At 37.5% G+C, this 144,179-nt stretch overlaps 2 protein-coding genes and 1 non-coding gene across 3 annotated transcripts; 2 read left to right on the forward strand and 1 right to left on the reverse strand.

The window, feature by feature from the left end:
- Window positions 1-7,116: 7,116 nt before the first annotated feature.
- LOC131047708 (uncharacterized) lies at window positions 7,117-8,051 on the forward strand. The gene has a single exon (XM_057981507.2). It carries the CDS (start codon window positions 7,271-7,273, stop codon window positions 7,736-7,738), a length of 468 nt encoding a protein of 155 aa, XP_057837490.1. The 5' UTR covers window positions 7,117-7,270; the 3' UTR covers window positions 7,739-8,051.
- A 6,966-nt stretch (window positions 8,052-15,017) lies between these two features.
- On the forward strand, window positions 15,018-15,089 carry TRNAT-AGU (transfer RNA threonine (anticodon AGU)). The gene has a single exon. It is a non-coding gene; the product is annotated as a tRNA-Thr (tRNA).
- A 17,228-nt stretch (window positions 15,090-32,317) lies between these two features.
- Window positions 32,318-100,627, reverse strand: LOC131047681 (diacylglycerol O-acyltransferase 2D). Its single transcript, XM_057981476.2, has 10 exons — window positions 100,426-100,627; window positions 100,111-100,291; window positions 99,747-99,821; window positions 97,809-97,894; window positions 53,884-53,990; window positions 53,550-53,705; window positions 53,176-53,262; window positions 52,874-52,971; window positions 33,113-33,200; window positions 32,318-33,002 (listed from the first exon to the last, which is right to left on the reverse strand). The coding sequence occupies exons 2-10, from the start codon at window positions 100,284-100,286 to the stop codon at window positions 32,901-32,903; spliced, it is 975 nt and encodes a 324-aa protein (XP_057837459.1). The 5' UTR covers window positions 100,287-100,291; window positions 100,426-100,627; the 3' UTR covers window positions 32,318-32,900.
- Window positions 100,628-144,179: the final 43,552 nt, after the last annotated feature.

Genomic DNA, 144,179 nt, shown 5'->3' on the forward strand with positions numbered 1-144,179 from the left:
TGAGTCGTATTCTTAGACAATTCGGTATCATTCAGCCTATGCCTACTGGTGTCACGATATATGCTTGACGGTACAGAGATAGGCGAGATTGGGGACCTTCTTTGTCATTTGAGATTGCTTGCGCAGAGTTTCTTGCTACTCCTAGTATGGCTTATGATATGAGATTGCACATTCTAGATCCTGGGGTTACTATAAATTACGCCCAGTACATACTAGCACATCCATTTCCTCATATTACTGTTCCAGCAGATCCTCCTCCCATCTCAAGAGATGAGGAGGATGATTCAGATGATCCAGTTATCAGGAGACGGAGACGGAGACAAGATCTTATAGCTGCTCAAGAGGCCAGAGGAGGTGGAGATGAGGGTGGAGATGGAGGTGGTGGCGGTAGGAGACCCGGACTAAGAGGAGGTTGATTGAGAGTCCATGGAGGACCGTTTGGACCAATTGGCAGGATTGGGAGACTGCTTCCTATGGGTGGGAGAGATGTTGGATGGTTAGGAGGGATACTGACAAGGCAGGGATGAGATCACCGATAGGGTTGCCATTGACAAGAGGAGGCATGATGACTAGAATGGATGGGGGTTGCGGGAGAGGCATTGATTTTGGTCAGATTCAACCAGACCCTATGGTTATTGCAGCTCATGGTGGAGAGGATGAGGATCTAGAGGATCATGTGCCACTCATTAGACGACAGGTTCTGAGAGCTACTCGAACTAAGATTCCAGCAGGTGGACAGGGAGGTGGAGATGAGGGTATTGGGGTTCATGTACCACAATGGGATTTACCAGACCATTGATAGTCTCAGAGCACAAATAGATCAACTTAGAGCACAGATACAAAAACTCATGACAGAGAGAGACACAACTGTTAGGAGACAACAGGATACTTAGGGCCTTCTTGATCATATTCAGCAGGTTGGATCGAGCACTCTCTCAGCTGATACTGTTAGAACACTAGTTCGGGATGGGAAGGAGACTTCCTGTTGGCGATGACTATATGAGGATTTAGTCGCAGAGAGCCAGAGAGCAAGTAGTTATCATACCACCGTGTTGATAGATACTAGCATTGGTGGAATCATGGGGCCTCCTTAGAGGAGTGGTGATCATGGGAGATAGGCATCTGGAGGATCTTCTCGCCCACAGCCACAGAGACAAACAGAGTTCTGTGGTAGTGGTACAAGACAGCCTTGACTTGACTTTGTATCGATGAGGCATTTGTACTTTTGATCTGATATCATTGTATACTTGGACTTTTATTGTTTATGATTATCTATATGCAGACATGGACTCTATATGATGATGATCTTTTATTATGCAAGTTATTCTATATGATGATGTTATATATGCATGTTATATGGATGCAGTGATTAGATGGATGATGTTATGATCTTTTCTTCTTTATTATGATGATGCTTTATACGATGATGCAATGATAAATGTTTTGTTTTTTTTGTTTTTTAATTTGATGACCTTGGAAGCAACTGAAAATGATTACTAACTTAAATGATGCAAATGCAATGATCTATATGGAAATGCAAATTAATGATTATGCAATATGTTTTTCAAATGTTTTTGATTTTTTATATGTAATGCTTATAATGATTATGAATCTAAGTGCAAAGATGCAACTAAATGATCTTAATGAACTTTCATGATAATGCAAATAATAATGATGATACACTACATGATTAATGAAATGCACTTAATTGAATGCAAACTAACTCAATGATTTAAATGCAACTAAATGAAATAGATGATGATTAAAATGATTCTAAAAAATGAATGCACCTATAATGATCAAATGCAAATTGTTTTTGTTTGTCCAAGTATACTCAATCTTTATTCATGACCATTGATCTGTGAATGAAATGAGATGTTTATAATGCAACTGACATTGAATTATTATAATGCAAATAAATAATGAGCTAATGAAATGATCAAACTAAAAATGATACTGTCAGTCTTCATATGTTGTCTTGAAACAGTGCTTGATTTCATCATTGAGCTTTAAAATGTTGTAAGAAAATACAAGCAACTTGTCATAATGATCCAAGTTGACCTGAGTATTTCTTACATGGATTTTGATATAGCAAGTTAATACAAGCAACTTGATATAATGAGTCAAGTTGACCTGAGTATTTCTTGCAAAACAAACAAGGATTATCTCCTTTCATGCATGACTTGGAATGTCCTCCTTGATCTTTTGTCGATCATATCCTGAGACAAGTACATACCTTAATAAGAGATAAACCACAAACAACAATCAAAGAAAAATAATCATGCCCCATCATAGCTTCTCTAGTCATGGACGTCCTTGAGTCGTATAGAGTACATGATTAGCAATAAAATCAAGATATAAACACTGAATATTGTATGTCATTCTCATGTTCTTATGGTCATTAACTGATATAATCATCTTGATGAATGATCTTTGATAATCCTTTATTACTTGCTGGTTGATTCTTCGGTTTTGGAGTTTCATGATTCGGTTATTATAAGACGCCTTGATCTTCATTGCTTTGTTGCTCCTTATCTATTTCAAAACCCTAGGTATTTTTGGTTTTTCTAAGTTTTCCAAATGTTTTGGATTTTCAAAGATTTAAAAGATCACCTTAGCAAAAGGAATTAGGATTTTGCCCGCAATGGAAACAAAACTTTATTATGGATATATGAATTGATAAAGATCCAAACCATGGCGGGATACAAATGCAAATTAATTGATTCTAATAAAACCTAAGATAATGACTATGACAAGTGTGTCAAAGATTGATAATTGTTGGTAAGTTGCATATTTTCTTGCTTAATGGTTCAGAGAAATGGATGCGAAAGATGGAATGGATAAGCTAAGATAGATGGAAGTGATAGATGCGGTAGGAGCGGATAGGATGGAGTGAATAGATGCACAAAGTGATCTCATAGATGAAGGAGTTATCACTTTTTAGATAGCGTCTGTTTACCAGGTTTTCACCATCTAAATTTATTGTATTTTTTTTATTTGTTTTGATTTTTTTGATTGATTTTTTTATTTTTCACTGTTTTCTTGCTTTTATCTATTTTATGCTTTTTAGGGATTTTCTGCTTTTCTAATTTTTATTGATTTCTTCAGGACTTTATATGCTTTTTATTGTTTTTTTCCAGGACTTTATATCTCAAGCATAGAATTTCTTGAGATAAATAGAATTGATAGGTTCATCAAACCAATCACCTTCAAGGGTAGATAACTTGCAATAGAAAGGGGGAGCCTTCCCTTATAATTAAGAGAGATTATATCTTGCTTTCTAAGATATATCATCCTATGTGGTGTCGTGAAACATACATTTTGTGAACCTTCATCAGTTTAAAATATTTTCACCCAACAAAGTGCTATTTAGACCTTGAAGAACTAGGTTCACAATCAAAGGACCAAACACATTGAGATCCACATGCACTACATCAGGGAGCTAATTCAAGAGCAAGTCATTGATTTGTAGTATTGTCCTACAACAAAACAAGTTGCAGACATCTTCACCAAACCCTTCACTGAGAGTAAGTTTCATCAATTGGGAGCTCTCTTGGGGGTGCAGGATATTTCTTTTGCAGGGACGGGGGGAGGGACAGTTAGTTGACTTCTCCATCCTCTCTTATAGGGGGGAATTTTCCCTCTCTCGAGGTTTTGTCCTTCTTCATTGAGAGTCCTTTTATATTTTCATCTCTCTTTTGGGGGGAAGCTTTTTCCCACTATTTTTTCTCCCTTTCTCCATTTGTGAGAGATTGCATTGCATTTGTTCATCGGTACCTAACATGGCTTAGTAGTCGAGATCCATCTTGCATTGTTAGCTTGATTCTACATTCCCCTAAGTTGCACTTAAGGGGGACGTTGGCGTAAATTATGTCTCATAATTACACTTTACTTAAGTTGACTTAGGATAGTGTGTTCATTGTAGTTTGCATATGAGACACTTAGGGAATTGCACATCTAGGGAAAATGGTTGTAGGAGAAATTTCACATTTTGTGGTGTTATATTGTTATCACATTCCACTTTTAGTGGGTGATTGATGAGGAGGCAACATACTGAAAGGATAACCTTGAACCAACCAACCTCTAAGACTCACAAACTCAACTAATCCCTACTACCAAAGGGTCCTTACATAACACCAAGTCACTCAATGATTGAATGACACTAAACAACACCTTGGAAGACTCAAAGGCCCTAATATGTCCCCCTACAAAAAATTAACACTCCTCAAGTCTTGTGTGACTACGCACACCCTTGCATTCATATGTGGGCTACTACTAGGCTTTAGGGGTTTGAAAGACCCACTTGACCAATTCAATAGAACACCCTTGGAGGAGTGTTCTCACAACACCTTAACACGAATGAAATAGGATATCATGGTTTAGACCTTACGGAACATCAGTTTTGACTTACTTGCCCTCAAACAATCCTAATTGCAATCAGGCCTCCATTTGAAGGAATCAGGTGATAACTTTTGACACCCTAAGGATCTAGGCAAGAAAATTATATTTTCATACACCCATTTGGGATTTCTTAACAATATCTCACTTTCAGGTTTCAGACCAACTTGCAGATATCCCAACCTATAGTGCACTAACAAACCTATTAAGCCTATTTGATTGAACACCTTTCACAAACTTGCTTGGCTCTCCTAAAAGATGATTGTCCCTGACCATGAAATGTTATGTCCACCTCCAGGATACTCCTCTATCACATTCAAACCCCTTTCCAGTGCTCTACCACTCAATTCTCACGCACTTCACGCATCAAACTAGTCTGTCACATAGAGATGTCGGACCTAGGGTTAGTTCTCCATCCTCTTCGCCCTGTTGTGTCCTCTTAATGGCTTTTGGAATTGACATATGATTCAATGGCCTATCATCTCCTATAATGGTAGAGTGTTCAACTTAGGATTGATAGGCCAAACCTATTATTGCAGTCAAACCGTAAGGGTTTGAGGGTTTTAGGCTACCCAGTAGAGATTTTCTTGTAGGATGGGGCAATGATCACTTCAAGACTTCACACCAAATGCAAAACAAAGGTAAAATAATCTAGTTTCAGGTTCTATTTCATGAGCATTCTTGCTAATCCACCTGCAGTATGCAATCAACAAAAATTAGATGATTTTCTAAATTTCCAACAGTTCTTGATGCTTCAAATTCCTCTCCAAATCAACCCACTTACGTCCTTCAGTGTTTGGGGCCTTTAAAGGTGTCTCCCAAACGACCACAACCTCCTCCAACTGTTTTTCAAATTGAACTAACCGTTGGAGAATCACAACTTACAAAAAGTGCAAAATTGTCATGACAACAAATTGACAATATGACAACTTTTGCATTATTCAACCAACTTAGACTCGTGACTATCATAGTCCCCCAAAATGATTACATTTGATCCTAAAACATAAAAAATCACTCAAATAAAATTTTGGTCACTTGATCCCTCAATTTAGACCATTGTGACCCTTATTGACTCAATCTGTTCTGCAAGACCAAGACCCTAGGTGACAATTTGACCCAAACATGGACAAACTTGTCACACTCCTAGGACATTGAATTACAAAAAGGACCCATAGGGTCTTATTACATTCATTTTATGCTAATAGAAGATCATCTTGTTCTTTGTTCATTCCTCCATAGGTGGTGCTCCTGCATCAGTGATCCACTTTTAGTGGAATATTTTATTATTTCTCCTACCTACCCCTACCTACCCTTGTATCTCATTGGGCCACATGTCATGATTGTGTGCTCCCATTTCCCTATGGCCTTGCCTTTATAAGCAGACTCATCTTCATTTTATAGTTGATCGATTTTTGCATTTTGATGAGAATACAGTTTGTTCTTGTCTCTCTTGTGTTTGTGCTATTCATTAGCCTCTAAATTTTGGTTATTATTGGCAAATTCTTACAATTTTGAAGATCATATTTTATACAAATAGGAGAGAAGACCCACTAGTTTAGCATCATAATTATTCTCAGATTTTTATAGCAACTTATTTGACAGGATCCTTATATATAATTAAGGTTTGAAATCTACATCAACAAATATTATATTATATTGTTTTTATTGAGAAGTCTCAAAAAAAAATATAGATCGATAATTATGCATGACGTGATAATAATTGTGCACTATATTATGTTTTATTGATAATGTAATATTATATGAAGTCACTACTACTACTAATATTATGTTATTAAAATATTAAATATTAATTCCACAAATATAATGACAATATTAAAATATATTCAACTACTTCAATCTTCTCCCTACACATATACGAGAATAACACCAATTACTATCCACGTTCCAATTACCATTGGTTGGATTTCGCTAATCAAAAGCCCACTAAAAAACCATCTAATGGGTCAATAGTCACCCATTGTTTATAAAAAAAAAGTTAGTAATTAGATCAATTGTGCAATTTTATTGATTCCAAAAGCGCACGATTAATGGGGCATTTGTGCACAAGTGTTGGATAAATTGTGCAAAATTTTTCACTGTCAAAACGAATGGGTAACGAGGCAATAGGGTATATGTTTCGAACAACACTTTGAAATGACCACTTTTTCTTTTCTTTTCTTTTTTACGACGGTCCAAACCTGTGAGCACGGCAGCCAAACAAGGGCACGAAGCCTACGAGTCACCAGCCCAACAAGGGCCTTAATGGAGTAGTTTTTGCCACCCAATATGAGGGCACAAGTCTATAGGCTAAAATATCTTCAACTAAAAACCAAGAACTAAGGAGTATCCATTCCACCAAATTCGCTAGAGGCACAAACCTGACCTCATCTCTTATAATGTCAAAGTCTTTGCACTCAACAAGACTTGATCCCTAGTGGATTCATATAGAGCCATTGACAAATGGCTGCTTTTTTACCCTTGCACACATAACAGATCCCACAACAATAGCTATAAATTAGATCATATATAAAGACAACCAAAATATCATCTAAATCTGATATACTTTGCCTCTTTCCCTATCGCCTCAAAGAAAAAATAAACAGTTCAAAAAACCAACACTATCTTGCAACGACGTCAACAATCTTATCCTTCCACAAACCAACGAGGTAAAAGACAATTCGTGGGGTTCACCAAAAATAGACCAGCTGGCAAAGGGCGCGAGGTGGGTCCGCATCAAACCTCCAAGCAAGAAAATTATTCCAAATATTCCTTGATCCGGCCGCTCCTATGAAAGGGGAAGATTGAAACCCTAACCCTTGCAAAGCACTAGTAAGGAAGTATTAGCAAAGAAGGCGAGTAAGCGAGCAAAGGAATGCATTTTTTCTTCATATACCCAGGGTTCCCTGTAGGACCGGCGGCTGGGTATGGCGGCTTCTTTGGAGCAGATCTTTATTCGCAGTGGCGAGTCTTGCCCACCACAGTCCTACCTGACGGCGATCCGTCTCTGAACAGCAAAATACTGAACGCATACTCGCGTGGATCTTCCCGCCGCATGCCATGCCCCTCTTCACGGCGGCTTCCGGTCGCTCTCAAAACCCTAAAGATCGGGGAAAATGAGCAGCTCAAGCATGGCAATAAAGCAGAGAGCCCTCGCAGCCCCTGCTTCGATTATTTGCCGTTTTATGACCGGGTGATCGGCGCTGATGATGACAATGAACGTAAGATCGGCGCTGATGATGACAATTTTCATCTTTTGACGGCAAATAGCTCTGCAGGAAGTAATGGCTTATGGGATCCTCGATCGTTCGTCGTCGGGAAAGAAGAAAATCCTGTCTTCTGATCGGCGTTCAGCTCGCATCAAACGTGGTATTGGAAGTCGTCTCTTTTTGCATACGCATTGTATATATGCTTTAATATACTCACTGTATATATAGGTCTGCTTGAACGCTGCTTGTCTGTATTTTGTACTGTTTTAGTGTTTGACACAGGGTACTTTAGTATGCCTGCTACGGCTGTATAAGGGTATTTTGTACGGTTTAAAAGTTTTCCAAGTAAGAGTGAAGTGTATATATTATATACCTATGATCTTTGTATTTGTTTTAATTGAAGAGACATTTGAACTTCAGCCCTTCAGAAGTGAGGGATTGGGTTAATTGCATCCTTGTTAAAAAAAATTTTACATTTTTAACATAGGAAGAATATCCTTTATGATATAGATAAAAATCAATTTTATTAAAATATAAATGGTTAGATAAGGTACAATAGTAAATTTTTGATCAATATAGATAAAAAACAATTTGATTGTATATTTTTTAAATCATTAATATATTGAAGATTAGTTTTCAATGTAGTTCAATTGAATTTTTTTTATGGTTATCTTGAATTTTGTAAAAACTGTTATTTAGTATTAAGATAAAAAATGATAAATGATAAGAGAATTGTTATATTTTAACTGGTATAGAACAACAAATAGCTGATACACTGTGATTTGTCCATGTAAACAACTTGTATATCGATTACATCAAATGAACTTCAAAATAAAAAGGTCAAAGCGAAGGGTTAATTAGTTAGGTCAACATAAATATTGAAAATTAACCATAGAAAAAGAAATAGAACTTAGCATTTATGGTTTTACTAGTTGAGTCAATTGAAAATCTTATTATTTGTCACTGTTTATCATGAATTATGATCAAATTGTTGATTAAAGAATTGACATATTTGTTTAGAACTTAACTGTTAAATCTCATGTATTAAAATAATACATTTACTGACATGAGAAACTAATTCTCATCAAAGAGAGTGTTCAACTTCCTAATGGCTTTTAATTTCCATGGCATAAATCATTGCACATATATACTTGAAACATGATTCACATGAACAAGTTCAATAGATAATGTTGTTTTTGAATTAAATTGTGTTCAAGTTCAATAGATAATGTTGTTTTTGAATTAAGTTATGTTCAAATTTTTTGAATTGTGAATTTGAAACACACTTAAATTAATTTCATTAGATAAATTGTTGTTTCTATGTTAAATTATGTTCAAGTTTTTTAATCAACATTTCTAAACATTCTGAGATCCATCATCAATAAAATCAAAATGATGATGATTTACATCAATAATAATTAAAACAAAAAAGATATATCATGTATAAAATCCACTTAATGATACTGAATTCAAATCTGAATTCAAATCTCCTACAGATATACTTCAATTTCTTATGGATCCCCTAGCCCTGAATCAACAATCCTTTCACAATCCCTTTCAAAAATAAGCCATGGATTCCCCAAACAGAGTCCGAATCAAAACTTCCCATCTCAAGAATCCATTTTTGTCGTGGAAACGCTTCCACAGGAGAAGCAACCCTGGGAGAAAGAACACGTTCATTTCTTTTTTGCTCCTGAAAGGCAGCCCTTCGAAATGTACAATTCAATCCAAAAAACATACGCAGAATGAATTCAAATGGGTGAGAAAGCGATTTAGAAATCTCTGCCAACACGCAAAACCTCTCAGAATCGTTTTGTTAATCTTCCCAATTCAAGTCGATTCTAATGAATTCCACAATTTGTTCAGCAACGAGCTTCAATATTTTGAAATTACACATAATCAAAGAACGATTATAAAATACAATCCAAATAGGAACTTTGGAGAATATTTCATCTGGTTGGATTAATGTTGCCAATGACTCATGAAAACCCCTATTCTGTCAAAACAAACCAGACTGTCGTCCCAAAAAACAATTGCAGTCCTGCAACAAAGGAAGAAACCCCTTGCAAGGAGGGAAACACGCAGATCTTTTATTCTGCTCCAACTTTTTTTTTATCCGCCTATGAATCTTTGAAAGCAAAAGGTTTCTGAAAACTCATGAAACGATAAAAGACAGATCTTCTGCCAAAATGATTACAAAATGGAATCAATGACGTGATCGGAAAGGCAAAATTCAGGAATATCTGAAGCAAAAGACACTGGAATGCCAACCAAAAAGATGGAATCGGAAACCTATTGAATCTCCTCTCCTAAAGCCTGGGCTTGACCCTGCCGTTCAATTCTAACAAAGTACAGAGTCCTATTGGGCATCACAGATTGAATCCGTGCCCTAGGCAAATCCTGTCACCATAGTTACTTTAATAAGAACAGGGCAATATGCATAATCGTCTTTCATGATCCGCGCCATACAAAAGAAATCACAGGAGTGAGGGATTTGATGCATTTTAACATACTTGGAAAACAACACTCTCCTCAAGCTTATCATTCTGCACAGACACTTTGTCCTCAACGCCCTCCTCATGTTGAGAAAACTTCTCCTTACAAAACCCTAGATTTCTCCATTGAAACCCTTCAACTACCTTCCCTGACCTATTTCCATCAAGTCCAGAGGCCGAAAGCAACAATCGATCAAGCAAAAGAGGGGAAATGTTAGGTTTTTTCTGAATAATCTGTTCACAAAATTCGCCGCAGCATTGGTAGGGATTTGAGTCGTGTTTGTAATCCATTAACATTTTTATCCAGTAAACCATCACTTCCTGCATTAGAGCAAGAGGTGAAGGGGTTCTGTGTTTAAGAAACTCTTTCTGAATTTACAAACCTTCCAAGAATGTCAAATATGTATACGAGATTACAATTTCCTTGTCCACTTTGCGTTAGGGTTCTTCAAGAATTGTAACGATTAAGAGGACTTTTTGAAGCTGCAGACTGCATCTTTGATTACCACCGAGCTACTCTTTGACCCCACCAAACAATTTCGACTGGCGAACCATCCAGTCGTCATGCCGTTTGAAGTCTGCTTCATCTGCTCCCTCTCAAATCCTTCGCCTCTGCGAAATTTATCTAGAAGTGAAATTTATTTCCCCACTCTAGAAAGACAATGGAAAGAAAATAGGGTGTACGTAGTCTAATGCGACCATTTTTGCTAGTTATGAAAAGTGTTTTGACTATCAAATATAACAGCTATTCTCTCGGTTGGATAGACACCCCTGGCTAATCTTTTGTTGGTTTTTCCAACCATTTTTGAAGTTTAATTCTCTATTTGCCCCTTTTTTAACATTTTCCTATTAAAAAATGGTAGACAAGGACCTTTCTTAGTAAGATTTTAGTAGGGGAAGTATATCATCAGTTGTTATAGCTATCTTTATGTATTCACATATCTTAAATGGTACATCGCATTTTAACAAAATTCATTTCTTTGGTTGTTTCTGTATGCGATTTAATTATTTATAGCATTGTTTTGGCTTCTAGTAGTAATTATGCACGTTGTGGGATCTATTATGCGTGCAAGAGTCAAAACATGGTCATTTAAAAATGTCACCTAATACCTACTTAAAGATGCTCAATAACCATGGACTACAATCACCTCAAAAATAGTCAATACTTATGCACAAATGTCCCAGTAGTTGTGCACTATAGGTACCAATAAAGTTGCACAACTCCTCCAATTAAAGTCCAAAAATTCTAATTACTAGGGGTAAAGTGGGCAGCTATTGGTATATGTTAAATTTATTAATGGGCTTTTAGTTATCATTTTTTTGCTTCTTTAAAATTGGTAATTGGGGGGTTTGGAAGTTTAGTGAATGGGGGACATAATACTTAGAGGATTATAGAAGGTCGCTTTTCAATTATTCGAAGGGGAAAAGGGATAGAAAGAAACAAGAAAATAAAACTTGTAGGTAAGGCAATATACCAAGACTTTGCAAAGCTTGAAACCTTAGACACTATCTCTTCATCATTAGAAAGAGAACAAAATGCATAAGCTTACATGGATATAGAACACAATATTCAAATCTTTCTGTGAGAAGCACCTATTAAGATTTGATTGAGACACAAATTTCTTAACTAATTCAAATCTTCATTCATTTATAACTACGAATTCATCAAATTGACGTTGTATGATATCAAATTTGAATATTATAGACCATTAAAAGAGGAGTATAATCACACATGATTCAATGGCCTGTTCTATTAAATTGAGATCGCAAGAGTCAAAACTTTAAACTATTGTTACAGAGACATTTAATTCATTGATCAAAGAAAATTAACACATAGGAGAGGCAACATGGGCACAGTTTGTTATGTTTTCTTTATTGATTTGAAAATGAAACTAAAAGTCTTCAATAGAACAATCTCAATATTTTTAAAGATGATGAACCCTTAATACAGAATGCATGCGGGCTTAAATAGAACTAGAAAAGCTAATTGCAATCATTCATTAAAACAAAACAAAAAACTCTTACATAATTGCCACATGTAGCCATCATTATGGCAGCAATTTCAACCATCTTTGCTAATAAAAAAGACACCTGTGATGTCGACCACTTCTTGATTGCGACAACCTTGGACGCAAAGAACTTCACTTCATGGATAAACCTTTTCTTTTTGACACATGTTGTCATTTGGTTTCTTATCGCAAGGGCCATTAATCACCGGCATAGACTGAAATTATTTCAAAATCCTCGCCTAGTTGCCAAGTGCCAACATCCAGCAAAACTATCGGTCTTTCTTAGCCTTCAACTGTCTTGAACATGTGGCGCATCAACAGGCCTTTTACATAACCTTTTCCTTTTGCCTTCTCAAAATCCCAGAGTGTCGCCACATCGTACCTTTCAATAAAGCCTTCAAAAACATGACCTCCTCGAAATGAGAAATATGCGAGCACAAGAAGTGGCGACTGCGCACACTTTTAAGAAAAAATTGAGCTACGAATTCTCCAAAACTTTGTTGTATTGGCAAGTGGCACCTTTCAGTGTAGGATTTCCCATTTCAGATAACAAACTATCTCCGAAAAGAAGATATGAAATCAAAATGAAGGGGTGCGGGTCAAGAACCTTAGGAAAACAAATGAAACTCAAAATCGACCCAAGGACTACTGCACACTAATCTACAGATTTGGTGACTCTTTGGGGTGCCCTACTTGCAGGGAAAATGACTCAATTTTTGATTCTGCATCAAAATCTGCAAAAAGGAAGAACAAGGGAAAAGCTCATAATCTCAAAACTGTGAACTGCAAAGGTACCCAGTTTGTATAAGATGGTAGATTATGCAGCTACAAGGCTTCATATACTTTGTCTAAATAAATCATCTCTTAGAAAGAGATGTTGGCTAATATAGATAATGCAACTTCCATATGCAAGAGGGTGCAATATCTATTCAACCTTTGTCACACTCGGATCAGGGCCCAACGCCTACAAGGGGGATTGATCCTATTCTTTCTATTTTAGTAACTTCTTTATTTGATCTTCATTTAGTACCATCTCGTCCAAATAAAAATGAGAGGGGGACCTAGTTGGACTAATTGTTCAATCTGGCTTTTCATGTGTGTCATAGTGAGCTCAAGAGCCTTGAGGCATTTTTTAATTTTTAAAGTTGCTACATGACATTTAATAAATTCATTTGTCCTCTTTGCTACCATTCTTCTATCATCAATGTCTATAGCAACCACGATATTGTTATCTTTTACATATAATTTTCCAAAAAACAACTTTGATTCAACCACTTTGGGTGCAATACTCTGCAATGTCTGCTCAATTGCAGATCCAACATATGTTCCCAACTTTTGAGCATCAATAGTATATTGTAGATTTGGCCACAAAGAGTTAACAATAGCCTTAATATTCTCCCAATAGGAAGTATATAATTGCTAGAGCATAGGGAAAAAACTAGATTGTCAGGCAAGGGAAGTCAATTCGGCCTGCAAATTCTAAATTTGTGAATCTTTATCCTTAATTTCCTCCTGCAATTTAATGCTCTCTATCAAAGAGATAGCATTCTCCTAGCATGCTTCAGCCAATTCTTTGTTTCGTACTTGCAGAGTAAACTCCGCTATCTGTTTATTCCATTTCTCGACCTCCACAGAGGCTCGAGTTTCTTGCAACTCCTGCTCTCTAGCTTGTAATTGTTGACTCAACTCTTCTTTTCTATTTCTTTTTGCAACAATTATAATCATTGCATTGTTTAGCTCAATATGAAGTCTATCTTTTTATGCTTGTTCTTCCTGAAGGGTTGCTAATGTTCTTCCTTCATGTCATTTCTTCAATTCACTAATCTCCAAATCCTTCGCCCTGATCTCAACATCTTTCCTTTCAATTGTTGAATGGACATATTTAGCAATTTTCTTTCTAATGTGGCCTAATTCCAACTCAATTTGAGGTAGCCAAAGGTTACCACCTTCTGTGATTCTTCCATGAATTCGACTTTATCCTTAAGGTGGGCTAAGCTCATATTAATGCCAATGGCATGCACTATATAATCTTCTAGTCACATTTGTATTTTGGGTTTGACAACATTGGGCATTTTTTATGTGATTAGGACTAAGCAATGTTCTTCACTGAACATTGTCTCCATCTTTGAGGTCGCAAGCTGGGCAACATCCTTTGCTTTTCTTTTTAATACTCTCTCCATTGAAGACCTTTTAGATGCATGCATTTAGCTATCCAAAATAGTTTGAGAACTGATAAATTATCCCACAAAAGGGACCCATGTTGAGACATGGACCAGCTAGGACTCGAACCTAGGACCTTCCATACATTATTGGAGTGCTCTACCACTAAGCTACTAGCCCCTATTGGACTAGTCCATCGTCGGTTCGGGTGTGGCTTATTTCCAACAACAACACCCCCCCTTAAGCCACACCTCTCATGTGCTTGGGGTTCCTAGCCTGGACCTAGCTCTAATAACATGTAGAGACATGGACCAGCTAGGACTCGTACCTAGGACCTTCCAACGTTGTTGGAGTGCTCTACCACTGAGCTACTGGCCCCTCTTGGACTAGTCCATCGTCAGTCCGGGTGTGGCTTAAGGGGGGGTCTTGGTGTTGGAAATAAGCCACACCCGGACTGACGATGGACTGGTCCAAGAGGGGCCAGTAGCTCAGTGGACTGAGCTACTGGCCCCTCTTGGACCAGTCCATCGTCAGTCCAGGTGTGCCTTTGGCTTATTTCCAACACCAAGACCCCCCCTTAAGCCACACCCGGACTAACGATGGACTGGTCCAAGAGGGGCCAGTAGCTCAGTCCACTGAACTACTGGCCCCTCTTGGACCAGTCCATCGTTAGTCCGGGTGTGGCTTAAGGGGGGGTCTTGGTGTTGGAAATAAGCCACACCCGGACTGACGATGGACTGGTCCAAGAGGGGCCAGTAGCTCAGTGGTAGAGCACTCTAGTAGTGTATGGAAGGTCCTAGGTTCGAGTCCTAGCTGGTCCATGTCTCAACATGATGCCCACAATGGCTACAACCATTTGTGGAAAAGACACATCTCAATCTCAGAGATGTACAAAGGTTCATCACAGAGTCTCTCAATGTGATGCCCACAATGGCTACTCCCATTTGTGGAAAGAAACACATCGTCATGGAGTCACTCAACATGACGTCCACCATGGCTACTCCCATGTGTGAAAAGGAATATGTGCACAAGTGCCCATCACAGAGTCACTCAACTTGATGTCATCATGGAGTCACTTGACATGACGTCCACCATGGCTACTCCCATGTGTAGAAAAACACAAGTACAAAGGATTCATCACAAAGTCTCTCAACGTGATGTTGTCATGGAGTCTCTCAAAATGACATCCACCATAGGTACTCCCAGAGGGTGGAAAGAATCACATCTTCGTCTCAGAGATGGACAAGGGCTTTCACCTCAAGTGTCTCTGTCTCAGAGAAAAATGCATTAACAAGGGCTTTCACCTCAAATTTCCGTCTCAAAGAAAAATACATTAACAAGGGCTTTCACCTCAAATTTCTCTCTCTCAAAGAAAAATGCATTAAACAAATGATAATGTGACTCCCTCTGAAGCTCCAAGTTCTTACATCAATCTCCCAACCTCCTCATTCAACGTTGCCTTTGTTGGTTTGTCAGACTCCCTCTGAATGTTAAATCCTCCTCTTTGAAGAAACTGATTACAATGATAATAAGGTTCTTCCTCTTTGAGAGATGTCTCCAATCACCATATCAGTCTCATGGCTACAAGCATCAAGTTCTTCCTTCCTTGAATGCAGTCTCTTATTGCTTCTTGGTCTGTCCTCTTTATTGATTAATCTTCCTCACAATTCACCAATTGTCTTTTCCTGATCTTAGCACTTAAAGATTCATATTTTCTTTAGTAATCATACTTCTTATTATTAAGAAGTTGCACCCCTTCTCTAATAATATTCATGTCAACTATTTTCTTTCATTAATATAAATAAATCAGTGGCTTTTCATTCAACCAACAAATGCTGGACTGTCATCTCAATCCTTGCTTACAAAGCAGCACAATCTTGATCAAGATTCACGTCACAAACCAAGAAATAGTCTTGCATGTTGTAGAGGAGTATCCATGCTAAAGAGCATGCTACGAATATCCATTATATTAATTTGTTTCCCTATTATTCATTTCTAAAGGTAATTATATCATTCCATAACAGTTTGCACAAACTCAACTGGAATATTTGTTCACGATGCCTTCTGCCCAGTATTATCACATCAATTTGCACATAATGAATGATATTGGGTTTGTTTGACTTCTCTCTTAATAAGGAATCACAACTCCATTAATCATCGGTTGTCTCTAAATCATCAGTCACTACTTATATCATTGTCTATGAATAATGATAGCTTCATTTCAAAAATCTCATTAATCGCATCAGTTGTATTTTTTTTTCTTAACCGCATCTCCTTTAGTCACTCATTGTTTGTTAATACTCAAAGTCATGTCTTCATTATATAATTGTTGATCACACTATCTCTTCTTACAGGACTTGATTCTCAAACACCATGCTTTCTTTAATATATCACTGCTCTTAATATCAAATTTCACCTGTGTCTTTAACAAATGTAATCGCTGCTTTTAAGCAACCACTTGTTATGTCTTCTTAACATCTCATTGCACTTCTCAAGGTAATTGTGATTTATTCCTTTACTCTTTCCGATTGCATCTTCTAATAATTTGTATGTTGCCTTATTATCACTGCACATTATAAACTTCTTAATACAACAACTATCATTTTAATTAATTTGTGCTTCATATAACTTTTTCATACAATCGCTTTATCACAATCATCTTCTTATTTTAAAACATACAGATCACATATCTCTAGTATTATATATTTCTTCAATCGCTGACTTGAGAAACTTGACTATCACTATAGTCGCATTGTCTTCCATTGAGCTACTGGCCCCTCTTGGACCAGTCCATCATTGGTCCGAGTATGGCTTATTTCCAATAGCAACAACCCCAAGAGGTAGACCAAAAGGAAGTTGAGTCATCAGAGCTTGCATTTACGCTCCTATTGGGGACATCTTCCAAGCTCAAGGTTCTTGAGGAAAATGGTGGGATACTTTGTAATGCAACTACTACCCCTGAAGAACTTATTATATTTGATGGAGTCGATGGAGGACTTGATAGGGCAAAAGGCAAAGGTGAAATGTGTTGCACAATCAGAGAAACACTACAATAGACAAAGGTTTAGGAACAAGGGTCTGCGCGAGTGTCTGGCTATTTATCACAATTGAAGTGGTCATTGAACTAGCAACAGGGAAGTGAAAAATTTGCATCGCAAGATTAAGAATAGCGAGAGCCATGACTATTGGAATGATTGTGGTAGATGGAAAATTGATAATGGTGGCAATTCTTGAGAGAGGGATGGGGTGACATTTGTAAACACTGAGTAAGCAATAAGAAGAGGACTAACTAAAGACTGAGATGAGAGAAGAGGGGATGAGAAACTTACATGTTGTGCATAGACTATTGAAGCCTATGCATCAACATTCATCTCTTATTCTTCTAAATTTGTAAAGTACCTAGGGTCTACTCTTCGCCTCCTTTTCTTTCTTTCACGGGTCACCTCTTCTAGAAGATGCTTAAACTCTAGGCTAGCGCTTTAAGCTTGCCTGGGATTCTAGATAATGAGCCTAGGGTTATCCCCTCGAGTTGTCATATGGATGATGGGCACCTATGCTAGCAAAGGTTCAACAACTAGCCTTTCCTAAGGTCTTTCTTCCCTTCTCTCAATGGGAATAACTTCTTCCTCATTTAGAATTTGAATGTTCTACCTCCCATTTCTTGTCAAAGGTATCATCAAATTCATTATCATCTATTTGGGAAGTCAAATCTTTAACCTCTTGTTGAAAAATCCAAAAAATGGATCTCTTTTGATCACTCTACTCCAGTTCTTTCAATTGCCTCATACTTGGAGAAATATTGTAAGAGGACTTTGCACTATCTAGCACTGTATAAAAAATGTTCCACGGGGGTTTCTACTCGCCTGGTAGATAAGAAAGGTCCACTAGAGTTTAGTTGTTCAATGCAACAAGGTTACACCTTTCTTTCCAATATGATCAAGTCTGATGTATCATAGGAATTGGCTTATCTACCAGATAATGATCTAGGTTGTAATTCCAAGAGTCATAAATGACATCAAGCCCCAAGTAAACCAATTTAGCTATCGAGGCAAATTCAGATTTTCTTTTATCCAAGGTAATCTTGACGTGCTCAAGCGAGGGTTTGTACAACATGGCCTTGCATCTTCCTACACCAATATTATTATTGACTATTGAGAGTTGCCTAAACAAATCAAGGACAAGGGTTCTATCATTTACACAGATAGACAACTTGAAAGGTTTCTCCATGAACCCATGTAAATTGATCATAGTGAAATTAACCCCACAAAACTAATCACAAGGAGGAAATCTCTCATGCAATTTGCCTTTGGTCTACAAAGAGTGTAGCCAGAAGCTGTTGAAAATTGTGAAGGATAGGGGATAAAAACTAATCCAAAAAGGCATAATAAGCAAATGTAGAAGACAAAACATGGGTCCACATGGTGTCTGGATTCCTTTTCCCTAATGCATCAGTAAAATTTAAAGGAATAAGGCCCAATCTTTTAAAGAAATGGGCATTGTGGTACAAAAGAATATGTACCAAAAAAGAAGAATACCTGAATGTAGACTCCTTTCCATAATTCTCTAATTGCTCCAGCATATTCCCAACGATGATGTCTACAAAGTCCAACCAAAAAGGACTTTATTGTGTGCGGAGTTTGTAGCCTAGGGCCACCTGGAATTCTTCTACATTATCGTCTCGATCCATTCCGTGAGTAAAAGCCATCATTGGAAATTCATCTTGTAAACCTACCAAGAAATTTTTTAGTGTTATAGGGAAGGCCAAAAATTCTCTTTCATTTCTTTTCCTATCATGTTCTTCATTAAAGAAATTGAGTTTCTCATTTCTACTCTCTGAATAGTACTTCAGCTTCTTAGGGGTCAACTTTTTTGATTCTGACTACGCCAATGAGAATACACAACATCTCTCGGATTGCATCTGCACTGATAACAATATGGATCTCTCTGCTCTGAATAACCCTCATATGAGTATCAAAACATGATGCACAAGCACGTGCCAACTCTAGGCATGGATGTACCAATGGAACCATGAATTGGGGAAGGTCTAAATATCACAGTCGGACCCCTGCAAAGTTGCATCTCTTATATTCCTCTCTTTTGAACGAAGATTTTTTGGGTTTTGGCGCAATCTTGGATCATATATATTATCTATGTAATCCTTCACCAAAGAAGGATTGACATTATTTATGTGACCTACAGGCTCCATTGTCCTGATACCCTCTAATAGTAGCTTTGAAGGCATAGGTGATAGGAGCTGAAGCATAAGATTTATCTCGAAAAACATCTATGTAAGATGTTGAAGCGGCTAAAACACTTGAACTTGGTCCTTTTGAAGCCATACTGGGAGCTTGTTTTGCAACAAATTTATGACAATCTTTCTCTAGCAAATTCTAGCTTTTATTCGAGATATTAAAATCCTCTACAAACCTCTTGACTTTCGCTTCTTTACTGCTTTTTTCCTTCTTACCAAGAGCATGCAAAATGAATCACAACAATGGGCTTATTGCCTTTTGAATACTTGCTTATCTATGTAACTGCCACCTTTTTGGGAGAAGTGCTTTCACTAAACGATAGTGTATTAATAGCTTGCTCAGCTGCCACTTTCGAGAAAGTGTGACTTCAAAGGTGGCATAGAGGACCCAGATGGAATGTAAACATTAAAGTTTGGTCCTAAGGTGGCCTAAAATAGTCATTTCACTTAATCATTCTACTCAAAAGGGTTCAGGTTGGCAAACTCTAAAGTGGACACCTAGAAACTTGTGTTGCATGACACTTATTGAAAATAGAAACACAACACAACTTAAAACAAACTACTCTAATATTCACAAGTTTGAGACAGACAAAGCATTTAATAAAAATATTTCAGATGAATTTTGTAAACGGGAATTCCAAGAGCATTACCTTCCATGTCATCTAACTTGAAATATTTGCTCTCTTTGCAATTAATGATGCCAAAAGGACCTTCCTACAAGGCATCAAACTTTTCATGTTGACCTATCTTGCAGCACACTCATCATACTTCAAGACTAGGTTACCTTCTTTATACTTGTGATCTAATGATTTTTTATCAAACCATCTTTTAACAACCTACTAATAAATTGTCGAGGCATTGAAAGGTTTTCCTCGAGACTCTTGAACACTAACTCCACCAACCTTACACCCATGGCTCCACCTTCTTCTATATCCAAGAACTTGAGTAGTTGTAATGCAGAAATTTTCATGGAAATGGACAACATGACTTCTTTACTATATACCAATTCATAAGAATCTACCTCCAACACTTGCTTAGGTGTGATGCAATCAACCCACAAAGTTGTCCTCAAATTTGTATGCCAATCTTTCTAATATTTTGAGCCAATGTGCTTGATCAATCTAATCAAAGTTTTGTGTGTTGGTTTTATTAGACCATTTCCTTGTGGGTAAATAATTCGAGGATGTCTTGAAAAAAATACCATGTGTTAATGCAAATCCTGACATTTTAGACACGACAAATGCTTGTCCATTATCTGAGATAATAGTTTTAGGGGGCCAAACCTAGCTACTAGTTGCTCAAGGAAATTAACAATTTCATGTTCAATAGAGTTTTTCAGGGGAATGACCTATGTCCAGCTAGTGAAGTAATCAATGGTAGTCAAAATTCATCTATTCTCGACACTAGATGTAGCATTAATCATCCCAATAAAATCCAAACCCCATTGAGTAAAGGGTTCATCTATCACAATGGACTCAGAGGCATGGCTGAGTTGTTTCACTTGCCAACCAAGAATTGACATTTTTGACACTTTATGACTAATTCATGACAATTTGTAAACATAGTGGACCAGAAATAGCCTATGCACATGACCTTTAAAGCAGTGGTTTTTGCAGACTAATGTCCTCAAACATGACCATTATGCATCTCATCTAATCCATTTTTGTTTGGGCTTTATCCACACAACAAAGAAGAATTTCATCGAAGTGCCTTTTGAACAAAACTCCCTCAATTAAGGTATTACCTGAATCCTTGCAATCTGTAAAATCTTCTTTTGAAAGGGGCAAGATTGGGTGGATATTTACCCATTTGCATGAAAGTAATCCAATCAATTATCCAAATTTTTATGGACTCAAAATGATTTACTAGTACTATCTCCTGAGCTTTATCTTCCTTTATTGCAAATTCATATTCCATAGCCAAATATTTGCACAAATCCCCTTTCACAAATGACCTTTTTTGGCTAGAACTTAAGATCATATTTTAAGATCTTTGTTATCCAATTGACCATTTTCTTTGTCATCTCCCCTTCCATTCTTTATTCTCGAACACTAGAATGTAGCACATATATCAACACTTTATTTCCCACAATCAAGTGTTAGAATTTTGAGTCCTTTAATGATGGTGAAGGCTTGTATCTCAACAAAGTTATACTTTGTCTTGTATCCTTTAAGAGTCCTTGAATGAAAGGCAATAGGGTGTTCTTTCTTCTCATCATATTTCCAAATTAGCACAACAACGATGTTATGTCTACTACCATAGACATACATAATGAAATCCTTAGAGAAATCAAGATTTATCAATATTGGAGTGGAAGCTACAACTTATTTAGTTTCTCAAAAGTCATTATGCCTTCTGAGGTCCATTTGAAAGCCCGGTATTTTTGGAGCATAACAGTGATCGACTTGACCAATTGTGCAAAATCAAATATAAATCTACTAACAAAATTAATCTTTCTAAGACAAGATTACACTCCTTTTTTATTCATGGGCGAAGGAAGTTCTTCAATACCCTTTATTCTTTATGGATCAATAGAGATCCCTTCTTTTGACACCGATTATTCTAGGAGTTTGCCTTGAAAGACTTCAAATATGCATTCCTTAGGATTTAGGGATACACCAAATTCTTGACACCTCTGAAAGACCTTCTCTAGATGATCAAAGTGATCTTCCTTTTTCTTAGAAAATAATGTAATATCATCCAAGTAGATAAGGATAATTATGTTAATCAAATCCGTGAAAGCAGTATCCATTGCACGCTAGAAAGTAACCCTAGCATTTGATAAGCCAAAAGACATTTTAGCATATGGAAAAGTTCCCCACTTAGCGATGAACATTGTTTTATGTTGATCTTCTTCTTTCACTAAAACCCGGTTATAACCAGAGAAACCAAGCAATGAAAATATTTCAGACTCTACAACTATCTGCAAAATTTGCTCGATAGAAGACAATGGATAATGATCCTTTAAAGAATCTTTATTCAAATCACAAAAATCCACACACAAGTGGATATCTCTATTTTGTTTCGAATTCGAATTAGATTAGATACCCATGTGCTATGTTTGATTCGATATATGGTCCAAGAATCAATCAATTTCTTTAATTCTTGTGCCATGAGAGAATCAATTTTTGGATTGATCGGTCTCTGATCCTGACAGATAGGTTTAGCTCCTATAATCTCTTAGTAAGTTGGATGACATCGAGATCGTATCCTTTTAGGTCATCATAAGTCCATGCTATGACCCCTTGATATTTATTACACAAGGATATAAGTCGTTCTTTATCCTTTTGAGGTACTTTTTTTTCAACCTTTAATTTACTACCATTCCCAACATCAAGGCCTACATAATCTCCTTTATCAGCGATAAACTATTGTTTGTCATTCTTGCATCATCACAATTAAAAAGATTTTTTAGGGTTATCAACCCTTTGGAAGCTTGTTGCTCTTGAGCTGGTTGATCTGATCTTCATATGCTTCTTCAATCTTCAACTATACTTGCTTTGCAAACTCTCCAACTTGTTGTATGAACATGGCAATCTAAGCATCACTCTCGAAAACCTGTCAAATTTTGATCATTGTCAAGAATTGATTGTCAAACAATCAGTTGCATCGAGTGTTTGTTTGTGAGTAAACTAGTCATTAGGTCAAAATGGGACCCAAATGTAACTAACTGGTCTACTTTAGCATTCTACTTCCTCAGAACTAACTAAATATCAAAAACTTTAAATGACTCTTTTAGATCCCAAACTTGGTCTCAATGTGATCTCATACAAACATTTTTGGCTACTACAACATTCCACACTTGTTTAACAACTAATTCAGATTCCTCGACTACAACCTCCCAAAACCACCTTAAGTCAGATTTCAAACCTCCTAAAACCCAAGTCAGATTTTCCCAAGGATAATATTGACGGACAGTTTCTTCAAAGGTTCCATAAGCCTAAAAAGTTAAAACTACCTCAAGGCTAATTGAGGATGATAATGAGAACTTGTTTGTGGAGATTGAACACCCATCAACAAAAATAACCCAGTCAAGCTACCACAACTAACTATAATATGATTAAACTAGACTTGGGACATCCAAGTAGGGATGGATAAGTCCATAATTTTAAATCGATTGCTTCTAGGTCGGTAAGACGGGCTGAGGGGGATAAGCAAGATAGAGACGAGCTGAAGAAAGCAATAGAGTTGCTCACCAGTTGCTTGAAGTCACTAGTTGACCCTTCACAACCTATTGCCCAATCAAAGACCTCTTTTGACCCCAATTCTACTACCAAAAAGGAAATGGTTAGCAAAATGTAGAAGGATAGTCACTTTGGTATAAATACATAGGAAAGCACAAAAGATTTGAAGGCTAAGGCTCCCCCTTTTATTGAGAAAATGAGAAAGGTCTATGATAATCTGATTTTGGTGAGAAATGCAATCAACACCAAGATAACCTGCACAAAGCAAGAAGAGACTATATGGTTGTAAATAGACCAAGAGCCCAAGGAAACTATAAACATGGGTATGGATAAGGTTGTGGTAGAAAATATTGTTCAACATGTGAATGACATCAGGTGCATAATGTGGAGGGAGATTATAAAATGAAAAAACTCTTTCCTCAAGCAAAGTATCAAAGAACAAAGAAAGCTTCAAAGAGAATGCAATCAAATGCAAGAAGACATCATAAAGGAATTCACTGATATAAGATGCCAACTCAAAAAGATAGTGCTAAAGATGCCACTACTATGAGTTGAAAGAAGAGTTTCAAAAATTTGTTGATGCATTCTCAGATGAAAAGATTTCAACAAAGACACTCTAAAGTATTGATGTTGAGACCTCCATACATCACATTTTATATCACTTGTACATGATATACATTATATCTTTTTTGGAAAGGAGTTTTGCCCCACAGGTTTTTCTCATTTTTCTTCATCTATGAGATATTAGTTGTATGATTAATTGTGAATGGGTACATAACATGGTCTAGTTGCAAGACACATATTGCATTTTCATATTAGTCTTGCATTGTTTCAATAATATTTTTTCTCCCTAAATTGCACTAAAGGGGAGGGCAAGGGGAGGCAATGTTAAAATGAATATAATGCCCTAATAAGGTCTTGTGACTTAATTCCTAGTGAAGGGGGACATAATTCACATGTTAAGTTTGCTTAGGCATACTAGATAATTAGTTGTCATAAGTTAGATGTCATAAAGTTAGTTTATGTAATTTGTTATTTAATATTGTTCATAGGATCATGTTAGTTATCCCAGGTGACATTCTAGAAATTATCTTGCAATGGGGTCACGTCCCATTATTTACTTTTAGATTTTAGGCATTTATTAGTATGCATCAAGCATTTAATGTTTGCATCAAGGGTGGTTGTCATCCTACCTCATTATCTTGCTTATATAAGCAAGACCCATTGTACAGTGTAACATATGGCATGTATCTCACTTCATATCTTTGTGAGTAATATCAATCTCAATATTTATGCAACCTCAAGTTGCAATATTCTCTTGTGGAAGGCATGTTTCCTGGTTGATCCTTTGAAGTATGTGCAACTTCATTATGGGCTCCTTATAATATCAACATGGTAACAAATCTATGGCCAAGTAAACCCCTTACTATATTTAAGTATTGAGCTATTGCTAGAAAGAGATCTTCATTGCAGATTGATTTTGGCTAGCATTGGAGGAAATATGAGCTCACCGTTAAGTCTAGGGCATTGAAGAATGATAATTTTGGATTTTGGTTCATCCAAATCCAACCATTTTTGCCAAAGTTTCAAGGTTTTCAAGAAGGGCTAGTTATTGATTCTCGAGAGGTAGCTGATCATCTGAAGTAGTTTGGGCCAAATCCAACCCCGCCATTGCATCGAGAGCCCAAAATATGGTGACCCACCCCGGGTCAAGGAAGCAAGTCTGATTTTAGGTCTAATTCTTTGTTTCTTTATTTTGTTTTGGGAGGTTTTTTGTTTTGTTTTTTCTGAGTTTTTTTTTTGTTTTTTTTTTCTAATTTGACTCAAATTACAATGCATGCAACAAAGGAAAGTGATGGTATTGAAAAACATACTAAATGCAGCAAGGGAACAAATAAATAATGTTTATTGCATCTAATGAACAAATGACATACCCATACATATCTAATATAATTTTATGAGACAACAAATTTGGCATGTAAAGCATGGAAAATCACCATACATTGCCTCCCTGAGGCCATATCTGCAAATCAGATTGAGTTGCAAGGCTTGAATTGTCTTCTTATAGTCTGAAAACACTTAACAATGGCTACACAAGACTCCCATGTGGGTCTCTGGCCTAGTACGACTATCCTGGAAGAGGTACAACATGCCTGTATACTGCTACACTGTTGGATCTGCAATAATATATCTAAATCTACAATAATAATTCCAATAGTAACCCTTGTAAGGCCTGCAAATGAACACCTTGATGTTGAATGCCTGCAAAAATTGAATAATCCTAACCCTTGGAGGATCTTTCACCTCTGTAGGCAACCAAAATATGAAAGAATTTTGTCCTCCACAATAGATCTGAGAATTTCGTCTCCACACAACTGTTGCTCTCCAAAACCAATTCCAAAGAGTGAATGAAATGAACCCTCAAAAGTTACTTTTATTCTCCCTCCAAAGACACTTTATTATTCCCTCCAAAACTCACTTTATTTTCCCTCCTTGCTGATCGAACTTTCTTAAAGTTCCCTTTTATTTTTTATTAATTTGTTTTTAAAACAACTTATTTGAGCTTCCCTAGGCATCATGACCTATGGTGGTCCCCTTATTAGTTACTTTGTTAAAATAATATAAAGTAATTTTATTAAATCAATACTTTTTTATGATTATTTAAATATTCATATTTATTCCCTGAAATCACACAATCACCACCAAATACTAAGGAACTGCCCCTAATCACTGAATTCACTCCATTGGCTCCCTAACAATTCTCCCAACATCTTGGTGTGTCCACTAGTGACTACCGGTCTGCATCTAAAAAATAAGAGACAATCCTTGAACAACTGAAAATGCTCATAGGGTCTCCTGATATGCTCTACAAGCTCTGAGTGAACTGTCAGTCCCTCCCTAAAAAATAGGGATCTCCCTAAAATTTAAGAAATTGTCTCCATACATCCAAAACAGTTCACATAGCCTTCTACCAATCTCCTCCACAAAATTAAGCCCCCTCCTAAAAATAGGATCCACTCTTAAAATTTAGGAGACTGTCTCTAACCCCTAGAAACATCAGATAACTCCTGAAGTGCGGTCAAAAGATGTCCTATGTGAATTTGCAACCCCTGGATGGGTTCCCTATCCATCTCATTGGCCTACAGGACCTTGCTGACAGGCCAACCCCTAGAAAATAGTTGATGTTCAGGAAGGGTTGGAAATGGGGACATTACACAAAAATTGTAGAAACCCCTGTCAAATTGTCATTTTTTGACACTTTTTATTAGAGGTCACAAAGGTTTTTTCTATAATTTTTGTCGCCATACAAATCCGTACAAATAGTGCAAAAAGGAAAAAAATCACCTTGGCAATTTTTCGAGCTATTCTCAATCTTTTTTTAGCAAAAAATCAATCTTAAGAATGTAGGAAGATGAGTGAATGACTAGATAAAATCCTACTGAACAAGGTCTCACCATCAAAATGAACAATTTGACACAAGCTCAGTGCAATCTTCTAAGGATGTTTCTAAGATGTTTGAATCAATACCATTAAACATTGATCACCATTCAAGTTGATGCATGGGCAATGAGTGTAGAACGATTCAAAGTTAAGCTCATATCATTCTAGTTGACCACACAAGGCGCACTTACAAGCAACAAGAGGCTAGTGGTATGGATTACGCAGATTCCACATGAATACATTCAACAAATTCCTCCACTCAATCTAATTACATGAAAGCAAATTGAGAAGTAAAGACCATGCGAGTTGTTGAAGCAACAAATCAAATTCACCATAACTTCAATGAAATCAATTGTTCTCTACAACAAAGTTTGGCAACAATCTTTACCTCCTCCTACTTTAACTTCTATTCTAATTGCTATTCTATTTTCTCCTATTACTAACTATTAGCTATTCTCCCACTATTAACCTTTACAAATGAAGAGTCTGAGATTTTATAGAGAGCTCAGTTACAATGAATGGTCAGGATTGATTCTCCATCAATGGCCAAGATTTTACAATGAAAACCCTAATTAGGGTTTGTTACAACAAACTCAATTTGGCCAATGAAATTATTACAACACTTTAGGATGACCAATGGATAACAAGGGTAGGTGCCTCGGAGTTTGTGCCTTCACTGGTGAGTCTAGTACATTGAATCAAGACATGTTGATGTGGAACTTCTTCGATCGGCAAAGATAGTGACTAGGATGATGACTAGGATCCCACCTTTAACTTGCACTTTGTAGGCTTGATAGATCATCATGAGGGAATATTTCTTGATACTCAACATTATCCAACTTCAGTGATGATGACGATGATCTTCTAACTTTGATTAACTCTTCTGAAACTGTCTTCTCGAATGCCTTGATCATGGGAGTGCTAGGTATAAATCTTAGTTTTGAAGTATTGATGATGCCTTGGAACGACCTCTTGATGTCACTACTGCCTTTCTCATTCGGAGTTTCAAACTCCTCGTGACTCCCTTCGTGTTGTTGATGTTGTAGATTACGTCTTTGTGTAAGTGAATGCCTCATGTGATCTCCTTATTTCTTTCTTCATTTCCTGCAAAACAAACAAGTGAGTATCAAATATACTTGATATATAGATTTAATTAAAGCAAATAAAGAGAATTTGCCCTCATAAAGGGACACTTGAAGTTGCTTTTTGCTCGTGAAGAGGAGCTCTTGAAGTCTACTCCTAAGCCCCTACTCATGAAGTTCGTCTTACTTCTCATAAAGTGATCTTTAAATTTTCATCCTTGCAATTCAAAACGATTCTTTCCAATCATCAAATCTCTTTCAATGTAGTGGTCTTGTAGTCAATCTTGCCAATTCACTCTCAATTAGGAACACATGAAGTAGAATTCACTTTGTAACTTTAACACTTGAGATTCACCCTTGAAGCTCAGAACATGAAGTTTGCTCCCCTCTGTCTATTCATGAAGTTCACTTTTATATGTTGAGTTTGTGAAGTTTGCTCATGAATAGATAAAATACGCTTCCTTGTTGAAATTTCCAATTTGTACTTGAAATTCGTTGATTGCTGCTCAAGAGAGAAAGAATAATCGTTTGATTTGATGCTAAAATGATTATTTCACTCTTACCTTTATAGGTGATCAAGGTGAAAGTTTGTGCCTTTTCCAATGTAGGCCGACTTTGTCACATTAAAACAAATAAAAATTAGCTTTGGCCGACCTACCCCATTTGATTTCAAATTTGTTTTGGGCGCCTAAGTCATGCATTAGTCAATTTCGCTCCATTTTATCAACTCACGAAGTTGCTTGTTATGTGGAATTTGCTCTAACTCCTAAACTCTTGAAGTTCGCTTGTGATTATCAACTCATGAAGTATAAAATTCACTCCTCCTTAGTGATTCATGAAGTTTGCTTGAGACCCTTAACTCATGAAGTGTGTTTGAAATTCGCTCCAAGTATCCCATACATGAGATTCGCTCCAACCTAGCAACTCATGAAGTTGTGAAATTCGCTCAAAAACTCTCCAACCTGAAGTTTGCTCCAATAACTTAACTCATGAAGTTGCCTTAAATGTGAATTTCGCTCTTGTTGCTCAACCCATGAAGTAAAGATTTCGCTTCACCCTTGCAACTCATGAAGTTTTCTTTATGTGAAATTCGCTCCTACTCCTTGATTCATGAAATTCACTCCCAACCTTGAAGTCATGAAGTTACTCTAAATGTGAAATTCGCTCCAATTCTCTAACTCACGAAGTGCATTTTGTATAAAGTTTGCTTCATTTTATTGATTCATGAAGTTCATTTGAATGGAATTTGCTCCTAACCCATCAACTCGTGAAGTAGACTTGTATGAACTTCACTCCAAATGTCCCAAACATGAAATTCGCTCCAAGATGGCAACTCATGAAGTTGCAAAAAAATTCGCTCCAAAATAGCAACTCATGAAGTTGCAAAAAATTCGCTCCAAAATGACAACATGAAGTTGTAAAATCTGCTCTAAGGGGGTGTGCACATAAAGTCTTATTTCCATTGCCTTGGCTGCTAGGCTTGTTGGTCTTTCCCAAACATGAAATCCACTTCAACACTTTCCAACCTGAAGTTCACTCCATCACTCCAACTCATGAAGTTGTCTTAAATGTGAAATCCGCTCCAAAACTCTCCAACCTAAAGTTCACTCCATCATTCCAACTCATGAAGTTGTGAATTTCGCTCCAAGGAGGCAACTCATGAAGTTGAAAATTTCCCTCCAAAGAGACAACTCATGAAGTTGTAAATTTCGATCCAGCAACTCATGAAGTTGCAAAATCCGCGCTCCAATACTCCAACTCATGAATTTCGCTTGAGATCATTTACTCATGAAGTTAAGAATTCGCTCCAAAAGGTGAAGTCATGAAGTATGAATTTCGCTCCTCAGGTTGAATTCATGAAGTTGATGTTCTCTAATTTGCTTCATCCCTTCATTCCTAGCTTTACTCATGAAGACTTGAAGATGTAAATCGGCCCAATCTCTTTATTCATGAATTTCGCTCCTAAAGTTCAAGTTCGCTCCAAACCCTTCAAACATGAAGTTCACTCCATATCCTTCAAACATGAAGTTCGCTTCAAAAGTGAGAGTCATGAAGTTAAAACCTAGAGAAGACTTAGAGATGAGGCGGATTACAAATGAGCTTATTAATCACTTTATTGCACAAGATTTCAATCCTTGGAATAATTCATTCAATTGCTCAAACTCATACTTACACCAATTCTTAAGCAAAAGACTCGAGGGAAAATTAAAACAATTGGAGCTTACCTACAACCTTGAACTCTTGGATTGACGCTATTAGCAATTTTATTCAACTCTTTAGCTAGACTCCTGATTAACCGGCATGAAATGCATACCCTATAAACTTACTCACTTATTTCACATTTCACACAAGGCTATTAACCTGACCCCTGGCCATTTTAAGTGCCTATGCTTCTCTAATGCAAAGGCTAATAGCAAAAGACTCAAACACAACCTAGGAAGCAAGAAAAAAGTGGGGGTCCCCATTTGCGATGGGGCGATGTGTGAATACATCACAACAGTAACATAGAACAGCAATCACCTGCCAATGATAACTCTTCAACACCCAGATGTTACTAGAACTTCCAAACAGCCCTTTTAACATCTTCCACGACTACCAATAATCGACATCACAAGAAAATTTCCAATGAATAATATGAATAGTCACCACCCTAAGGAAAAGTGGCAGGCACGGCAGAAAAGAATGAGTAACAGCTAAACGCGACGATGGTCATTCACCATTCCAGAAAAAACATAGTCTCAAGTTCTGAACCCCTTTAAGAAGCTGGTCATTCACCATGTGGAAACTAACCACCAACAAAACATATGAGATGGTTGTTTATCTATCTGACATTAAGTATATTGCTAAAAGTAATGATAATCACATAACCAAATCAGCATAACTTGTCACTAAATACCTGTAGCATGTTATCATGTCACCTGTAGCAGCTCCCAATATACCTAAATGATAAATCAACTTCCTATATGCCTAGAGCAATTTCCAAACCCCTAAAAAAACCTCCAGTTTGCATGTAGCATACTAAAGTATACCGGCAATAGTCTAAACAATGCTTGTAGCATCTCTTACATGCCTGAAGCGCCCTGTTGTATGCCTATAGCAACCTTCTGAGATGCATGTTTGACGAAAGTCTTCCAAACAAAACAACCAAAACTAAAGAAAACTGATTATTTGTTTAACACATAACCCACTATTGTTTTTAGTAACACGGTATCACTCATGGACCCAAATTCTCTTGCATCAAATTATAAAGGGAAACTCAGGATTAGTTTTGGGGGGGTTTCTTTCAAGATGATAAAGGCCAACACGATTAATGTTGTCAGCTCAGTCAGGACTGTACAAATAATACAGCAGATAAGATGGAATCAAATGGAATCAAACTTTAGGTAAAAGAGGACAACCTATTGTTACAATCAATAAAGGGCAATGCAGTGTATAAAATAAGCAATTATCATTCAAGAAATGAAGATTGAAACTCAGACTTTTGAGATTTCTTAGCAAAATATTAGAAAGCCAAGAAATAAAGTGGTAAATCTAGCAGTGAATTAGTAGGAAACTTGGATAATATAGTTTACTCATTCTTTCCAAACTTGGCACTATAGCTAATATCAGAGTACTACCCAAGCAGAACAGCTTGCTCTTGATTAAAAATTTTTAAACTAGAGATAAAATAGAGGAAAGGACTCCTGTGGAAGAAAAAGTGTCCTCATTTTCAGTGGGCAATGTCTTTTCATGTTTGAATCAAACTAAGGAGGCTAATGATGAAAGAAATGATGTGAGATAAATGATTAAAGACCAATTTTTTGCTGACATTTTGAAATTTGAAACATGCCTGGAGCTGAGTGGGGGAGATTTTCCCCATTGGCCAAAAAGCTGATGCTTAAATTTGAAATTTTGACATTTTTATTTTTGCAGTTTGGTTAGTAGATGTGACATTTCAACCAACATTTTTTCAGGTGATGGATCCCTTACCCATATCTTTAGCAACAGAAAAACACTAACAATCAGACAAAAATGAAATACACCTAAAACAAATTCCCTTTCAGACAACTTTACAATTAAATGAAAACAACTAATTATAAATTATCAACTGCTAAGAATAAAAGTTGATATGATGCTCTGCTTTATTTAACTTTCTGGTTTCTATTCCATTAGCCTTTTGTTCCAGCTGCACTTCGCCGCTTTGGATAGCTACTACTTACATAACAAGATAGCTACTACTTACATAACAAACGTCACTATGAAAAGATTTTCAAGACCATGCAGAATACGTCCACCACATAAATATTGCTGCTAAGTTTGAATCTTTAGTGTCTTGAGAGGATCCAAATCTAGTTTCAAAATGTATCTCTGGACTTCGATATTGCCCACCTAAGGTGCTTCATGAATATTTGTAGTAAATCAGTGAAACCTACTTTGCCCAGCTTACAAGAGCTATGGAAATGAGTTGTCTCATATCACAAACAAATTCTTCATAATCATAAACTCAAGCCACAACTACCACATTGCATCACTATTTCATTAAGAATAAATGTACATTTTCATTACAACATGTCCAAGCAATCTGCAATTTTGTACTAAGTACAAACTATGAGAAACAGATAACTGGATCAGGAAAGCATGCTACTTCATATAAAAAACAACCACTCGTTTCCTGCATCTCAGCACTTGTGAGACTCAAAGAACCTGAAGATGTGTATCTTTATACCCTGCATCCACTTTATGCCTTTCAAAAAGATCTTGAAGTGCTGACACAAACCTTGTGTGAATTTCAGCCACCTATCCAATAAAATGTATCATAAGAAAAAATTATATATTTAAAAAAATAAAAAAATAAAGCTTCCTTTTGCTTTCCAAATTGGCTAATTTACTGACAATTCCCAATTTACCTGTTCACTTGAAGGTTGTGGATTTTTTTCAACCTCAATTGGTTTCCCTACAACAATTTGCATTGGCCGACGATAAGGAATTGGTGTCCTGTACAAAGCACAAATCAACAATTCTCAACAGTTCAATAGAGATTTAAAACATGTTCATATTAAATCAAAAATCTTAGTCTATCAATTTTATCAAAATGACTACAAAACAGTTCTCCCTTCTCAATTCAATGAAAACCATCGGGGGGTGGACTTTGATAGCTCAGTTTGTGTTTAGATAACAATTATTACTTGATCCCTGTATAGAATTTCAAACACATGATAGCATTTGGAATAAAAAAATGGTTTTCAACAATTGGAGCAGACAGCAGTCTGCAAATAAAATTTCAACAATAGTTTAATGTGGCATAATGAAAAAATAGAAATTCAACAGAAAGGGAACATTCAGTTTAATTTATATCTATAGCCCATAGTCACAATTTACAACAAATGTTTTTACAATGCAAAGATAATTTGGATTTGTGTTTCATTGGACGGAAATGTAACTTTTGCCATGTTTTAATATCTGATTGATAGGTGTGCCTAGATGCAGTGACAGGTGGGTCTATTAGTGTAATAAGTACGATAGAGAGCAAGTAGCCGAGCTTGAATCAGAAAGGCCTATTGATCGAGTGAAGAAATAATGAAGCGGTGAAAATAGAACAACCATATCCACATGAACACCCACCCCTGTTATGCAAGGAGGGCCCTGTTGTGACCTTTTTCACACTTCACCCCATTGCAGATGGGGATCCCCCGTTTTTGCTTTTTAGGGTTTTTCTTTGGCATCGCAACTGCTAATCACCAGTCTTTTTACAATGAGTTAAAGTTTTTGAAGTCATCCCAAGCCAAGTTGAGGAATCATGCTCAGAATAGTGCTTGAACATTGTCAAAGTGCTTAGAAGGTCTGAAGGACGAGGATCGCAATTGCTTTGGGTCAATTCTGACAAATTTCTATTTTTAGGAATTTTGCTTTTTTCCTTTTTTCGAAAAATAGAAAGTTTTGTTTTTAGCACTTTGGGCACAATCCGGGAAGCAGCATTTTTTGGCTTGCTTTTTGCTTTTTTTTCACTTTTTACTTTTTTCTACTTTTTTGAAAGTAGAACCTGGGTTTTCTTCCTCGGGTCATTTGGTCAGTGCCCATGTCTTCAAATTCGAAATTTTTTGCCTCTTAGTACAAAAGGAAGGGTTATGTTTTTTTTGCTTTTTTTGTGGAATTAGGATTTTGATCCTCAAGCCATATCGTTACTGCCCATATTCTCATAATCAAAAAAATTTGGTCTCTAAGTGTAAAAAGCAAGGTGGATACCCTAATTAGGGTTTTGTTCCAGATAATCCAAGTATAAACATGACAGATCAGATATGGACATGGCAGTCTGAAGGAGTGTGTCTGGAAGAAAAAAATTGGCACCAAGGACAAATTCCCCCAAGGAAAGGAATGGCAGACAAAGGTTGTCTAAAAGTTTGGAAGATTGCAAATCAGCTTGCGTGTCCAAGCTATCCTCAAGTCCGCCCATGGTAGGGAAACATTCAAGTTCGCCTAAGTATGTTGGAAGGATGGCTAAGACTCTTTAAACTCCGCCTATGTGCAAACACAAGTTGGCAAACACATGCTAAACTCCTACCATCAGTTAAGAAACCTATGGCAGAGGTTAATCAAACTACTACCTATGGTTAAGGTCAAGCAAATGAAGATGGCATGAAGTCTTCCAAGCCCGCCCAAGAGGAGAAGTTGAAATGGCAAGGAAAGGATGAAGTCCGCCCTATGAAGGATAGCACACAAGGGAACGTGGCAAGGTGCCTTCAAGGTCTGCCTAAGACATGACATACAAGATGTCCAAGCCTACTCAAAGTCCGCCCATGTCAAGGCACCCTCATACTCCCCCAAGGCATAAAGAAAGATGTCTAGACTTGTGTGAACTCTGCCTTGTCTAAGAAGACTCCAAGTCCACCACAAGGAGAGGAATAAAGCAAAACAAAGCTACCAAAGACACATATCCAAGGACATGTCAACTTCACCATCTAGATAAAGAAAATCAAGCAAACACAAGGAAAAGATAACCAAGTTTTGAAGACGGCAAGACTTCATCAAAGTCCGCCTTCTCAGCACTGTCCATCGTGATGCAAAGTCCAACTTAGGCAAGAGAGGAATGGCAAAAGGTTGGCAAAGTCCGCCATGTCTAAGGTAAGTTCAAGTCCGCCCTTGGTCTAGAACTCTCCAACTCCGCCCTATGAAGAAGTTCTAACACAAGACCAAGTCCGCTTTGGAAGGATGAAGACCAAGATAAGTCCAAGCACTCTCCAACTCCACCTTGGCCAATGAAGAGCAAGGTCCGCCCAACAACTCAAAGATGAACTTGTCCAAACACTTGTCAAGTCCGCCTTCTCATGAAGACTTCCAACTCAACCTTGTCCTAAGATTAGCAAATTCCGCCTAGGAATATTGAAGATAGCAGATAGAGCATGAAGTCCGCCTAGTCCAACAAGACATAAAGTCCGCCTAGGCATAAAGCAATATGGCTAAGACTATCCAAAGTCCCCCTAGGCAAGGAAAGGTGGAGAGTTTTGACATGACAAAAGAAAATAAAATTTGCTAAGAAAAAAGTTGGCAAGACATTCCAAGTTTGCCTAGGCATAAATGGAATATGTGAAGATGCTTGAGCAAGACATAAAAATAATTCGCCTATGGCTCAAGGATAAGACATGAAAATGATCAACTTCCCATGGCAAAGGAAGAAAATGGCTAAAGGGAAAAACGAATTTGACAAAGTAGCACATGAAATAAAGGGTCAAACAAACGAATGGGTTGGAAAATAAAAGTTTGACACATGAAAAATGGCTGTGTGGAATTTTCCAATATCAAAAGAATCAAATTTTTGACTAAGTGTTGGAGAGGAAACAGGAAAAAAGAAGAAGAACAAAGAGGAAAATAAAGAGATGAATAAAATTCTTGTCCAAAGGTGGAGTTTGTTCTATTTAGCACAAGCCAGATCTAGAACTGAGGGTAGAACCACAGGCAAAGTTCATTCGGGCATAGAGATGGCCAAAATCTTGGCTAGGTGTTGAAGGATCCACATGAAGGTATCACAAAATAAAATTGACTAGCCAAAATTTGGTCGTATGGGAAATACTTCACAAAAAAGTTACAATTTCCTTCACTGTGGCGAAGGCACAGGGGAATTCTTCTCCAAAATTCAAGGCACTTGAAAGAGTTTTGAGGCATCAAGAAAAGTCCACAAGCTTGGTGAAAATTCTAGACTTCTTGAAGGATTTCATCTCTTGAAGAGTCAAAGACAAGCTCCCAAACATCATCGGATAGTGGCAAGAAGACTATTCCAAACAAATTTCCATACTTAGGTAATTTTTCGACACCAATTGGAGAATTCAAGGACATTCAACAATCAAGATCAACATGTCCAGGTTCAATGAACCTAACTTATCCAGAAGCTTCTAGAAGGCACACTTCACAATGCAACAAACTTCTATTTTATTATTGGTTTATATTTAGCAAGGATGACAAGTGTCCTCAAATGTAATTTTCTCATTGGTTGAAGGGTAGTTAGTTGTAACAAACCCTAATTAGGGTTTTATTTTGTAATCTCGACCATTGATTGAAAATCAATCCTGGCCATTGAATTGTAATTGGAGAGCCTATAAATTGAGATCAACCCCTCATTTGTAAATCACAGGAGCATGTTGCAAAACATGTTGAGATAAGTAATTGTTGCTTACAACTGCCAAAGTAATAAGTAATGAATTGTTCGAATTGATGGTTATTACCTCTCTTATTTTGGAGTTGGCATGGTTCTTATCCCTCATCATAGTTTAGATTTTATTTCATGTATGTTAGAAGAATGCAAGATTTGATAAGTATTGATTTATGGTGAATTTCCATTCATACTTTTGATGAACAAATGATTTTTGTTCATTGTGTAAAGTTAATCTAAGCTTATTTTGTGGAGGATTTAACTTCTACTTTGAGTAATATTGTTCAACTGTTGGTATTATTCATGAGTATGAAAATCATAAGCACATCCCTTGAAGATCGCACTCACTTTGTGTAGTTGTCCTAAGTGTGGCAAAGCAAAGTGTTGTTATTGAAGTCACCTAGTCAATACCGTCTCTTGAATTCTTAGGAATAGATTAGAAATTCTAAACCTTATCTCCTTTTTAGTTTTCTTGAAGTCCATTATCCAAACCCAAAAGATAGATCTTCATTGTGAATTGAACAGGCCAAGCGTAAGTCCCCCTTGTATTTCAGCATACATAACCAAGGTAGCTATCCAACACAAAGTTGCCCGTTCGCACGTATAAACCTTGGAGTCGCCGTGTGGTCTTTCTCACAATCTTGGCACACGTAGTGATTTTGTTCAAGAGAGGATAGGGTATCCTTGGATATTTTATTCTAATGTTTGGTATATGATAAAACGTACACCGACAGGCCCCTACTAACTCCCTTAGAATAGTAGGGGCCTCCCACCCACCCCCTGCATGCAGGGTGAGTTCGTTCTCAATGCAAGGTGGGTGGGAGGCAATAGTTGGGTGGGAGGGACTCGATAGTTATGTTGAGTGGGCTCCTACTATTCTAAGGCGAACGGGCCCCTAAAGTTCTATGGTAGTTCTTATTTTAGAACCCAATACTATGCTTAAGATGCTTGTTGGAAGATGCTTAAGATGAAGCAAATATAGCAGCACAATATATTAGAATCAAGGTTAAGGAATTTTGTTTGATTCATATTAACTAGACAGTCAAAATACATAACCAGCAGATTCATAATAAGAAAGTTTTTGGCTGTGAAATTATAGCGATGGCTAAAGAGGAGGAAAGTCTAAGAAGTTCCAAAATTATTGATCAACTACGATACAATATGGCTTTGATATTGAAGAACATGTATGACACATTACAAGACAAGAGAACTTTTATTTAATGATCCAAACTATACACCTTAAAACTAATAAGAGGGAGATTCGTTACAATTTACAAATCATCCGACAAAGCTTGAGGATACCAAAATCAGCTAGTAGGAGCTACTGGAGGTCAGATGAAGGGTACCTAATTTTAATGACACTAGATAACCTACATCAAATGTATCAGGTATTGTTACCAGCTTCAATTTATAAGAAAAAATAACCAACTTAACATTTGGTGAGATCAAAAGATTTTTGATACAAGAAAACAAGTCATATTATCTGCCAAACCCATGCAATTCATGAAGACAACCAGAGAATGGGAAACACAAGCTATCTTGTTATTACAGTATACAACAATCTCATGGACACTGGAGACCTAATAACAACAGAAAAAATCATTTCTTATTGATTAATAATGAAATTACACCTGATGGTAACTTCTAACGGCTAATTAAATCACATGTTATCCTCCCTAAATGAATGTGTAATGTCCCCTATTTGTGAATGCCCTAATTTAGCCCTAAATCAGAATTTCCAAATGAACAATAGCAGGGTTAGAGATATCTTTCACCTGATTGAAACCCTGCAAAACAGGTTAGAAACCATTTACAAGAATACTTCATAAAACAGATCTTCTTAATTAGGAATCATTACAGCATATAGCAGAAATATCGATTTAATCATAAGATATCTTAAATATATTTGGGGAAGCTCAACCATAGGAAAGCTAGGATAAGGTGCCTTAGAGATCATCTACCCTAGGCCCAAGAGCAGATATACCATCCCTCTTGGCCTCATGTGGCCCGTGCCATCCATATGAGGTGGTGTACCTAGTGAGGTGTCCTATAACCATTCCCCTTCATCTTACCATCCATTTCCCACTTCCTATGATTGGACTTCTTGGTATATTAATTCACCATGATAGAGGGATGAAAAGTATACACAATGGGGTGCCCTGGAAGTCCATCCCTTCTAAAGCCCAAAGCCAGTACCCCTTGTACCCCCTTGGCCTCATGGGGCCATTCGGTCACCACCATGAGGTGGCGTACCTAGAAGAGTACCCTATCGCTGTTCCCCTCCTTGTAATCCCTCATTACCCCTACCATGGTTGAAAAACAAAATATATATAGAACATCCTATATTATGTCACGTATTCTATATATCAAAACCACTGTATAGAATCAAACTGCTGTATACTCAGTTTCTTATAGATGCCAAATCTGATCTCATTCGATGCTGATCACTTCATAATTCATATCATGTATAAACTTACTAATTCAAGGCTGTCAGCCATAAATCAGATTTTTGCTATTTATTTTCTGCTCTTACTAGGTTCTGCACCTATCTGCTTGCTCATATTTTTTTGATCCTTCATGGATGCCTTGCTTGGATGTAGCATCCCTCCTTCTATACCTTTAATTGGTGATGGAGTCACACCCCTTCACAATTTTCTTATTAAGTCGCACCCTTTCCTGATCACTGCCTTTTGGAGAATAATATAATGATGTATGAATAAATTTCTTAACCTGCTGCTCTAGGTCGGCCCTTATTTATTTCTTTCTTCTTGCCCAGGTCGGCCCTAATTATTTTGCTTCTTTTTGCCCAGGTCGGCCCTAATTTATTTGCTTCTTTTTGTGTCCTAAGTTTACTTATCAATGCTGCGACCTAATATGTTTTTCTTCCTTTTGCCCATAAGGTAGAGATTTCAAATCCTTTCCTTTCTGCTGTAACAATTTTAAACCCTTTCCTTTCTGCTCCCATTTTCTTAGTAATGTTTTTTTGTCCAGGCATGACAATCCGCCCTTCCCCAAAATTGCTTGTCCTCAAGCAACGATCATGGAAGAAGTGATTAAGATGACTCCTATAATGAAAGGAAATGGGTTTTGAAACTTCTAACTTCCTTTTTTTTCAACTTGAACAACTTAACCAAGGCATTGAATAATTGGAAGATTTGTAATTTTAAGACAAGTTTTCTCTCATCAATTGTAATCGTAAGAACTGTTTTGGTTGGTCCTATGGATATCTCCTTGAGACAAAGCAAAGACGAATTTCCCATATATTACGGAGAGGATTGACATAAATCTATAATTTCATCTCTCTTTTGGGTCTACTCTTGTTACTCTCATATTCTAGAGCAACCAAAAAGAGAATTCTCATGATGATAGGAATATGTTTACTGTAAGCATAGATATTCACGTAGTAGACATGCCAAACACGGAGCATACACATAAAAACACGAAGCATACACACATGGATATATGCAAACACGGAGCAAACACACAGCATACACACAAATACACGTACTGTTAGACTCCTCACTGACTAGAATGCATCCATTGATTTATCTTTTCCCTGCAGGCTGGCAGGATCATACTCTGATACCATTTGTAATGTCTCCTATTTGTGAATGCCCTAATTTAACACTAACTTGCTATTCCCAAATGAACAATAGCAGGGTTAGAGATATCTTTCACCTGATTGAGACCCTGCAAAACAGGGTTAGAGATAACTTCTCTAGAGAAAATATGAACAATTATATAAACAAATGCAACGTGATATCAGAAAAAGAGGAATGTATTAGTTATTCATATTTGTAATATGTGTGGTTTCCAGCATGCCCAAGCCTTACTCAAAATTATTCAATGAAGAATCATACCATGAGCAGAGAACTCGGAATAAAATCTGTTGTATGTTCAATAAGAAAAATTCAATTTTCCTCTAGAAAAAGATCAAATTGGTGTCAAATCAAAGACAATGTTAAATTCCATTTCCTAATAATATAATATTATTACAATTTCATATGGTCTTAGGAAAAAAAATCTATGGCCCGGATAGCTAGCTTCCACTCATTATTCTGCTAGGGGTTCTACAAGAGAGATCTTTTTACAACGATTGTTTCTTTAAAGTAACATCCAATTACCATTCCCCTTCTTCCATATCCAAGAACATTTATCCATAAAAAAAAAGTTATTCTCTAAAACCCTTACAGTCCAAAAAAATTATGGACTCTTGGTATCAATAGGGAGAGTTCAACCAAGTTACATATGTAAGACTAACCAGGACTGACTGACAGTGGTAAACTACCAGTGTTCAAGCCCTGTGGTCAATTGAGTGCCTTGGGTTCCTCTTCTTGACCAAAAGGATGGGGTATGCTTAAGTCCTCCATGTATGTAACAAGGGCTGCTCACATCAGCTTTTGTGCCAGTTGGGGTTTAAGCTATACAGCTTCCTCCTCGATGCCTCTGATTAAGTTCTAATTTGGTTCATCTCAGATTACAGCTTAACCCTATGAACAAGCCAACTATAGAGCAAATACAAAATCTCACTTGTGGAAATTCAAATCAGATGGGTTGTACCAATGGAAGACTAGCAGGCCTTTTTCTCCATAACATAACTGCAGAATACCTTATGATTAATGGGTTTTGGCATCTTCACTGAGCATTTTCAAAGTTGTCTCTTCTTTAAATTTCCATTATACTAGGAACCATCCACCATGATCATTCAATTATCTATTTATGTCGGTGATCTGTCCAAATCTATCTTATTCTACAAGTCATTTCGTCTACCAATCCTGCAGGCTACTGTGCACATCCTCAGAGACTGTGCAAATAGTGAGCCTTTATGAGAACATATTGAAACTAGTAGGACAAATCATTCTTGGGTGGAGGAGTTGCAACTGGATAAAGAAAATAAAACAGATGCCAAGGATTTAAACTTGAAGCTCATTTCTCCAAAATGGATGAGCATATGGACAATGCACAAAATTTGATGACCCAACTTTTATTTATTGAGTTAATCTGGGTGAAGGTTGAAAAAATTCAAAGACCGCCATAATCCTGAGGTAGGATAAAATGTATGCAACCTTTAGGCCTTGAGTCAAAGTCAAAGCATTGATAAAACATTGTGTCCGTGTTGACAACAATAAGGTTGCTTCAGTTATCTTATTTTGAACTTTGGGAGACTGGCACAAAACCTGTTTTTCTAAAACTCAAGATGATGGGACATGCTTTTCTTTTGCGAAAGGTTTACCATAAAAGGCTGTAAAAGAATAAAGAATCTCCAATCTCAGACTTGAGAAATCCAAGCAATTACCAAAGATTAGATGGAAGTATTTGTGCCATAATCAACAGTAAAAATCTCAGGACTATACTGTTGAATTTTTAAAAAATAATATTGAAACTACTGTTGTTGAAGATGAACAAGGAATTTTCGTGAAGATCGATGCAAATGAGAATCTGATGTAGATGGGGTCAAGATTCCTATTAAGGAAGCCTAGCCTTGCAGAAAAACTATGCTAACCACACACACAGCAGAATAGCAAGGAGGACAATGTCAATTGATTCCAATAATATTCAAAATTCATTCTTTTAATAAATATACAAATAGCATATGAAGATTACAAAGTTACAGAGTTGTCACTCAATTTTACATGAAAGCCCTTAAACAATTCTTCTCTTGTTGAATTTTTAAAAAATATTATTGAAACTACTGTTGTTGAAGATGAACAAGAAATTTTTGTGAAGATCGATACAAATGAGAATCTGATGTTGATGGGGTCAAGATTCCTATTAAGGAAGCCTACCCTTGCAGAAAAACTATACTAACCGCATGCACAGCAGAATAGCAAGGAGGACAATGTCAATGGATTCCCATTAATATTCAAAATTCATTCTTTTAAAAAATAGACAAATAGTGTATGAAGATTACGAAGTTACAGAGTTGTCACTCGTGTTGTCCCCATTTTTGCTTTTCAAAAATGTGTGACAACCCCTTCAAATTTATGGTTTAAATGTGTCATTTTTGTCTCCAAGGCACATTTTATGAGGTGCAAAGCTCACATTTGTTAGTGTCAAATCATCAGGGGTTGTCTTTGCCATTGTTGTCCAAGTTTTGATGAGTTTTGGCCTTCATTTTCCTAGTTTTCTATGCAATTTCGGGTTTCAGAGAAGTCACTGCAAGTTGGAAATTTTACTCTAAGGCACGCTTTTCGAGACAAAATTCTTGCTTCTTTCTGAACTGGACTAATCTTCAGTTCATCCTTGATCCACGTTTCAAATTTCATCACGTTCCGAGTTCATTTGCTATGTCTTTCCTTCAAATTCGGGTTTTTTCCTCCTGACTGCAAGTGGGAAATTTTCCTCTTTTGCAAAGGAGTTTTCTTTTGTTTTTGTGTTGGAGGGGTTTTTCAAGCAATTAGAAGTGAACTTTATAAAAGACTTGTAACTTGTAGCTTGCTTTTTATTTTCCCTTCCTTTTTTATGTCTTTTAAGTTGTTGTAGGAACTTTTTGGACAAATTACAAGTGAATTTAAAATTATAAATTTAATGAGAACTTGTAAGTTCTCATAAAAGTTCCTACTTTATGTTTTTAAGTCGTAATAGGGATTTTATTTCCCTATTACAAGTTTTTGTGTGTTGCTTTTAGTTGTAATAGGGATTTTATTTCCCTATTACAAGTCTTTTTTAATTTAAGTTGTGTTATTTTAAACTTGTAATGGGGATTTTATTTCCCTATTACAAGTTGTTTTGTTATTTCTTTTTGCTCTTCTTCCTTTCAAACCCGAATTTGCCCAAGGAAGAGAAAAGTGAAGTAAATAAAACTTGCAATGCAGTTTCTAAAACCCGATTGCATCTTTTTTGAAGGCATTTGCTACTTGTATTTGCAAATGAAGAACCCAATTGCATCTTTTGGAGGGCACATTTTGCTTGAAGTTAGAAAGGAAGAACCTGACCTACATTTTTGTTCCCACAAATCCGTTTTTTGTGGCATTCTTCCCTTAAATCCATCCCACATTCATGCTAAGTTGTTAGGAATCGTTGCTCCTTGCCACATTTTCTAGCAAAAACGGTTTTGGCAAACACGCTTTGCATTTTTGAAGGCATTTTTGAAGACGTTTTTGGATCCCTTTTTTTGCTAGTTCTTGCCACATTTTGGAGCATGAAATTCGCCCTTGCTGCCACATTTTGCAAAACATTTTGCATCTTGCATTCAATGAAGAGTTTTTGGTGCCAAATGTGAATCTTTCTTCAAGCCGTTCTTTATGGAATGGGTTAAATGCAAAACCGATTTGTTTGTTGCATGGGATACCAACGTGTTGGCTTCTTCACCTTTTTATAAGAGCATTACGATTTCTCCCAAGTTCATTTGCTTTGCCTAGGGCATTCTTCAAGCAAGATTTCGGATTTGTATGAGATCTTCCCAAATCATTTTGTTCTTTGAATGCAATTTGTATGATTTTCCCCTCTTGCAATTTTTCCTATTTACTTGCAATCGGAATTTTAAAACCCGATTACAAGTGCAAGTTGTAATGTTCTCTTACTTGCAATCAACCTTCCAAAACCCGAAATTGGTCCAAAATGCACTCAAAAACACTTGAAAATGAGTCTCTAGCATGCAATTACAAGTGCAAACTTGTGTTTTCCCATTACACATATGAAGTTGAATGGTTGTTCTCCACAATTGCAAGTTAATGCTCTTGTTTTTCCACACATGTAATGCAGTTTCCAGAACCCGAAATTCACTTGTGAGCCCATTTTTGCATCAATTTATCCCTTCCCATGTCAGTCTTGTTTGCATACACAACCTACCAAATCAATAAATTAAGGCATGGACCTTATTTTGCAAGCAGATTCCAAGATTGGAAAAAGAACAACAACATGACAAAGCCACACAAGGAGATGGATAGGTGATGTGAATGATTGAGAGTATTGAATGCTTTCTAGACAGAGATAGGTTTCTTACTTCAGCCTTGCAAAGAACTTCCCTCCTGAAAAGCCAGTACTACCCCAAGCAAGAAAATAAGGTTGAAGTTCGTTGGCCAAGGATACAAATATCATTAAGGATGCAAATTCCCGTTCCGGTTCGAGATGTCTTCACCAATACAGAATACTTCAAGTTCTAGCATCTTGAAGTGCCATAAAGATCACATCATAGACAAAGGGTGATGTAGTTAGAGTCGTGTCTTCAGACACAGAGAATAGCTTCAATTGTGCATTTGTAATTTTGTTTTGACAAGTTACATGTAAAAATAAGTTTTGTAATTGCAAGTGTCACTTTCACTTGCATTTTTATAAAATGTAATTACATGTAAAGCAACTACAAGTTGAGTTAGATTAGGATTGTACTTGGAATAAGTCATAGTGGTTGAGAGAATTTCTCAAGTTAGTTAGGATCCTTCCACCTTTTTCTCAAGGCTCCTCTCCTATAAATACTTTAGGGGGTCTATTGTAATTGATATCTTTTGCCAATGCAACAAGACTCTGCCAATTTGTATGTACTATGTACACTCTTAAGACTTTGAGCTTAGTTGTAAATCAAATTGCAGTCAATTAAAAGAGGCAAATTTCTTTCAAACTTTGTGTTGATTCAAAGTGTTATGTGAAGACATTTTCTAGAGATTGATTGTGAGTTTTGAGGTGTTATACAAGAGGGATTCAAGCTCAATCTTGTTGACTTTGAGATGCTTATTGCGTTTGGAATTTTAGATTGGTTTTCAGACTTGGTCTTGCAGACTTTGAGCTGCTTATCATGTTTGAAGCCAGTGTAGAAAACTAAAAGTAAGAAGGTAACTTGCAGACTTTGTGTTGCTTTTATTTTCTATGTTTGTGCATAAGAGGTGCATCATGTAGTTAGACTTTGAGCTGCTACATATTGTGCTTGGTTAGCTGGAAATCATCTAAAAAGGTTGATAGGATAGTAGAAGTGTTGAAGACTTCGTGCTTTCATTTCTATTTTCTCGTCCCGGGGAAGTGACGGAGGTCTTTGTGCTTTCATGGAAACTTTGCTTCCCTTTATGTCCCAAAAATCCTACAAAAAAGTCTCATTTATGTATTTGTTGTTATTTATTTCCAATTGCTATTACTTTTCTGTGAAGAGAAAAGAGTATAGTTTTTCTTGAAAAAAAAAGAAAGACTGTTGTTTCACCCATATTAGATTAGTTTAGTTTGTAGCTAGGGGGAGCCTTCCCTAAATTAGGAGAAAATCTTACTCACACACTGTGGCTGAAATCACAATTTTGCACATCCTCTAGGTGTACAAAATTTTCAATTAACAACTCGATTTACGTGAAAGCCCTTGAACCATTCTTCTCTTGTTTTCTTTTTCCAATCTTTTCTCCCTACCCACCCCTCGGCTTCTAATTTCTATCCTGGACAATATGCAAATTTCTCAACTGGATGCCAAAATGGCCCCCACATCATTAATTACATCCATTCCCATTCCAAATCTACCTACACCATTAAAGACTTCAATTTGGCTTTGCTGCTACCAAGCTAACAACCAGCTTTATCTCCACATTCATCCTTCACGTCACCTTTCCCTCTTGGCAACCACTCTTTTTAGTTTTTGTTCCCACAATCAGCTTACCCTGGTTGGAAGAATCATGCATGAGCCCCTACTCATGCATGGCTTCACCTGCCTTGGGGTACTAGGTGAACTCTGCTATGCTCATTCATGTCGCATCCTTGGTTCCAAGTCCCTTCCACTTTACCATTTATTTTTGTATTCCTCTTGACACATTCTTTTGGCTCTAGCATCCAGCACTTGCTCTATTTCCTTGCACACCTTCTCTATCATCTCATTCCTCCAACAATTTCTCCTATACCTACCCTTGTGTATTCCTAATTCCCCCCTTCTTTCTCCCTCGCATAGGCGTACAGGTCCACAACATTAAATATCAGTTATATGCCAATTCCTTCAAGCAATTCTATCTCATATGCATTCTTTGCAAATTTGTGCAAAACTCTGCATGGCCTTATTTTCTTCCACTTCAATTTGTTTTACATCCCCTTGGGAAAACTTTCCTTGCACAAATGTGCTAACACTTGATCTCCAATTTCAAATTCTATATCACCTTCCCTCATCTACACACTCTTTATATTGCCCATCACGCTTCTCCAATTGCCTCTAGGCTATTTCATGAACTTCTCACATATATTCTGCAAACTCTTCGCCTTTTGCACCCTTCTAATCCTTCGACATCTTGTACAACTCAGCAACTCCCTTTAGGATCCTTCCACAAACAATATAGAATGGACTCTTTCTTGTCCTCAAATTCATTGAATTGTTATATGTGAATTTTGCCTGCACCGTGACTGAATCCCAAAGTCCCAGCTTCTCCCCTACTAGACAATGTTATAGATCTCCAAGGCTCCTATTAACCACCTCCATCTGCCCATCCATCTGTGGATGGTATGCTAATCTGAACAACTTGGTGCCTAGCTTATTCCATAATGTCGTACAAACTTTGTGTCTTGGTCTAAGAAAATGTCAAGCTGTAGCCCCATTCAATCTCACCAATTTTTTTGAAAACCAAATTGGCCACTTAAGTGGCATCACTAGTCTATCAACAAGGTATGAAGCATGCCATCTTTGAAAACCGGTCAGCCACCACAAAGTAATAACATGCAAGATTACAATTACTAAGTAATAAAGCACATAAGAGAATTAGACATGCATAAACAAAATAAAAAAAGACAAACAAATACTTGCCTGGATCAACATGTCAATTCATTAACTCCCCTGTGGATTTAAAAGTTAAAACACATACAAAAGTGGTTATAAGTAGAGTCAAGATTAATAGAAGAAATCCTAATACACCACAGTAGGGGACTCCTAAGATTTGGTGTACAATGTTCGTGGATCTCCTATTCTTGAATCTTTGAGGCCTTTGTTCACAGCTTGCCTTCTTTATGTTAGAAACTTTAGGATCCCCGAAGGGAACTGTGACCAATGCAAACACAAAGCAAAGAATATCAGTAATTTATTCCTTTGGGAATGGAAATGGGAAGCTTTTATATAGTGGTCTAAACTCTAGATTCAAAATTTCTAAAATTGCTGACATCACCAAACAGGACAATGATAATAACAATGTAATCCACACATTACCTTCCATGAATGGCAATGTTGGTCAGACAAGTTTTTGTAGCAAATGGTTAACTTAAAGGTCTAACAACTAAAGTTGTCTGTCTACATGTCAAGAGGTCAATACATGGTCTTTAAGAGGTTATCATAGAGTATAAGAAATGGGGGATGATCATAGCAATGCTGCACATATAAGGAATGCAATGAGCAAAAATAAATCTCTCAACAAGTAAGCTTGCTCATCCAAATCCTGAACATGGGTAGGTCAATGCACCAGCAAGTCTCAGCAAAGCAAAATGTTAGTAAAGCCATTTTAATGTGCACATTCAAAAGCAAAATCCTGTGGCTGAGGAGCCAAGTGATAAAAAAGTGGAAGCTGCAAGGGAGAAACTGTTCAATATCAAGGTGAAAGCATGCAATATTTTGCTAACCAGTTATTTAATCCCAATGGTCAACCAAATATCATTTCCGAGACAACAGTTCAATCATTGTACTTGCAAATAATTGAACAGCCAACACCTTGCCCTTTGGACTGGTTGCTTAAGAATGTTGTAACAGTAAGTTACTGTGAAATGTAAATAAGCCTTATTAACAAAAGTGAATGTGATGTTCCACAGTCCACTTGAAGTTAGTGAAAGTGTTATTTGAAGTTACTATTTATGTGACAAATTGCCTTTTTTGTGACAAAATTGAGATACAGAATAGACGGACATTTTTTTGTCAAAGCCTGCCAATGGAAAGACGAAACTTTCTTAGCTTTCCCACTCAAGCCAAGACACTGGTAAATATCTGTGTTGCATGGGTACCCGAACCCACCCCCCTAGAACGTGAACCGGAGACTGGTACGCGTCTCCCGCACCGGAGACCCGTCAGGAGACGTCTCTACACATAGGAGACTTCACGTCGACGAACCCTCCCGTCTCCACCCTAAAAAACATGTGCAAAAGTCAAAAAGTTTGACGTAACGCATGGGCAGAAGCAAAAACTGCCGACGTGAGCTCCATTTTTAGACATTTGTATGACATTTTGATTTGATTCATTTCACATTTGTGTACTTAAACTTCAAAGTTAATGTTAATTCTTGTTTTGAAAGTTCAATGTCATTATATTTTCAGATTTTCTATAAATTATTAAATTATATTTTAAAAAAAAAATTGGCGTCTCCAAGTACCCCCCGTCTCCTATTTTAAAAAATAGCCGTACCGGTACCGGTACCAGTCTCCAGCGTATCCGAGTACCCTCGTACCCATGCAACCTTGGTAAATATTCATATTCAGATCAGAGAAGACAAAGTGAACATGATACAGAGATAGAGCTTCAATTTATAGTTGTCTGGTTGGTCAGAAAAAGCAACTTGATAAGCTTCCTAAAAAAATCATCCTAGAAGGCCAATTGAACATGAGATATAATTGGTGCCATACTCAGTTTTGCCCAGTTTGGAACTATAGGAGATTTTCTTTATTGTAGAGTGGAGAAATTAAGAATCATCTTCAAGAGCTATCAAAGAGAGGACTTATTAAATCTAGTGTGCCTCTTTATGAATCCTCTATTGTAGTCTTTCCTGGGAAGAATGGTTTCCATAGGATGTATTGAGTTTTGAGTACTAGAATGGTTTGCATAGAATGGTTGCTTAAGAATGTTGGAACTGTAAGTTACTGGGAAATGTAAATAAGCCTTATTAATAAAATTGAATGTGATGTTCCACGGTCCACTTGAAGTTAGTGAAAGTGTTCTTTGAAGTTACTATTTATGTGACAAATTGCTATCTTTTTGTGACAAAATAGAGATTCAGAATAGATGAAAGACGTTTTTTTGTGAAAGCCTGCCAATGAAAGGAGAAACCTTCTTATCTTTCCCACTCAAGCCAAGACACTGGTAAATATTCATATTCAAATCAGAGAAGACAAAGTGAACAAGATACAAAGATAGAGCTTCAATTTGTAGTTGTCTGGTTGGCCAGAAAAAGCAACTTGATAAGCTTCTTTAAAAAAATTCCTCCTAGAAGGCCAATTGAACATGAGATATAATTGGTGCCATATTCAGTTTTGCCCAATTTGGGTCTATATGAGATTTTTTTATTTTTAGAGTGGAGAAATTAAGAATCATCTTCAAGAGCTATCAAACAGAGGACTGACTAAATCTACTGTGCCTCTATATGAATCCTCTATTGTACTCATTCCTGGGAAGAATCAAAATTATGTGTCAAGAATTAATGCATTATTCAATTGGATGCAAGAATCTAAATTAGTTCTTAATTCTGATTATAATAAAACCAATTAAAGAGGAAGAACCTGGAAGACAACCTATAAATAAAAGAACAATAGTTTAGATGGTTAAGTTTGTTATATGGCACCTTGGAGTTTAGAAGACTTGAGATGAAAACAAACAACATTTAAAACAATTACTGAAACATTTTGAGAAATGTGAATTTCAGAATGGTGTTCTCCAGGTTTATGGTTGGAGGAAATTGACTAGGAATTGGTCCAACTAATATTCAAACCACACTGGTTTGGGCAAAGACCAACCACCTCGAATGAAGTGTATGGCTTTATGAAAGTTGCAAAGTATTACAAAAATTTAATCCCTACGGGCCTACACCATTGCTACATCGACCGAGGAAGCAGTGAAGTTCAATGAACAAAGACATGAATAGCATTTAACACATTGAATCAAAAGGTATGTGATTCGCTAGTATTGAGACCCCCCGACTTTCAGATATCTTTCGACATTGAGTCAAAGCCATGGCTATGATCTCAGAGCAGCCTTAAATGATGCAGTAAAGGAGGAGTATGATTCAAAATCAGTTACAATCACCACCTTGTGTTGTCACCCTCCTATTTGTCAAGGGAGATCTCTCTCCCAACTCACCTACTCAACCTTGAAAATTAGGTTAGGTGCTGATGATTACTTAATGTCTCAGACTTCTCTCACCTCTGAAACAATCATGACATTCCAATCTTGCTTAGGGCCTGCTCCCTACACAAAAGCGCAGCCACAGTGGATACTCAATTGGTCCTTCCAAAGACACCATATGCCAAAATGGACTCCCAACTGTTCCACAACCTAGCCAAAGGTCTCTACCATGTGATTATGGTATGTTCAACCTGATTTAGCCACCCAAGAAATTTGGAGACACTTCTAAGACCTGTACCCTATCTTGCTCTTAGAATCTAGTAACCCTTCAAATTAGGACTGGTGAAGAGAACTTTTTGCTCAGGCCCGTTCCTCACAAGCTAAGACCAGATTCAAATACCCTTTTGGAAGTTTTAAATAATATCTCAAAATAGCTATATGGTCTTTTGGAACATGTCTATCAAAAATGAGGTTTTCCTGCTGCACCAAGGACTCAATTAGCCCACTTTTACAAAGCAACCACTAATGAATTGGTTTCCAAATTTCTCTTACCAACTTGCAGGGCTTTGGCACATTACATAGGCTCACAATCCACCATTCCCTTGGAACTTCTCTTCCCCTTGCTGTTCACACAATTCACCTACTAATCTAGTCTAACACATAGAGATGTTAGACTAGGGTTTGAACAAAACCCTCTCCAACTCCATCCTCTGCTACAAACTTAAATAAAAACATCAAAACAAAACCAAAATCTTCCATTCCACCAAGTTTGGCCAAATCCTTGTATGGTGGAATGGAGATTTGTTCACATTTTGTTCACAAACCCTTGTCACCTAGGGTTTACAGGCGGTTTGCAAAGAAACAATGATATCTTGCTTATTCCTTTATGAAATCAAACCAAATTTGTTGCAAAACAAAGTAATCTCAGAGCTCTTTCATCTACACTGGGTCTCACAAGCCTATCTTGCCTGTACGGATCCATACAGTACCAGAAAGTGCAGAAAAACAGTGAATTTTGCAGGAAAAACAGAGTTTTGTTATTGCTTTGTCCTCCAAAAACATTCAACAACCAAACCTCGACCATTTTGAGGCTATTTAAACATATTTGGCCTGAATTCCGACGGCCATAACTGATTTTCAAACAATGCAACCGTTCATCTTCCAAAATTGAAATGTTGCTAAGCAACTTTTCAACTTTTCAACAATTTTAGCAAATTTTCACTAAATGATCCTACATGCACTACAAACATGACAAATGGTCTTAATATGACCTTATTACATTAAATGAACATTAAACATCAACTTAGACACTTATGACCCTTATTGACAAGGTTGGTTGTAAGAAAAGTTGTCATTGACAACTTTTCTTACAACTTGACAACTTTTGCAAAAAAGGACAATATGACTTCAATTGAATCTTATTGCATCATGAATGGTCTAATATGACCTTATTAGACCCAACAAGACACAAACACACTAAATCCTAACAGTAGACCATGTTCTCAACAAAGTGCCCGACTTGTACCCAGTGCTCCTGCACCATTAACACAGCAGGGAAAATCAATTGCATATTATACTACATATTTTCTGGTGTAGTATTTAAGTTTAGCCATACCACATATGACCCTGAGCTTTCTATCAGAGAATCAAACATTGGATGCATTACTCTTGGGTAAACAACTATTAGAGAGGTTGCAAAAATGGCATGAGAATTCAACAGAGAGGTATTTTATTGTGGCCATGGAATTGTGGTTTTAGTAAATAGTGACTGAAAAGGAAAATTGAAGAAATGAATCATGACTGAAAGAAACTAAGATCATGCAACTTTTTTTAACACAAAAAATTCACAATGTTGAGGAATACGACATCTTATGATAGAACTAGTTTATTCATATATCTACCTTATTTTAGACATTTAAGATAACTTTCTCATGCATTGTTTTAAGTGTGGAGAGTATATAGGTGGCAATATAGTCTAAGGCTCTAAACATCATTTGGAACAAACAAACTACCAACAACATAATAGAAGAAAAGCTGAAAAACACAAAATTATTGGAATATATTATAGTAAATCAAAAATATTGAACTAATGAGGGTTGCTATAAATACCCAAATGTTCCCCAGAATACCAATGGTGTGAACCGTATAGCTCGTGCCAAATGATTGTATAATTTTCCTTTTGGTTTCCACCATCGATAAACTTCAGTCTGGATAAAAACCCATGCAAACAAGACAAGTTAGTCCAAACTAAGAAAGAAAGACCTGCTAATGAAAAAAAATTAAAATATCAATATCACAAAGTGCCCTTATTTACTAAAGAAATGTAATAAATAGAATGTTTTAATCTTCATATTAAGATTTTTAAGGAAACACATTTGACAATTAGAGAATTAACTCCTACTTCTACCAACCTGACCAAAGCAAAAGACAGGAACCAATGGGCAGCCTGTCTCAAAAGCCACACGAACAAATCCATGCCTCTGTTTCAGAAAAGCAACCTACAGAAAACAGTAAGTTTTAAATCCCAAGTTCAACTTCATCAAGACAATTTATGTTAGTTTAACTCTTTGCTTAATTACTAGAATTTTCTGAATGATTCATTTGCACAATATCTAGGGAACATTTCTGTGCAAGCGAATGCCTCCATCTGGACCTCCTGTTTTGATGTACTAATAGTCTACTACAATACTTTCACATATGTATTCCCAATTCCATAGTTACATAACCTTAAATCACTACAGTAAAATGGAAGTTCTTCAAGCATGGCAAATGCATAAGAACAAACCTCTGTACCATGCTCCATATAAAATATTTCTCGAACACCACCAGGAACAATAATGCAACTATAACCAGAATTCAGATATTTAACAAAGTTCTTTCGAGTAGCAGGTACCAGTCCCATCCAAGACCATATATGTCTTAGCAGCGGTGTGTAGAAAACCTAGCCAAATGTGTTTAAAATCACGTGAATATGGTAGATAAGAAATGTTCTTAACAATGGAATCTATCTGCACTGCTTACTTACAGAGACAACCATTAGTGAAGAATGTTCCAAAAATTGGTCAAAACATAATAGATATGTTTCAGCTGCATATGGGCATGTTAGTGACAGTACTTACAGCACTACTTGCAAGAGCTTTGATCTTAGGCAGGGGCATATAACCAGTGTGATTGCACAGGGCTACAATGCCAATTGGTAAAACTGAATGTGGTTCTACAGCGAGCACTGCAGAAAATCAAGATCCCATATTAGAAAAGACCAAAATATGTCCATCTATTAAGAAATTAAAAAAGAAATGTACAAGAAGAACTCTACTATGTATGTAGAGGTAAAGTAACAAATATCATCTCCCTCTTTCTAGTGACCAACCAGCATAGCCAAGAAAGAAATGATTGATGGCTTGTTCCTGTTATTAGACATAACTGTCGGATATGCCCTAAATGAATCTCAATTTGTTCATCTCCAAAGTTATTCAAACACTATTCACTTCAGTCTTCGAGGGTGTGACAATTTGTAAAGCAGACTAAAAGAAATTTCAATGACTAAAGTAGTTAATATAGACATTCATAGACTAGAATAGATGAATCAAAGTCATTGAAAGGATGGTATGCTCACATCTAAAAGGAGAAAACAGTGAGAAAAATAGGAGATAGGAAGCAACGACATGTGCAAAAGAGATGAGATGAAAAGATTTTGTCATGTGTACAATCTGTGCATTTATTTATTATGCAGCTCCATGAATAGAATACAGCAGATATATAAGTGCCATAGGTAACAAGTACAATTGGCTTTCCAGATACAGCTCATCCAAGATAGAAAACAGGATGAGGATAGAAAAATGTGCAATAGAGCCACTTTTCAAATTAGAAAAGGAAACTCACTGCAAATAAAAACTAACTTGATGTGCACAATACATAATTACTATTTACAATCTTTACAATATTTTATCAGGTGTTTCATGCTCATGTTGAATAAAATTTAAAGTATTTCTTTTTGGATTCACCTCAGGCAAAGGCTAACATGCACTTCAATGCCAGGCAAAAGGTTTTTTATGCTTTTTAATTAAAAAAAAAAACCTACAACTACTCACTTACACTGTTAAACTGAAAGCAAAGACTGAAAAATGCAAATGCACATGAAGATTGGATAAGCATGATTATAAAAAAACAAACACTAAAGTAAGTTAAATTATGAGATTGATACAAAGCCAAAATCATCAACTTCAAGCAAACCTACAATACAAAGCTTGCAACTTACTAAAAGAAAACTAATCTCTCTCAGCATAAGAAAAAGATTTTCAATAGCAATTTAAAAGAAAGATAGGTTGTAATGTCCCCTTTTTAGCTTGTTCCTATTCTTGAGTGATTAGCCTATCATTCTGACCCTCATAGGCTAATAATTGGGGATACAGGGTCTTCTGAGGCAAAGGCTTGGTTAATAGAGGTTCTTGTCTTCTCCAAAATTCGGTTTGTTCCAGTTTGGTCTTCGTTTGGCTCAGATTGGACTTCGTTTGGTTTCAGTTTCATATACTTACTATTTATAGTAAGTCAATGGATGTTAGACAGGGGCCCTTACTATGTATAGTAAGTCAATGGATGTTAGAGAGGGACACTTACTATTTTTAGTAAAGCGGTTGGATGCACAGTGGATGCAGTGGGTTACCTCCTAGAGCAGATGGAATTGAATTATATGCATTATTGTGGAAGTTATGGCATTTTGTACTTCAATAATAATAATTAATTAATTAATTTAAAAATGCACATCATTTAAATATCTAATTGACTTTATTATGAGGAGGTTATTTAATGAATTATGAAGTCAATTATTAAAAGTGCATTTAAGTTATATTGTGGGCCCACTTTGAGAGATGATATATTAAATGCTTTAAAAGTATACTTTATTATAAGTGATAAAGTGTTATTTAAAGGGAGATATAAGTGTTAATAAAGTATACTTTATATTGTGCACCAAATGGAGGGAAAAGTAAACGAAATTAAAGTGAAATTAGATGAGATGAAGCCAAATGCAAATTAAATATTATATGAACGCATTTGAAAAGGGATTTCATTCAATTCTATGAGCATTTGATAACTTGACATTTATGATTTCTTGGCATTTGGAGAAGACAAACCCAAGGGTTTCTGCATTTCTGCAAATTAGGCCATTGGAGAATGTAATATCTTCATTGTGACAGATACCTGAGGTGGTGAAAGTCTTCTGAGGGTTGCTTTTGAGTTGGCTATAACCAGCAGTCAAATTTGTGAATATTGGAGGTCATTTTTGGAATAAATTGGAGATGTCTCAAGGCTGCAATTAATTAATTCTGAGGACTAATGTACTACAGCAAGGGCGGCATACATAGAGGGCACAATTTCATCAAATATTGTGAAGTTTCATCAACATCAAGGGTTGCAGCATTGTTACAGAGCATATCAATTTGTACATCAGGTTCTTTATTGTTTATTTGCATTGTCATATCAATCTGCTAGTTGTTGTTGTAGATGCACATTTTATTAGACTTGTGAGGGCATTTAGATTATGAGCCAAGAGTCTTGGCATTGAATATTGGATAATTGAAATCATCATATGCGTTGTGCATTCCAACTTGTATTTGGCTTAGCATAAAATGAAGGTAGTACAAGGTTGCATGCCATTTGTTTGTCAAAATGCTTAATTGCTATATATTGGTTATCTTAAGATGCATGAGAAGTGTTTGTTAAAATGTCCATTGGCTATAGGTGTACATTATACATGTAGAAGTCATATGTGTGCATTCAAAAGACAAAAAGGATTGCATTTGCATTTTAGCTCTTGGCCTAGAAGTTTTAGTAATCAATTGCAAGCATTTAAACTTCATTTGAAACCAGTCCAAGTAAGCAAAAAACAATCTGAAAACAAAAGACAGCAAGATGTAGGTTTCATGGCAACTGTTTGACAATATTCTTTGAGGTCCAAGTCAGCAATTAGAGATCAGATTTAGCAAGGGATATTACATAGGTGTAATAAATTCTATTGAACAAATATGAAATTCTGAATTAATAAAAACATTGAATACCAGTTATTGTCAAAATGAATAGCTAGTTCGGATCATATTTTAATGTTGCCTTATGGCAATTAAAATATTATCATATTGTAATAAGGTTAAGCGTCTTCATGTCTAATAGGGCTGGGCCCAAAATGAAACGTGTTATAACTTGCAAGTTATGTAGGCCCCAAATTGGGCGCCAAAAGGGCAAAACTAAAATATGTTAAAATAGCGGCAATTTGGTTAAAGCCGACTTGGAAAACTTGAACATGAATCTTGTATATAAACAAGATTCATTTTACACTTCAAATATATCGCATCTTCTTCATCAAGTGCCGTTAGCCTTATGCAAAATTCAGTCAGCGAACTCCAAGGAAAGAAGAGATCTAAGTCTTCATACTGCTGCAAGTCTATCCGATCATTGAGCGAATCCATTGGACAGCTTGCTAGGAAAGGTGGTGTCCTATACTTCAGCGATCTCCTTATCCAAGTGATGTCGATACTCTGCTCTCTCTGAAGATATACTACAGCTGCATATACTTGGTTTAGTCTGCCCTAGATTGGCACTACAATCAGATAAGTAATCTGATTCATGTAATCTGCTTATAAGCAAAGGAACTGATCTGAATCTTTGATGCTGGGTTTTTCCTCTAAGAGGGAGGTTTTCCCAAGGTACTTGTGTCTTGTGTTGTGTACTTTATTTGTTATTTTTGCTTATTATCAGTCTGATTCTAATTTAAGTAACTAGATTAACATCTGATTGCCTAAAATCAACAGTTATAACAATATGAATGAAGGTATGAGAATCACCATTAGGCCATTGAAGTGCAAAATAGCACTTATTTATAATGTTTAAAAAGCTATTTCATGAAAATAAATAGAGGTCAAATGCTGCTTCTACCTTGAGAATAACTAATTGCATAAAATTACAACTATTAGTTAAAATAACGATAAAAATTATTATAAACTCCCACTGAAAGCACACATCTCTCACATGACAAGACATCTTAGATACAGGATCTAACAATGGAAGACTCGAGCTGATCAAGGCCCTTGTAAGCGGACCTGAGGCAACATGAAGAGAAAAGCTGCGACTCAGAGCGTGGATTACAAAGAGATGATGATGGCTGCTAACAATATGAGCTTGCTGGAAGCTGAGGTTGCTGAGACCCTTAAGAGCCTCATGTAATTGTCCTGTCTTTTCTGTATTTTGTGTTCTCGTTCTTTGCTGGTTTTTTGTCTGCCTGTTTGGGCATTTGCTGGTTTCTTGGCTGCTCTATGTATTGTCCTATCTTTTGTAGCTTGTTTTGTTTTGGATCTTCTAATGCTTTGATTCTAAGCCTTTTAGAATCTTCTATGTAAAGGGTTTCAAGGCCCCTTCAAAACATATTTTTTGCCTTAATCCAAAACAATGGATAACTCCAAGCTATAAATAAGAAATGCTAAATTTAGAGGAACGCTAAAAATAGTAAATCTCAGAATATGCTATTTCCTCTAAAAAATTGATGGCTAGCACTGGCTAAAAATAGACCTCTCTAGCAGCTGTAAGTGATTCTAATGAAGCTCTTTTCTGTGCAAATTTTTGAAAACACTTTGAACCACTGAAAACTTTCTCCTGATGCCTTTAATTTGAATACTCAATATTTTGTTCTCTTATTATTAATATAGACGAGTATCCCGAACATGGTATGACTTGTTTTGATAAGAGTGTTTTGTGTTCTAGGACATCTTCATGTAATTCCATGATTGAAAATCAATTTTCTTTTGCTGTCCCAGAATTTGATTAAGTATACTGCTGGCAGTCTTTGCAAGTGAGAATTTAAAATTGAAAGTGAGCTGCAGCAGAAAAAGAAGAATAGGATTGAATAGAAGGGTGATGCTGCTGAAAACCCATCAAGACTGCTTGATGCCCTGAAAATTCTGCAAAAATGGCACTGGAAAGTAGTCCTTAAACCTACAAAAATAAGAACAATTGCCTTGTCTCTACTCAAAACAGCTGAGCAGAATTTGCTTGTGTTCGAATGAAGAATAACTTGTAAATATAGGCACCATCTTGCTTTAATGTTTTTATTTTATTGTTCTAAGTTGACTGTACTTAGAAGAGGTTCCTCCATCGATTTTTCTTTTACTTAGAAAACTAAAAATAAGAATTTAACCTTTACATAGCTGACTTAGTTTTAGAAAGGATGATATCAGGGAATATCAGGGAATATCAGGGAATAACTGCATCATAATTCTAAATTTCTAACCACCTCAAATTCTAAATGAGGTGCAATTCACTTGATGAAATTGTAACTTGAAAGATACTTAGACAGGCACGATTTATTGATCAAATTGCCACTTTTGCTGGGCACAATTTATGCATGCTGGTGACATCTAACTCATGCACTTTATTCCAACTTATACAATTTATCACTGGGCATAATTCACTTGTTCAAACCACTACTTTATGGCTCAAAAATTCCAAGAAATTGTTACTTGGTTTGTGCAGTACATTATAACTGAAACCTTTCTCATATTCTCATGCACAAATCACTTGTCAGATTGTCACCTTGTCATGTTTCACGTGCAGATTCTTAGTGGCTTTGCCACTCCAAAATAGTGCCTTAACTTACTTCCTCTTTATTAGGCACAGTTTGAAACTGATATTGCCACTTTTTGTGATTGTAGTTTAGACTTCTCATCCTCCAATTACTGGGCACTAGTCACTAAAAGATTTGTCAACTTCTAGACATGGAATTGTACTGACTTTGCCATCTTCTTTATTGTAGGTATGCTTCACTTATTAGCTTGCCATGTCATCAAGTTTTTGGGCAAAGTCTGTACGTGGCTTTACCATGTCTTCTGCACCATCCTTTTTAATCCTTGAGTCTTACATAGTTTGAGACTGAGATTGCCACTTTGTATGATTGTTGTTTAGACCTCTCCTCCAATTACTGGGCACTAATCACTAAAAAGTTTGTCAACTTCTAGACATGGAATTGTACTGACTTTGCCATCTTCTTTATTGTAGCTCTGCTTCAATTATTAGCTTGCCATGTCATCAAGAGCTTGGGCACTGTTTGTACTTGGCTTTGCCATGTGCGTCACACCTTCTTTTTTTATCTCTTTAGTCTTGCATAGTTTTACCAATATTTTGTCACCTTCCATGCTGCAGACAAAACTTTATACTTACAACACTACTTTAAAAGAGCAATAACTTCATGATGTCTTTTTCTTCATTTAGCAGAAGTGATTTACTTGTAAACTTATGTTAATCATTAATCTATCTATTGCTTCTCAACTCTAAGTCACTTTCACCGTCAGTTAGGAACTTATTCATATGTAATCTCAGAATAAATGCAGCCATGAGCAACTGCAAAAAGGTTAGTTTGCAAGACTAGACCATAACACAACCACCTTGCCACTTAATAGGGAAACATTACTACAGATTTAATCTTGAGACACGAATGATTGATTAATGACACAAACAGACATAAAGCAGTAAATATATTGAGTTCTAGAGTAGTAAAAACATCAAGTTCTGGATGGGTACAACATATCCCTAGTCAAGTCATTTAGGAACTGGTGACATTATCTTTCTGGATAAAGAGGTAATCCTGCAACCAATCACTAGCCATTAGATGTCTTGAATTCCCATTCCAAGATTCAAGAACACCTACACTTGGAATAGGCTCTCTAAATTCAATAGATCCACTTGGTGATCAAATATAAGAAGAGTACTACAAAGTAAGTGGTCAAATTCCTTGACCACCTTCTACTTGGAGTGCTAAGCATTTTGCATGCTACACGCCTGGTGTCATATAAGAAATGTATCCAGAAACTATTCTAGCAATAAAACCAACTAAATAGCTACAACAGAAACTATTCATATGTCTATAAAAGAGAAACCAATTGAACAAGGATAGAATCAACTCAAAGAACATAGGATAGAATATGGCATTGTTCTTAATATCTTATTATCATCAGTGTAATGAAATTCTACACACACATGAATCATAACGAGACTTGAAGAGAATACAAGAGCTCCCAAAAGTTGTCTACATAATTATTCAAAGAGTGAACCAATAAACTAGGCAATATCCAGAATCTAGGGTGGAAATATGTTGACATCCTAACCATCTGATTCCAACCCAAAAGTTAAGAACAATGAAACATGACATAAAACTATTGTAATATAACACACACCATCTCCTTACGAGATAATGTCAAAACATAACTTATCAGAGTATTTTTATGATTCGTTTAATCATTTATCATACCTAAATCTATCCCCCTTAAGACTGGTAAACATTCCTATTGGCACTCATTCACAAGCTGGAAGGTGCAGAGTAACTACTGAATCAAAAGATAGAACCAGCGAAGCCTTAAAGACCATACCAATAGCTGAAAATAGTTGTGATAGCTTCCTGCAAGTAGTTGTTGCTATGCCAGAAAATATTTGACCACAAATCATCTAGCATATAGAAGAGGGAAAAATATTCCAGCACTTTGCTAACATTATCCATATGCCACCCTGCTGGAAGGAATGCAATCTAGAAGGTCCTGTTGTTAAACTCTGAACTGCCTGTATTATTTTCAAATTTTCCAACTTCTTCCCCCCAAAAAAATCAGTTTTTCCTGATTTTCTTGTCTACATCTAATGTGACCACCTTTCATCATAATATCAGTACTATCACACTGCTCCTAACATTACTGTTCGCATCCCTTAAAAATTTCCTCAAGTCCTTCCTTTTGATGTCACTTTGGATGACAATACCCTAGCAAACAAATGATGTTTAGTGCAAGCATTGCAGGAACTATGTAAGGGCATGTGCTTTCTTTGATCAAACCTCTTTCAAGCAACTCTTCTACTTGCTTGTTGAGCTCCACACTCATGTCTAGGATCATTCTACACAATGCCTTTCTGACAAATTGGATCTTCAGATTAGACCAATACAATGTGAGATGCTCCACACTAGTGGTGATTCCTCTACCATCTTGTTGCTAATGATCTATATGTACTCCTTGAAGAAAGATGCAACTCCTAGCTCTTTTGAGTTGTAAGGCAACTTCTCTTCTAATGCAGGCTTGAGTACCACAACATAGCACTCCTTGTGAATCTCCTTAGTTGCCAACAATATCACTTGAGTTGTCGCACTATCTTCTTCCACCTTCATGGGCAACAGCTCAAACTTATTATCATCCTTCATGATAGTGAAGATGTTCTTCCACCCATTCTGAATTCTTCTTTTTGTCATATTGTCATGACCTGCCCAACAAGGCATGGCATGCATCCATAGGGATCACATCATAGCATACCTCATCTATATTCCCTCCAATGTGGAATGCAACCTTGCACTGCTTTGACACATTGATCTGTTTTCCCTTTTGCAACCAATAGACTCTCTATGCCATGGGGTGTGCAACAACTTATAACCCCAAATTTCTGAACCATTTTGCAAACACCATGTTATCTATGTTGTTTCCATCAATTATCCACTTGCAACACTACCCAACTTAAACTCATTATAAACGATGCTTTTCCTAAACCATGGATCATTCTTCTCTTTGACCAATTTGAGAGATACCTTGTGCATCATCAAGTTTTCTCTGTTTTTGGAGTTGCATTTTCTAGCTTGCTCTCCTATTCTTCAACATATGCAACATGCACCCACTTCTTTGTATGATACTACTCTTGCTTAACTTCTAGAAACACATGTTTGATGACCTGCCTATCCAAATCTATAGCAAGTTCCTCTAAATCCACCTCCTCTATAGCTTCCTCTTCCTCTATGTGGAACTCATTTGCACAGCTTTTTTCTACACATAGGTTTGTCTTCCAATGCTATGTTTTCCCTTTCTTACCCTTTCCTCTTTCACTCTACTATTTGTGGGACAATTTCTCCTTCATTACAAGAACTACTTGGTAGGCCTCTTCTACAAAATGTATATTAAGCAAAAAATATTTCATCTTAAACAAAAATCCGTAAAGCATTGACATACTTATAGATATTCTTTGGTCATCTTCTATGACTATTTCAAATGTTGAGTCTATAGAGCTCCTTTATATACTCTATACCAAATGTCTCCTTTTGGCACAAATTATAGAGCTTCTTGAACAAATCCATCACATCATTTCATAGCATGAACCTTTCCTTGAGTATCATGAGATTCATGACTATGCCATCCCAATCTACAATCCTTGTCTTATCCTTATCAATGTGTTAATTTTGCACAAAGTCCCACCACAATGCGGCATGTCCCTTCAACTTCGTACTCACATATTTGACATTTTGGGGGTCCTTGATTTACTCAAATTCAAAATCTTTCTGAATCTCTATGATCCAATCTAGATTCAAGGATCCTAAAAAGGTTGGGAGATCTGGCCTTAGTTTGCTTTTGGCCTTCATTATGGCTCTTGAAAACCTATATTATATGGCAATCCTTCACAAAGTTGAAGGCTTCTGGCTATAGAAGCATCTTCCCTATCTCCCTCACTAACATCCTATATCACAACTAGTCCTCTTCTTTGTGCAATCTCCATGACATCAAGCCTCACGTGAAGGTCTCTTAACATGTCAACAACATTTTCTCAATGCAATATTCTACCACCTTGGTTGTATCCTAAACTTCATTTGTGAGAAGTGTACCCCTAGTCCACCTACAATGCAACATGCACACAAATGCACTTTGTTATGGAGCTCACACCATTCTCACTCATAGGGATTAGCTCCTAGCTTGATACCACTTAACACAAATTGCAAGCAAATCAAATAAAATTATAAAACCAGCTAACCATTGGCCAAATACACAAAGAAAGAACAAGGAAGAACAATGAAGAATCAAGAAAACATGCTCAATATGTTATTGCAAAAGAAATGCATAGCCAATGGGCTACTCCAAAATTGATGGATTCCAACCAACCTACACTACTCAACCCAAAGATAATAAGCAATGTACTTACAAAGACCCATTGCAATATAATATATCCACTTTTATGAAAGCTTGCCTATGCCTGAATCACTTTGTTTGCACCCTCAACTCTCACTCTCACCACTTATACATTTGCTCTCTCTCTCTAGCTATATGCTTCATATTAGCCATTAAAACTAGCAGCAAGCAGCTCTTGGCCTTCTAATGATGTGTATATAACAGAACAATTAATCACACACCATATCTACAACCCAAAGTAACTACAACTTTAAGTGGTGTAATGTAATAGTCAATCTGCAAATGTGCCACCTATATATGATTGTAGCTTCAAGAAACCTAATGCTTTAGCTTCCAATTTGTAGGTTCTTGTTGTGACCTATTTCACACATCGTCGCATTGCAAATGGGGAACCCCTGTTTTTTTTTGCTTTTTAGGGTTTTGCTTTGGCATGGCAACTGCTAATAACCAATCTTTTTGCAAATGATGAGTTAGAGTTTTTGAGAAGTCATCCCGAGCCAAGTAGAGAGTTCATGCTCAGAATAGTGTTTGAATGTTGCCAAAGTGCTTAGAAGGTCTGAAGGATGAGGATCGTAATTGCTTTGGGTCATTTCTGACAACTTTCTATTTTCTGGAATTTTTGCTTTTTTTGTTTTTTTCTAAAGTTTTGTTTTTGGCACTTTGGGCCCAATCCGAGAAGCAGCTTTTTTGGCTTACTTTTTGCTTTTTTTTGCTTTTTGAAAGTGGGATTAGGGTTTTGTTCCTCAAGTCATATCATCAGTGTCCTTGTTGTCAGAATTGGTAAATTTTGTCTCTAAGTGTAAAAAGCAAGGTAAAAACACTAATTAGGGTTTTGTTCTAGAAGATCATTTCTTAGGCCATATGATCACTGCCCATGTCTTCAGAATTGACAAATTATGTCTCCATATACAAAAAGCAAGGTAGAAACCCTAATTAGGGTTCGTTCCAAATAAACATGGCATGGACATGGCATGAATATGGCTGATCAAACATAAAGGTAATAATGGAAGTAGGCACATGGCAGTCTAGAGCCAAAGTTTGCCCAAATTGGAAGACATGAAGCAAGCATGGCAAGAAGGGGATGGAAGTCCAAGCTTCCTTGAACTCCGCCCAACACTTGGAAGGTGTGGCAAGAAGCAAAGATGGCAAGAGCTGCCTAAACCCCACCTTGGACATGACCAAACATATGCCAACTCTGCCTTGGCATGAAGACTTCAAACTCCACCTGTCCAAAAAGAAGCCAAGTCTGCCTTGGCATGAGACTCTCCAAGTCTGCCTTGAAGGTAAGGGCACATGGAATCGAAACCTCAAAGTCCGCTTAGCCAAGGAAAGAGGTTGGAAAACCAATAGCAAACTCCTACTTGCAGATAAGAAAGATGGCAAGAGTTAATTAGACTCCGACCTAAGGTTAGGTCAGCAGCATGTTGGAAGGATGGCAAAACATAAGCAAATTTTGCATGGCAAGGAAAGACCCAAGTCCGCTTTAGCTAGACTTCCACAAAGTCCCCCCAGCATGTTAGCATTGTCTTAAGACCTTCCAAGTCCGCCATGCCAAAGAGGAGATGGCAGCACATTGGCAAACTCCGCCTTGTCCAAGCATGTGCCAAGTCCGCCTTGGCAAAGAAACTATCAAGTCAACAGCATCAAGGAGATGTCTAACAAATTTTGAAGTCCGCCTAAAGATCCTTAAACCCCACCTTACATTATGAAAAACAAAGCCACCAAGCAAAAGATAAAACATGTCCAAGGCTGTCCAAAATCCGCCAAGACAAGAAGAAGGATAAAAGCAAATAAAGCAAGTAAAAAGCATGGTTTAGATTGTCCAAGACAAAGCATAAGAGAAAATTGTCTTGACATCCATGAAGTCCGCCAAGACAAGGAGAGAGATAAAAGCAAATAAAACAAATCTGCCAAAGAAACATGTCCAATACACTCCAAAGTGCGCCCAGCCTGAGGAAAATATGGAAGGTACAAAGCAAGTAGTGACATGAAAAGCAATGTCCAAGCTTCCTCCAAGTCCACCATCTAGACAGAGTTGCAAGGAAAGAAAATCAGAAAAAGCAAACAATAAAGCAAAGCCAAAACAAAGTTGGCAAGACTTCCTCCAAGTCCACCAACGAAGAAAGAGATATGGCTTGTAAGCTCTCAAGTCCGCCTAGGTGGGAAAGGTAAAAAGCATGGCAAAGGAACCTTGAACTTCGCCTAGCTTTAAGATGGATATCCAACGCACTTCAAAATCCGCCAAAGACACATGTAAAGACATGGGCAAACAAACTTCTAAATCTGCCATGTAGAAAAGCAAGGCAAGGTTACAAGAGGGATAAAAGCAAAACACATGGCAAAGAGAAGAATGTCTTATGCCTAGAAAAGTCCGCCTAGGCAAGGAAAGGTGGGGGTTTGGCATGATAAAAGATAATAAAATTTTGCCAAGATAAATTGCACAAACACAAGTTGGCAAGATATTCCAAGTTTTCCTAGGCATAAATGGAGTATGTGAAGATGCCTAAACCAGATGAAAATTCACCCATGACCTATGGGTGAGACATGAAGATGTCTAAACTCTCATGAAGTCTGACATGCCACCATTGGCAAATGGCTTGGGAAATAGGAAGTTCACCTAGAGCAAATTGGCAAAATAATATAACAAGTTCGCCCATGGCTAAAGGAATAACAATTTCAAGAAAGCACATAAAATCAACCATTGAAGGGTCAATTAATTGAATGGGTTGGAAAAAAAATGAAAAAAATGGCTGTGTGGAATTTTTCACAACAAAATAATCAAATTTTGACTAAGTGTTGGAAAGAAAACATGAAGAAAGAAGAAGAATAAAGAGGAAAAGTAAAGAGGAAATTAATAAAATCCTTGTCCGAGGGTGGAGTTTGTCCTACTTAGCACAAGCCAATTTCAGAATTGAGGGCAAATCCATAGGCAAAGTGCATTTGAGCATACAGATAACCAAAATCTCGGCTAGGTGTTGGAAGGTTCACATGAAGGTGTTACAAAATGAAATTGAATAGCCAAAATTTAGCTAAGTATGGGAAATACTTCACAGAGAAAGTTCCAATTTCCTCCATCGTGGCGTAGGCACATGGGAGTTCTTCTCCAAATTCAGGGCACATGAAACAATTTCAAGGCACCACGGAAGAAAAGTCTTCAAACTTGGTGAAAATATAGAAAGAAATTTTGGACTTCTTGATGGATTTCATCTCTTGAAGAGTCAAAGACAAGCTCCCAAACATCATCAGATAGTGGCAAGAAGACTATTCCAAACAAATTTCCATACTTAGGCAATTTTTCGGCACAAATTGGAGAATTCAAGGACATTCAATTGTTCCAAGTCAACATGTCCAAGTTCAATGAACCTAACTTGTCTAGAAGCTTCTAGAGGGCACACTTCACAATGTAACAACCTTCTATTTTATTATTGGTTTATATTTAGCAAGAAGGACAAGTGTCCTCAAATGTAATTTTCTCATTGGTCGAGGGGTAGTTAGTTGTAACAAACCCTAATTAGGGTTTTATTTTGTAATCTCAGTCGTTGATTTGAAATCAATCCTGGGCATTGAATTGTAATTGGGGAGCCTATAAATTGAGCTCACCCCCTCATTTGTAAATCATGGGAGCATGTTGCAAAACATGTTAAATAATTGTTGTTTATGACTGCCAAAGTAATAAGTAATGCATTGTTAAAATTGATGGTGATTACTTCTCTTATTTTGGAGTTTTGCACGGTTCTTATCCCTCATCATAGTTTAGATTTTACTTCATGTATGTTAGAAGAACTCAAGATCTAATAAGTATTGATTTATGGTGAATTTCCGCTCATACTTTTGATGAACAAATGATTTTTGTTCATTGTGTAAAGTTAGTCAGAGCTCATTTTGTGGAGATTTAACTTCTACTTTGAGTAATATTGTTCAACCGTTGGAATTATTCATAAGTATGAAAATCATAAAGCACATCCCTTGAAGATCGCACTCACTTTGTGTAGTTGTCCTAAGCATGGCGAAGCAAAGTGTTGTTATTAAAGTCACCTAGTCAATACTGTCTCTTGAATTCTTAGGAATATATTAGAATTTCTAAACCTTGTCTCCTTTTCAGTTTTCTTGAAGTCCATGATCCAAAACCCAAACAATAAATCCCCATTATGAATTGAACAAGCCAAGCGTAAGTTCCCCTTGTATTTCAGCACAGATAACCAAGGAAGCTATCCAACATAAAGTCGCCCATTCGCGCACATATAGACCTTGGAGTCGCCTTGTGGTCTTTCTCGCAATATTGGCACAAGTAGTGATTTTGTTCAGGAGAGGATAGAGTATCCTTGGATATTTTATTCTAATGTTCGGTATATGATAAAACGTACACCAACAGTTCCCTAGTTGTTTTTTAATCCTTGTTTTTTAATAGTTTGTCTCGATTGTGCTTTGGATTGGTTTACTTTCTTAACATAAACTTCATTTCAGTATTTTATGCCATGTGGATCAATGCTTAAAAGCCCACAAAAGGACTAACTAAAGCAAACTCCCCTTTAACCTTTATGTTTTGTAGGATCTCCTTCACACATTTTTGGACTTGCAAGTGAAATACGAAAAAAATCCGTAAGAAATCTTGAAGCTTGCCAAGAGGAAGAATTGTTGGAAATGACAAAGATCTATGCAAAATTAGAACCATTCTGAGGTATAGGACCAAGCTGCAACCCCAGAACCAACCCTAAGTCATAGGCGTAAGCGTTCCCAATGACCTTTTCCTTGGCCCCAAACCACTTCAAATTGAAATGGCAAGTATTGATGTCTTATAAAGCCTATTTCCAGTGTGTACACCACTCTATGCCAGGTGTATCTTTCACGTTTCTTATTTTTCTCCTTTTTTCACTTTTTTAGTGAATCTAAAAGCCTATTTGAGACCAATTTCTGCATTTTACTCCATCTTCTGCTCATTGCATGACAAGTGCCAATTAAAATAAGTGCTCAGCATCAACCAAGGAACCTTCTTGCAAATTTTTAGCCAATTTTGAGGTATAAGACCAACTCACCCCCTAGGACCAAGTTGTACCCTTAGGCACTACCGCACTAGAGAAAAACTAGAATTGCCACCTAGCCATAGGTACCCCCAATGGCCTTATCCTTGGCTTCTTTTCAGTCCAAATTGGACTGGCACCTTTTTGGTGTCTTGGCAGCACATTTTTGGGGTTCATGATTCTTTATATCAAGTGTATTCTTATAAATTTCTGTTTTTATATCTTCCAATCTATTTTGGCTTGACATCAAAATATATTACTATTTTTTTCTCTTTTGTTCATTATCCTAACAAGTTACCATCAAAGAAATGATTAGGAAGTCCTTATGATACCCCAAAAATTTTGAGCCTCTACAACCTATCGGACCTATTCTGAAAAATATAACACAAAATGATTACCAAGATATTCAATATTGAACAAGGAGAAAAAGTCTCTTGAAATAAGATTACAAAACACTTTATCCAAATAGGATAAGATTGACAACTAACAAGATAAGACTTACAACTAATAAAGCAAAAGAATAAAGAATATTCCTAAAGTCTATCCTAAAGACTAAATTGATCATTATATATTAAATATTACAATAATATTTGATACCTGTTGACGTGTATTTTGTACACAATCATACACAGAATAAAATACCCAAGGGTACCTTATCCTCTCTTGAATAAAATCTCTAACTGCTGAAGATATCGCAAGAAGGATCAGTTAGGGTGACTTCAATGTTCTTTTAAGTAGGGTCTCTACGTGTGGATAAGCACCAGTGGTCGTTGTGATTGCTGTTTCATCAAGGGGTCTTACGCCAAATCCGAACTGTAGGAACAAGATTTCCTAATACTAACAAGTTCTCAAAAAAGATCAAAAGAGTAGGGCTTGCAAGAGATAAAGTCTAATCTAATCCTAAGAATGACTCAATGTGGACGAGACTTGGCAAGATTCTACCAACTTCAATATTGCCATAAAACAACAACTCAATTGAAATTGATGCGATCTTCTAAGGTAACAAATGATTTTTTCAATTCCTCAAGGATCATAGACACTACCATAAAGGCACATATCCAAGATACAACGACGATTGAAGGTTTAAGTGATTCAATTTTCTCCAGTTGACCACGCAAGGCGTTCCTACAATCAGCAAGAAGCTAGTGGTTTGGAAAGTGAATCTCACCGACGATCAAGTCCAACACTTTGTCCTCCAAATTAAAACACTACTTTGATTGAGAATGATTCAAGAAAACGAACAACCATCAAGATAACCACAAGAATTGCAATAAAACACCATAACTTCAATATTTTATTGATCTCAAAGCCATCATGAACAACAATTGTTTGAAATTCCTTCTTCAAAGCTCAATCTTGCTACAAAATACTTGCTTCTATCAAATTGCTAATCTCTAATCACTAATGCTGATATCTAATCTCTAGTTTCTAGTTTCTCTATATATGCAAAATGAAAAGAAATGAGGGTATATATAGCATCCTCAATTACAATGAACGGTCCAAATCAGAAAAGAAGATCAATGGCCGAGATTATGACACCTAAACCCTAATTAGGGTTTATTACAAATAGTCCCCTTTTTACTAAACAATATTAAATGCATAGCCAAATATTAAATTTTGGCACAAAAATCTAGAAGACATAGACCAATGACAATTAAGGTGCCATGTCATCTATAACAACCTTTCTTCTAGAATCTTATTCCCTTTCCAATGCTCCTTTTTAGCATATGCAATGAATCTAGATACGATTCCTTCGATCTCAGCAATTGGAATCTCGGGAAGATTCCTCATTCGTTCTTCCAAGTGGATGACCTGATCGAAAGCCTTGAGGAGAGCAGCGTCCCATTCAAGTTCAAATTCTTTGGTCTTCTCAATCAAGAGCATGGTAGCAAACATCTGATCCCGTTGCTCATCTGTAATAACATTTTCATCTTTGCAAAAGATGACCTTGACTCTTTCTTCCAATTCCTGCAAATCCACATCTGTCTCAACTTCGATCCTCCTACCAAGAATGGTACGTAGTACCTCAAACACTCTATCCTGGATCGAGTGGATAACCTCCTCAACATGATTGCATCTAGTACTAATGTCCTCAAAGAGAACTTCCTTCATCTGGAGTAAAGTCGACCACTGAAGTAAACTATGAGGTCCACCATCCACTATCTTTTCTTGTGCTAGGACTTTTCTTGATGTTTGTCTGATTACTTGCAGGACAGGAATGATAACATCTTTAGTATGAGCAAAGGCGGCTACCGTTATCATCAAATTGTGGATGATCTCAAGAACCTGGATAGCTCGGTGAATAGTCTGCATCATCCTTGTTGCAAATTCCATAGCAACTGTATGAGACTTGTCAATCCAAGAGCTCATAAGGTGGACCAAACTCCTGACTCTCTCTGCCTCACCAATTGATTGAAGGGGAAGTGCCTGTACGGGTGATCTTGCTGGATCCTGACGTCCCAAAGGCTGATTGAGATGGCTGAAATATGTTCTCCATGCACCGACCTCTCTCTCAAGCTTTCTATTTTTCTCCATTTCTTCCCTAAGCTTGTCTTTCAATGCTTCAAATGAATCGGTGGCCTCATCCAGTGTTTGTTCGGCTGTGAGTGGACCGAGCTCAAATGTCTCTACATCATATTCCTCTGCAAGGATTTCACCCTCATACTTGTCCACTGCTGGTGTAGCTATCTGTAATTTCCTGGATCCTATCTCATCTCTGATCATCTTGGTCATTTTAGTGGCCTTCCTCCTTTCTGTCATTTCCTGAGAATTTCCGACAAGGCTCTCTAAATCAATCACATTATCTTCGTCCTCAATTACAATCACCCTTGTCAATCTCTCCTTTAACCAATCTGGAATGGCGGATCTTGTTTCTCTAACTTGTATCTCCTTAAGCAATGTTTCTTCTTCTCTGAGAGGAGATGTCACTTCGTTATCATTCTTGTCTTCATGTAGCTCATTGACTTGGAGAGATTGGTTTGATGAGCATTGAGTTGCCTGTCCTTCTTCTTGTTTATCATTCTGTACCATTGATTCCATAGACTCCTCCACTTCAAGTGTCCTCTTCTCTTATCGAGAAGATGTGCCGGATGAACGATCTCGGTTGGCCTCTTGCTTCTTCTTGGAAGATTCTCTTTTCTCAGGCCTCTCTTTTCTCTTTGAGCCTCTAGGATGGGGATTGCCTTCACTTACACTTCGGAGGTTGCCTTCACTTGCGCTTCTGGTATTAAGATTACCTTCACTTACACTTGCTCCACCTTCAGCTGGTTTTTCTTCCAAAGTGAAAGTCATAGATATGCCTTGTTCTCTCAACTTCTGATGCTGCACATCAACCCATCTGCGAGTACAAGACAAAATTGGAGCCATCAAAGCATCTAGATCCACAATCTCGGGTTCATTCCAATCTAGCCTCACTGATTTGCTTTCTCGATCATAAGATGATTGGAGATGTCTGCCACTGTCCTGAGCTTGGTCGGCCACTCTGTAAATTTTGCATTTCCTGATGAAGTCCAAAGGTAGTCTGGAATGCATCTTTCTTTTCACTTCAAGATCATCTGAGAGATTCATCATAAAGTCCTCTACCTGAAACTCATGCTTATATTTTCTTCCGACTGTCTCCTCTATATGCCCATAAGGATCAAAGCTCTCTCTCAAGGCAAAGAATGAAAATGAATATAAAGCTAACTCCTTCTCTGCATCATCCATGGCTAGAGCATTAGGACATACCTCAACTGAATTTCCTAGTATGATAGGCACAGGAACTCCATTTCCATGTCTGTGTCTGAATGCCTTCACATAAGCTGCCAACTGTCTTGTTACCTCAAGTAACACTATTCTGTCTGTCGAATATCTCGGCAACATGTATGGAGGTGAAGGACATCCATGAACTCTAATATAAGTAAATTTCGGAAATTGGATGAACCAAGCACCGTACCTCTTCACTAGCTCTTGTGCATCCTGTGATAGCCTATTGTGAATTCCGCCTTGCAATGTCCTAGTGATGTTCATCGTGAAGGTATCATTGACTAACTTGTAGTTGCTTCCTGGAGGATGATGCAAGTGAACATAGGAATCACAGACTCTGACCTCGTCGGGTCCTCTTCCAATCACTCCTCTGTGAGGTAGTCCTGCGTACTCAAAGCTCCTTACCAAGGCATATATGATGTATGAACTCATGTGGAAAGACTTGGTAGCCTTCAATCTCCTTAACTGTACGTCCAAGCAATGGCTAATCATTCTAGCCCAATGAATTGTTCCTTTTCCTTGAACTATCACTTGGATGAAGTAGAACATCCACTTCTCGAAATAGAAGGCTTGAGGGGCTCCTGTGACTCGGTTGAGTAGTGTTATCAAATCTCTGTACTCCTCCTGGAAGTCAATCCTGTATGGTGTATTCGGAATCTTGCTCAGGCGAGGACGACTCTTGAGTAACCAGTTCTTATTGATGATGCTTAGGCAAGTGTCTGGATCATCTTCGTACATGGACCTGGCTCCTTCTATGCTTTTGTAGACCATATCTCTGTGCTCTGGCAAATGAAAAGCCTCACTTATAGCCTCCTCTGAAAGGTAAGCCAAAGTGTTTCCCTCCTTGGACACGATCGATCTGGACTGTGGATCATAATGGCGAGCACACTCGATCATCAACTCATGGCACTGGATTGTTGGAGGGAAGTCGGCCGCCTTAATGATGCCACTTTCAATTATCCTCCTGGCAACAGGTGATGGCTTGCCAATATAAGGGACCTCTCGAAACTTCTTCGTATTGAAGTTTCCCAAGTTAGTATCTCCAATGTTGCTCCACTTAGACACGATCTTGGTCTCCACTTCTTCGTTCTTTTGATCTTCCTTCATGAGGGCTGGACGACTGGTGGATGCTCCTGCCTTCGGGGTCGCCATCGTAATACCTACACAACATTTCATAATAAGTAATAGATTTTGCAATGTATAAGCATATAGATTAGATTAGAGATTGAATTTAGGAAACTTCATGATAAGTCTTTGAGTTATCATTTCCTAAATTCGATTGAGCTACAGGAAATTCAAAATTTCAAAATTCAAAATTTAAGATCAATATTCAAAATTCAAGACAAGGGAAGACTTCGCCATACCTCACTTGAGAGCTAACTCTAAAAATGCAAAATAAGGAAATCGCCTAGGCAAAAATCGAAATTTGAAGTATCAATGCGATCTTCCTCTAGCAAAGGCGCCTTCCTTGCCAACTTCGCCAACTTTTGGGGTCTTCAACGTCTTGATGGCAAATTCGCTCCACTTCAAACCAAGTTCGCACTCCCCTTTGAATGGAAATTTCGCACCTCTCCTTGATGAATTTCGCACCTTGCAATTGTCTTCTCCAAATTGCATGCAAAGGATGATTGAATGATGTTTCAAAATGCCATATCACACCCCCTTTATATAAGCGCTCACCTCCTTAATTACCTCTAGGCCGACTTTTAGAAATAAGGCAATTAAAAACAAATTTTAAATAAAAATCAAGGCCGACTTTGTTAAAATATGGAAAATAAAACCCAAGCGCCCTAATTTATTTATTTAAAATAATAATTAATTAATTTAATGCCTTCATATTTAATAGTTTCGATTTTTAAAGGCAAAATTAATTAATTAAATGTCTTGTGCGCACTTATTAAATGCCCATTTTAATTGAATATTTCAAGTTTTATCAATTTTTAGCATTTAATATAATTTGAAAATGATGTTGGCGCCAAAACATAGGAGATACAAGGGGTACAAACCACATCGCTCTGGTCCCTGGGAGAGGGACAGGAGCGATTTAGCATTTTGCTCTTGAATTTCTCGCCTTTTACGTTTAAAATCACTTCCTCTACGTTGAAACTAGCATCTTCATTGGGAATCTTGAATTTGATCAATTCAATTTCGTAGATGAATGCCTCTTAAGATCATTATCGCCCTGGTCCCTGACTGAGGGACAGGAGCGAACTTTGCATTCACTCCTTGGTCTTCGCCTCTTTAATCACTAATTTATATCACAAGGCAAGTAACAACTTTATTCTTTCATCCCACGCATACTTGTCTTCTACAAGGCAAATTTGATATTCAAGTGAATATTGCCCTGGTCCCTTGGTGAGGGACAGGAGCGAACTTTGAATTCTAGCTCAAATTTGTTATCTTTCAACCTCAACTCCTTGTTCATCACCTTTCAAATGACATTTTCAACCTTGTGTAACTTTGCTTTGATGTGATCTTTGGAAGAAAATGATTGATTTTATGAATATCGCCCTGGTCCTTGACTGAAGGACAGGAGCGAACTTGCCTCTTTGCTCAAGTTGGTCACCTTTTGACGTTTGGTTCCTTGCTTATCATCTTCTCAAAAACATTTTCGACCTTGTGTGACCTCGCCTTGACGTGGTTTTTGGAAGGAAATGACTAGTTTAATGAATATCGCCCTAGTCCTTGACTGAAGGACAGGAGCGAACTTTAGTCTATGGTGCAAATCCTCCATCATATTGATATCAAATTGTCTTCAAGGCGTAAAATGATGCCCTTTATTCCTTCTTGAATGTATGAAACGGACGTGGCCATCAAAGTTTAAGCACATTTAGAGATTTCGCTCTGGTCCCTAGGAGAGGGACAGGAGCGAACTTTCACTTGTAGGCTTGTTCGTGCTTTGCCAACCTTCAAACTTGTTTTCAACGGACTCATTATGCTCCCCTTCATTCATCTTCGACATGAATCTCACTTTAACTTCGTGGAAAATTTGCCTAAGGAAGAAATCGCTCTGGTCCCTTGGTGAGGGACAGGAGCGAACTTGGGCATTTCCATCGCTTTTGCAGTCTTTGATACTTTACTTTCTCTTCGAGGCGTTCCAAACATCATTGCCCCCTTGTACCTTGGTCTGGATTCATCAAAAATTGGAAGGGAAGGCAAAATAACTAAGATTTCGCCCTAGTCCTTGACTGAAGGACAGGAGCGAACTTGCATTTGTAGGCTCAATCATTCTTTGCCAATACTTAAAACTATCTTCAACGGATCCGCCATGCTCCCCTTCACTCATCCTTGACATGGAATTTGCTTCATCTTGGCGAGAAATTTGCCTAAGGAAGAAATCGCTCTGGTCCCTTGGAGAGGGACAGGAGCGCCTAGGACAATATGAGCTTCTCTTGGCGTCTTTCAATCTTCAAATTATCTTCAATGGGTTCGTTACGCCTCCTTTGCTTGCCTCAAACTTAACACTCACCTGATCTTCGCCCAAAACTTGTCTTATAAGGAAAATCGCTCTCGTCCCTGAGAGAGGGACGGGAGCTATCACTAAAATTCGCCCTGGTCCCTGGCTGAGGGACAGGAGCGAACTTGCTTCTAGGGCCAATTTTCCTCATGATGGCACTTTCAAGTTATATTCAACTAATAAAATGTACCTCCTTTGATCTTCTCAAATCGCGAAATCATTCAAATCTTTCAAGGACAAGGCAATTTTGGATTTCAAGCTCCGGTCCTTCAATGAGGGACAGGAGCGATTTTTGTTCCTGGCACATTTCCTTGTTTGCAAATTTCTTCAAATTATATTCAATGGACAGAACATGCCTCCCTTTATCTCTTCCAATCCAAAAATCGTCTTGATCCTGCAAGGACAGTGAAATTTTGAGAAACAAGCTCCGGTCCTTCAGTGAGGGACAGGAGCGATTTTTGTCCTTGAGGGCAAATGTTCAACTTTTCATTGCAAACAACTCAATCCTGGCGCTCTATCATGTTGATTTCACCTTCCATCACGTCCTTGACACTTCAATTTGATCAAAATGAGGTCAAAATGGTCTAAGTGAGTCATTTCGCCCTGGTCCTTGACTGAAAGACAGGAGCGATTTGGCCTCAAACTTCAAAAATTTGCCATTCGTAAAACTCAAAATCTTCAAAACTCTCAATTCACGTTCAACTGCATCTCTTGGCGACCCTGCATAAGACAAATGAAACAAATTAATAACCAAGATGCACAAAATGATGATTTTCGCCCTGGTCCCTGGCTAAGGGACAGGAGCGATTTTGCTTCCACAGGCTAAAATATCAAGATTTTAGGACTTCAGTCACTTCACAAGGCGAAATTAAGCTATTTCCAATGCCTGGGATCAATTATCAAAATTTCCAAAATTTGGTCAAAATCACCTGAACAAAAATTCACAATTCCATCATTAACACTTAGGCAAAATTTGGGACTATCTTTCAAGATTCCGACTGAACCTGGACAGACTTACATGACCCCTTGACAATTCATCCTATTTCAAAATTGCATCCTGCGGGAGGAAGCTCAACAATCTCTCAAAATTGGACTGGATTCTGGCTTAAAATCATCAAAACGGAAACCCTAAGGCTTAACCCTAATCCAAACGACTCAAAAACCCTAAAAGCAGAGAGAGAAACAGGCAAAACCGAGCAAAAAGTGGGGGTCCCCATTTTAATGGGGCGATGTGTGAAATGGTCACAACAATACCCTCCCTTAATATTTTACTAGGAGGTTCCTTGAAGGGTCCCGATTCCAGTTGTATGTTCAGTTTTCCGAAAACCCTAACAAAAACCCCTCAAATCTAGGACTAAAGGCAAAAACCCTAAAATTGACGAAATAGGCCCTAGACTTCACCAAAATCACTCAAACGAAAAGCAGACTTGACCAATTCAACCCCCCAAATACCTGCAAAGCAAAGAGACTGGAGAGACTGTTGCGAAAAGACCCAAAAAACAAAGCCAAAAGACCGAAAGGGCCTAAAAAAGAAGGGGGTCCCCATTTGCAATGGGGCGATGTGAAAACGTCACAACATGTCTCCCCTTTTAGAGTTGAAATTGAATGTTAATTGTAAGGTTTAGGGTGAAACAATGGATCAATAAAGCAAATAAGAAGTAACAGAGAGCTACAGACATTAGACAGAGCCACAGACAAAAATATGAGCAGAAGAAGAGGACCAAAACCTATTGTTGGAAATTTAGGCTGAATTGTCGAGACAGTGGTGGTAGGTTGCCTTGGTCCTGTACCTTTCTGTCAGTTAAATGAGATCTTTTCCAAATTAGGGAGATGCACAAGATCCACTATGAAAAGTTCGGGAAAAATTCAATCGTGGTGGTAGGTCGCCCTAGTCCTCTGCTTTTCTCTCCTCCAAAATCTGAACCTATCCGTCATCGTCAACTCTATCGGAATCTTTAACCACAGCTCCTAAATCAATTTCCTACACATAGATAGAAAGGAAAAGGGGTTGTGGATAGGTCAAACCCCAGTTTAGGAAACCTTGAATTGAAGTATGAAATGTAAATACTAAAGTAAATGTTGTAAGGTATACCTCAAATCTGCAATGGTAGATTGAAGATCGATGATGCAATGCTCTTTAGATGTGATCACAAATGTTGAATGCAATAACATGACAAACACATGAACATGAATGACCTAATCAAACACACATGCTTGCATGAAGATTGATATGACTTTGCTCCATGATGCTTAAAGGATGAAATGCTGCCTTGAATGCTTAAGAATGCTTGATGGATGCACAAATGATGGGGTATGATAGCAAATGGAGTCTTAGATCTAAAATGAATTAATAGGATGTCCTTATATAGGGTTCCCTATGTAAATTACCAATTAAGCCGACCTCCAATGGTCACATCGAGGCACAGAGTCCAAAACCAATCAGGGATGGGAGAGCCCGCCCAAATTTGAATTGGGTCTTGTTTAAGGGGGAGCAAGGTGGTGGGGTGCCCAAGTCCTCCAAAAATAGGACCAGCAAATCAGCAAATGGGGGAAGACAGCTCTAAGGTGGGGCCCACTCATACATGTAAACAACTGACATCAAATTCAGAGTAAAAAGGACCAAAACGGGCCTAGGGGGAATGAAGATAGGACACACCAAAGCGGGAGCACAAATATGAGGTGTGAATTGTACTAGTTACAATTTACGACACTACAAATACAAATTCTGCATACTCTATGGAAGAGATGCATGCCTTCTACTCTATTACATTGCTTAGAATTCAGCCAACTTATAGTTTTACATAGCCAAACTAGAAAACTAAGAATAGTAACCAAAACCAAAGAGTCATCATACCCATGTCTTCCTTGGAAGTTGAAATGGATAAATTAACTACAAAATTAAAAATTACTATGGGAATTATTTAATTTTTGTGCCCCAACTTGGCAAGGTCATAACTCCTAGCCCACTAGGCGAAAATTGAACTAGTTGGACAAGTTGGAAGGTTCTCCAAGGGACCTCATTTGAGTTGCTCAAAAGGCAACCTTCTCCTAAGCAACCATGTTGGCATTGTGTTGTCATTGATGTCAATTGGTATAGAAGAACAACCAGTATGGGAGTATTGTTGACATGAAGTCATTGATGTCGACTAAGTGTTGCAAGTCACCAGTAAAGAAGAAGAATGTCATTCAAAGGAATGATCATTGGAGTCACAGTTGCATTGTGTTGCATTGTGTTGTCATTGATGTCAACTGGTATAGAAGAACAATCAGTATGGGAGTATTGTTGACATGAAGTCATTGATGTCGACTAAGTGTTGCAGGTCACCGGTAAAGAAGAAGAATGTCATTCAAAGGAATGACCATTGGAGTCACAGTTGGGTCACCGGTACACAAGTTAGTGTCTGACTTGTGTGAAAGATATGAACAAGAGACCGGTATGATATAACAACCGGTAAATGATGACATATGTGAGTGGGCAAGATGTTGAGTTGTTGTTTGTGATGAAGAAGCAAAATGTTACCTAAATCACATCAACACAGGAGGAGAAGAATGTACAAGTCACCAGTATACAATGTGGATGCAGTAAAGAGATGGCTGACAGTGAATGTACTCACATTGGATCACATGTGCATGTTTGAAGATATGCTGCACAAACAGGGAAGTCACATGAGTGCATTACAGGATGCAAATGACAAGGACTCACTCCCACTGGTAAGTGAAGCTTATCTCCTATTATGCAAAGTATGCATCTTAGTTCTGTGAGATAAGATAGAAGTGGAAGGCAGGTGAATGAAGATTCACACCGGATCTAACCGGTGAAACAAAAGGATGCCTCGAGTGCATGTAATCAGAGATGTGCACCAAATCAGAAAGAGTTGGCATATTGTGCCACCGAGACAGAAAAGGAAGAATAAAGAAGTGATGAGTTTGTCACCTTGACAAACCGGCTGAGATGATGTTCAAACTAATGATGATGAAAGGCATAACAGCAGCTGCAGAGAGAGTGCAACCAGTATGCAGATGCCTTAGATGGAATCAGTTGAAGGTTGATGACATGGTGTCATTAAGATGGCTACCAATGAGCATGAGAACGGGTAAGGAAGCAAAGAGGCTAAGTGATGTGCTCCTACCTAATGGTAATGAGCATGCAATGGATAGGCATGTCTGGCGATCAGTTATGGTGTTCCACCGGCAGATTAGCAAAGTGCAGACATGAAGGGTAACCGATGAAGTGTGAGATACCGGCAAGGTTAGTGAACCGACAGAAAAGGACCGGTTGAATGTTTGGTCAGTGATCCTATCTGAACCGACACAGAGGTCCAAGCTAAGGTGGATGTCGACAAAGGTGCCACGTGTAGTCAAGGTGGCGGACATGCATGCAGCGGTAGATGGAGTGTGCACACCAACGAGGTTGTTACAAAGTGGGTCGATATTAATTGTAGACCCCGTAAATCATGGGATGTGTTGCAGAGGAGTTGCAGAGGTGTGCGGTTCGAGTAAGGTCGAACAGAAGTGATCGATGAGATGCATCGATCAGTGCAGAGTGTCCAGGTGTAGAATAAGGTTGGTGATGAAATCTGCAAAACCGTTAATGGTGATTGATCTTGTGTCTCGCCGACTGACTGTCCATGTTTGCTAAACATAGCAAACGTGTATTGGAAGGCACGTTAATGGCGGTGATGTGCAGATAGTTGTCTTGGAGATCAGATTGAATGAGATCTCATTAGATTCGATATGCCTCGTGATTAGTGGAAGAAACCCTAAGGCGCCAAGTTTGAATGTTGCTTTTGGCAGGAATGTCTAATCATAAATATGGAGGCCGAAGATAGAAGTTGATGATGCCTCAAAGAGAGATGCTGCCAAGTGATGCACAAGGCTGAATAGAGAAGTAGATGAAGTGTGATATCTACAGAGGAGCATAGAGGTCGAGCAGCAGGGAGACAACCAATAATAGGTTTTGGCGAATGTTTAACCGATGAGGTTAAAGCAACCGGCAAGCTGCTAAATGAGAGAGGGTTGCTGCATTTGAGAGAAGATCAGTCAAGTACTCAACGAGTATCAGAAGAGAGACTGAGTGTGAGAAGAGTCTAGGGTTGAAGAGTTCAACCAGCAACAATGAGGTAACTGGTGGTGACAAAACCGGCAGTGAAGAGTTGTAGAAGAGTGCAGAATAGGCAAGAAAAGAACTGGCAGAAGATAGTACCGGTGGAGAGCAACAGAGCAGTTGAGAGAAGAGGCAACTAGAAGAGAGAACCAATAGAGAGAGAACCAGCAGTGAATTGGATAGAAGATCCAGTAGAGAGATTTGAAGAAGTGTTACAAAATCCATTTGTAACAAGGCTATTAACTTGAAAATGCTTAAGTTTTGTATTCACTAAGTTGGAGCTTGGTGCAGGGGTTGTAGCTCCTTGGGTTGGTACCCTAAATCAAGGGTTGTAGCTTCTTGGGTTGGTGCTCCTTGGGTTGGTGCCTGTTGTGACATTTTCACACATCGCCCCATTGCAAATGGGGACCCCCACTTTTTGCCATCTGGGGTTAGCCCTTTTGGTTTTGTTGTTAGTCGTTGTAGTGTCTTAGCCTTTGCATTGAAGGGATTGAGTCAGGTGGATCTCCTCAAGAGGTCAGGTCAATTGAGTGATTAGGGGTTATTTAGATCATTCCTAGGGTGTTTTTTGTGTACTATCTGGTCGCACTTCAAGTTGCTAAATCAAACCTTGGTTGAACGCATAATGTCCTCCTAGGTCCCATCCCTTGCATCAAGGATAGAGCGAATTCGCCTTAAGAAGTCTGGAATGTCATCCTGATCCTCAAATGTCCTGAAATTTGGCTAAAGTTTGGAATGTCATCCTGATCCTGAAATTTGACTGTCTGGAAAATTGAAGAATCCTCCAAAAACTAGATTTTGCATTATAACTCCTGGAAGTCCGAAACCACTCTCAAACATCCTGACAATATATATAGAATATAGCTTAAAGTATAAGAATCTTTCTTCTTTCTTATACTTAAATGTTATATTCAATATATGAATCCTGACGAAGAGACTAACATGTCAAATTTCGCTCCTGACCCTTCCAAAGGGTCCAGAGCGAATTCCCTTATATCTCCCTTCTTGGTCCTAATTGGCATAAGAAACTGTTGTGACCTTTTTCCACACATCGCCCCATTGCAATTGGGGACCCTCTCTTTTCCTGCTTTCTAGGGTTTTGTTAGTGTCCTGTGACCTTTTGCTGCAGTTTTACCAAGCCTTGTCCAGTTCAGAGCATTTCAGGCCCTGACAATTGAAAGTTAGTTTTTGCAAGTTACGTGATTCCGAAGTGTGAACACCACCAGAGTACTTAGAGAGGCCAAAGGACGAAGATTGCAATTGATTTGGACGAATTTGGACAACTTTCTATTTTTAGAAAGTTTTCTTTTTTTGCATTTTCCTATTTTTTAGGAAGTTTTGTTTTTGGCATTTTCAGCCCGATCCACGGTATGGCTATTTTTAGAAAGTTTTCCCTATTTTTTAGGGATGTCTGCTTTTTGCTTTTTCGGGATGGGAACCTAGGGTTTGCACTGATACAACTGACTAGCTTCAACCAGAACTCAAAAATTCCAAGTTTTGACCTAAAAAGCTAAATCCCTAGATTTTAGGCTTTTTGCTTTTTCGGGATGCAAACCTAGGGTTTACACTTGCACCACTGACTAGCTTCAACCGGAACTCGAAAATTCCAAGTTTTGACCTGAAAAGCTAAATCCCTAGATTTTAGGCTTTTTGCTTTTTCGGGATGCAAACCTAGGGTTTACACTTGCACCACTGACTAGCTTCGACTGGAACTCGAAAATTCCAAGTTTTGACCTAAAAAGCTAAATCCCTAGATTTTAGGCTTTTGCTGCTTCAAATGATCCACCTAGGCATTGATTTCAAATTTCAAGTTAATCCAGTTAAATTTGATTACGCTGTGAAATTTGAAATTTTTCTAAAAATCCTCCAAGTCTGGCTAATGAAGGGTTTTTGCAGGTACAAATGAGGCCATCTAGAAGTCCGCCATATGTTGAAGAGGCCATGGTGGCCAACACTCTAAAGTCCGCCCATGAGGGGATGTGTTGAAGACCGCCTTGCATGGAGCAACCACCAAAGTCCGCCCAAGCATGCCAAGTGATGGAGGAGCCTAGCCTGAAGTCCACCATAGGTTAATAGGCCATGAGGAGAGATGATTGAAGTCCGCCCAAGGTCTTAAGTGTTGGGAGCAACCTTCAAAGTCCGCCTAGGCCATGAGGAGGAATGCCTAAAGTCCGCCTAGGCCATGAGGAGGGTCATGAGGAGAGGCCTCCAAAGTCCGCCCAAGGTAAGAGAGCTATGAGGAGCCAATTCTAAAGTCCACCAAGGTAAGAGAGCTATGTGGGAGCACTCTCCAAACTCTGCCATAGGTGGGAGGTTATGAAGGAGCAACCTTCAAAGTCCGCCTAAGCTAGAGGGCCCTCTAAAGTCGGCCCAAGGGGTGCAGTCAAAAGTCTGCCATGTGTGTGGGGTGCCTAGGGGGATGTGTTCTAAACTCCGCCCTAAGCCATGGGAGATAGTTAAGTCTAAACTCCGCCATGTGTATGATGCCACCAACACCTTCCAAACTCCGCCATACATGTTGGGAAGGCCATGAGGAGCCTTGTTCAAAGTCCACCTAGGCCATGAGAAGCCAAGTTTAAACTCCGCCATAGGTTAGAGGACCATGAGGATAGGTGCTTAAAGTCCACCCAGAGGAGATGTGTTGAAGTCCACCTTGCATGGAGCAACCACCAAAGTCCGCCCTAGGTGGGAGCCTTGACTAAAATCCGCCACATGAAGGAGAAGCCACCAAAGTCCGCCTTGTGAAGGAGATGCCTTAAAGTCCACCATGCCTTGAGCCCTCTTCAAAACTCCGCCCAAGGTCTTCAAATAGTGGAGAAGCCACCAAAGCCCGCCAAAGAGCACCTTCCAAAGTCCGCCATACCTTGGAGAGGTAGGCAAAGTCCGCCGAAACTTGGAGAAGATGAAGATAAACTTCCGAGAGGTCAAACAAAGTCAACATGATGTCACAAAAATCCACAAAGATTTCAAAATCCAAAATGAAGAAAATATCTAAGGATTACTAAATATCTTCAAAATAAATCCAAAATGGAAAGTCTTTTTTGAAGAAAAGAATATTGAAAGATTATTGAGATATTAAATCAAAAATGGAAATTTTTTTTTGAAAGGGAATATTGGAGAATTGATAAATATCTTCAAACTTAAATCAAAATGGAAAGTGTTTTTGAGATATTGTCTTAAAACGGGAAACATGAAGTTCAAATTAGAAGTATGAGTTGGATGATTTTAAGGGTTTCTACTTGAAGATTTAACCTTGTCTACAAATACTTCATTATTACACCAAGAAGTTCAAAGTTACTAAGGAGAGCTTAGTAAAGTATGTCAGTTTGAAGATCATCTGGAGAAAATTCTAGATATTGCTGGAAGTTGGATAATATTTTTTGGCAAAAGTTTTACAAATTTTTGGAGAAAGGCAACTAGCACGAGGAAGAATAATCTAAAATTATCTAAATTTTCTGAGTATTCTGGAGAAAATTCTAGCCTTACTTCTATCCAAGTCAAAGGTGAAATTAAAATTATGAATTTTCTGAATATTTTCCAGAATTTAATAAATGATTTTTTTCGGAAATTTTGGAGGAAGAAAATCATTTTTTTTTGGCTAAGTATGAAATTTTTTTGAAAGTTTTGACACTTGGTGGTAACCACAACCAGCCTTAAGACTGAGGGTTTTTAGGTGGAAATTCGATTTTTATGGCTAAGTATGAGAATAAAAATGGAAAATTTCCCAACACTTAGCCATTTCGCAGCCCCGTTATTTTCAAAACTTTGCAAATCATTTTCTAACTTTAAAATTTCATTGTTTGTTTGCAGGCCCTAGACATTATGAAATTCCAGGTAGACAAAGATGCTCCTCCAGAGTCGAGGATGACTTCAAAGTGGAAGAACATCAGCGACACCAACCTCGGACACATCAACCTAAGGGAATTTAAGAAGCGAATGTTTGGTCTGGACAACCTTGTGCCTACCACCATTGCACGAAAGATGATGAAGAGTGGTATCGTGCATGTTGTTGGCTTCCTCCCCACCATGTAGTGCAATGAACTAGTAGTCGAATGTGCCAAACACTACAACCCCATCAGTAAGGACATTGTTGCACCTGATGGAAGAGTGTTGGCAAATGTCAGCAATGAGGCCATCAAAGAGGCCTTTAGGATCCCAAAGTACCACAACACAGTGTATATGACTAAGGATGAAACTGACAGTCTGTACCAGGACCACCTAGAGGAATATGATGCCATAGTTAACCATTCCTGGCTAGACAAGCCGAGGAAGGGCTCCTCCAAACTCCAGAGAAAGAGCCTAGTCCGAGCATACTTCAAGGAGGACATTGGGGACATGATTGTCCTGCTCAATAGAATAATAGGAAATCCTCAGGAAGCTCCATTCGAACCCTGGATGTATTATTTCATTAATGAAATAATCAATGGAGTAAAAATGATAGACTGGGCCCGGATGATCAGCGACAACCTAGACAGCCAGCTAAGGAAACTGGAGACGAATAGGACTTTCTTCATGAGTTCTTACTTGTTTTATTCTTTGGCCAGAACCTACAGGTACAGAGGTCTCACTTGTAGAGGAGAAGTTGGGAACAAGGAGAACCAGTTTCCAGTATACAATTGCTATCCCCAGCTCCACATGGAGGAGAAATTCCATTTCAAAAGGGTGAATGATACCTTCCTGATACACATTACCCAGACACTTCAAGGTGGCCTATACCAGAGGCTCTCTCAAGAGTCTATGGACTTCATCGGTCGGTTCGGGTGTTGGTACATCCAATATCCAAAATTCAATTACCTCCGAATTCAGGGATTCTCCGGGCCTCCATACATGCTTCCAGCTTACCCTACCAACCGAGTGGTGTTGCTCGAGGTTGTGAGACAATTGGAGGAGTATATAGTGATTCAAAGGGATAAGCAGAAGAAGGCGGGAACGTCCTCACTTACAATTGGTAATGGGCTGGAAACATGTCCATCATCACAAGTTGCTGCAACCGCTGAGAAGGAGCTGGCCTGGTATCCCTTCTATCAATACAAGGCAAGAAAAGATTTCGATCCATTCCATAGGATAAAGAAGATCGAAGGAACAACGTTTGAGCACAGATTGGATCTAGAAGACTACTGGGCTAATGCAGTCGATAGCTTCGAGATCAGGAAGAGATTCTGGTCAAGAATCCCATTGGGTATGGTGAGAGCAACAGAAGTATTCAGAGTTGCCAATCAGGTAGAAGAAAGTCTAGAACTTCAACAGCCGGGCTTTGAAAAGATGAAAAATGAACCCCTAGTCTTAATAGATTGGACAGAGGGAGAGAAATCAGATCTAGCAGACCTCATGAGGTCGGTGGTTGAGTATTCAAGGTGGTGGGCGTCTGAAAAGACAAAACAGTTGAAGGCCAAAGGTGTAACCTTGACTTGCGAATTAATGGGAGTAGATGATACTCTATCCGTCGATCTTTGTGCCTCCGCTGGTGATGTTCGAAATACAGAAAGTGTTGGGTCTCGAAAGAGGAAGGAGTTGGTTGGAAGCTCCACAAAGGTCACAGGGAAAAGGGTTGTAGGTGAGAGAAGAGAATCCAACGAGAGTCACTCCATCCTAAGTGTTGCTTCCATTGCGCCCGATCAGAGTGCAACTGGGGAGCAAGAGATGAACATCTGTGTGATTGATGATGAAGTAAGAGTGCTTTCCCAGCCAGTTGAAGAAGTAGTGGAAAAGGTCTTCCAAAGTCCAGACAGAGAGCAAATTGAAGCACCTACAATCTTCTTGGATGGCATACCAGCAAACCCAGGAGAGGCAGATGATGAGTTTGATCGGAACACTGTAGAGCAATCAACCATTCCGGATTGGTTGAGAGCAAGGATAAAGGCCAAGGTTCCCAAGGAGGCCCACTCAATCGAGGAGGTCACCGCAGCATTCCTGGAGAAGGTGAATGAACCCGCTATAGCTAAACCACCCAAACCCGCCAGGAAGTTTTCCCTAATTCAGAGAGACGGTGCCGGATTCAGGACAGTCCAAAGAGAGGTGCCCAAAGAAGGGAAAACTAGAGACAACGTCACCGCAAATGATTACAAGGTTACCACCATAGAGCTGGATAAGCCCACCCAGGACCAAGAGGTCCAATATTTTGATGACTCTTGCAACGTTCTAAAGACGAGGTTGGCTCATGAAAAGGAAAAGAGGAAGAAGGTTGAAGAAGAGAACCAACAGTGGAAGAAGTATGTTCTCCATCTTACCAGCCCACTCAATCGTGAAGTCCCGGCTACTCCGCCATAGCCTCTTCAATAGGGATCAATGAAGGACTATGATGATATGAAGGGCTCGTACACTCAAAAAAAGGAATGGATTTCAGACGCTTCGGTGTGTGCTGACACACTGGTAGAAAACTTAGTATCAACACATGAGGCAACTTCTTTATTGATTGATCGTATCCAGGATCTAGCCTCCAATTGGGAAGAGGTGGATGAAATTCAGAATGAAATACTCCCTCATCTGAAGGTTATCCAAGGCATGTCGAAGAGAAGCTTAGTGGATGCAGGCATCATACAGATAGGAGACAGGTACGACTTCGGCACATGGTACTATACTTTGGTCACTCGGATTGAGGTTCTGAAGAAATCCAAGACCAAGTGCTTTGAGACAGAGGCAAGTGTTAGAGAGATCCTGGGCAAGGTATTCTGTGTGGCGTCAGAGATTTGGAAGAAGGAAAGCCTAAGGGAGAAGCATTTACAAGCAGAGAACCTGAGAGCCAGGATTCAGGCAAGCTTCTTTAGGGATTCAAGGATGATTGACAAAGGCAATCTTTCAAAGATTGCAAACTTCCTCTCCATCGATGATAACTTCCTCACCCAAGCAGTTGAGTGGGAAGGCATCCTTGCCACATGTACCGATGATGTGGACCTCATCGACTTCTAGATTGGCGGTTTGCCAAGTGTCACCATGGAGGAGGTCAAGCTCATTGTGTCCAGAGATGTTGAATCTCTGAAAGAAGAAAGTGGCCACTCACCTCAGTGAAATTAGCAGTTGTGCCACGTGTCACTCTTTCATTTGTTTGAGCTGATAGCATTTCGAGAAACCCTAATTAGGGTTTAAGACTTTCAATCTTGGCCCTTGATCGTTGTTTGATCTCGGCCATTGATTTATTTTTTAGAACTATATAAGGTTGCCCCCTCTCATTTAGAGAGTGTGAGGTTTTTGATGTATTGTTGCTTAAGGTCATTTCCAGATAATATATTGCATGTGCGTTGCTTTGTAATCTCTATTATTTGAATGATTTGCATGGTTTCAATTGCCTCAACACTTAGTTAAAATTAGTTTAGATTTGCTTTCATTGTTGTTAATTTGAATGAAGGATTTGATAAGTGTCAATCAATGGTGTATCTCCACTCATACTTTTGGTAAATGGATGATTTCCATTCTACCGTGTAAAGTTAGTCTGAGCCCATCCCCTGTGCATCCCAACATCTCGATCATAAGCACAACCCATTGAAGATTGCACCGGCCTTGTGTAGTTGTCCCTAGTGTGGGGAAGCAAGGTTTGGTTTCTCGAGAGCACCCAGTTGATACCATCCAGAGTTTGTAGGATTAGATTAGCCTTCCTAAACCCTATCTCTTTTCCCCTTTCTTTTGAAAGTCTAAATCCCAGAAAATTCCAAAAAAAAAGAAGAGCCTAAAATTGCTAAATCCATCTAAGTCCAGCAGTTCAAGATACTTGTTAAATGTAAGTCCCCCTTGAAATTTCAGCATACACTACCCAAGAAGCTATTCCACTGAAGTCGCTTGTTCGCACATATAGACCTTGGAATCAATAGTGATTTTTCAGGAGAGGATAGAATGCCTTCGGGTATCCTATCCTAATGTTTGGTAGATGATAAAACAGACACCAACAGAAACCTTGTCCTTATGGCGTAGTGAAGAGAAAATTGTTGTGTAAGACAAAGTCAAGTGATAGATGGTAAGGAATTTGAGCATAAATGTGAATTTCGCTCCTGAACCTTCCAAAGAGTCCAGAGCGAAATTCCCATAACCTCTATGTTGCTCCTTGTTATGATCGAATTTGTTGACTTCTAAGGCATGTTGGGAAAGCTTTGATGCATATTTGCCTTTGAAAGGTAGTTTGAGGCAATGGAGTGGTGAAAATCAACCTAAAACAAGAATTTCGCTCTTGACCCTTCCAAAGGGTCCAGAGCGAAATCCTCAACTTGACCCTATATTTTGCGTAATGCATCAAAAAGACCTTGTTTTGAGCTAAGTGGATGGCAAATTGACTTGATTGTGGTGAGGAGAGATGGGTTTGATCAAGTTTGAAGGTGAGTTGAGAGGAAGAAGCATGAAATCAACCCAAAGTGTGAATTTCGCTCCTAGCCCTTCCAAAGGGTCCAGAGCGGATTTCTCCATAGACACTATTTTCTTCCTTGTGTGAGGTCAAAACCTTGGTTCTTATGGCGTGGTTGAGGGTGGAGTGATGTATTCTTGCCTTTGAGGTGGATTGGAATTAATGAAATGAAGGAATTAAGCCTAAATCATGAATTTTGCTACTAACCCTTCCAAAGGGTTGTTGACGTGTATTTTGTACACTATCAAACACAGAATAAAATACCCAAGGGTACCTTATCCTCTCTTGAATAAAGCCTCTGATTGCTGAAGATATCGCGAAAAGGGATCAATCAGGATGACTCCAAGGTTCTTGTATGTAGGGTCTCTACGTGTGGATAAGCTCTCTGTGGTATGATGTGATTTGCTGGAATCACAAGGGGACTTACATTTGATGATTGAACGTCTAATCTGCTTTGAACATTGCTGGAACACAGGATCTTACTAGCTTAGATTTGAAAAAAGGAAAAAAGATGAGGGCGAGGAAAGGATCTAATCCTAACACTAAGAATGTAAGAGCAATGATTGATCTTTGATGAAATTCTAACTAAGTCTTGTTTTGACATCACAGGACCATCTCTACAAGGCTAGTGCGATCTTCGAAGGAAAGCTTTATGATGTTCAAATCATCACTGCAAGCATAGACACCATCAAGTTGATGCATATCAATGAAGAAGCGACAATTGAAGTTAAGCTTAAGCTGAATGATTCCAGTTGACTACACAAGGCAAGTCTGCAATCAACAAACTGCTAGTAGTATGGATATACGAATTTCACCATCAATCAAGCACATTTCTTCCACTCATCTAATTACATGAAATCAAATATGAGAAGTATAAAGACCATGCAAATTGTCGAATCGACCCATAAATTTCACCATTTCTTCAATGAAGTTACAAGTCTTTTACAACAACATCTTGGCAACAATCTTTGCCTTCTCTCTCTACTCTACTCTAATTGCTATTCTCTCTCTATCTTCTAACTGCTTCCAACTATTCCTAACTATTCTAACTATTGCTTCCAACTGCTTACTGCCTAATGCCTTTACAAATGAAATGCCAGGGCTTATATAGTGCCCACAATACAATTCGATGGCTAAGATCAATTTGAGATCAATGGCCAAGATTCAATAATGAAAACCCTAATTAGGGTTTGTTACAACCATTACATAACATTTAATGCTTGACCAATGATAAAATTGTATTGCTTGGACACATGTCCTCTCTAGAAAAATTGACCAATGGATAGCCGGGGTAGGTACATCAGAGTTTGTGCCACCTTCCATGAGTTAGGTACATTGAATCTGGACATGATGAGGTGGACCACACTGACTGGAGAAGTGATGACTAGGATGCCACCTCGTCTGACACTTGTAACTTGGTAAATATTCAACTTGATGTTGTTGAGAAGCTAGCTTTAATTAATTCATCTGGAACTATCTGCTTCTTCAACGAACCCTTGTTCTAACTTCTTGTGTCCTTGATGTGCAGGATGATTGATGTACCTCGCCTTGGAATACTGGATTGGAAGAGGTCGCCCTTGATGACGTTAGTCCAAAGAAGGCCGTCCTTGTCGATGCTAGGCTGGAGGAGGTCGCCCTTGTCCTTGCTTGATCGTCCTTGATCTGGCTTGATTTTCCAACTCCGAGATCTCCATTTGATGCCTACACAACATTTCAAAATTAGTAATATATCTTGAAATCTAAAAATTAAACTTTAAAAGGAAGATTCAAGATTTTTATTAGGAAACTTCATGATAAATCTTGAGTTATCATTTCCTAATTTAGGATTTTCAAAGCAAAATTTAAATCTTTAAAAATGGTGCCAAGGTGATTACGCCATACCTCCTCTTGAGTTTTAAACTCTAAGAAAAAAATGATGCAAAAATAAGGTGAATTTGCTAGGCAAAATGTAGATCAAAGCTCCCTTTAGCAAAATGCGCCCCTTTTAGCTTGGAAAAGAACTCCATCTTCCACTCGCTTCTTCAAGATCTGGAAATTCGCCTTCAAATGTCTTCAAAAATCTGGAAATTACCCTCCAATCTAGCAAGAAATTCTCCTCTCCAATAGCCTTCAAGATGAATTTCGCCCTCCTCAAATTGCTCTTCAAGTTCGCATGAGAGATAATGCAAGAATGATTTGAATTGTGAAAAAACACCTCCAATTTATAGAGCGCTCACCTTCCACTTACCCATGAGGCTGACCTTGCAAGTAAAGGCAAAAAAAATAAATAAAATTAAAAAAAGAAGAGGCCGACTTGATAAAATGAATAAAAATAATACCTCAAGCGCTTCATCTTTTAATTTTAATTTCACAAAAATTAATTTAAAATGCCTTTATAATAAAAAATTCGATTTTTTAAGGCTCAAAATTAATTTATTAAATGCCATGCGCCTTTACTAAATGCCAATTTAATTTAAATTTTTCAAATATTTCGAAGTTTTTTGGCGAACTTGGCATCTAGTGCGATTTGCTAAAATAAGGCAAAAAATAATGAATTTTGATAACTTCGCTCTGGTCCCTTGGAGAGGGACAGGAGCGCCTATTGCCATTTGGGTTGATTCTCTTCTTTGTAGCCTACTCAAGTTATATTCAACGGGCAAAACATACTTCCCTCGACCTCTTCAAATCGCGAAATCACTTAAATCTTGCAAGGATAATGCAAATTTGGAATTCAAGCTCCAGTCCTTCAGTGAGGGACGGGAGCACTTTTGCAATTACAAGCCAATTCGTCCTTTGCTAGTCTTCCAAATTATCTTCAATGGATGAATCTTGCCCTCTTTCATTCATTTCAATCACGCAACTTGCCTTGCCTTTGCAAGAAATTTGTATTTTTAGAAAAGAGGGACGGTCCTTCAGTGAGGGATGGGAGCACTTTTGACATCTTGGCGTACCCTTTTGTTCTTTAAATCTCTCAATTGCGTCCAAGGCATAAAACATCCTTCGTCCTTCCCATCCAAGTCAAGTTTTGCCATAAAATATCAAACAAATAGGAGAAACTTGAAAAAGTGGCACAGTCCTTCAGTGAGGGACGGGAGCACTTTTTTGTCATTTGGGTTGATTTACTCCTTTGTAGACTGCTTAAATTATATTCAATGGACAAAACATGCCCTCCTTGATCTCCTCCAATCATAAAATTGTCTTGATCCTGCAAGAACAGTGCAAATTTGAAAATCAAGCTCCGGTCCTTCAGTGAGGGACAGGAGCGATTTTTGTCCTCAAGGCCAAATCACTACAATTTTCATCTCAAATTTCCTTTGCTAGGGAAGATTTCACCTTACTTCATGCTACGAATAAAAGTTAATGTCCAAAAAAGGTCTAAAATTGTGCATATAAAGAAAAGCGCTCTGGTCCTTCAGTGAGGGACAGGAGCGAATTTGACCTTCTAGGCAAAAAACTTCATCATTTCATTGTCAAGTCTGGATGCTCTATCATGCTCATTTCGTCCTTCATTGTGTCTTTGATGTTTCAATTTGACCAAACAAGGCCAGGAATGACTCAAATAAGCCTTTTCGCCCTGGACCCTTGGTGAGGGACAGGAGCGCTTTGCCTTGGTCCCTTGGAGAGGGACAGGAGCGAATTTCGCTCTGGATCCTCAGTGAAGGACAAGAGCGAAATTTGACTTTTTGAACTCTCTATCAGGATAATTTTTATGGAATATAACATTTAAGTATAAGATTCTTATACTTTAAGTTATATTCCATATATATTTTCAGGATGTTTGAGAGTGGTTTCAGACCTCCAGGAGTTATATTGCAAAATCTAGTTTTTGGAGGTTTTTCAGTTTCCAGACTTAGTCAAATTTCAAGATCAGGACATTCCAGACTTAGCCAAATTTCAGGATCAGGACTTTCAGACTTAGCCAAATTTTCAGGATCAGGACATTCCAGACTTAGCCAAATTTCAAGATCAGGACATCACTCAAGCCGGACTTGCTATCCTATTGATCTCCCCGACAGCACTCAAAAATGCAAAGGCTAACTAACAAAACCCTAAAAGACCTAGAAAACAAACCCTAAAAAGCAAAAAGCAAGGGTCCCCATTTGCAATGGGGCGATGTGTGAAAACGTCACAACAAGGGTCCAGAGCGAAATTCTCAAAATCTCCTTTTTTTTTTCCCAATTTCATGTTGAGCCAAGTGTTGATCAAGGTGAATTGAGCTTGAAGATATCCCTAGGCATGTATTTGAATGGGTTGTGATTCCAAAAAGTGAAGATTTTGAGCTAGACCATGAATTTCGCTCCTGACCCTTCCAAAGGGTCCAGAGTGAAATTCTAATAGGTCCTGTCCTTGGCCATGGTCTGGAGCGAATTTCTCCTTTCAAGCCTTCTTGAGGATCAAAAAAGTATTACCTTCATGAGAGAGGGATCCAAAGGTGAGAGTCAAAGGAAAACGAAGCAGGAAGGATAGAGACAAGTGAGGGAAAACAAGCAAAGTATGAATTTTGCTCCTGACCCTTCCCAAGGGTTCAGAGTGAAATTCCTAAAAACTCCTTTTGCTCCCAATTTTGTATCAAGCTTAATGATGATTGAGGTGGATTGAACTTAGAGGCATCCTTAGGCACGCATTTGAGTAAGTTGTGGTTACAAAATGTGAAGAATTTGTCCTAAAATGCAAATTTCGCTCCTGAAAGGGTCCAAAGTGAAATTTCCTAAAACCTCTATTTCCTCCTTGTTCAAGCCAAGATCTTGATTTCTAAGGCATGGTTGTGAAAGAATTGATATGTACTTGCCCTTGAAAGTTGATTTATGGCAATGAAGTGATAGAATTGAAGCTAAATCACCAATTTCGCTCCTGACCCTTCCAAAGGGTCCAAAGCGAAATTCCTAGGAGGTCTAATGTTTTGACTAGGTCTTTGAGAAGAACCCATTCTTAAACAATTTTGGAGGCAAATGATTTTATCTTGGTCTAATTGAGCAACTTTGTCCAATTTCGCTCCTGAACCTTCCAAAGGGTCCAGAGCGAACTTCACTATAAGGCCTGTCCCTGGAGAAGATCTTGAGCGAATTTCATTCTAATGCCTTCTTGTTGATGATTTAAGGTGAGAAATATCATGTTAGAACAAATATATCATGTATACTTAATCATCCTTTGTTTGTTTTGCAGATTAATAAAATCAAGATGGAGGAGGATCAGGCCAGGACAAGGAGGACCTATTCAAGTTTCACCATCACTAAGGACGCCTTGAAAGCATGAGAAGGTACTCAAGGTGCTACTAAATTGAAGGACTTCAAATGATCAACAATTGCAAGCAATGTGTTAGAACTATCCTCAAAGAGATCGCAAGACGACAGAAGAGAAGGATCTTGTAAACATTTCAAGGCAAGATGAGCTACTAGAGAAGGAGTGGCTTGACCGGAAGGAGGCCTCATCAAGCACAAGAGAGCCAAGGAAACGTACATTGTTTCTCAAATACATCAAGGGCAAAGGAGGATCGACCAAAGGTCATCACAGAGGAAGTACCAGACAAGGTCGCATCCCAGTCACTATTCCTCCAGTTAGATAGCTCCACCTCAGCATGTCTAGATTCGATGTACCTGACTCACCAATGATGGCACAAACTTCAAGGCACCTACCCCTGCTTCCTATTGGTTCTCAAATTTTAAATGCAATTTTCTCATTGGCTAATTAGGGTTTCTATCTTGTAATCCTAGCCATTGATTGTAAACCAATCTAAGCTATTGAGATGTAAAGAGCTCTCTATATAAGGCTTTGGCTCTTCATTTGTGAGGGTTAATAGTGCGAGATTAGTCAATATTTAATAGCTAAGAGTTAGTAGCTAGAATAGTGAATAGATAGCAATTAGAATAGAATAGGAAGAGAAGGCAAGGAATTGTTGCCTTGATTGTAAATGAACTCCATTTTTCATTGAAGTTATGGTGAAGTGTGTTATTTCTTTGCAATATGCATAGTCTCTTATTGAATCTTCATTCTTAGATGGTAAATAATTAGATTGAATGGAGGAAGTTATTGAATGCACTCGTGTGGAATCCGCCTAGTCCAAACCACTAGCCTCTTGTTGATTGTAAGTGCGCCTTGCGTGGTCAACTGGCATAGAATGAGCTTAATCTCAATTCGTTACGCGTCTATTGTTCATGTATTAACTTGAATGGTGATCAGTCTGATGGTGTACGATTTGAACATATTCGAAGCATCCCTTAGAAGATCACACTAAATTGGTGTTGAATTGTTCAATTTGATGGTGAAACCTAGCCCAGTAGGACTCCACCTAGTCGTTCATCTATATCCTTGCATTCTAGGTCTTAGATTAGATTCTCCATACCCTGCACCTTTTGATATTTCTTTATCTTCCAGCCAGTAGATAGGATTCAAGTTCCAGCAGATTAAACACTCAGGCCATCAAATGTAAGTCCCCTTGTGATTCCAGCATAATCACATCACACCACAAAAGCTTATCCACACGTAGAGACCCTACATACCAGAACCTTGGAGTTGCCTCGATTGATCCTTAGGTGAAATCTTCAGCATTCGGGGAAACTTTGTTCAAGAGAGGATAAGATACCTTGGTAATTTATTCTGTGTTCGCATGTGCATAAAAAACACATCAACAGTGCCCTAAACATTGTAATCAGAGATTGATTGTGAGGCTAGATTGGAGCATTAGCCTCCAGCAGCATTTCTCAGCATTTCTCACTGAGGTTTTTCCCATCTTGGGTTTTCCTCATATATGCTGATGTTATGTGATGTCCCTTTTGTGTGAATGCATTTGTGATTAGTCTCCCCACTAACAGGTAAGTCTACATTGAGTTAGATCTGATAACCGGTATACTCACATAGGACAGTTAAAGGGAAAAGTTTGTGAACCACTGATTCACCCCCCCTCTCAATGGTACATTGTGTCTAACAAACCACTGGAAATATCAGGGATGAATCCCATCCTAAAGGCTTTCAAATATACAAATTTCAGAAATGTAGAAAATATTTTCATTATTGCCTAGATTCAACCATGCAATTTCCATATAGATATCCCTAGATATCAATCAGGTCGATAGATCTGAGAAGAAAAATCAGAACTCAACGTGTGAAAGAGACCCGATTGTCATGCTCTGATACTAATTGATATTCCTCTCAGAAACCACAGCAGAAATTTAGAAAGGAACACATGTCAAAATAGCAGAGAGAGTAAAGAGGATTACTGCCAAAACAGTTAGTATAAGCTTTACATTAGTGTGTAAAAATCAATGTTACAATTAAGAGGGATGTGTGCTGGCTTGATGAGGCCAAGCACAACAAAAAGTGTAAAACAGAAAGCAAAAGCTGAAAGCTAGTTGACATGAATATACATGAGTGAATCTCATCAATCTGTCTTACTTACAGAAGAAACAAAAGAAAGGAATGCAAAAGGAAAAAAGATAAGGACCATATGTTTACACTCCTTATTACATAGAATAAGTAGATATACAATGACAAGTATGTGTATTGGCCCATTAGGTGTATAGGGTCAAGAACAAGCAAAAAGTAGAAAACAAAATTATGCCTGAGATTCAATTTATATTAAAATAATACAGTGAATATTACTATGAACTGAACAGAAAATATGTTTCTGATCCATGTTTGTTTGGACCTGAAGACAAATACAGTAGGTCCCATTAGTACAAAACATTTTTACATTCCAAGATAAGTTGCAGGTTGGTTTCTACGCTCACACTCCAATACAGATTTCAGAGATACCAAATAATCCTCTGTTAAATTATATCCCATATCATTTGTCCCAAGAATTCAAAGATTCCTTATTCCTCTAGCATCCTTTTAATGTATTTTAATAATATTAAAGGCTGGTATGTATGTGATGAGCACTTCCTATTCATTCAGAATCATATGATCTGAACAACAACATGCTCAAGATATATTTGATACATCCACGAGGAGAGAATGTGATTTACATCCTGAGAGAAGTTGAAGGTTGGTTTTTAAGTCTATGCATTTCAACTTTCTGCTCAAACATAACAATAAATCCCAGGGATGGCAAATAATTCCCCCCTAAATTGCAGCAGCTAATTGAAACTAGGGTAAACTGTTCAGAAGCTTCTGGGCATTCAATCAAAATTCTAAGGACAGTGATTTTACAATAGATAGAAATTATTAATATGTTAAAATTAAGAACTTGGAAATGGCGATAGTGTATATACTATATTATAAATAATAATTCCAACGCTCTATATACAACTTAAGATAAAAGCTGAAATATTACCTGAATCAAAAATTTAAGACTATTAAATTCAGGTAAATTCCCCTTTTGAACTTTCTTGTAATAAACAAGAAATCAATATTAAATACTAGTAATAAATTTTACCTTTGAAGTTGGTATTGACAAATTGAATTATGTTTCACTAGAAAATTAGAAATACAATAAACATCTTGAATGAGTATGGAACATACCATAGGCTCGGTTAGAATCAAAAGCCTTCATATCCTCTACGATCAGAGTAACTGGAAAGTAACCAGCACTATGGTAGCATATAAATCTGTCAGTTTTATCCATACATAAAATAAATCAGCACCACATAAACAAGACCAGCTTCACAAGAATGCTAACACAAAAAACATCACCTAAATCCAACAACAATATATGCAAGGTAGAAGTGCATATTTCCTATTAGATGTCAACATGGTATCTGAGGTTGTTGGAAACAGAATTTATATAAGATTCTAAATTTATCATTTCAACTGCAACAACCCTGAAATTTCCATTGCATCCTCAAGAACAGACCAACAAAGAACAATTTGGTAAAAAATTATTTTATACCAGAATAGTAATGTAAAGTTATTGAACAAGAATCCAGATTATCAACGACAGTCACGCTTTTTGCAGATCACTCCTCAAATTAGGCAATCACTAACAGGATCACATTAACAAACATATTGTATTAGATTCAATTCCTTCTGGTCAGTGTGCTCTTCTCTAGATTAAATTGAACCAACTTGGCAGTCGGCCAAAATGCATTTAAGCAACTAGTTTTGTTAGAGTAACAAACAAAAAACAAATGGCACCAAAACATATGAACTCTGGAATTGGTACATTTCCACTTATTTACAATTTTCATTTTTTTTAATTTTGAGATAACTTTGCGCTGGATGAGCACATTTAGTTGGAATCATAGCTAGCAGATCAACCCTTTCTATTCCTCAAACCTGCATCCACTTCTCAGAAGGTGAGAATCCTTAGATTCGTATTAAAGTTGCCTGTGAATAAATCTCAAATGGAACTCTAAGAATGAGATCAATCCCCATAAGAAAATACGTACAAACTGAAATGCCAATTTGGAAGGCATTATCATCTATGGAGAATTTGACTGTACTGTGGGTGTTTCAAATAATGCCATATATTTGCCAACAAACATTCTGACACTACCATTGGCTATTGACCTTCAATTTATTTCTTGACATGCAATTCCAAAGAAATTCAAAATCCTTCCCATCTACTTTAAGCACGGTCATGTGATCATGTTCTTGATTCGTAAATAAAATCAAAGCATAATCAGAATCCATATTATCAAGCTGGAACAGGGGGCAATGCTAACACTGTAGGAGAGTAGGCCACAATCTTTACAACCTTCGGTCTCATACCTCTAAGTTAGCATAGTATTGAAAAGATTTTGTTACGTGGAGATTCTATTATTGATGCGGCAATATTACACACTCAAAAATTAAAGAAGGGAGATATTAGAATGAATTAAATCCTGAGTTCCACAGCATTTTGGGAACCAGAACAGCAGTCTGGGAAACCCCTTTATCGGTGACAGTAGGGGACAGTGATATAAAAATTGTATATAAACATAAATAGATATTCAAACTTTAAAAGTTTAGATGTAAATGACACCTAAATTAAAGTTTCGACGTGACATCCAAAAAAAGCATCATTCAATATTCATTGATTCAACAACGATAACAATAAAAAATCATAATTTCATTATAACAAACGGCACCTTCTTCATCTTTTCCTCTTTCTTTTTCTTCGGGAGCGCAAGATTCAGACAAGGGAATTTAACACTAGCAGGCCACTCAGAAAATCCCGTGTCACAAGGTTGAGAAGAAAAGTTTAATATGCAATCAAGCATAAAAGTTGTTTTTGGATATAATTATGTAATTAATGGCAGAACAAGAAGACATTAATAAGGGGAATCCCAGAAGTGATATCCCATGATGTAAGCCAATAAACCAACTTTGATCAGTTGTTCTTCTCTTCACCAATGAGAAAAGCCCGAAAGACCAATTAGGCTTTGACGAAGATTCAAATTATCACAAAAGCAAGCAAATTAAATACAATCCCCAAAATTTCTCAGGTTTCACAGCACTGATTACTTATAGAGATATTACCTGGCTAATCTATGCCCCCATTTGCTGCTCTCGTTCACTGGAATAAGCATCAGTATTATGAGTAACCCCAGAACACTGAAAAAACATTGAAAAAATCAGTGTTGAATCCAAACACTAATTACACCAAAAATCTTGCAAACAAGAAAAAAAAATAGAGAGAACAAAAAAAGGGGGAACCAACTTCCATATCAATCTAAAAAAGCACAGCAAACTAAACTTTAAATAAATGGAAAGCAATTTAAATTGCTTCTACTGAAAATCAGGGTAGCCAGATATAAATTTAAAATAAAAAACATATTTCAAATAAACTTCCAAATCAAATCAATAACAAATTGTATCGTTTTTTAATAGAATGAAAACTTACAGTAGTGTCCATGAAGTGGGGAGAAACACAAGTGCAAGAAGAACAAGTACTACATTGAAATGTATTGCACCCAACCATAAAATCATCGCCAGTGCAGAATGAAAGCCAGATTTATACTGATTTGAACCAAAGATAACTGTCGGTTGGGGTCTCTCCATCTTTTGCTCCTCTGCCATTCTTCCTGGTTTGGATTGAAATCACAGCAATGTGTGAATTTTATAGGCTTTTGAAGCGTGGATGGGATGCAAATCATGCGTTTTATGGCCTATAATTTATAATTCAAGTGTCGAATAAGTGTAATGTTCTTATTCTTACCGCCACTCCTTAAAATAATCCCCGGGTAAGCCAGAATTGACGAGCCGTCACATGACGGTAAACCAGGAATTTCTGTCAATACGTATCTGACGGCCAAAGCCGCCTGATGAAACGATTGCAAGGAAACACAAGTGTCATTTTATCGAATGTGATCGTACATCACAACAGTCTGACGACTTTTTCTGTTCTATAATAAATGTCGTCATAAACTAAACTTCTCTGCTTGCTGTCTTTAATAGAATTGCTTCGATTTGACATGAGTGGGCAGTCTCCAGATGAAACAAGAAGTTTCGGAGCGTGGCATTTAAACGCCTAATAATTGACTGAACAAAAAAGAGGTCAATAGAATTATGTGGTTTTTATTTGGTTTATAGGTTATCATCATGTGATATCATCAAAATTGTATAAAATTTCAAGTACAAAATTATTAAATTTTGAAATTTATGTATGGCATTTTTGGTATCGTTTTCAAATAGAATAAAATTATTTAAAATTTCATATTTGTGTTTCGTTTTTCTTTATTCATCTTTTTGTATTTGAAAATCGTGAATGATTAGCCTTCTTCTAAAGTGATATTAACCAAAGTCTAGTTGATTCTAGAAATCCTTTGCAACATGCATGACTATGTTGTGTTGAAACATGAAAGTGTTGTAAGGCAAATAGATGATGCAAGATTGCAACATGCATGAGTATGTTGTGTTGAAACAACAAAGTGTTTTCAAGGCAAATGAGATGGAATCTGATAGGAAGTCATTCCCCAAATATATCATGCATAATGAATTGCAAATGAGTAATAGTGAGAGCAAGTCCTCGTCCTTTGAGACTACAATAGTAATGTGAGATTGTTATTTAGTAAGAATTTTTATTTGTTTAAACTAATGAGAGACCATTTGTAATCATGGGAGACATACACTCAAGAATTGAGCATAGGCCTAACTTAGCATAGGTTCCAAAGATATTTGTTAATAACTTTACATTTTGAATAGCAAAGGTGTTTAGATTTCTCACGTGTCTTTTTTTTCAAGAGTGCAAAAGATATTAATGGTTCAAGTTTTAGGATGGAGATTATGTTTCCTTTATCTTTAAGGATGGAGATATTTATATATCCTAATTCCTTAGGGAAAACCACTTTGTTAGATGCAAACCTAGGGACGAAAGGAGTTATAATTTGGATGAACCACAAGCCTGATGTAATGTGATTTACTCGTTTTATTAATGACCTCAACAAATCAAGGAAGAAAAATAACACCTAGGATTTTTTCTGTGTGGAAAGAGCTAGAAAGGGATTTTTCTCAATGCAAAATCCTTCAACATGCTTTGGGTGGTCTTGGTCAAATTTTTAATTTATATAGAATCATTTCCCTTCTTGATGAAGTGAAAGAAATGATAATTGATTCGAGATTTATCTTATAATATTTTTTACATATAACATCGTAATTGATGGAATATATACAAGGTAGGTAAAGTAGACAAAGCTTGCAGCCTAGTATTTAAAAAGATACAAGATAGCTATGATCTAGATGTTATTACATACCAAACTCTAATGAATCATTTTTGCAAGGTGGGTTGAGTAAATGAAGCTCCTAGATTGGTAGCTACAATGACGCATTCTCATTATTCTCCAATGATTATTACATATAATATCACAATTGATGGTGTTTGTAAGGTGAGTAGAGTAGATGAAGCTCTATTATTAGTAGCTATATAATAATAATAAAATAATAATGTATTTTATAGTCCATGATGCCAACCATCTATGTATGGGTCTACAGATGGGTTAGAGCAGTATGGGACTACCTTGTACTCCTTGTGGGAGGCACCTAACTGCACTACAAACGAGGCATACATACCTTAATGAAATGAATGAGTTATTCTCCCAATATTGCTATATATGGTGCTCTAACTTATGATCTTTGCAAGGATGAAAGATTAGATGAAGCTCTCCAATTTGTAGGTAAGATTAGATGTACTCATTTGGGGATACCAAAAGCTTCTTGAAAGGACCATGGATTAGAAGCTGAAGTTCTAAAGAGATGTGGAGCCTATTGAAATTGTGACCTTGTTCTTCTAGTATGTAAAGGATCACCAACCCAATGTCTAATAATCTCAAAGACATCTTGAGGCTAGAGAGTTTGGAGGAGTATCATCAACCTCTAAATGATGATTATGAGATGAATGGAAATTATCATCATCAACAACAACAATGTTGCCATTTGAAGTGGAGAAAGAAGATTCCTCACCAAGGTCAAGAGGATTAAGATCCTCAACAAAACTATCATCATGATGCAATGTATCCAATGTGATAGTGGATAGAGAAATGGTAGGAGATGAACTAGAAGGGATGTCCTCAAAATAAACACTCTTCTCAATAAAATTTTACTACTTATTATAGTTGCCATTAGTTTTATATCCAAAGTCATTCTATATACTCTAGTCGGTTACTACTACCGAAATATTCAGTCGGTATGCACAGAGCATTCGGTTACAGAAGAAAGTAGTCACAGAGCCTAGTATACACCGAGATGTCTACCGAGTAATATTCTATGACTACCGAGCAGCAATAATGATACACCGAGTTGATATACACCAAGTGAAACGTTTTACTAGATTCATTGAACCTAGACACATGTGTGGAAATGTGTTACAAGATTGAGGAACAAAGAACTGTAATCACATTGGAAATTGCACTTCTAGATTGTGTATGATTTTGAGGTCATCTATCCAATGAAATATTTTGTATAGTTATTCATTCGATAAATCATGTTTATAAGATCGAAGCAATGAACCAGATCACCGACATAAGAGATCTATTTATACAGCATGGATTGGGATCAGATAGATATAGAGGTATGTGTGTATGAGTGTGAAGACAAACATATGTGAAAAGCAAAATCATGGGAAAGCACTGAGTATTGAGACTGTCAGAGACACAGAGGTCATCGAGAAGGATTTCAGAGAACAATCAAGGAACAGAGTAAATAGAAGGGTTTACCGAGTTATTCTATGGGTTACTGAGGTATGCTATAAGCAAGGTAATCTCATTTTGAGCACATAGAATCTTCTTTAACATTCCAGATGTAAAGTTGCAGATATTTGTAAAGATTTTATTGTAATTTTTTGAAGTTGTAAGAGAAACCTTTAACAGGGTAAAAGACTCTAACAAAGTCTATAAATTGTAAAGCCTTTAACCATGTGAAACATTTAGAATAAGCGTTGTAAAATCCTTCAGGAAAGTAGATATAACGATCTTGATACTCGTAACAGGGTAAGCTATCAGAAATAGCTAAACATGTAGCTCTAACCGAGCACTCTTTATTATTGCAATAGTGAAGTTGTGGGTGCCATCCCCACTGTAGTTTTTCTCTCTAACCAAGAGTTTTTGCGTAACCAAAATATATGTGTTATGGAGTGAATCATGTATGATTGTTATTTATTTGTTTTAGCTTTATGTTATGTTACAACATTTTTTGGTTTATGCATAACAGTAAAGATATTGTTAAAGAAAAGTTTTGAAGTACTGATTCACCCCTCCCCTCTCAGTACATTAGCTTTCCACATTGGGCCTAACAATTGGTATTAGAGCATCAATCTTGGAAAAGGGTTTAACAACCTAAAGAAAAAGATCTTATCAATGGAAGGCTATAAACAATCTTGGAGAATTGTGTATTTGCAAGAAGAGTTGGATCATGCTAATCAAGTGATTGCAGACATGCAAAGACAAATGCAAAAATCATTGAAAGTTAGAAGAAGATTATCTGATGATTTACAGGACTCTCAAGAGCTAGTGGAACAAATTGAAACATCATCTGAGAATAGTATACCTGAAGAGACTAAAGAGATGATTGGAGAACTGAAAGAAAAAAACAAAGCACTGACTGATCAGCTAAAAGCAATGAAAAGAGGACATGAACAGTTCAGCACATAGATGACTGAAAATCTTGATGCATTGAGGACAACTGAGGATAAAGTAAGAGATCTAGAAACAAAAAAACAACAGCTTGAAGCATTAGTATCTGAAAAGAATGATGAAATCACAAGGTTGACTGGAATTCAAAGTAATCTGCCAGATCAATTGGGTTATGCACATCATGAAGCAAATATGAAAGATGATGAGAATCAAGCATTGAAACTTGAAGTATCAAAGTTGACCAATGAACTTGAAACATAGAAGAAATACAAAGAAACACTGAAGAAGAGCTATGAAGCATCAAAGATGTTGGATGAGCAACTGAATACAAGAAAACCCAACAAAGATGCAGGACTCAGTTACAAAGGAAAAGACTCTACCGAGAAAGGAATCCACACTACTGAGAGAGGAGAATCATCAAATCAAGTTGGAAACAAGAAGAACATCAAAGGAAAGAAGCCTATTTGCAACTACTATGGAAAACAAGGACATACTACTAATATGTGCCAAATCAGAAAAGGTAAGCAACTGAATGTCACTAAGTCTAATGATTATTGTAATAATTGCAATAAGTATGGTCACACATCTAACCAATGTAGGACAAAGTCTGTTAGCAATTATCAGAAGGCAAAATTCAAAGGGTTTTGTAAAAATTGCAATAGATATGGACATAGTACCTAGAAGTGTTGGTTTAAGCAGAAGAACTATATGTGGTTTGCACATCGAGCAAATCCTCGAGGCTACAAAACTCACACAGATCCTAACCGACAGTATTCTGCAGTACCATGGGATTACAATACAAGGATATGGTGTGAATGTTGTGGAAGATATGGACATATAAGTGCCAACTGCTTTATAAAGTTTGGAATGAACAACCGAAGATCATGGAGAAAACCTGGTATGGCATGTTTTCATTGTCACAAAGTTGGACACTTGGCTAGAGATTGCAGAGATCAACCTAGAGGAGACACTGAAGAAATAAAAGGCAAATTATAGATGATTTGGAAAAAGAAGGAAATTGTGTCGAATGAAGAAAGCACCTTACCTACCGAGTTAGGTGCACCTATTCCAAATTAATTGGTAAAGGTATGAAGGGACTGCATTCTTTCAAAGGTTAAATCTTAACAGTTCCTATTCTATCATGTACTTAATTCAAAAAAAATCTGCATAACTAAAGATGCATTAGGAAATTTGAAATTTTATCAAGTCTTTTTGAGCACTAGTCAAGTCAGTAAATACAGGAAGCCTGTCTAGTCGTTAAATATAGGAAGCCTGTCTAGTCGGTAAATATAGGAAGTCTGGCTACTCGGTAAAAGCATAAAAAGAAAGGTAAATTGGTTTAAGGGAACTGAGTGCATTTAATGTCTTTTGACCTAACTGCATGAAGCCCGATAAGGTATATTGTGTACTTAAAGCACTTTGTGCGGTCATTTTACACTTACCAAGTCTTCAAGAAAGCAGAGCAAAGTGATTCAAAGGCGATCAAACCACCTCCCGAGTGAATTTCAAGGTATTTACACATCGATCTCAAGCATTTCTAAGAGCTAGCTATCGGGAAATATCGTTGTGATAATCCATTTTATATTTACTAAGTGGAAAATGTCTGCCATTTTAAAGTTTTCAAACCCAAGGGATCTTTTGTTAGTGATTATCCGAAATCTGTTATGGCACCTAAGATCCAGAAGCCCGTTGTTGTTGAGAACATTGAAAAGCCCTCATTGAAATACTCTCTAACTCCCAAAGTAGCTTCTGAACCAGATGATAAAATTGCATTTTCACTCATTTCGGATAAGGTTTTACTAGTTGAAGATGTCAGATTCTTCACTAAATGTCGTGTTGAGGAACTAGGTCATGTTGAAATCAAGGACACATATGATGAATTGTGTACTGATGGGAGATTGGATAGCAAGTATGAACACATCAAAATCAAGGGATTGATCGAAGCCCTAACCTATCCCCGTGTCTTCAAACCCCAATGGGTCAAGTTTGTTATGAGCAGAGTTCATGATGATTTCATGTGGTTAGCGGAGAAACCATTCAAAATCACCAAGGAAATCATTCATTTGATCACCGGTTACCCTATTTTTGATCATGCCCGAGCTCAGAAAATGATATCTCGGAAGGAATTGATCACTCTAACTGGAGTTGAATCTGATTGCAGATGACTAAAATTGAACAATATCATAGATGCAGAGCTGAAGTTTTCCATTAGAGTAATAGGTTACTGTTTCTTCCAATCAGCAAGGGAAACAGTGTACCCTGTACAACAGTTGATTTAGCATATGAAATTGTGAAGAAAGGAATGAAAATTGATCTTTGTGAAGTATTGCTGAAAAACCTGTTTAAGAATCTAAACACCATAAGGAAGTCGAAGAAGAACAACTCGGCTAATACACTGAAGTTTGGATCACTTCTGGTATGCATGTTTTTCTATTTTGAGAAATTATTTCCATTAGTCGGTAATGTAGTTTGGGAGCTACACCGACCAATCACCCATCAAATTAATGACTTCATCAAATGGCTAGGTGATAATTTTAATGATATTATGGATGATTACTTTAGCAAGTTTCAGGAAAGGATGCATAACAGGTACCGAATCCCACCCCAGTTAGTAGAAAAATACAAGGATGACATATGATTTGAAGTTGACACCGACTACTGCTATGTTAATGTTGTGGAAGTGAGAACTCAATCTTTACCACCTATGGGTTATGAGATTGATTTTGACATCACATAACAGCAAATAGATGATTTTCTTACATTACCAAGGCATGCTACCGAGCTTAGGTATGGAACCTATGAAGAAGTTAAAGAGAAAGTGAAGATGAGTATTGTAGTACCCAAGGCTACAAGGAAGGCAACAAAAATGATCAAGGCATTAATAGAGAAATTTGGAGAAGGTTCTTCCTCCACACCTATCAAAGGCACTCTAGTAATCACCGAGGAGGAATCTAAAGCCCAAGAGGCAGCTATAACATTGAGCACCGAGTTGCCTAAAGGAAAAGTTTTGAAAAGAAAGAAACAGGATACATCAAAGGTATCACCAACTCCTTCAGTCAAGCGCCTAAACACAAGATCATCTACAAAATCACCGAGTAAGAAACCAAAGAATTTTGCCGCACCCAAAGTAACAAAAACTTACAAGAAATCTACTCGGAGACTCATTTTGACTAAAGAGTCCAGTGAAACTGAATCTAAAGATGCAAGCAAATTTCAGATTGTCAAGAGTAAAAAGGTAAATGTACATAGTGTTGACAATTTTTGTACTAATCTGAAGCAATATGGTGGATTTGGAGCATTCAGATATGTTAAGTATGAATCCAGATCTGCTGAAGAAAAGAGATAAATAGAAGAAGTTGTCATCTGCACACTACTGAAATTCTGATTGGTCCCATTGGAAGTATCTAAATCTCTTCCAAATGAATTGTATTTGCATATTGATAATAGGTGGAAGTATGCTATGGACTTAGAGAAACAGATGAGAGAAAGAAGTTTGGTTCATCTTTTTCCAGACATGTCGGTAAATGAGATCACTAAACATCTAAAAAACTGCCACACAAACTCCCTAGTCAAGCAAAGAGCCTTGAAATTGATGAATGGCCTTTACTTGGATGTAGAGAATGAGACCAAAGAAAAATGGCAAGAAATATTTCGAATCAAGAATGCTGGTGAGCAAACTGAAGTTGAAATAGTTGATGTCATCGAGCAAGATCCTGATATCACCGAGCAAGATCCTGATATCACCGAGCAAGACCCTATTGACACTATACAAGTTGATGAGGATATCATGGACACCGAGGCACAAGAACAGGAAATGATAGAAGGGAATGCATATGCCAAACTAGTATCTAGTGAGTTAGTTTTGGAGCAAGTTCAGCCCTATCCCCCGGTCACTCAACCTATTTCAACCGAGGCTCCTCAAGATACTGAACAAGGAACAGAGGGTTAGAAGTCTACAGAAGGAGAAACTGCTTCTTAGGCCACCGGGGAATAGACCTCTCAAGCTCCTTCTAGCACTGAAAATGTTACATCTGAGACCCCAAGCACAGAAGCACCGAAGGACACAACAGAGGCTACATCAGAGGTTCAAGAAATTGATAAAAGTGTTGCCTCTACCGAGCAACCTACCGAGGGTCACCAAGCCTCACAAGCCATTGTATTAGTTCAACCAGTGAAAGGTAAAGAAAAGAAGATGAAAAAGCATAGTTTCAAATTAGATTTGTCAAAACCTATAGTGTTGCCGAATGTAGACATATCCAAATTAAAAGGGCAAGCACTCATTGAATTCGGTGAACTGTGCAAAGCCAAAGCAAAATAGGAAAAAACAAATGGCTATTCAAAAGAAAAACAAAGTACTTCAGAAGGTGAAAGCACTATTAATAGATATGCTACCTAAACTACAGTGACAATAGATGCAGCCATCCATGTCCAACTGGATGAACTCCTAACTAAAATAGAGACATCTGGAGTAGACACATTTGAATATTTGAGCAAATTGAAGGACAAAGAGCTCACTGCTAAAATGATTGAAGAGGTACATAAAGCTATTGCTATTGGCAAAGTAAAACTTGTCAAATTTATTGCTGAGTTGTCCCCTCAACTCAAGCACATTCTTTGTTTATTTCAGAAACTCTGTACATTTTCTTTATTCATTAAGGATATCAAAAATATAACTGAAGTGATTGAGAAAGAGATCACCGATCTCTCAAATAAGTTGACCATTGAGCCAAATTCTATTCAACATTTTTATACAAAGTTACAAAAGCTCATGGCTCAACAATTGGAACTCAGGAATGAAGAGCACAAGATAAGGATGGACATAATGACTCTTCAGACATTATTCATTCCTCATCTTTCATCCGTTCAAGAGCAGATCAACAAAGCTACCTCCCTATCCACTCAGCAAGAGGGAAGCACCTTAGATGGACTAATTTCACTGTTAGCTGACATTACAGCTCATAATTCCCTCATGGACAGTGTCAAGGATGCCCTCTCTGCCGCTCTTACCGATGCAAAGACAAAGTATAAATCCATTTTTGACCAATTGCCTCCACCAGATGGTAACTAAGTTTTGTTGTTTGTCAAAAAGGGGGAGTATAGCATCAAAGTATCAAAGGAGGAGTGCAGTATACAGGGGGAGTATACCGAGCAGGACAGAGTATCTGGATGCACAACACCGATCAGTAATCACCGAGCAGTGAACCAATCAGTAAATACAGAACATTGATCATCGAGCATGCAAAATCAACATTTTGTATAGTATATTGATAAGGGGACTATATCTGAATATACCATTTTATTGACTAATGTATATATTGTCTCTTTAGTCAAATTTTGTAAGTATATAGATTTTTGAGTTATGACTTTGAAAGTAGTTTTGTCAAACATCTCAACTAATGTCAAAAGGGGAGATTGTTACTACTTATTATAGTTGCCATTAGTTTTATATCCAAAGTCATTCTATATACTCTAGTCAGTTACTACTACCAAAATATTCAGTCGGTATGCACAAAGCAGTCGGTTACAGAAGAAAGTAGTCACAGAGCCTAGTATACACCAAGTTGTCTACCGAGTAATATTCTATGACTACCGAGCAGCAATAATGATACACCGAGTGAAACGTTTTACCAGATTCATTGAACCTAGACACATGTGTGGAAACATGTTACAAGATCGAGGAACAAAGAACCGTTATCACATTGGAAATTGCACTTCTAGATTGTGTATGATTTTGAGGTCATCTATCCAATGAAATATTTTGTATAGTTATTCATTCAATAAATCATGTTTGTAAGATCGAAGCAATGAACCAGATCATCGACATAAGAGATCTATTTATATAGCATGGATTGGGATCAGATAGATATAGAGGTATATGTGTATGAGTGTGAAGACAAACATATGTGAAAAGAAAAATCATGGGAAAGCACTGAGTATTGAGACCATCAGAGACACAGAGGTCACCGAGAAGGATTTCAGAGAATAGTCAAGGAATAGAGTAAACAAAAGGGTTTACCGAGTTATTCTATGGGTTATCGAGGTATGCTATAAGCAAGGTAATCTCATTTTGAGCACATAGAATCTTCTATAACATTCCAGATGTAAAGTTGCAGATATTTGTAAAGATTTTATTGTAATATTTTGAAGTTGTAAGAGAAACCTTTAACAGGGTAAAAGACTCTAACAAAGTCTATAAATTGTAAAGCCTTTAACCAGGTGCAACATTTAGAATAAGTGTTGTAAAATCCTTTAGCAAGGTAGATCTAATGATCTTGATACTCCTAACAGGGTAAGCTATCAGAAATAGCTAAACATGTAACTCTAACTGAGTACTCTTTATTATTGTAGTAGTGAAGTTGTGGGTGCCATCCCCACCGTAGTTTTTCTCTCTAACCAAGAGTTTTTGTGTAACAAAAATATATGTGTTATGGAGTGAATCATGTATGATTGTTATTTATTTGTTTTAGCTTTATGTTATGTTACAACAGTTTTTGGTTTATGCATAACAATAAAGATATTGTTAAAGAAAAGTTTTGAAGTATTGATTCACCCCTCCCCTCTCAGTACATTAGCTTTCCATATTGGGCCTAACATAAATAACTCATGGATAGGACAAGGTGGGATAGGACAACTTATTATTCATTTAAATTAGTTAAAAAATGATCAATGTTTATTTAATTAATGGCTACAACATGATGGGATAAAAGGTGAAGGATAAATTAATTAAACAAATAATATTTTTTTAAATTAACGGTTACGATAAGGTGGATAAATGAAAGCTAAAATAAATAAATAAAGACCATGTATTCGAATAATGGATTAGGATAGGCTAAAATTAGGTGTGGTTGGATATGGAAAACATTAGTTGTCTACACCCTCAAATTGGGAATAAATTTTCAAAACCAATATCGGCTTATAATTTTCAACACTACCATCTGAACTAATTTTCTTCTCTAGAGCTCACATTTACATATAACATGTCTATGTTTATTAGGAAAAATTACTATATCCCACGTGTTGTATTTCATTGATGCCACCATTTCTTCATCCATAGCCTCTCTCTAGGGACCTACATCATCCTTATCCATAGATTTTATATTTCTAGGCTCATTGGTGTTAGCAATCAAAGAAAAAGAACATCTCCAATCAATGGGAGAAAACCTTTTGGTTCTTGTTGATGCCAACTTAACCTTTTCAAGAGCCGAGATGGAGGTCATACCCCCTCTTTTGAACTATATAAAGTATTTGAGATCCCTTCCTCTTAATTTCCCTTCTTGGTTTTAGGTTCAACTTTCTTGGTCTTTAGATTTGGCTAAACAACATCATTTTTGTTTTCCACTGTTGGCTACAATGTAGTTGAAGAAGGCTAAGCTTCTATAAAGATAATACTCCCACTATATAAAACACTTGTATCCATAGGATATTATACTTTTACACATCAATGTCATTAATGATGAAGATACACTTGAAAACCTTATTCTTAAACATTGACATATTCTCTTTAGACACGTGCATATGAGTTGCAACCAAAAACCATTAGATATTTGAATGAGGAATTTTTTTTAATACACCTCCATAGGTTTCTTCTGAACAAGAGATGATGTACAAGACTGATTAAGCAAGTAACAAGTTATGGGAATTTCTTTCACCCAAAAAAACTATTTTAGACTAGACCCACAAAGCATACTCCTAGCCCTCTTCATCAACATCATGTTCATCATTTTTGTAACTCAATTTCATTATACATATTTTCCTTGTGACATTCTATATTGTTACTTTTCTACAACTTGTTAAATTTGTTGAGCAAAACTTACCCCATTTTTAGACCTTAAACATCTAATATTTTATAAGTCTAATTTTCCACGAGAGCCTTAAAATATTTAAAATGGCTAAAGACTTTAATTTTACTTTTAAGAAAATAAAACCAAGTCCTTCTACTATAAATATCACTCAAAGATATATAATCTATAGAATTATAAACTAAATAACACTAATAAGTCAAAAAACATTAAAATGTACCAGTTCCAATATCCTAGAAGATTTATCACTAATCTGAATTTTATTTTCTATAAATTTAAAGCTCACAAAAAAGAAACTCGATATTCCAATCATTAAACCCTCAACAATAATTTTATTTTTTATTGTTTAAATATCCTTCTCACCTATATGCTAAGTTGTCTAATGCCATTATATAATTTTCTTAGGAAGTTTTATTTTCAAAGAATGAGCACTACTAGGTACATAAAAAACTGACCATTAAAAGTGGATGTGACACCTCTTTGTTGTTGGTTCCAATGGTGAAGCTAATGACTATGCATATATCTTCACTATAGTATAATAAATATTGCAATGAATAGTGCATGTATCAAGTTGAAACATAGTGCCAATTCAAACACCCTTTGTGAGAACCATAGATCCTTGAATCAATTTACACCCTCTACTTGATAAAATAATCTACACAACCACATCATTCAATTTATTTATAGATGAAAAGTTTTTTTTACCAAACTATGGATACAAAAAACACCATTGATTCCATTCGCTCATCTATTAATGAATCTTATTCAAAATATTCCATATCCTCTTCTAGCCTTTCCCTATTTAAATAAATATTTTTATTTATTTAAACTATCCTTTCCCTAAATTAAATAAATATTTGATTTATTTAATTGGTCCCACTTCCTCTATTAATTAAATAGATATTTATTTAATTAATTAATTCATTAGCTTTTTCTCTTCATGACACATCTCATTTATCTCTTAATTTTCCTCTACCTACCCCTTCATATATTATTATTTTTCCTACCTACCCTTTAATCCTGGCCAACCATTTTATCTTTTCACCTCTTAATCCCATCCCTCCATTTGATAAGGTGTTCTCTATATAAGAGGATACTATCTTCCTTTTAGAACCTTAGCTAATACTTTTATGCAATCAAGCCTTCTTGCGATCAAGCAACTTCAAAGCCACATTCCATTCTTTGTTTATCTCTTGTGCACATACAAAATCTGAGAGAGAATATATTAAACAAGATCAATGGAGATAGGAGACAATGGAGATAAAACCCTACTTAGCATGTGAATGGTATTATTGTCTTATTTGTTGATTTGCATGTTCTTAGGTTTCTTCATTGGTGTATGGTGAATGCTTTATTGTAGAACTAGGGTTTATTTGTGGTTGGATCTTTTGTGAATTTGCAATAGTTTTTCATCATCATTTTCACCGTATACATTTTGGCACACCTGATGGGACTCTTGTCCCTTAACTTCTAACATATTTTGCGCTTTTAGTCTTTTTTTTTAACCTGCAACAATTATAGGGAAAATCGCGTTTCAAATTATCTTGTTGCGTATGTGTTTCTATTCCATTTTTTATTTGCAATTTTCAGGTATTTTCGCGTCTGCACTAGTTATTTCCACGTCTACAGGCCGCAGTACTGCATCTGCATGTTTTGGCACATCTGTGCATCTTTATGTCGTGTATGTGAACTCTTGCCCACGTCTACACATCTTTATGTTGCGTCTATGACCTCTTGCCTATGTCTGTGTTTGGTTGGCATGTTTGTGACCCTTTTTCTTGTGTTTGCATTCGGTTGTCACTTATGTGTTTTTGAAAATTGATTTTTTTGCAAGTTCAGTCATTCTCATGTTTGCATTCTATCTTTCCGTATTTAGGGCATGTATAATCACATTTGTGTTGTGCATTTTCAGTTTTCAGTTTTTGGTCTTTTCTTTTAGGGTTTTTTAGATTTGTCTTTTATCTTAACCCCTTTCTCGGACTAATAAAGTGGTGCATCTATTCAAAATAAAAACGTATTATTGAAGGCCCCCTTTTCACATTTCGATTTAGATTAAAATTGGCCTTAACAAGTGTGATTTTAGGTGGGGGTAATTATTCAAAACTACTAATCATTTGTTGCAGGGGTAATCTTAGTGTGTGTCTTTGAATTTCAATTCTTAGTCTAATTCGAGCTCACATCTTTTTCATTTTGGGGTCAAAGAACTTGTTTGAAGTGTTTTTTTCCTTTGACACACTTTATTTTTAACCCTAAAGTGATAGAAAAAGTATCCTCTCCCCTCTCCTTCCATTGGAAATTGGATGTAAGAGAATTTGTTATACTTTATTTGTTTAGGTAGAAGGGCCTGTCTCCCGAGAAGCCCATAAGGCTAAGTGAGAGGGAACAACCCAAGCGGTACTTTCTTCAACCCGCTACATAAATTAATATGTTAGGCAAAAGTTGCGATGACCTAGCGACGTGTATCTACATCGATAGTTTTCCCTCAATATCCACACTTGTGTGAGTTGCATAACAATCCTCTTGAGGATTGGGAATGGCTTCTTAAATGAGCCACTACCACATGGGTAGACACTGGGTATCGCTGAAGTTCCCCTACTAGATACCTTTTGTTTTAGAGGCCCAAAATCCCTACATTTGATTGTTCAAGGTTGTGGATCATACCCCGTAGATACCCCTCATGTACCCACTTAGGATGATATAGGATTCCCTCAATTAAAAGATCTTTTGATCTTTGGGGTGAGAGAATCTAGTACGCCCGAGAAGTGAGTGTCGTGGTGGGAGAGCCAGTGCTACTAAAATCTCTATATGTTTGCTTGTTTGAGCTATTTCTATTTCGTGGGGACCCCATTGAATGGTTTCCTTTTTCCATCCTAGGTTGTGCATGTTTTTCAAGTGTCTTCAATCTATGTTATACTAGTGGAAATATTTTGAACATACACATTACAAATCAAAATTTGACAAAACACCTTCAGGCATTGTGTCTTCATTGTGTGATGTGTTTTCTTGCCACAAGACATTCAACATTAAGATCTGGTCATACTCAATAATTACAAAATTTGGGACAAAGTGTAAAAAAAATTCAGAATTGCCTTTGTGTCTGATATCAGCATGTCTATGATATTTTTAGTCATGTGTGGGTACTTTCCTAGTGCATATTTGAATAGAGGAAAACTGAAAATTGTCAACAACAGTAAAATCATGTCTGTGTTTTTAAACAGTGTCTATGCAGGGAAAAATCATGTATTTGATCCTTGGAAAACTCAGACAGTACTACAATAACTGGGTAAAATGCGTTTGTGTCTCAAAACAACATTTGTGCAACATATTACAGTGTTTGTGTTGTTTAAAACTGCATCTATGCAGAACAAAATCATGTCTATGTTTCAAAACTAAAAATTGTCAACAACAGTAAAATGACGTCTGTGAATTGTGAAACCGTGTTTAAGTGGGTTAAACTGTGTCTGTGAACTCATGGGGGCATCTGTGTTCTGATATCAAAAGAGCTTCTAAGGCAGATTCCCCAAGGACCTCATTTTTTAGTCAACTAGTCTTTATCAAGGCTTTATCGCACATTTTTCAGTCATTTTCAGTCATCATTTACACTCTCTCATACACACTTTTCAAACTAGAGTCAAAAGGTTATGTAATGGCCCTCATCATATCTTGCAAACACACTATGACATACCACTACATGGTTCCCGTATCAGATCTATCATCTTAGGGTCCGATTTGGTTTTCTTTAGTCAAGGTCAACTTGCCTCATCAAGAGATCCATCATATCTTTGGAAAGCCACACAATACTTTAGATCACACTTATCTTGGATTTACACTCTTGGACATTACAAGACAACCTTAGATTCATTCCATCTCCTATTCCCTCTTGGTGTTCCATAGTCTTTACATTTTCTTCCATCTTTCATTGTAGCCAAGGTTTTGTTCATGGTTGAAACTCATTCACAAAGGTCTAGAAGAGAAGCCAAGGAAGCTCTAAGATCTCTCAACATGAGTACCTATGAGTTTGATGGAGATGAATTTTGCAACCCACAAAATTTTGACAATCACAGTACTCCACTAGAGAATGAGAATAACAATGGCAATGCTAATAAATCCATCACTTCCCTAGACATTGAAGAGACTATAATAAATCCAAGGTTTAAAAAAATGGTTGAGGAAATCAGGAGAAGAGACCGCCAATACTTATTTCAAGTAATGGCACAAAGTGGAAAAAGATTACCTCATGATTTTGAAGTGTCACAAATTTTAGAGGAGGATCAAAATCAAGTGAATCAAGCAAATGCAAATCCTAGAGGACATAATGATGGTAATAGGAGAGAACGTTTCGTGCCTGAGTCACCCTCGTCCTTATTTAAAAAACCAGAAGTCACCAACACTCATGATCATACCAATTTTGCTAGAAGCTCTCATGAACAACCTCATGGTCATCATCTCACATGGAGAATACATGCTAATACACATGCTCAACAACAAGATAGAAACCAAGATCATACTAATGCATATAATTATACCTAAGGGAACATTCAAAATCATGACACAAGGAGACCCCGTGTTAGATTTGGGGGAAACATATAAGATCATACTAATAACACCCCTTATCATCATGGTCATGTCATGTACAATCGACCTAGGCCTAGTGTTCCTCATTATAACACCATACCAAATGGCCCATATGCTAGTTACAATTATGTTCTTCCTCCATATGAGCACATCTATGACCAATATCATCCATAAATGCATTATATCCATCCTCCTCCACCTGGTGGCTCAGGCATGGGACTAACTCAAAGAGAGAAGACAACAACTAGAAATGACCTACAACCAAAAAACAAGGATTTGCAAAAACATATGACAGATATGCATGCACCAAAACAAGAATAATCAATGAAAGACATATTTCCTTATCCATTCGACAAAAGTATACCAATGCCTTCTTTTCCTCCACATTTTGTGACACCAAAATTTGACAAATATAGAGGCAAGGGAGATCTTGAGGCACATATAAGGGATTTTTTCATGGCTTGCATTGAGGTAGCAAGAGAGGAAACATATTTAATGCGAATTTTTCCACAAAGTTTAGGTGGATGAGCTATGGAATGGTTCTCCCAACTCCCGCCTGGAATCAAGTCATGGAGTGATCTAGCGGAAGATTTCATACAACACTTCTCATACAATATTGAAAAAGATGTATCAGTGACCACCTTGTGCAATACCAAACAAAAAAATGGAGAGTCCTTCGCATCAATCTTATAGCGGTAGAGAATTTTAGCTAGTCGATGCTCTTGTGATATCCCACAAAAAAAAATGGTGGAAATATCCACTCAAAACGTCAACAAGGACATTGGATATGAATTAAGAAAAGCTTGTTTGTCTACTTTTAAATAAGTCATTGACAAGAGATTGGCAGTTGAGAAAGTCCTTATTGAACAAGGCACCATTAAGTTATTCAAGGACAACAAAGATGAATAAAATAGGAAGAATAAACCCCACTTTTGGAATAAAAATAAGAACACCATTAATGATGGGGTAGTAGATGCAAATGTGGTAAAACCAAAGATAACTTTCCCTATTACAAGCTCATCCAATTCTAATAATCAAGTGAATTCTCAAAGGCCATCAAAGCCTCCAAGAAAATATACTCCATTGGGAGAGACAATTGAGACAACATTTAATAAATTGGTTGCAAACAAGCTTATAACAAATACCAAACAATCCACCATATGAACCAAAAGTGAAACCTACATGGTGGAAGATGATGCATTTTGTGAGTGTCATGAGAGAAAAGGACATAAGACTAGCAATTATCATAGATTGAATAATATTATACAAGATCTTATTGACAAGGGCAACATAGAAGTTGATGGTCACACTTCCAATGAGGAACATGTGATGTTTAAGGAACCATTTCCAAAGAATGATAAGGGAAAAGCTTCTAAATAAAATAACAATGTCAATTATACTACTACAACATATGATTACATGGTTAACCATTTTTCAATAAACAATCATGTTTCTACCATTATTATAAAGGACAAAACTCCCGAAGTTCCTACCTGAAGGAGTAAAGTTGTTTTGAAAGGCATTGGATCATCTTCATCATCTAATGATAAAACCCCCGAATGTAATGTTACAACTTGACGACGTAAAGTCACCTTGCAAGGTTTTCCATCCAAGACCACAACTTCATCATCTACCAAAAATGAGTATGACCTTGTAGACCAGTTAGGGAAGACACCCACCCTCATCTCCATCCTTGATCTTTTGCATATCTCTCCTTCACATAAGGTCATTCTTGACAAGACATTGAGAGAGACTTCCATTCCCACCGATCTGAACATGGACAAGTTTCAAGCCATGGTGGGATACCTTTCCACTCTGCATTGCCTTACATTCACAAAAGCCAATGACACATCTCTATGTCAACCACATAATGCACCTCTGCATATTGAATCCTTTCTCCATAAAAGTCATATCAAATGGTTCTTGATAGATGGAGGAGAAAGTCTAAACATTTTCACATTGAAGACAATCTTACAATTGGGATACTCTAAACAAACTGTGGATTCAAGAAATAAGATCACCATCAAAGCATATGATGACAAAGAACACTCATCCAAAGGAACAGTCACCTTACCTTTAAGTGTTGGGCCAGTGACAAAGGATGTGTTTTTCCAAGTCTTGGATCTTGATCTCACATACAACATACTTTTGGGACATCCATGGATACATGAAATGAGAGTAGTACCATCAACATATCACCAATGTATCAAATTCCTACACAATGAAGTTGAAGTAACAGTCAAAGGTGATCCAAACCCATTCATCTATTGCAACAGCCTATGACCATGACAAAAATTAATAGTCCCGATTAATAAAAAAGCAACTCCATCTTCAGCATATGTTGATCCAAAATCATTAAAAGCTTCTACATCAAAACAAGGAGAGCTCAAAGGAAAATACAAGGACAAAGGCATGGGAGAGTATAGGTTGAATCAAACCATGTACTTGAGACAACTAATAAACTCTACTAAGGATTATGGATGACCACATCCTTCAAAGAAAGTATCTGCAATCATAAGAAAATGGGATCCCACTACATTCAAGAAATGGGGTGAAATGGAAGAGGAAGACCTTTACAAAATGCTTTATAAGGAACCTAAAGAAGAATCTAAACAAGACCACATCATAATACCATGTGAGAACTATGGAAAAGGTTTTAAGTTATTACAACTCAGATATGATAGAAAAGGCCCTCTTGGGTTACAAAAGAAAGGTATTGTTGAGTTGTTGCAACCAGAGCTAGTACCAAAGAAACAATGCACCAAAGGATTGAGATTTGTACTAGTGAGATTGCATGGTCTTAATTACCAAACAAAATTACAAATTGTAGGTCCTACCTCCACTAATGACCAACAAAAATAAAAATGGTATTCCATAGACTCTAATGAATGGGAATGGTGTTCAGACAAGTCGTCCATTGACTATGAGCTTACTGAACCATTCAGAGAACTAGGTGAGCTTACTAAAGAAGACAAATTTAGATAGCAATTCAAAGTTGGTCAAATAACATCATCTGATTCTACATCTAAATAAAAGAAAGATAGTGGAGAACCATGGATAAAATCATTTTGGGATCCCAACGCTTCTATGTCTTGAAGCTCTAGGTTAAAACCGCAAAGAGTGAAGACTCCCATTGTTGAGTGTACTTCTAGTGACGTTGATTTGGATTTGTTTACAATCAAGACTGATGAGGAGAGTACTAGCGATGACCTCAATAATTCATTAAAATATCCAAAGAGTCTTGTGTCTTTACCTTCACACCCATTGACTTTGAACACACCAATGACCTTCCCCTCGTTCATCCACAACTCATTAACTAGGACCAACAAGGCTCTCCATGACAACACATTCCAAAATGACGAGGACTTTATTGACTACCTTGGTATACAAGATGATCTTCCACTTGGGGACCACAAAGCAGAATACATCATAGAACTTGATAGTGTGACATATTTGGAGAGGGTGCCAAACCTTCTAGGTGCAAAGGTATAAAAATAAAAACAAATCATGGGTCTTATGGTGAAAAACACAACGTGGTGTTGTCTGACCCCAAAAAAGTAAAAATAAAGGATGTATCCGATGGTGAAAACCTCTCTGAGGTGCTTGAGGATGGAAAGTTTGACACTCTCCCCATGACACCATATGAAGAAAGATCATCAATGTCAAGATTGAAGAAACTATCAAGACAAATATTGACACAGAGAAAATATCGCACATGTTATTGGCACAATCTCTGATAGAAATTGAAAGACCAAAGTTCATAACATTTTTCATAGAGCAACAAATCAACTTTTCATGGTCATACACCGATATGCTTGGATTGGATCCTGATTTAGTTATGCATCGTTTGATAGTTACTCTAGGTGCCAAACCTGTAAAACATAAACTCCGAAAGATGCATTCGCAGTTGGCACTATTAGTCAAAGTGGAACTTGAGAATTTATTGGACGATGGTTTTATCAGACCGATTAACTACCCTGTGGATTTCTAATCTTTTACCTGTCAGAAAACTAGACCACAACATCAAAATGTGTACAGACTTCAGAAATATCAATAAGGCTTGTCCCAAAGATGATTTTTCATTGCCAACCATTGATTTAATAGTTGATCTCACAGTTGGTCATGCAATGCTATCAGTAATGGATGGATTCTCTGGGTATAATCAAATTAAAATAGCACCTGAAAATTAACATAAAACAACATTTATATGTCCTTGGGGTACTTTTTGTTAGAATGTCATGCCCTTCAGATTAAAGAATGTAGGTGTAACATATCAAAGAACAATGGCAACCATCTTTCATGATCTCATGCATGTAATTGTGGAAGACTATGTTGATGATCTCTTGGGCAAATCAATCACAAGGGAAACACATTTGGACATTTTATTAGCAGTCTTTGAACACTTGGGAAAAGTACAAAGTTAGATTAAATCCCAATAAATGTGTCTTTGGGGTGACTTCTGAGAAACTCCTTGGATACATTGTCTCACAATAGGGAATTGAAGCAGATCCAATGGAAGTCAGAGCTATATTAGAAATTTCACCTCTGAAGAACATCAACCAACTCCACTCTCTACAAGTAAGACTTCAATCGATACACAGATTCATTGCATAACTTGTAGATAAATTTCATCCTTTTCAACATCTACTTCATAAAAATATCAAAAGTTCAAATGGGATGATAAATGTCAACATGACTTTCAAATTCTCAAAGACTCTCTTTTAAATCCACCAGTGTTGATGCCACCTATTCAAGGAAAGCCCCTATTACTCTACATATCAACTACATAAATAGCAATGGGTGCACTCTTATCATAAGAAGATCACGATGGAAAAGAAAGAGTTATATACTACATCAGTTGCACATTGGTTGGATACGAGCTTAACTACACTTCAATTGAGCACGTGTGTTTTGCCATGTTTTTTTCTTCATAGAAATTGTGTCATTACATGCTAACTCACAAAACCAAGCTCATTGCAAGAATTGACCCACTCAAATACCTTCTCAACAAGGAAAAAATCATAGGCTAATTGGCTAAATGGGTCATGATGTTGAGTGAGTTTGATATTGAATATGTTGACAGAAAAGTCATTAAGGGACAGGTCATTGCAGATTAGCTAGTAGATGCACCTATAATTGATGACACTCCTATTGTCTCAGAATTCCCGGACGAATCCATCTTTACACTGACAAACTCAAAGCCTTGGTAGCTATATTTTGATGGTTCATACATGCAGCATGGTGCAGGAGCCAATATCCTCTTCATCACAAACAATATAGCAAAATATGAAGTATTAACAATAGGTATCTGAATCACAGTTCAGTGGAAGATTTGAGAACTTCGCATTTTGGGGGCTCTCAACTTGGGATTCGCCAAGAAAATGATGACTATTAGACTAAAGATGAAAAGTTAATGCCATACAAGAAAATGGTGGATGATTTCAAGCAATATTTCATGCCAAATAGTCTTTACACAAATTCCAAGGGATAATAATTGATTTTTCTATGCCATGGCTACTATTGCTTCTTCGATTGACATGCCTCAAAATGAGACTTGCTATGAGTTCTATGTGGATAATATTTTGGTTCCCTCATATGAAATCACTCTTGCATAAATGATATGTGTTGTTGGTCCTGATTCCCCTTGGTATGAAAACATTTTTACTTACCTCCACAACAATATCCTTCCACCTGACCTTTCCAATAATGAACGTCATACTTTCGTTCGCCAATCCTCCAGCTATATCATCTTAGTCGATACCCTTTACTAATGGGCTTTAGATGGTACTCTCTTTAGATGTTTAGAAAGTGACAAAGCTCAGATTGCATTACGTGAGGTTCACAAAGGTATACGTGGTGCTCACTCTAGTGGTCCAACCTTGGCCAAGAAACTCATGAGGACTGGTTACTACTGGCCTACCATGGAAAAAGACTCATATCAATTTGTCAAAAAGTGTAAGAAGTATCAAATTCATGGAGACCTCATTCATGCACTAGCGTAGGAACTTCAGCCGATTGCCACTCCATGGCCCTTTTTCTAGTGGGGGCTCGATCTCGTGGACAAGATTCATCCTCCCTCTTCCAATAGCCACAAATTCATCATTACAACCACAAAGTATTTCACAAAGTGGATTGAGGTTTTTCCTCTCACCCAAGTCACTAGAAAGTAGATGGAAACCTTTATTCTCAACTATATCATTTGTTGATACGATGTTCCCCTTTCCATCGTCACAGATAATGGGCGTCCTTTCAAAAATTAGGATATTCATGAGCTTTGTGATTGATTCCATATCCATCATCATTTCTCCACTCTATATTACCCTCAAGGTAACGGTCAAGTTGAGATGTCCAATAAAACTATCCTCAGATTCTTAAGAAGACAATCAATAATGTTGGTCATAACTGGCATATCCAACTTAATCTTGCACTTTGGGCTTATTGCACAAGTATTCATACACCTACTGGAGCCAATCCCTATTCACTTGTCTATGGTGTAAAATGTATCTTTCCCATTGAGGTCGAGCTACCATCTCTACAAGTCTCTTTGCACGATCTTGTCAGTGATGAAGACTATAGGGTATCCTGCTTACAAGATTTGGAATTATTGGATGAGTGTAGACAAACTGATTTTAACCATCTCAAAGCATACCAAAAATGAATGATTCATACCTATAATCACAAGGTAAATCCTCACACATTTGAGGTAGGTGACTTGGTCCTCAGAGAAAATCTTAAAAATCAGCAAGACAAAGAGAAAAAGGGTAAGTTTGAACCAATTTGGTTTGGCCCTTACATCATCCCAACAATGTATGCATCAAGTGCATATCAACTCTCAACACCAGATGGAGAACCTTTGGAGGATCCTATCAACAACATGAACCTTTGCAGGTTTTACACATAGTTTTTCAGAGTATCTCAATATATACATACATATATATATATATATATATATATATATGTATTGTTACTTGGTGAAAACCTGGAAAATAGACGCCTTGTGACACAAAAAAAGTAAACAGAAATAAATTCATTGAATGGTGAAAACCACTTCAGTGGCGCCCTGGGCAAGTACCATGGTAAAACCTGGGTTATCGGTGCCATGTGTAGGGACTTTTTCTCCTCCCACCTTCAGGATTCAGTTTAGCCTTTTCACTTTGCACACACTCACAACTTATCATTCCATAATAAATTTACTCCTTCCCATCATGGCTTGTTATTGATCTACCTAAAATTGGTCCACCATCCATAATAAACCTTTTTCACCATAATAAATCAGGTCCAATCCGTAATTGAGGGCATTTCCTAAAACTAGTGGTGGAAGTGAAACCTTGGCATTGCATGTTTTGAGGAGCATTGCCTTTTCATTCCTCCTTTCCCTGCACATTTCGCAATTAAAGATCACTTACATCGTCAATCCATAATAAAGTTATGTTCTTCTCTGCAATAAAGTATTAGTTTCATGGATTTAGTTAGTTCTAGATGGGACACAAGTAGTAAGGAGTTTTCAACAAATCAAATCTTTTGGAAAACTTTAGCAACAACATGGTTTTTTAGCATATTCTATCCTTTATCAGGATAATAACATTGTGACCAGATCAAACATGCTAACCTATGTATCAAGAAATACTCATAACTTGAGGATTTTAGTTTACATTGTTGTCAACTCTTTGTTTTTCTTTTGATTTTATCTTTTGAGGTGACATGTCTTTTAGCTTTTCCAGGATGTCTTTGACTAGAAAGGAAAGGATGGGGTATGTTCACCTATTTTGTTGTTTATGGATTGTCTCTTAGTAATACTATGTCTCGTCTAAGGATATGAATGAGGACATTGAGAGTCTAGTGTGATCTAGGGAATTAATTTTTTGTGACTATCTAATCTCATGCAAAGGGTACAATGATTTTCTAGGTCAAACCTATACCTGGATGGTCATAACCTATTTGCCATAATAAAGCTCAATGATGATAATAGCACAAGAAGCTCTTTCACCTCCATATCTTCTATCTTCCATTCCCCTTTGTTCCCTTTGTCTTTCATCATCCCATCACAAGTCCCATGTAGTCTGGTATCATATGAATGAGTATAATGACATGCCAAAATATATGCATCTCATGAAGTGTTCATCTGCATCACCACATGTTAGTACATCTTATTACATATATATAGAAATTATAATAGAATCACATCCTTCATACACCGCTCATTAGCACATCATATACGCATCATTTTCATACATCCATTTGCATCACTACATATACATTTGCATCATGCTTAATACAAACACAAAAAGCACAAAAATATAATGCATCGTATCATCCACATGAATTGCATCTCATAATCATCATATGGGCATTACATAGAAAGTGATTACATCATCATAATAGAACATGCTTCCATAACATGAACATCTCATAAAGCATATAGGGGCATATAAACATCATAAATCATATAGAAGCATCATAACATTATAGAATATGCATCACATAGGAACACATGTATATAACTGACGCAAGGTATAGGTCATGTCATATATATATATATAGATCCAATGTCATGATACAATGATGTCAAAAAAATATGGATACAAAGTCACCCGAAGGTGTCTATATCATCATACAAAACTGATAAAAAATCTAGATCCAAGAGAGCTATGATGAATTCCCTCCTTGGAGCTGGTAGGCCTCAAAGGAATTTGAGCACTTGAAGGCCTAGCCCCTGGATCATCTCGTTTCTCCCCTCATGCAAACCTTGTTGGTGGTGCTGGTGGTCCCATAACACCTCCACTAGATATGCTTTGTCCCTCTTGACCTATAGTCGTGGTCCCAGATGCTCGCTTGTAGATGCCTGCTCTTAGGTGAGGTGGCATTGTTGCCGCACAGAGACTCCACTAGTATGATATATCATCCCCTGCCGGGATATAATAGGCATACCCTGATGTGGTATCTCCCTTTAATGTAGCATTGGTTGTCTTGAGATCATCCTCTATAGTTGTGTACCTCTATATGGATCTGTCTCTCTCAGCTATAACGCCCTAGATCTATTGCCTCAATCAAGTCACCTCTCTCTTGAGATTGTCGATCTCATTGGCCTAACCTTGGGTGATCTCTCTAAGAATGAGTAACTCATCTTCCTCCTCATCTCCCCCTGCTCCTCTCTTCTCTTTTCTGAATTTATATGGGGCATCTTGTCCATACCTATCCTATCCTTGTCCCTCCTATCTTGGTCCACCCTATACCTGTACCTATGGAACAACCTGCAACGGTTGTCTCCCTCTCCCTCGCAATGGCCTCAATGGTCTGCCCCCCTCTCCATCTCCTCTCTATGCTCTCTCTACCTGTCCTCCATCCCTCTATCCTATTCTACCCCTAACAACCCTCCTAGCCCCCCTCTCCTCCATCTCCTTCTTCATCTGCCCCCATCCTCATCTTCATCAACATCATCCAATCCTATAGTTGGCTCTCCTAGACATGTGAGTCATGGGAATGTATGTGCTACAAAATAGGCCACATACTCATCTGATATACTTGCATTGGCCACATCAGGTAATATATCCCAAGGCATCTGAACCATCTCTTGGAATTGAGTAAGAGCTGCACCATAAGACAAAATCAATCCCCAATGGACCTTGTCTCTCAATGTTCGAGCAAATTCCCCTGAGCCCCATGAAATCTGCTATTCTATACCAAACTATCTATTCACCCTGTAAATTAGATGTCTATCCAAAATGTAGGGAGTTTGACCAATGAGATACCTGGTATGGAAACAAAATGGTAACTCTTTGCCATCCTCCTCCCAGGCCTCACAGTCCAAGTACGACCTCCATGTCACACTATCTATGTCATCAATCACCTGTCGCTAGTACTCTAGCTTCCTAATTCATGGTTGGGAAGTGATCATGCTATACATATGTACATAGGCCTTCTCATGACCTCTGAATTTGAAATAAATTAGCCTTGTCATAGCTATGTTCTCATAGGCCCAAACCTGTAATAGTGTAACCCCGCATCCTAAACCACAACCACTGAGGTATACAAACTGATGGAGCTCATGATATAAGAGAAATAACATACATGGTCCCTAAGCAAATTTGGTCCTCTTTGTCAATAGGATCTCTAATGCTCTACCCTAGCCTATAGCCAGTCTGCGTGTAGCCCTGTCGGGACACAAGAACCCGCTAATCACCCCTCCCACTATTGCTGCCAACATATGTCCGCTGGTGAACATAACCTCCCACAAGTTTCCTCCCCCCAACTCTAGCTCTGGATCTCTGAAGTCTCATTGCAGTGCATCTGCATCCCCCTCCCTATCACACATAACTAGCTTTTCATGTATGGGTATCCACAATATTTTGTATACATCCTCCAAAGTGAATCACATCTCGCCAGTTGGCAAATGAAACGTGCATGTCTCAGAGTGCCATCTCTCTACAAGAGTAGTCAACAGTCTTGTGTTTGCTTGAATATTAGACATATACATGATGTGTCACAAATCCATAGCCTCAATCATTGCATGATCATCGATAGTTGGGTCTTTCCATAGCCTCCGAGTCATCGGGAATCTCTCTCGGGACTGGATTTGGAGTAGGTACTCATGCATTCAATCAAATTATTTGTATCAATACTAGTAGTACTCATGTTCATCACATAATGCTTCTTATCTTACCTTATCCTAGCCTAGTGGTACCTATGTCTATCACATGGTGCTGCTCATTAGGCTCTTTCCTAGTGCTTATGTTTATCACATGGTGTTTCTCATCAATCTCTTTCGTAGTGCTTATGTTTATCACATTTCAGTTTATCCTATCTTGCTAGAGCACTCACTAGATTTTATCAATTTGACAACATATCCTATATTCAGCTTAGCAAACCTATTTTATTTAGGGTAGTTGTTAAGTGAGTCCTCTCAACAACTTATCTAATCGGTGATGCATGTCTATCACATGGTTGTTGATTCTAGCCTAGTTTTAAGTTTGTCTTTCCTAGGGCACTCGTTTCAGTGAATATGTTGGCAACAAGGCATAAAACTGAAGGGGGGGCAGGGTGAATCAGTTTTCTCAAAAACTTTACTTAACTCAAACACAATTTTAGATATGATAATTAACAATGAAAGCATACATCAACACCACATCAATAACACACAAAACACCAAGATTTTTGACGTGGAAAACCCGGTTAAGGGAAAAAGCATGGTGGGAACCTACCCACAATATCATGATACCTTGTTAGAAGTATATGAAATATTACAATGGGGAATGGACATGCATTCAGACACACTGCCTAGAGCTCACTGCTAAAAAAAAAGGAACAACAAGGGCTACAACCCAGGGAAGACTCACTATCTTACAAAAATATTTGAATTACATCCAAAAGATCATGAACTGATGAAATAGCTCCTCATGACTGGTTACAATTTTGGTTAAGCACGTAACACATATTATGCTCCTTTGCACTTCACATTTCTTCACTGCTTCCGAAAGATCAAAGCATTATTCGCACACATAGATCACTCTCTCACATGAGCATTATTGGCAAGAGACAATGTTCCAGTGAATATTGAGCATGATAAATGCTTAGGAGTTGCCATTGATGGCAACTCAGTTCAAAAATCATATTCGGCGTACATAGATTTGATTTAACGAAAGTTGTATTATCATGAGGCATAAGTCTGAAAGGTGGAACACAATAACCGATAGAGTATGAGTACAGTGTGCATATCTTTATTTTGGTTGTGTAACTTTGGTTGTAGTAGTAGAGGTAGATAGTTCAAGGTTTGAGGAAGATTATTTTGTAATCCTAATATCCGGTATTGATTCATGAGCAAGATTGAGGGTTCGATATCCTGTAATCCAGAAAGAACAAAGCTATTTTGATGTAACGTGTGATCCAAAATCCTTGGGATGATTTTGGTGATTGGTTTCGAGTTTGAGGAGATTGGGATGACATATGTGAAACTTTTTATCATCTTGTTTAGGTCTGCATATGGATTTATGGACTAATTGAGCCAACTTGTTGGTTCTGATTAATTAAAAAATAGGTTTTTAGGATCTGAAACCTTTACAACATAGATAGAGAAAAAGCACCAAGAAGAACAGTTCTTTAAAGTCCGCATACAAAAAGACTGGCAAAAGACTAGTGAACAGAAAGAACAACTTAACAACAAGAAACAACAAAGAAATAGAGAAGGCACTACACAATAATTTTCTTTAGCAAATCCTTCGCCTTAATCACTAGCTCGTCGTAGGTGGCCCTGCCATCTTTCAGGTCTTCCAGATCCTTGTTCGGTTTCTTTTCCTTCCTCTTGCCTCTAGTGTGGGTTCTGGGACCTTGAGCTTCCCCTGTTCCTTCAGCTTTCGGGTCTATGTCCTGGATTTCCTTTTCATCATCCAGTTTGTTGATGAGGGTGTGGGTGTTGTTAGCTGAGATCTTCAGGATACTTAGGCTCTATTCAGCAATGTTCTTCAGACACTCCTCAATTTTACCAATTTTGGTAATGGTGTCCGAGAGGGTTTTATCGCTAGTGTCAGCAAGGCTTTTCCTTTCCAGGAAATCCTTCTCAATCTTCTCAAACCTGGGGTTAAAAGCATCTCTGATGTCTTTAGCTTTGGTAATGGTTTTTTTAGGTCCTCAATATAGTCGGCCATAGTGTTCCCTTCCCCAGTATTAATGGTTTCCAGGATCAAGACTCTGTTGCAGAGTTTTTTGTTTTCATCCTCATCTTTCTTGTAGCCATTAATGAGCCACTCCATAGTTTCCATGAAACCATGCAAACCCTCAGGAGGAGGGCCAGATGGGGGGGCAGCTTTTCTAGGGGTAACCTGTTCCTTTTTAGGGATGTGGAGGGTGGAAATTATGTCGACAACCCTAAGAGTCTCTTCCATGGTCTCCTTTTCCAGACTCCGATCAGCTTCCAGGGCCTTAGCTTGCTTGTCGGCTGCCGGATTCTTACCAGTCTTATCTTTTTTCTTGTGCTTTTTCCTGGTCTGGGTATGGTCTTTTGTTTTCTTCTTCGGCAACCCTTTAGGGTTCTCCTTTTCAGAGTCATCCAAGTCCTCCTCTTCCGAAGAGATGCTGATCAGGGGTTTGCTTTTTGGATTTTTGCCCTTAGAGGAAGAGGGTCTTGTTTTACTGTATTTCCTCTTCTTCCCACTTTCATACTCTAAGACATCAATGCTATCCTCTATGTCAGTTGAAGAGACACTGTCGGATTCCTCCTCCTCAGAAAAGGAAGAATCAAACATCTCTTCCTCAGAATCCACAGAGGGCTGCATCCGAGCTATTTGGTTGGCTTTTAAATGGTCATAAATTAGGACCATTAGGCCTTGGTGCATAGCAGAATCACCCAAAGGGTTCTCCTTATAGGCCTTGAGGGATGCATTCATCGAGCAAAGCAAGAAATAAGGGAAATTAACCTTATCATTGTGCCTAAAGTGGTTTAACAAAACAAAGTGATAACCATAAACTTTCGTAAACCTACCATCTAGAGTGATATAACGCATTAAAACAAAGAGGATCTCCCGCTAGGGTTTGGCAAAAGCCCTAGGCAGGTAGTAGGTTTTGCTCAACTTTACCAGTCATTTTTTCTCTTTCTCAATTTCTGGGTACCTTTCAATAGCTTCCCTGCTGACCTTCCTATCTTTGTAGAAGTTGCAGCCTTCCCTTGTGAGGCCTGTGGCTTGAGCAATTAAGTCTTCATCGATTTCAACCATTTGATCACCCATTTTTAAGATGTCCTTCTTCCAGTTCTTGCAGAAAAGACTAGTAACCATACCATCTCGACCATGGAGTCTCTCCATGAAGTTCAAGAGACCATCCTGCTGCAGAATACCCCAAACCTCTTCCTTCTATTTCCATTCTTTATAGCTACTTGGTTCATATCGCCTCCTATTTCCACCCATGTTGTCGCTGCCCATGACCAAATTTTGAAGCTTGTAGAGCAGATAAACCAAAGAGCTTTTCGGAACTATAATATTTACCCAGAAAGCGTGAGAGTTAATGGCATTGATGTTAGAATGAGTGATATTCTCATTATTATAATAACTCGAAGTACTCACATTAGTACTTTTCATAATTATCCTGTCCATCAAGAATCTTTGGAATGCTTCTATATCACTCATTACTAATGATTTGTCTGACATCTTTGGGGAGTCCGCGTTCACCCATCCACATGGTAATTTCCTCACTTTTAATCGCTGCGTTGGCAGCCCAGTCAGCAGAGCTGTTGGCCTCCTAGTAGATGTAGGATATATGGCATTTTTTAAAGGTGCTAATAAGGTCAATAGTAGAGGTGATTATGTTGTGAATCGACCATGAAGGTTTTGAAGTCCCCTTAAGACACTTTATAATATTATTTGAATCCCCTTCAATCCATAGATAGGGGCAATTCTACTTTTTAGCTAGGAGGATGCCTTGAAGAGTTGCCATTGCTTCAACATTATGGTTGGTTTGGGTTCCAATAGGGATAACAACCATTTCCTTGCAAATTCCTCTATCATCTCTAAGTATAGCTCGACAACCTGAAGGACTAGGGTTACCTTTGGTAGCACCGTCAAAATTAACTTTGAACCAACCTTGAGGAGGGGTTTGCCATTTAGCTTCAAGCCTTTTATTGTGGTTGTTAGGACCATCAGTAATCTTCATATTCCATACCCTCAAGATATTTGATTCCAGTGAGTTGTTCGAGTAACAAGGACCCTCAATGATCCTTATATTTTCCTGAATCAACCATTAAATTTTGTGGAACACAATATCTTGATTAAGGGAGACATCCCTGAAGATTCAGTTATTTCTTTCTTTCCATAGTCCCCACAAGATGTGAGGAAGAGAGAGCTGCCACAAACATCTCAAAAAAGAGTTAGTCCATTTAATATTCCAGGAGGAGAATAGGTCACTGATGTTATTCGGAAACACCCAGGCCATACTAAAGCTCTTGAGAAAACTTTCCCAAACAGAGGCTGAAAAGGAACAGTGGAGAGCAAGGTGGTCCACAGACTCTTCCTCTTGAAGGAACAACACACATCTATTAGGGAGAGCAAAGCCTCTACCTTTGAGGTTGTCAAGGGTCAGAATCTTATTTTGGAGGATGGTCCATAAGAAAAGATTGATTTTGGGGGTAAGACCCTTAATCGAGGCTTTTGACCAATAAGGGTTGATAGAGAGGGGGGGAGGGGGGGGGGGAAGGACACAATACATAAAGGAAACAGATAAAGTACCTTTAGGATCATGTTTCCAAATTAGGGAGTCCTCTTCTTTATTCAGCCATACCGCAGATAGATGGATCTTGAGCTTAGAAAGGCTAGGGTGGATGCTTTCAATGTTCTGCCATTCATTACCAACCCAGTACTCAACAACTAAAGAGCCAAAACTTCTAATACAAGAGGGAGCATGGGGGGCCCATTCATTGATATCATTCAAGGGTTTATCAAAAAGCCAAGGATCCTCCCAGAATTTAATTTTCCTACCATTTCCTAGTTTCTAGATCACTCCTTTGGCTATACCTTCTTTACATTTAGAGGCATGATTCCATATGTGGGATCCATTAATACTAAGGTTCGAATGAATAAAAGAGGAGAGAGAGGAGGACAGAAGAGAGTACTTCGCCAAATTTTACACCATTCAGAGTCTGAATGAAACATTCTCCAGACTTGTTTGGACAGGAGAGCTTCATTTAGGGTTCAAATCCTCCTGAGGCCCAGACCACCTTTGCTTTTTGGCCTACAGACCTAGTACCAAGACACCAAAGACATTCTTTGCTTATCCTCAACCCCAGACCATAGGAATCTTCTTTGAATTTTCTCGATTGCATCAACATACTTAACTAGAATTTTGAAAAGACTTAGAGCATAAATCAAAATACTTTGAAGAGTAGCCTTAAGGAGTTGGAGCTTGCCAGCTTGACTTAAGAGGGCTCCTTTCCAACCTGTGAGTTTTTTATGAAATTTGTCCACTAGAGAACTCCAGAAGGGATCAGGAGGTGCAATGCCCATGGGGAGACTGAGGTAGGTAGCAGGAAGATCAGCAATCCTACACTCCAGGATTCTGCTGATCCTCTATTATCTTCTCTCAGGAGTATTAATGAAAAAAACTTCACTTTTAGCCCAATTGATAAGCTGACTAGAAGTAGAGGCAAATTTACATAGGATGCTCTTCAAAACTTTAGCTTCTAAAATACTTGATTCCCCCATAACAATAGTATCATCAACAAACTATTGGTGGGAATAGATAAGGTCAGTAGAGGATGGTTGAAGGCCTTTAAAGGAGCCTTGTAACACCATTTTTTCCATAGTCCTTCCAAAGCATTCTTCCATAATAATGAAGAGGATGGGGGAGATAGGATCCCCTTGCTTTAGACCTCAAGAAGCTTGGAAAAAGGTTGAGGGAGAACCATTGACAAGAACAACAAAAGTAGCAGAGGTGGTAAGTTGAGAGAGGAGGTCAACAACTCTAGAGGAAAAACCAAAAGAAGTGAGGACTTTTTGAAGTAAAGACCAGTCAACCCTATCATAGGCTTTGGAGAGATCAAGTTTTAGGATGAAACCCTATTTCTTTTCTCTAACAAGAGAATGAATGTTCTCATGGACCGTAATAATGGAGTCAAGAATTTGTCTTCCAGGAACAAAACCATTTTGCTGGTGTTTAATTAAGGCAGGAAGGACAGACAAAATTCTAGAGGTAAGAACCTTGGAAATAATCTTGTAAAAAGAATTGCAGAGGCTAATAGGTCTGAATTTGTCCAAAGAATCAGCACCTTGAGTTTTGAGGATTAGAGCAATAAAAGTGCCATTGATTTCTTTCAAGAGTTTTCTAGCCCCAAAAAATTCCTTAACTCCATTGGATACATCTTTTCCAACAATCTCCCAAAATTCTTGGAAAAAGAACATTGGGAAGCCATCTGGGCCAGGCGCTTTGTTACCATAAAAGGAGAAAACAATATTTTTAATTTCCAAGTTAGAGGGAATGGAAGAGAGAAAGGCATTCTTTTGATCATCAATGAGACAAGGAATGTTTTGAAGAAAGGAGGATTGGGCTTCAGCATCCAGACTGTGATCCCTCTTGAGGAGGTTTGAGAAATACCTTTTAGCTTCATTCCTTATTTCATCCTCCTTGACCAACTCCCCGTTATCCACCACTAGCTTGTTAACCCTATTAACTGCTTTATGCTTAATCGTTGACATATGGAAGAATCTTGTATTCCTATCTCCTTCCTTAAGCCAAATGCATCTTGATCTCTCCTTCTAGAATGTTTCCTCTTTGGCAATGATATCATGGTATTTTTTGAGAGTCTCATTTTCATCAGCAATAGACACAGTACTGAAACCATCCTTCTGGATTTGATCCTATATTTCTTTAAGGTCTTCCTGAACTTTTCTCTTAGCCTCAAAAATATTCCCAAAGCTGGTTTTGTTCTAGAGTCTTATGTTGTCCTTCACACTTTTGAGCTTTTTAGACAACTTTAAACATAGTTGTTCCCTCAACTTGAATGCTCCACCATTTCTTAATATTTCTTTTGATTTCGGGGTGGAGGGTCCACATTTTTTCAAATATGAAGGGAAATTTTCTCCTTCTTTTGATTGAGTCAGCAATGAAGGTGATAGGGAAATGATCAGATCCAACCCAAATGTGGGCCGTCAAAGAACAGAAGTAATGACTATACCAGTCATCAGAGATGAGAGTTCTATCAAGACGCACTTGGATAAGATCATTACCAGTTCTTCTGTTAGTCCAAGTGTAAGTGCATCCCTGTATTTCCAAGTCATTAAGAGCCTGAGAATTAATAAAATCCATGAGGGCCATCCTACTTTCCAGTTGAGGAGGACTTCCTCCAAATTTTTCCTCCTCTTTCAAAGGAGTATTGAAGTCTCCCATAACCATCCAACTAATATTTTTGAAGTTGTCCCTAGCCTGTATAATTTTTTTCCAAAAAGAGTTTCTAGCCTTCAAAGTATTAGGAGCATAAATATTAGTGAGAACCCATGAAGTACCATCTTTTAAATGCCCAAATTTGATACAAGAGAAATTATTGTCCTGAATAATAACATGACCTTTAACAGTATTGAGGTTCCAGATGGTAGCAATGCCTCGTGAAGCACCTTCGGAGTTGCCACCACTAACATTACCATTTTTAAAGAACTTCAAAGATTCAACTCTTTCTCTACTCATTTTGGTTTCTTGAATTAGAAAAATATCAGGATTACTATCTCTTACCATATTCCTAATGATATCATGTTTATGGGGATTATTGAGTCCCCTAATATTCTAGGAGATAATCTTCATAACTACTTACCGATTCCCAACTCCTTAAGAGTCTTTTGGGTTCCATCTGCAATGTTCTTGCTGGCCTCCTTATCTCTAACTTTATGGTTAGAGGGTCACCCTGGGGAAGAGGAGATGTACCCCACATCAACTTGAGCTATTCTGCTGGATTTCCTTAGAAGGGAAGTCATGGGAGTAGATCCTTTCTTATTCCTGTATTTTGGTTGCTTCCATTCAACTTCTATCATAGGAGCCTCTTCCGGGTTGCTGAGGATTTTGGAGATTTCTTCTTCATTACCCCAGTTAGGAGTTCTGGAATCAGTTGAAATATTGTTCACTATTTTTGAACTCTGTTCTGAGTCTGATAGGTTCATACCCAAAATTACACATTTTTGGGCTTCTTGAATTTCAAAACTTGGCAAGGCTAGTCAAGAATCAATCCTTTCTTCTTGGGGGTCAGGGATCTCCCCTTCCTCAGGTTGGTAATCTTTTGCTTCCAGTTCCTTGCCTTCATAAGTGTCAGCAACCACTTCAGCTAACTCATTTGAAGATTCAGTTTGATCTTTCATTTCCTCTTTTTGAGTACTACCCAAGGGGTTGGCTTTGGTTGGTTCGTTTCTCACTGCTTCATGGGTTGAGGGGCTAGAGATAGAATTTGTTGTCACTTCCTTCTTTTCCCCCAAAGGATTAAAGCGATTGGATTTATCTTCCTTATTCTCTGGGTTTTTAACTTGCCACACCATTTTCTCTGGTAGCTTTTGGTTTTCAATATGGGGTTTAGGCTGCTTAGGTTCTACCTTCGGCTTGTTTGGGCAGGATTTTACCCAGTGAGCTACTTTTTTACAATGGAAGTAGGCAAAAGGGATAGATTCATATTCAATGTGTTGTTTCCAAGTTCCCAACTTTGAAACTAGGTCTATCTGTTTTGGCATATCTGCATCAGGGGCTATTCCTACACAGAACCTAGCATGAGTCACTCTCCTTTTTGAAGCAGTGATTAGGTCTATAGAGAGCAGCTCGCTAAAGGAGTTTGAAATTACAGAGAAGATACTTTCTACCCAATATTTAAGAGGCAAGCCTGGAAGCTTTATCTAGACTGGAACTTGCGCCAAGAGAGAATCATTCATATTCAGGTTCGGATGCCATTTTCAAAGGACCAATGTTATCTTTCCTACCATCCAGGGGCTTCCGCGCAGAATCTTAACCTTATCTTATTCACATGAAAAAGTAAAAGACAGAAGGCCTTTAGGTAAAGATGAGACTTCAACATTTCCCTTGAGGACCCATTTTTGTTTGACAAAAGCCCTAACAACTTCAATATTAGGACACAAACCCATAAATTTCCCTACCAAGGAGTTTGACATACTGTTGATATTATGGTCCAAAACTTGGTCAGGGATAGAGATAGTGAACTTACCACCAGAAGGGTAAAAAATATTCTTGACATGAGGTAGGGAGGATTTACCAGTTGGTCTAGTTCCAAAAAGGGAAGACCATTTCTTTTTTTCCTTTCCGCTGTCAACGGAGTCGTCACGTGGAATGGGCCCCCCATTGGACCCTTCCCCCAGAAGCCTAGATGAACCTGCTGTCTCCTCTGGCAGAGTACCATTAGACTGCAAGTCAACAACAGCCTTTGGATGTCCGGAGGCTTATCCTTATCGCCTATGGGACCAGTTGCATTGATCTGGCCGCTCCCACCATTGGAACCAGAGTTCCTACCTTGCAGAGAATTTAAAATTTGAGTTCGCCCATTACCGCCACCTTCTCTCGCTCCCATTGTAGAACCCGTTGTCTCCTAATGGATTCTCTATCCAACTTGTTGGTTACATGTTTCATGTTGTGTGTTATGCATTTTTGGAAGCCGACATAGGAATTGATTTATTTTGTTGATGTAGATATATAAGATCGACTTGTATGATCATTTTTATATGGTAGAAGAGTGGTAGATGTGTAAAAATTGATATGTGGTGAGCGAATGAGCATCAATATTTCGATTTGGTGCTCCTGTATATGACTATGCAACAGAAAAAAGGCAGATAATAAGAACAAAGGAAGACAATTAGATTGAGCTTAACCAGAATTGTTATTTGGAATTAGTAGATGTTATTCTTTAGTTCAGACACTATTGTAACCATTTGTAATCATTTGTAGGACAGTGAGTCCTCTGGGTTGTAGCCCTCTTTTTTATTTGAGCAATGAGCTCTAGGAAGTGTGCCTGAATGCAAGTGAATTCCTCTTCTTGTAATATTATCATACTCCTGATCAAAGTATAATAATATTGTGGGTTCAAATCTCATTATGGTTTTTCCCTTTCTAGGTTTCCACGTAAAAACCTTTGTGTTATGGTTTTGTGGTTGATTGGTTTATGTTTCTGCACTTTGCTTTCATTTCTTATTCATTCGGTGGTTTAAGAATAAGGTTACTAAACTTGTGAATTGCAAAAGACTAATTCACCCCCCCCTCTCAGTGTTCATTGATTCCAACAATTGGTATTAGAGCCTAGTTCCTCAGAAGGAGCCTAATAGCTTGAGGAAGATCCATAAGATTGAATCAATGGACTCCGGTTTGCAAAAGCAACTTACTGTGGCACTTGAAGATCTTTATGCAGCTGTGAAAGAGAAAAGTAGCCCGAGGAGAAGTCTGGAAGTAGCTGAAAATTTTATTGAATCTCTGAAAGAACAAGTGAAAACATCCAGAGAGAAGAGAAAGGAACTGATGGATAAACTCAAGGAGAAAGAAGAACAAAGAATTGACAATCAAGCCCTATAAGACAAGATAGATGAATGTGAGAAGCTTGCTATATATAATGAAGTCCTAAAGAATGAGATGCAATCCATTGTGATATTGAAGTTGACAAAGGAGATTGAAGACAAGAAGAAGAATGAGGAAAATCTGACTCATTCATTGAAGGATAGACTTGAAGAATGTTACACATTGAACTATGAGAATGATCATATGTAAAGGGAAAAGAGAAGGTTGAAGAGGTTAGAGAGAAACATAAGAAGATGTGGGTTAAGAAGGAATATTCAAATGTTCAGAATGGCTCCGCACCCGATTCTGGTGTTGGAACCTCATCCAGTAACTAAGGCATTTGGGCCTTAGGGGGAAGCTTTCAAGCAGATTCTTAAAACCCCCTTTTGGAGATTTGTAACTGGAAGAGGAAGGTTGCAAATGATTGAGATTAGTTGTGGAGATTGATATCTAGAAGAATGCCTATCTGAGAGTCCGGTGATGAATTCTTGAAGAAACAGGGTATCCAAAAAGCCTTTAGGGTTGTGCATTTATTACAACTTAAAGTTAGGTTTTCGGGGGATAAAAGGGCATTTCTATCATTCATTCTTCACATTGCGAATGAAGAGAAAGAGTAGGAGAGCAAGGCGAATGAGATTAAGCAGCGAAAACAAAGCTTGAAGCGATTTGAGAGTGATTCCTAGCATCCAGTTGAAATTGAGAAGGTATTTATCCATGTTCGAGCTATCTATTTATAGCCTTTTTTTCGAAATGGAATCATCATTTGGTGTAGCAACTCTATTGGTTGTATAAATCACTGAAAGGGCAAGGCCAGTGTTCAAGAAAATTCCATTCAAATTGATCGAAGATTATCCAGAAGGAGCATTTTCTTTTGTGTCGTATGGTGTGTTGTAAAATAAAGATATTAGGGCATACATTCATTGTAATATCGAAGAGCTTGGGAATGCAGACATGTTATGACTATACACCAAGTGTATGATGGATAAGATGGGTAATCTGAAGCCCGAATTCAAATCATTGCAAGACAAGGGTTTTATCCAGTTTGTTCACTTTTTGGTGTTTGATGAACCCAAATGGGTCAGGTATGTCTTGAGCCAAATCCATGATGAGTTTGTATGGATGGGTAGACCTCAAAAGATCCTCTGGTGATAAGTGTTGACTCTAAGAAGGCAACTGAGGAGATTGGAAAAGTTGAGGGAGAAAAGGGAGAAGTTGATCATAGAGAAGGATGAAGATGCTGCAAAAGATGCAAGTGCAAAGGTGGTCGAGAAGGAGAAAGGAGAAGTGAAGTATGATCAGGCTCCGATGACAGTGGCAAGAGATACCGACAAAGGAAAACAGGTTGTCACCGAGTTAGATGATTTCACTAAAGGGCCTATAGATTTGATCTCATTATCTCCTATTCAAGCACTAAAGCGTGTAGCTCTTGCACAAGCAAAGGCGAGTGAAGACTCACTCAAGCATCACTCCGAAGACAAAGAGTTGATCACCTTGGCAATAAATGTATTAGAGAAATTTTTGCCATCCTTTAAATTGGATACACCTGATACTCCCTCCAGTGAGATTAGAAGCATGCTAAATTCAGTGGAATCTCATTTTGTATTTTGGAGAGTCTAAAGAAGGGTTGGGATAACCACTTGTTGTCTCTAAGAATATTTTGTGTTGATATCTTCAAATTTTTGTAAGTCATTGTATATATCCTTGTATATAAATTTTGGTGGATTCCTAGCTTTGGCATTGTTGTCAAAGGGGGAGAGAGCGAAGTGAAAAATGGTGCAAATCCTCAAGGGGAGCTTGTCGAGCTTGTAGAGTCTTGGAGATTTTTGAGTTTTGAATTTTTGCAGCTTTGAGTGTACAGTGTTATTTTTCACAGTGTTGCCATCAATGCCAAAGGGGGAGATTGTTGGCAAGATACATTGTTCTGATGAAGATTGATGCATGATAAATTCTTAGGAGTTGTCATTGATGGAAACTCAATTCATAAATCATATCTGATGTACATAGATTTGATTTATCAAAAGTTGTATTATCATGAGGCATAAGTCTGAAAGGTGGAACACAGTAACCAATAGAGTATGAGTACAATATGCATATATTGATTTTGTTTGTGTAAATTTTGTTGCGGTAGTAGAGATAGATTATTTTGTAATCCTGATATCTAGTATTGATTCATGAGAAAGATTGAAGGTCCGGTATCTAATAATCCAGGAAGAACATAGCTATTTTGATGTAACATGTGATCCAAAATCCTTGGGATGATTTCAGCAATTAGTTTCAAGTTAGAGGAGATTGGGCCGACATATTTGAAGCTTTTTATCATCTTGTTTAGGTCTACATATGGATTTGTGGATGGATTGAGCCGACTTGTTGGTTACACGTTTCATGTTGCGTGTTATGCAGTTTTTGGAAGCCGACATAGGAATTGATTTATTTTGTTGATGCGGATATATAAGATCAACTTTTATGATCATTTTGATATGGTAGAAGAGTGGTAGATGTGTGAAAATTTATATGTGGTGAGAGAATGAGCAACAATATGCATATTTGGTGCTCCGATATATGACTGTGCAATAGAATAGGGCAGATAAGCAGAACAGAGGAAGACAATCAGATTGACCTTAACCAAAACTATTATTTGGAATTATTAGATGCTATTCTTTAGTTTAGACACTATTTTAACCATTTGTAACCATTTCTAGGATAGTGAGTCCTCTGGGTTGTATCCCTCTTTTGTATTTGAGTAGTGAGCTCTAGGCAGTGTGCCTGAATGCAAGTGCATTCCTCTTCTTATAATATTATCATACTCCTGATTAAAGTATAATAATATTGTGGGTTCAAATCCCACCGTGGTTTTTCCCTTTTCGGGTTTCCATGTAAAATCCTTGGTGTTATGGTTTTGTGGTTGATTTGTTTATGTTTCTGCACTTTGCTTTCATTCTTATGCATCTAGTAGTTTAAGAATAAGGTTAATAAATTTGTGAATTGAAGAACACTGATTCGCCCCCCCTCTCAGTGTTCATTGATTCCAACACGCATTACATTTATTTATACATATCATCAACCTATCTTTCAAGGTCGGCTCAACACACATCACAAATTACAAAGATATAACCATACACGCTACAACATTACATGCAGACCAAAACAATGTTGGCTAAGACATAGTATGAACCTAAATCAACACCTCGAACATGAAACACCTCCAAGAATTATGTCTCGAACATCCGCAACACACTACAATCATCATGTTGGCCAAGAACATGAAGAACACCACCGGATTAAGGAAAATCATCCATAGAAAGCACAATGATCAATGCAGACCATCAAGACAGATAGGACACGATCTATAAACATCCACAAGCATCATGAATTACCACATAAACAACTGCACCAACACGACTCACTATAATCTCCATCACCATTATACCAAACTTCAAGAACACTAACTGAACTAATTGTCAAATTGAAAGATTCACTTGCAGACCTCTAAATCACGAACCATCTGAATTAAGGACACACTAGAAAATCCCAAACACTCTACTAAATCCGCAAAGAAAGATATTGCAACGCGAAGCAATGCTGAGAAAAATCTAGAACACTGATCAACATCGAACAACTAAAAAAACAACCGCAATACCAGATCTCATAACTCGATCAAATCTCCATGCGAACCTCTGAAACTATAGCAGAATCAACTAGAGATACTCATCTCAAAACCCTTTAATCTGCAACAACCCATCTGTAATACATTGGCCAAACCAACTCACATAATCCGACTACAACACTAGAACACACAAAGGAATATATTGACATCAATGAAAACACATCACTCAGTCAATCCAAACACATATTTGCACATTATCCCAACAATCTCCACATACATCCAACACAATCCTCTCAACTAATTATCCAATTGACAGCGTATGTTCATCATAAAATTGTCAATTTTAACCTTTTAAGACATAGACGTGATTTTGTTTAACACATACGTGTTTCAACAACCTAAACCTACCTTTATGGTATAGACATGACTTTATTCTACCCATACATGCCTTTTCAACACAGACGCGATGCTGCTCAACCTAAACATGCCTCTACTACGTATACACAGTCTTCTGACCTAGACGTAGATCTATAACATAAACGTGCACATATAAGCCATAGACGCGATTACATACATAAACGCATGCATACATGACATATACATGCTTGCGCGCTGCAAATGTGTGTAAAGTTAAAACAATTTTTCACTGCTTCTACTTTATTGTTTTCCCTAGCATTCTAGCGTAGTAAATGCATAATAAATGCAAAAATACTAAGCAAAGTTGACGTACTTACCAACTCACCCATGTCGTCTGGCTACTTGAATCGTTGGACTCAATCGAATCAATGTACTCTAAATGCCACCTCTCCTAGACTATTGACTGCTCTCTAAGCTCTCTGAGTACTCTACTCTGCTCTTATCTCTTGAGTGTTGTGGATGCAAATGAGGATGTTTTCCCCCATGGCTTGTATATATAGGTTGTGTAACCCTAATCCATTATGTTAGTCTCCCACTTCTCATTGATTCCTTTTGAGTCAGTCTTTCACCTGTGTGGCCTAGTCACTCTATCCTTAGCCTTTCTAGTCTTTTTTCTTATCGAGAGATTGTTTGCAGCGTTCTTTTTCAATTTTTTCATCCAATCTCTCGAGGTGGCATATTATTCCCGTCTTGAGGCAACTTTGTATCAATTTATCTTATCTTCTTTGAGCCAATGCAACAAGATGCATTGTCTCAAAGAGGGGCAAAATGTAGACACCTAAAATTGTCCTGTCATAATTAAATAATTATTTTATTTATTTAATTATTTTATGTTAAGATTTTTATTAATTAAATAAATCATTTATTTATTTAATTCATTCATTTATCCTCTTCTAGCCTTTCCCTATTTAAATAAATATTTTTTATTTATTTAAATTATCCTTTCCCTAAATTAAATAAATATTTTATTTATTTAATTGGTCCCACTTTCTCTATTAATTAAAAAGATCTTTATTTATCTAATTAATTCATTATCTTTTTCCCTTCATGACAAATGTCATTTATCTCTTAATTTTCCTGTACCTACCCCCTTCATATTTTATTATTTTTCCTACCCACCCTTTCATCCTAGTCAACTATTTATCTTTTCACCTCTTAATCCTATCCCTCCATTTTCTAAGGTGTTCTCTATATAAGAGGATACTCTCTTCCTTTCAGAACCCTAGCTAACACTTTTATGTAATCAAGCCTTCTTGCGATCAAGCGACTTCACAACCACATTATGTTCTTGTTGCAAGGTGTGGCCCTTGGTCTCTGTGCAACAAAAGCGATGTGTTTGTGACATGGCTTAACCGCCTCCTGTGGATTCTATAAGTCCAGTGGTTGTATCGAGCATTGATAGGTTGATATTTTGGTGCAATGACAACCACTCCCAACAAATGGTATCAAAGCTAGGTCACGGGTTCAAAACCTGCTTGTGTTGAGGGGGGATTGTTGCAAGGTGTGGCCCTTGGTCTCTATGCAGCAAAAGCAATGTTTGCAACATGGCTTAACTGCCTTTTGTGGATTATTTAAGTCTAGTGGTTGTATCGGGCATTGATAGGTCGATCTTTTGGTGCAATGACAACCACTCCTAACAATTTTTTGTTGAAATCTTGTGCACATACAAAATCTGAGAGTAAATATATTAAACAAGATCAATGGAGATAAAACCCTACTTGGCATGTGAATGGTATTATTGTCTTATTTGTTAATTTGCATGTTCTTAGGTTTCTTCATTGGTGTATGGTAAATGTTTTATTGTAAAACTAGGGTTTATTTGTGGTTGGATCTTTTGTGGTTTTGCAATAGTTTTTCATCACCATTTTCACTGTATACAATATCCTTTTCATGAGTGTTGAAATATTTTTTTATGTTAGTTACTTGATGTTTACTTTGACATGCATTCTCATGGTAATTTGCATGCAAGTCAAAGGGAGGAAAAATACAGTGGTAAATATTATATACCTTACACTTTCCCACCTTATTTGGACTCAACTTGACCTCTTTATTTCTTATTTAATAATAACTACACAAGTAGTGTGATTGCTATTGAAATTTGACACCTAATATAAACCATACCTATTTCCATTTACACACACTCACAAGGAGAAATCCTAATCCTTGGTTTGATCCATTTCACACTTTGGATAGATCTATGATTTTCATATGTGACCTAGGTTGGTTGCACAATTTGTAGAAATGACTCTTGAGCTTTTCAATTTAAAATTCAAATTTAAGGTAGATCTAAAGTTAGAATATTCATTGCGTATGAACTTGAAGCATGAAATATTACATCCACCTTTGGATTTATATTTAAGAGATAAACCTAGTTAATTTTCACACACCTATAATTTAAAACAAAATCTCACAGGTAACTATTTAGTATTTAAGCATTAAATTAGAAACATACTCC

Source organism: Cryptomeria japonica, chromosome 4 (assembly GCF_030272615.1).
Source record: "Cryptomeria japonica chromosome 4, Sugi_1.0, whole genome shotgun sequence".
NCBI classification, from domain to species: domain Eukaryota; kingdom Viridiplantae; phylum Streptophyta; class Pinopsida; order Cupressales; family Cupressaceae; genus Cryptomeria; species Cryptomeria japonica.

Excerpts from the sequence above, each read along its gene's own strand:
- LOC131047681 (XM_057981476.2), bottom strand. The coding sequence starts at position 100,286 with ATGGCAGAGGAGCAAAAGATGGAGAGACCCCAACCGACAGTTATCTTT. Across the intron at positions 99,822-100,110 it reads CCCACTTCATGGACACTACT|TGTTCTGGGGTTACTCATAA; the intron begins GTAAGTTTTCAT and ends ATGTTTTTTCAG. Across the intron at positions 53,263-53,549 it reads ATATGGAGCATGGTACAGAG|GTTGCTTTTCTGAAACAGAG; the intron begins GTTTGTTCTTAT and ends TGTTTTCTGTAG.
- LOC131047708 (XM_057981507.2), top strand. The coding sequence starts at position 7,271 with ATGCATTTTTTCTTCATATACCCAGGGTTCCCTGTAGGACCGGCGGCT.